The sequence below is a fragment of the Heteronotia binoei genome, chromosome 1, assembly GCF_032191835.1.
Source record: "Heteronotia binoei isolate CCM8104 ecotype False Entrance Well chromosome 1, APGP_CSIRO_Hbin_v1, whole genome shotgun sequence".
Taxonomy (NCBI): Eukaryota; Metazoa; Chordata; class Lepidosauria; order Squamata; family Gekkonidae; genus Heteronotia; species Heteronotia binoei.
Window position 1 is genome coordinate 283933567 of NC_083223.1, and position 141275 is coordinate 284074841.

The 141275-nt window shown below is 51.9% G+C and overlaps 2 protein-coding genes across 3 annotated transcripts; one reads left to right on the plus strand and one right to left on the minus strand.

Annotated features, from left to right (window-relative positions):
* The first annotated feature begins 35776 nt into the window (after positions 1-35776).
* On the plus strand, positions 35777-98304 carry SV2A (synaptic vesicle glycoprotein 2A). The gene is made up of 12 exons (XM_060256559.1): positions 35777-36438; positions 53817-53997; positions 55993-56144; positions 60214-60347; positions 62687-62776; positions 66696-66806; positions 67813-67901; positions 73923-74087; positions 77198-77331; positions 79731-79934; positions 84449-84608; positions 97506-98304. The coding sequence occupies exons 1-12, from the start codon at positions 35853-35855 to the stop codon at positions 97687-97689; spliced, it is 2190 nt and encodes a 729-aa protein (XP_060112542.1). The 5' UTR covers positions 35777-35852; the 3' UTR covers positions 97690-98304.
* Positions 98305-110900: 12596 nt separating this feature from the next.
* Positions 110901-114235, minus strand: BOLA1 (bolA family member 1). 2 transcript variants are annotated; one of them, XM_060256578.1, is made up of 2 exons: positions 114160-114235; positions 110901-111552 (listed from the first exon to the last, which is right to left on the minus strand). In XM_060256578.1, exon 2 carries the CDS (start codon positions 111534-111536, stop codon positions 111096-111098), a length of 441 nt encoding a protein of 146 aa, XP_060112561.1. In that variant the 5' UTR covers positions 111537-111552; positions 114160-114235; the 3' UTR covers positions 110901-111095. The 2 variants fall into 2 exon arrangements, with proteins under 2 accessions (XP_060112561.1, XP_060112553.1); XM_060256570.1 differs by having other exon boundaries at positions 114137-114235.
* Positions 114236-141275: the final 27040 nt, after the last annotated feature.

Below are 141275 nucleotides of genomic sequence, written 5' to 3' on the forward strand. Positions count from 1 at the left end.
GAAAGGAGATTGTGAGCCGCTCTGGGACTCCTTCAGGTAGTGAAGGGTGGGGTATAAATCCAATCTCCTCGTCCTCTTTTTCTTGAAGGGAATTTTCAGTCAATCTGAGCTGGGAGGGAACTCTTTCACAGACCCCTTGGATATAAAATTCTGGCACCAAGTGTTCCCCCAGAAGAAGAATAGAATCATAGAGTTGGAAGGAACCTTCAGGGTCAACTAGTTCAGCTCCCTGCACAAGTACCTCCCCCTCCATGCACACACCCAGTGACGTCTGCTCATGGCCCAGAACGTGGGAAAGGCGGGGGGGGGGGGGAATCTCTCCAGGAGCCCTGGCCAAACTGGCCTGCAGAAAAATGGCTGCCTGACCCCAGTGCAGCAAACAGCATTTCCCTGGGCATGTAAGAAAGGCCAGAAGGACTCAGCACTGTTGCCTTCCCTCTTGTGATCTGCCTAAGTTCACAGAATCAGCATGGCTGTCAGATGGCCCTCTAGCCTTTGCTGAAAACGTCCAAAGAAGGAGCGCCCACGGCCTCCCGAGGAAGCCTGTTCCACTGAGGAACCGCTCTTAACAGTCATAGAATCATAGAGTTGGAAGGGACCTCCAGGGTCATCTAGTCCAACCCCCTGCACAATGCAGGAAACTCACAAACACCTCCCCCTCAATTCACAGGGTCTCCATTACTGTCAGATGGCCATCTAGCCTCTGCTGAAAACATCCAAAGAAGGAGAGCCCACCACCTCCTGAGGAAGCCTGTTCCACTGAAAAACTGCTCTTAACAGTCATAGAATCCTAGAGTTGGAAGGGTCATCTAGTCCATCTCCCTGCACAAGGAAGGAAACTCACAAACACCTCCTCCTAAATTCACAGGATCCTCATTGCTGTCATAAGAACATAAGAGAAGCCATGTTGGATCAGGCCAATGGCCCATCTAGTCCAACACTCTGTGTCACACAGTGGCCAATTTTTTTTTTAATATACACACACACACTGTGGCTAATAGCCACTGATGGACCTCTGCTCCATATTTTTATCTAAACCCCTCTTGAAGGTGGCCATGCTTGTGGCCGCCACCACCTCCTGTGGCAGTGAATTCCACATGTTAATCACCCTTTGGTTGAAGAAGTACTTCCTTTTATCCGTTTTAACCTGTCTGCTCAGCAATTTCATCGAATGCCCACGAGTTCTTGTATTGTGAGAAAGGGAGAAAAGTACCTCTTTCTCTACTTTCTCCATCCCATGCATTATCTTGTAAGCCTCTATCATGTCACTCCGCAGTCGACGTTTCCCCAAGCTAAAGAGTCCCAAACGTTTCAACCTTTCTTCATAGGGAAAGTGTTCCAGCCCTTTAATCGTTCTAGTTGCCCTTTTCTGGACTTTCTCCAATGCTATAATATCCTTTTTGAGGTGCGGCGACCACAACTGCACACAGTACTCCAAATGAGACCGCACCATCGATTTATACAGGGGCATTATGATACTGGCTGATTTGTTTTCAATTCCCTTCCTAATAATTTCCAGCATGGCGTTGGCCTTTTTTATTGCAAACGCACACTGTCTTGACATTTTCAGTGAGTTATCTACCACGACCTCTTGGTCCGTCTCTGCCAGCTCACACCCCATCAACTTGTATTTGTAGCTGGGATTCTTGGCCCCAATGTGCATCACTTTGCACTTGGCCACACTGAACTGCATCTGCCACGTTGACGCCCACTCACCCAGCCTCAACAAGTCCCTTTGGAGTTCCTCACAATCCTCTCTGGTTCTCACCACCCTGAACAATTTAGTGTCATCCGCAAACTTGGCCACTTCACTGCTCACTCCCAACTCTAAATCATTTATGAACAAGTTAAAGAGCATGGGACCCAGGACTGAGCCCTGTGGCACCCCACTGCTTACCGTCCTCCACTGCGAAGACTGCCCATTTATACTCACTCTCTGCTTCCTATTACTCAGCCAGTTTTTGATCCACAAGAGGACCTGTCCTTTTACTCCATGACTCTCAAGCTTTCTAGGGATTCTTTGATGAGGAATTTTATCAAAAGCTTTCTGGAAGTCAAAGTAAACAACATCTATCGGGTCTCCTTTGTCCACATGTTTGTTCACCCCCTCAAAGAAATGTAACAGGTTAGTGAGGCAAGATCTTCCCTTACAGAACCCATGCTGAGTCTTCCTCAATAACCCGTGTTCAGATTGTCAGATGGCCCTCTAGCCTCTGCTGAAAACGTCCAAAGAAGGAGAGCCCACCACCTCCCAAGGAGGAAGCCTGTTCCACTGAGGAACCGCTCTTAACAGTCACAGAATCATAGAACTGGAAGAGACCTCCAGGGTCCTCTAGTCCAACCCCCTGCACAAGGCAGGAAACTCACAAATCCCTCCGCCTAAATTCACAGGATCCTCATTGCTGTCAGATGGCCATCTAATCTCTGTTGAAAAACCTCCAAGGAAGGAGAGCCCACCACCTCTCAAGGAAGCCTGTTCCACTGAGGAACCTGTCACAGAATCATATGGAAGGGACATCTAGGGTCATCTAGTCCAACCCCCTGCACAATGCAGGAAACTCACAAACACCTCCCCCTAAATTCACAGGATCCTCATCGCTGTCAGCCGGCCATCTAGCCTCTGTTTAAAAACCCCCAGGGAAGGCGAGCCCACCACCTCCTGAGGAGGAAGCCTGTTCCACTGAGGAACCGCTCTAAGGGTCAGGAAGTTCTTCCTTATGTTGAGCCGGAAACTCATTTGATTTAATTTCAACCCATTTGTTCTGGTCCTACCTTCTGGAGCCACAGAAAACAATTCCACACCATCCTCTATAGGACAGCCCTTCAAGGACTTGAAGATGGTGATCCTATAACCCCTCAGCCGCCTCCTCTCCAGGCTAAACATCCCCAGCTCCTTCAACCTTTCCTCATAGGACTTGGTCTCCAGACCGCTCACCATCTTCATCACCCTCCTCTGGACCCCTTCCAGCTTGTTTATATCCTTAAATTGTGGTGCCCAAAACTGAACACCTGAGCAGAGTAAAACAAGACCATCACTTTGTGTGATCTGGACACTCTACTTCTATGGATACAGCCCAAAATTGCATTTGCCTTTTTAGCCACCGCATCACACTGTTGACTCATGTTCAGCATATGGTCCGCTAAGACCCCTAGATCCTTTTCACACATACTACTGCCAAGACAAGCATTTTATTTGTTTTAGCCCAGTTTTCATTTTGTCAAGATCATTCCGTATCCTCACTGTGTCTTCTAATGTATTTGCTATCCCTCCCAGTTTAGTATCATCTGCAAATTTAATAAGCATTCCCTGTATTCCTTCATAATTTATATTAAACAAAACAGATCTCAGCACAGATCCTTGAGGCACTCCACTTTTCACTCCTCTCCAAGAGGATGAGGAACCATTCACAAGAGCCAGTTTGCTGTAGTGGTTAAGTGCACAGACTTTTATCTGGGAGCACCAGGTTTGATTCCCCACTCCTCCACTTGCAGCTGCTGGAATGGCATTGGAAGAAGAAGAAGAAGAAGAAGAAGAAGAAGAAGAAGAAGAAGAAGAAGAAGAAGAAGAAGAAGAAGAAGAAGAAGAAGAAGAAGAAGAAGAAGAAGAAGAAGAAGAAGAAGAAGAAGAAGAAGAAGAAGAAGAAGAAGAAGAAGAAGAAGAAGATGATGATGATGATGATGATGATGATGATGATGATATTGGATTTATATCCCGCCCTCCACTCCGAAGAGTCTCAGAGCAGCTCACAATCTCCTTTACCTTCCTCCCTCACAACAGACACCCTGTGAGGTGGGTGGGGCTGGAGAGGGCTCTCAAAGCAGCTGCCCTTTCAAGGACAACCTCTGCCAGAGCTATGGCTAACCCAAGGCCATTCCAGCAGGTGCAAGTGGAGGAGTGGGGAATCAAACCCGGTTCTCCCAGATAAGAGTCCACACACTTAACCACTAACCACTATTGGGTCAGCCATAGCTCTCTTATCTGGGAGAACCGGGTTTGATCCCCCACTCCTCACTTGCAGCTGCTGGAATGGCCTTGGGTCAGCCAGAGCTCTCTTATCTGGGAGAACCGGGCTTGATTCCCCACTCCTCCACTTGCAGCTGCTGGAATGGCCCTGGGTCAGCAAAGCTCTCTTATCTGGGAGAACCGGGTTTGATCCCCCACTCCTCCACTTGCACAAGCTGGAATGGCCTTGGGTCAGCCAAAGCTCTGGCAGAGGTTGTCCTTGAAAGGGCAGCTGCTGTGAGAGCCCTCTCGGCCACAACCCCCTCACAGGGTGTCTGCTGTGGAGGGGGGAAGATATAAGAGATTGTGAGCCGCTTTGAGTCTCTGATTCAGAGAGAAGGGCGGTGTATAAATCTGCAGTCATCTTCTTATCTGGAAGAACTAGGTTTGATTCTCCACTCCTCCACATGCACCTGCTGATGTGATCTTGGGTCAGCCACAAGTTCTCTCAAATCTGTTCTGCTGAAGAGCTGTTTCTGTCAGAGCTCTCTCAGCCCCACCTGCCTCACAGGGTGTCTTTTGAGGGGAGCAGAAGGGAAAGGAGACTGCAAGGAGCTCTGAGACTCTACGTGAAGGGCAGGGTATAAATCCAATCTCTTCTTCTTTGTGTGTGATCTGTCAACCAGTTACAGATCCACCTAACAGTTACAGAATCCAAACCACATTTTACCAAACTTGTCCACAAGAATAGTATATGGAACCTAAGAGAGAACTGGGCAGGAGAATCCAGCGTCATGTTTTTACAGAAGGTAAGAAGAATTGCAGATTTATATCCCACCCTTCTCTCTGAATCAGAGACTCAGAGCGGCTTACAATCTTCTATATCTTCTCCCCCCACAACAGACACCCTGTGAGGTGGGTGGGGCTGAGAGGGCTCTCACAGCAGCTGCCCTTTCAAGGACAACTCTGCAAGAGTGATGGCTGACCCAAGGCCATTCCAGCAGGTGCAAGTGGAGGAGTCAGGAACTAAAGCCAGTTCTCCCAGATAAGAGTCCGCACACTTAACCACTACACTAAACTGGCAACGGAAACGACTGGTGCTTGCACAGGGGACTACCTTTACCTTTTTAAGCAACAGACAGGTGCTCTGGCTGGGGGAAGGGAGTCCAGTGAGGGCGGCCACGGAACTAACTCCGCATCTATCTTGATAAAATGACTCACCTGCCAGTCGTGAGGTTTGTAGCCAGTTCAAGTGGCTCTCTTGCAAAGGCTGGCTGTGAATGAGGAATGTTGACAAAGGGAAGAAAAAGGTTTCCGGGCTTGGAGGAGAGCGGCCTTGCTCCAATGCTACCTCCTCTGGCAGGGGAGACAGCCTTGGAGCAAGGCAGCAAAGCAGCCCTACCACCCCTTTTGCCCACCTGAGCCACTTGGCCCTGACTAATTCAGAACGCCATTCTTGAGACAGGTGTGGTCATGCCGGTATGGTCCAGAAAAGGAGGACTCCAATGATTCAGTAGTGCCTTAAAGGCCAATCAATTTTGCCGAGGTGTATCCTTTCATGTGTCAAACCTCGCTTTGCCAGATGCATCGGATACGTGTGGGCAGGGGAGTCAGGATGGGGAAAAGGAAATACTTCTTTTAAACAGCAAGCGATTGAAATGTACAATCAAAAAAGACAAAATGTTTCTGTGGGGGGGGGGAGGGGGAACAGAGTAAACATCAAATTAAAAAAACCACAGCTGCTGTTCAGACCACTATAAAGATTCGCATAATGCGAATAAAGTATATAAAAACCAATAATTTATGTTTAGCACATCTGCAAGTTCATATCATGTCGTCTGTGGTTCAAAACCAACATACAATATAAACATATGCCTAATGCAAAAGCAAAGGATTTACAAATTATATTGTCCAAAAGTCTAAGTCCCAGTGTATACTAGTCTCACTCCAGCTAAAATTATTTCCCTTTCAATCTGAGACCATATTTCACAGTTCCTTTAGGAGTGGACATATTCTCATATGAAGCTCTGTATTCTTGGGAGGGGCAACAGTGTGAAGGCTTCTAGTGTCTGTCAGATCCAGAGTCAAGGAAAAGACAATAGAAGTTCAAGATCTTTATTCCATCTTCATGGGCATACACATGCGTTGTCGGAACTGACCTCTCTGAAGGTTCCCCCAATTTATAAACCTTTGGCCTGACCGTTATAATTCAAGCCAAAGCGCACCAAGCAAAAGCAGGGGTTTTGCGCGGGGTTTTTGCTAAGCTCTCATCACCGCAGGTACCTCCTATCAGTTCATGGTTTGCATCTCCTCCAGTTCTTTGGCCTTGGTTACCCAGCAACTAGTCCATTCCCAGACATGCCATCCTTCCTCCAGATAAGCAACAAGTTACAGTTATATCAAAGGCAGAGCAAGTGCAGCATAGCATTGAAGCACAGCATAGCATTGGACAACTGAATACACATGACAAGAGGAACAAGATGGAGTGACTCTTGACCGTGTCCTGGCCCCACTGATGGACCTCCTGATGACACCTGTTTTTTTTGCCGGGGGGGGGGCACTGTGTGACACAGAATCTTGGACTGGATGGGCCATTGGTCTGATCCAACATGACTTCTCTTATGTTCTTAGGGTCCATATAGTCCAACCTCCTGTCTCCCACAGTGGCCAACCAGTTCCTCTGGGGGGCCAACAACAGGGCAGAGAGGCCCAGGCCTTCCCCTGAGAAGAACATCAGAAGAGCCCTGCTGGATCAGACCAGGGAGGGTCCATCTAATCCAGCCTCCTGTCTCCCACAGTGGCTGGCCAGTTCCTCTGGAGGGCCAACAACAGGGCAGAGAGGCCAAGGCCTTCACCTGAGAAGAACATCAGAAGAGCCCTGCTGGGTCAGACCAGAGAGGGTCCATCTAGTCCAGCCTCCTGTCTCACACAGAGGCCAACCAGTTCCTCTGGAGGGCCAACAGGGCAGAAAGGCCGAGGCCTTCCCCTGAGAAGAACATCAGAAGAGCCCTGCTGGGTCAGACCAGAGAAGGTCCATCTAGTCCTGCCTCCTGTCTCACACAGTGGCCAACCAGTTCCTCTGGAGGACTAACAACAGGGCAGAGAGGTTGAGGCCTTCCCCTGGGAAGAACATCAGAAGAGCCCTGCTGGGTCAGACCAGGTAGGGTCCATCTAGTCCAGCCTCCTGTCTCACACAGTGGCCAGCCAGTTCCTCTGCAGGGTCAACAACAGGGCAGAGAGGCCAAGGCCTTCCCCTGAGAAGAACATCAGAAGAGCTCTGCTGGATCAGACCACTGAGGGTCCATCTGATCCAGCTTCCTGTCTCACACAGTGACCAACCGGTTCCACTGGAGGTCCAGCAACAGGTCAGAGAGGCTGAGGCCTTCCCCAATGCAGCCTCCTGCCTCTGGGATTCAGAGGTTTGGTGCCTCTAAACATGGAGGTCCCCTTTTAGTCACTGATAGACGTGCTCCATTAATCTGCCTAATCCCTTTTTCAGGCTGTTTATCCCTGTGGCCATTACTACATCCTCTGGCTGCAAATTCCACTTTTTGATCACTCTCTGTGTAAAGACGGAGGTGGAGGTTCAGGCCTCATCTTCTTTAAAGCGGAGTGGGGTGAGGTGTCAATGCAGTTCCTCCATTGGCCTCGCCATCTCCAGTGGAAGGGATTCTGGATACCAGATCTGGGAAAACCTGGCAAGCTAAGGTAGAAGAGCACCCAATGACGGCAGCACGAATCGGCAAAAGCAGGAAGACCTTTCCCCTGGGAAAATGAACCCCACCCGGGGGAGGAAGGCCATCGTTCTGGCTTCATGCCACTGCTTTAGACCGGCCCACCCTGCCTCAGTTTTCCGACTTTCTGCCTCCTCCTCACGTCCCTGCAACCCAGATTGCGGTTTTGCTTTGTAATTTGCCAGATCGGATTTGTCTCGCTCGGAGAAAGCAAACTGCTCAGCTCCATCAGCGGCTCCGTGTGGTGTGCTTGTGTTCCGGGGCCTCGAAATAGCACACAACAAAACCTCCACGAAGGAGCTGCCGACAGCGCAATTAGAGGCTGCAATTTACACCCATTTGCGGTACACTTCACTTCGATGTTGCAGCCCTCGCCCAGTGACGTTCTGAGGGCCGCTGTCGCAAGGGAGGCATGTTTACAGGTTCCCAGAGAAAAAGGGAGAACGCGAGGAGGGCAGCCGGGAGATCCTCAGTGGACTCACAATGAGCGAGCAAGAAAGAAGGCAGAGAACACAACAGAATCTGACACTGTGAAAACCAGCCTTTCTCCCTCGCTCCCTCGCTCCCTCCCTTCCTCCCTCCCTCCCTTATTTGCAACAGGGCAGAGCGGCCAAGGCCTTCCCCTGAGAAGAACATCAGAAGAGCCCTGCTGGTTATTTTGGCCACTGTGTGACCCAGAGTGTTGGACTGGATGGGCCACTGGCCTGATCCAACAGGGCTTCTCTTATGTTCTTATGGGACACAGAGTGTTGGACTGGAGGGGCCACTGGGCTGATCCAACATGACTTCTCTTATGTTCTTATGTGACACAGAGTGTTGGACTGGAGGGGCCACTGGCCTGATCCAACAGGGCTTCTCTTATGTTCTTGGGTCGGGGGCAGTGATGTTCTGTCTTCTTGGTGCTTGAGGGAGCGGAGCGAGAGTGGGAGGGCTTCTGTAGTTCTGGTCCTGTTGGTGGACCCCCTGATGGCACCTGGTTTTTTGGCCACTGTGTGACTCAGAAAGTTGTACTGGGTGGGCCATTGTCCTGATCCAACATGTCTTCTCTTATGTTCTTATGTCTGTGGCAGTGATGCTCTGTCTTCTTGGTGCTTGGGGGGCACAGCGGAAGGGCTTATGGTGTCCTGGCCCCACTGATGGACCTCCTGATGCCACCCGGTTTTTTGGCCACTGTGTGACACAGAGTGTTGAACTGGATGGGCTACTGGCCTGGTCCAACATGTCTTCTCTTATGTTCTTATGTCTGGGACAGTGATGTTCTGTCTTTTTGGTGCTTGGGGGGAGGGAGCACAGCGGGAGGGCTTATAGTATCCTGGCCCCACTGATGGACCTCCTGATGGCACCTGGTTTTTTGGCCACTGTGTGACACAAAGTGTTGGACTGGATGGGCCATTGGCCTGATCCAACAAGGCTTCTATTATGTTCTTAGGTGTGGGGCAGTGATGCTCTGTCTTCTTGGTGCTTGGGGAGCAACAATGGGAGGGCTTCTAGTGTCCTGGTTCCACTGATGGACCTCCTGATGGCACATGAGGTTTTCTGGCCACTGTGTCACACAGTGTTGGACTGGATGGGCCATTGGCCTGATCCAACATGGCTTTTCTTACATTCTTACGCATCTTAGACAGGAAGAAAACATGGGCATGACCAGAACAGACCTATGGGAATCTGGGTTGCTAACTCTGTGGGCGAGAAATTCCTGGAGATATACATGGGTGGAGCCTGAGGAGAACAGAGGTTGGGGAAGGGAGGGGTTTCAGCGGGGCAAAATGCTGGAGACTCCGCCCTCCAAAGCTCCCATATTCTCCAGGAGAAGAGCTGATCTTGCCAGCCTGAAGATCAGCTGCAGCCTCCCCCCCATTTTAGCTGGCATTATAGAGGAGGAAGAGGAGGGGGAGGAGGAGGAGGAGGAGAACATAAGAACATAAGAGAAGCCATGTTGGATCAGGCCAGTGGCCCCTCAAGTCCAATACTCTGTGTCACATAAGAGAAGCCATGTTGGATCAGGCCAATGGCCCCTCCAGTCCAACACTCTGTGTCACACAGTGGCCAAAAAACTCAAATACCATCAGGAAGTCCACCAGTGGGGCCAGGTCACTAGAAGCCCTCCCACTGCTGCCCCCCCCCCCCAAGCACACAGAATACAGAGCATCACTGCCCCAGACAGAGAGTTCCAACGATATCTTTCACATCTCCTCCAACCTGATCCTATTAACTGGAGATGCTGGGGATTGAACCTGGGACCTTCTGCATGTCAAGCAGATGTTCTGCCCACTAGTGGGACAGGCCTCAAAATGGTGTATTGCCATTGAATCTTTTGATTCCTGCCTCTCACAAGTGTAGCAATTTGCACCTTTGGCCCCTTCGAAAGATCCTTACCCGGAAAGGCCATGTTCCCATAGTTCTCCAGTATGACTTCCCTGTACAGAGCTCTTTGTCCTGGATCCAGCAGGGCCCACTCAGCCTCCATGAAAGAGACGGACACCTCCTCAGAGGAAAAGGGACCCTGGGCTGCAAGGAGGAAGAGGAGGAGGAAGAAGAAAAAAAAGAAATTGAATTTATTTAGAACAACATTAACTGGAGAGCCAGTTTGGTGTAGTGGTTAAGTGTGCGGACTCTTATCTGGGAGAATCGGGTTTGATTCCCCACTCCTCCTCTTGCACCTGCTGAAATGGCCTTGGGTCAGCCATAGCTCTGGCAGAGGTTGTCCTTGAAAGGGCAGCTGCTGGGAGAGCCCTCTCCAGCCCCACCCACCTCACAGGGTGTCTGTTGTGGGGGAGGAAGGTAAAGGAGATTGTGAGCCGCTCTGAGACTCTTCGGAGTGGAGGGCGGGATATAAATCCAATATCTTCTTCATCTTCTTCTTTTATTGGCATAACAGCATATCGGATTTATACCCTGCCCTGCACTCTGAATCTCAGAGTCTCATAGTGGCTTAGAATTTCCTCCCCCACCCCCACCCCAACCCCACAACCAACACCCTGTGAGGTGGGTGGGGCTGAGAGGGTTCTCCCAGCAGCTGACTCTTCAAGGACAACCTCTGCCAGAGCTATGGCTGACCCAAGGCCATTCCAGCAACTGCAGATGGAGGAGTGGGGAATCAAACCCGGATCTCCCAGATAAGAGAGCTCTGGCTGACCCAAGGCCATTCCAGCAGGTGCACGTGGAGGAGTGGGGGATCAAACCTTGTTCTCCCAGATAAGAGAGCTGTGGCTGACCCAAGGCCATTCCAGCATCTGCAGATGGAGGAGTGGGGAATCAAGTCTGGTTCTCCCAGATAAGAGAGCTGTGGCTGACCCAAGACCATTCCAACAGCTGCAAGTGGAGGAGTGGGGGATCAAACCTGGTTCTCCCAGATAAGAGAGCTCTGACTGACCCAAGGCCATTCCAACAGCTGCAGATGGAGGAGTGGGAAATCAAGCCGGGTTCTCCCAGATAAGAGTCTGCACACTTAACCACCTCACCAAACTGGAGAGATATGCCCTCCTTGGGGGAGGGAGGGATCAAAGAGGAGGGAATCCCTCATCAGAGAGGGCGGTTGCTGAGTGTGATAGGATTGATGAGCTTAAGAAGCCTTTAATTGCCTGACAGCCACCCTGGTAATATCTGCCCAAAACAAGCATCTCTAAGCACCCCATGCAGTCTGCCCCGGCCTCCCAGCTAGAATTAAGAGTCAGGGCTGGCTTCAGTGCAGCTGGTGGGGTTTGCAGTCTATCCCCCAATCGCCGTTGTTAGAAAGAAGCACTGCTCTCACTTCCTGGGATACACTTCTGGGTATGTAACGTCAAGAAAAACTGTGTAAATGTATAAGGAAAGGAAAGGTCCCCTGTGCAAGCACCAGTCGTTTCCGACTCTGGGGTGACGTTGCTTTCACAACGTTTTCACAGCAGACTTTTTACGGGGTGGTTTGCCATTGCCTTCCCCAGTCATCTACGCTTTCCCCCCAGCAAGCTGGGGACTCATTTGACCGACCTCGGAAGGATGGAAGGCTGAGTAAACCTGGAGCCGGCTACCTGAAAACCCAGCTTCCTCCGGGGATCGAACTCAGGTCGTGAGCAGAGCTTAGGACTGCCGGTCTGCAGCTTTAACACTCTGTGCCACGGGGCTCTTATAAATGTATAAGGCACAGAATAAAAATCTAGCACCGGCACCAACGTGGATGCCGGTGCTCCAGACCCACCTTCTTACAGTCCCCCTACTCTAGAGTAGCACCTACAAGACTTTGGTTTTTACCTCTCTCCCCCCCACACACCGCCCACCCTGCATTCCCCCCAAGAAAATTGCTTGGATCATCTACCAGAGAGCTGCTTTTAACAAAGCGGGAATAGTCGTCATGGTTCCAAGTGGTAAATCCTCACTGGGGATACGGAGCTCTGCTTTCCAGCTGGTGTCGAAAGGAATTATCTCCTCCAATCAGAGCCAATCCTCAGCCACTTAATAGCTTTCTCTCCTGCTTTGGAAGAAGATCTTTTTTTTAGAGGGGGAGGGGGGACACCCGCGGGGAGAAATGTCACTCATCAGATTTGGCTATGAGTCACAGATGTGGGAGAGCAGATATTATAGCCTGCAGGTTTGGGGGTGCCATTTTGTGATGACAAGGAATCTGAAAACCGTAGAGTGGAAACGGGGCTGCCAACCTCCAGCTGGTGTCTGGAGATCTCCTGGAATTACAACTGGAGAAAATGACCACTTTGGAACCGTCAAACTTGTCCTCATGTATGTCTGCTTATGCATAATCTTGTTTGTATGCTTTTGCAGGAAGCATACAAAAAAGGGTCCATCCAGTCCAGCCTCCTGTCTCACACAGTGGCCAACCAGTTCCTCTGGAAGGCCAACCACAGGGCAGAGAGGCCGAGGCCTTCCCCTGAGACGAACCTCAGAAGAGCCCTGCTGGGTCAGACCAGTGAAGGTCCATCCAGTCCAGCCTCCTGTCTCACACAGTGGCCAACCAGTTCCTCTGGAGGGACAACAAAAGGGCAGAGAGGCCGAGGCCTTACCCTGATAAGAACATCAGAAGAGTCCTGCTGGGTCAGACCAGGGAGGGTCCATCCAGTCCAGCCTCCTGTCTCACACAGTGGCCAGCCAGTTCCTCTGGAGGGCCAACAACAAGGCAGAGAGGCTGAGGCCTTCCCCTGAGAAGAACCTCAGAAGAGGCCTGCTGGGTCAGACCAGTGAAGGTCCATCTAGTCCAGCCTCCTGTCTCACACAGTGGCCAGCCAGTTCCTCTGGAGGGCCAACAACAAGGCAGAGAGGCTGAGGCCTTCCCCTGAGAAGAACCTCAGAAGAGGCCTGCTGGGTCAGACCAGTGAAGGTCCATCTAGTCCAGCCTCCTGTCTCACACAGTGGCCAACCAGTTCCTCTGGAGGGACAACAACACGGCAGAGAGGCTGAGGCCTTCCCCTGAGAAGAACCTCAGAAGAGCCCTGCTGGGTCAGACCAGGGATGGTCCATCTAGTCCAGCCTCCTGTCTCACACAGTGGCCAACCAGTTCCTCTGGAGGTTCAACAACAGGACAGAGAGGCCGAGGCCTTCCTCTGAGAAGAGCATCAGAAGAGCCCTGCTGCATCAGACCAAGGAGGGTCCATCTAGTCCAGCCTCCTGTCTCACACAGCGGCCAGCCAGTTCCTCTAGAGGCCAACAGCCGGGCAGAGAGGCCGAGGCCTTCCCCTGAGAAGAACATCAGAAGAGCCCTGCTGGGTCATACCTTCTCACACAGTGGCCAGCCAGTTCCTCTGGAGGGCCAACAACAGGGCAGAGAGGTCGAGGCCTTCCCCTGAGAAGAACATCAGAAGAGCCCTGCTGGGTCAGACCAGTGAAGGTCCATCTAGTCCAGCCTCCTGTCTTACACAGTGGCCAGCCAGTTCCTCTGGAGGGCCAACAACAGGGCAGAGAGGCCGAGGCCTTCCCCTGAGAAGAACCTCAGAAGAGGCCTGCTGGGTCAGACCAGTGAAGGTCCATCTAGTCCAGCCTCCTGTCTCACACAGTGGCCAGCCAGTTCCTCTGGAGGGCCAACAACAGGGCAGAGAGGTCGAGGCCTTCCCCTGAGAAGAACATCAGAAGTGCCCTGCTGGGTCAGACCAGTGAAGGTCCATCTAGTCCAGCCTCCTGTCTCACACAGTGGTCAGCCAGTTCCTCTGGAGAGCCAACAACAGGGCAGAGAGGCCGAGGCCTTCCCCTGAGAAGAACCTCAGAAGAGGCCTGCTGGGTCAGACCAGTGAAGGTCCATCTAGTCCAGCCTCCTGTCTCACACAGTGGCCAGCCAGTTCCTCTGGAGGGCCAACAACAGGGCAGAGAGGTCGAGGCCTTCCCCTGAGAAGAACATCAGAAGAGCCCTGCTGGGTCAGACCAGGAAGGGTCCATCTAGTCCAGCCTCCTGTCTCACACAGTGGCCAGCCAGTTCCTCTGGAGGTCCAACAACAGGGCAGAGAGGTCGAGGCCTTCCCCTGAGAAGAACATCAGAAGAGCCCTGCTGGGTCAGACCAGTGAGAGTCCATCTAGTCCAACCTCCTGTCTCACCCAGGGGCCTGCCAGTTCCTCTGGAGGGCCAGCAACAGGGCAGAGAGGCCGAGGCCTTCGCCTGAGAAGAACCTCAGAAGAGCCCTGCTGGGTCAGACCAGGGAGGGTCCACCTAGTCCAGCCTCCTGCCTCACACAGGGGCCAGCCAGTTCCTCTGGAGGGCCAACAACAGGTCAGAGAGGCCAAGGCCTTCCCCTGAGAAGAGCATCAGAAGAGCCCTGCTGGGTCAGACCAGGGAGGGTCCATCTAGTCCAGCCTCCTGTCTCACAAAGGGGCCAACCAGTTCCACTGGAGGGCCAACAGCAGGACAGTTCTGTAATTCTGTGGATCATCCGTTCCAGTTTGCCATGAAATGAAACTGAAGAGTCCCTCTGTTAGCATTTCTCCCACCAGCTTGTCAGCTCCAGTTTCTGCTTTGGGTCACCGGGACTGATTGAATGTTTCTGGCTATTACGTGGGAGAAGATTTAATGAAGAAGCTTCAACTGCTATTTTGCCGTTTGAGACCATCAGCCCCAGAACCCTCTGACATGCTGGGGACGGACAGGAAGGTCTTTCCACACCTTTGAAGAGAAAAGTGGATCTTGTTTTTGGACAGTTTCAGCTGATGGATAAGAGCCCCGTGGCGCAGAGTGGTAAAGCTGCACCACTGCAGTCAGAGCCCTCTGCTCACAACCTGAGTTCGATCCCCGGTGGAAGCTGGGTTCAGGTAGCCGGCTCGAGGTTGTTTCAGCCTTCTATCATTCCGAGGTCAGTCAAATGATTCCCCAGCTTGCTGGCGGGAAAGTGGAGATGACTGGGGAAGGCAATGGAAAGTCTGCCATGAAAACGTGAAAGCAACGTCACCCCAGAGTCGGAAACGACTGGTGCTTGCACAGGGGACTACCTTTACCTTTACAGCTGGTGGGCTCTCCTTCCTTGGAGGTTTTTCAGCAGAGGCTAGATGGCCACCTGACAGCAATGCTGTTTCTTTGAATTATTGAGCTCATGAGAAGGAGGGCAGGAAGGGCTGCATCAGCGCTTAGTTCTCTTAAGGCCCATTCTTGCGCACCCAGGGAAATGCTGTTCACCATTTTGGCCAGGAATCTTGAAGGTTTTTGCCATCTTCTGGGCACGGAGAGGGGTCACTGGCAGCTGAGTTAGTGTGAGCCAGCTCACAGCTTTTTAGCCTCTGATTCAAACATTTTTGTCTTAGCTCGGGAAAAATGGCCCCAGAGCACTCTGATTTATGCAGGAGCTCACAACTTTAATGCCAGTTGCTCAAGAAGCAGAACTTTTGCTCTCAGGGCTCCACAGCTTAGAGGGAGTATGGGTCACTGGGGACGTTTATGTGTGTGGGGGGAGTTATTTGTGAAGTTCTTGCATTGTGCAGGGGGTTGGACTTGTTCTTGAGAAACCCATGCTGGCTCTAAGTAATCTTAGCCGTCTTTTCTAAATGTTCCAGGACTTGACTGATTATTTGTTCTAAAACGTTTCTGGTTATAGACGTCAAGCGGAGAGATCGTTAATTACCCAGATCCTACCAATTTTCCTTATCATAGGAATTGTTTGTGATTGTGCCTTCAATGTTGTTGTTGTTCAGTCGCACAGTCGAATCCGACTCTTTGCGACCCCATGGACAAAGTCACACCAGGCCCTCCTGTCTTCCACCACCCTCCAAAGTCTGCTCAAATTCGTGTTTGTTACATCAGTAACGCTGTCCAACCATCTCTTTTGCCGTCCCCTTCTTCTTTGGCCTTCTGTCTTTCCCAGCATCAGGGTCTTCTCCAGGGAGTGCTCCCTTCTCATTCGGTGGCCAAAGCATTTGAGTTTCAGCATCAGCATCTGACCTTCCAGGGAACAGTCTGGGTTGATTTCCCTTAGCACTGACTGATTGGATCTTCTTGCAGTGCAAGGGACTCTCAAGATTCTTCTCCAGCACCACAGCTCAAAAGCATATATTCTTCTGCACTCGGCCTCTCACACAGTTGTCCTTGAAAGGGCAGCTTCTGTCAGAGCTCTCTCAGCCCCACGCACCTCACAGGGTGTTTTTTGTGGGGGGAGAAGATATGGGAGATTGTAAGCCGCTCTGAATCTGATTCAGAGAGAAGGGCAGGGTATACACCTGCAATTCTTCTACGTACAGTTTTTCCCTTCCCCAAGACTGTAAATTCCAAAATCATGCAGTCGCTACTACCCAGGGTGTCCACTATTTCCACGTCATCAACCAGTTCTTCCCTTTTGGTGAGAATCACGTTCAAGATAGCAGATCCCCTTATTTCCTTCTCCACTTTCTGGAAAATGAACATAAGGAAAGCCATGTTGGCTGGCTGGCTGCCCTCTCTCTTAATCTTTGGATTGTTATATACAGCTGTACCTATCATCTGGAGACCAAGTCCTATGAGGAAAGGTTGAAGGAGCTGGGGATGTTGAGCCTGGAGAGGAGGCTGCTGAGAGGTGATAGAATCACCATCTTCAAGTACTTGAAGGTCTGTCATCTAGAGGATGGTGTGGAATTGTTTTCTGTGGCCCCGGAAGGTCGGACCAGAACCAATGGGTTGAAATTACATCAAAAGAGTTTCTGGCTCAACATTAGGAAGAACTTCCTGATCATTAGAGCGATTCCTCAGTGGAACAGGCTTCCTCCTTGGGAGGTGGTGGGCTCTCCTTCCTTGGAGGTTTCCCAACAGAGGCTGGATGGCCATCTGATAGCAATGAAGATCCTGTGAATTTAGGGAAAGGGATTTGTGAGTTTCCTGCCTTGTGCAGGGGGTTGGACTAGATGACCCTGGAGGTCTCTTCCAATTCTATGATTCTATGACTGTTAAGAGCGGTTCCTCAGTGCAACAGGCTTCCTCCTTGGGAGGTGGTGGGCTCTCCTTCCTTGGAGGTTTTTCAACAGAGGCTAAACGGCCATCTGACTGCAATGAAGATCCTGTGAATTTAGGGGGAGGTGTTTGTAGTTTCCTGCATTGTGTGGGGGTTGGACTAGATGACCCTGGAGGTCCCTTCCAACTCTTTGATTCTATTCCATGGACAAGGTAGGTGGGGAGGAGGAGGGGAAACCCTCAGAAAGGTTCAGGAGCTGCACTCCTGTGAGCTCCTGCTGAATCTGAGGCCTGCGGGCGGGGTGTTATATTCTGTTGTGGTCCTCCCCCTCCTCACGGCAAACCCTGTCCTCTCTAGACCCCATCCCTAAATCTCCAGGAATTTCTTAACCTGCAGTTGGCAACCTGGCCCAGGCCAGAGGAGCCTTGTCTAACCTCTCCCCTCCAGAGGGCGGAAGGCCCTTTTTTTGCCCCAACAAGGGAAGCTGCAGGTGGGAGGGCGGTGGCGCCAGCCCTGGGGGGCTCCATTTATGGCACCTCGTGCGCAATTGCCTGCCACACTTCAGGGGGGAGCGGCAGGTGAGCAGGTGCGTGGGCCCCCTGCCCTCTGAGCCGTGCGGGGCGGGTGGTGCTCCATTTCGGCAGAAGGGAAGCTGTGTCCTTTTTTGGGTCTTCTCAGGGCCAGCCCAGGGGCTGGGTCCTTGTGCACCAGGCTTGTTCTGAAGGCGAAGCCGGGGCCTTCCAGCCTCCCAGGTGGCTCTCTTTGCCTTCCAGTCTCCCTCACCCCGCTGCCTCTCTGCTCCGGGAATCTTCCAGCAAACCCCCTCCCCTTTTGCCCCCTCCCCCAGCCCTGAAAACCCTCCTTCCCCCGTCGGCAGCGGCGTCAGCAGAACCGCCTCACGGCACCGTTAGTCACTCCTGGCTGCCCTCTTTGCATCTGCACCAAAGGGGTTAATGGGGAGCCTGGAAGGAGGAAGCTGATCCCATCCCCACCGCCCCTGCCCGCCCCAGGGGGGGGAGCCGCCGGCCAGGTGGGGAGAAAGAGAGCCGGTGCCCTTGCCTTCCCTGGGCTGGCTCCCTGGCCCTCCTCCGGCCCGCCGGCTCCCTTCCCAGCCACAATGGACTCTCCCATCCGTCCGCCTCGGAGGCTGCAGGGTTAACGCGCTCGCGTTCTGGTCCCCTGCTGCATCCCTCTGCTCTCTCGCTCGCGCTCGCGCTCTCTCTCTCTCTCTTGCAGCCGCAGCATCCTTAGCAAGGCGAGCGCATGAGCCGGGTACCACCGGAGGTAAGGCGGAGGAGGGCAAGGGGAGAGGGCCAGGGGGTCCGGGCGGGCGTGCCAGCCAGCCAGGGCGGGGGAGGGCTCCGGGCAGCAAGCAGCGCACCCTCTTCCCCCCTCGGTGTGGCCATTTTGTCCTCGAAACCCTTGCCTGTGCCATTGGCCTGGCTTGGGGGAGCGTGGGTTGCCTGGCTTCTGGGTCGCCTCTTGCAGCCTTTGGGGCGAGCTGGCAGTGCCCTCCTGGCGAGGCTGGCAGAGAGGCTGCCCGGGCGCCATGAGCCCCGAGAGCGCGGCTAGGCGAGGCGAGAGGGGTGCAGCCGTGGGGGCTGTTCTGGCGTGACCTTGGGTTGTTCCGGAGCCCTGATTTGGGGTCGCTGCCGCCGCCACGCTGCTCTCTCGCGTGCCCAGGGGCTGCCCTCTGCGCGGGCTGCTGTGGGTCGGGTCTAGCTTTCGACCCCACCGTCCCTTGCTGCACCCCGGTGGCTCTGGCAACGCTGGGAAGGCCAATCCCGTTTCCCTGGTTTTGGGGCGGCAGGGAGGGGGGGGGGAGGAGAGCTGGCAGGAGGCAAAAGGGGGTCAAGAATTAAAAATAGCCGCTTTCTTGAAAAAGCAAAGGGAGCCGAGCCAGCGGTGGGGCTTGTGGCTGGCGGGAGGCGCACGGTCTCCATCGATTGCAGCTTTGTTGTGCCGGCGCCCGTTCCCAAATGAGGATTCTGGCGTTTTAACAAAAGAAGGATGCCGCTTGTGACAAATCGTTCCAGGGGTGGGGGGCGAGGGGTGGGGGGAAACGGGGGTGCCGGCCTTGGAGATTCTTCATTTGCAGCGAACCCTCCCCCCCCCCGCCCCCCACAGATCGCCTGCAAACTGGATTCTGCAAAGAAGTGAGATTTCAAGGGATATTGTGTCTCTCCTTACAAGATTGGGGGGGGGGGGTCCCCAAAGGGGCCTGCCTCGCTCCCTTCCAGACCCTGTCCCTTCAGGGCTCCCTCCTTTGCAATTACCCCCACCCCTGATTTTTTTTTGTTTTGCTTGTTTCCTCTGATATTGAAAAAAAAAAAAAAGGTCATTTGACTTCGGAGAGGGGTGGCTATTTCTGGAACACGAATTAGCAGCCCGGACGGCACGCGCGCATTTTGGGGGGCGCAGTGGCGTCCTTCAGAACCAATGGCCAGCGTGGGATAAAGCGGGGGGGGGGGGGACAATACTCTCTTTGGATTCTAATCCCCCCCCCCCCCCCCCCAGTTTACTGTAACACCAGAAGGGGGAGATTCTCTGGGGTCTGCCTGGGTTTTCTCCTCCCTGTTCTCTAGAAAGGAACAAGTGCAAAGGAGGCTGAACTGGGTGGAACTGGTTTGCAGGGCGACCGCCTCGTCTAACAAAGAGGACCCTAAAGCCAGTTTGGGGGGATTTGGTTTTGTGTGACTGGTGGATGGACCTTCTGAAGCCGAGAAGGACCATCAGTGGCTCTTAGCCACAGCATAATTGATGGAACTCTCTGTCTGGGGCAGTGATGCTCTGTATCCTTGGTGCTTGGGGAGGGGGCAACAGTGGGAGGGCTTCTAGTGTCCTGGCCCCACTGGTGGACCTCCTGAAGGCACCTGGGTTTTTTTGGCCACTGTATGACACAGAGTGTTGGACTGGATGGGCCACTGGCCTGATCCATCATGGCCTGATCCATTATGTTCTTATGTGACACAGAGTGTTGGACTGGAGGGGCCATTGGCCTGATCCAACAGGGCTTCTATTATGTTCTTATGGGACACAGAGTGTTGGACTGGAGAGGCCATTGGCCTGATCCAACAGGGCTTCTCTTGTGTTCTTATGTGACACAGAGTGTTGGACTGGAGGGGCCATTGACCTGATCCAACATGGCTTCTCTTATGATCTTATGGGACACAGAGTGTTGGACTGGATGGGCCACTGGCCTGATCCAGCATGGCTTCTCTTATGTTCTTATGTGACACAGAGTGTTGGACTGGATGGGCCATTGGCCTGACCCAACAGGGCTTCTCTTATGTTCTTATGTGACACAGAGTGTTGGACTGGAGGGGCCATTGGCCTGACCCAACAGGGCTTCTCTTATGTTCTTATGTGACACAGAGTGTTGGACTGGAGGGGCCATTGGCCTGATCCAACAGGGCTTCTCTTATGTTCTTATGTGACACAGAGTGTTGGACTGGAGGGGCCATTGGCCTGATCCAACATGGCTTCTCTTATGTTCTTAAGGACCCTGTGAACAGCCGATATTGAAAGGGAAGATATTGAAGGGGGGTGGGGGGAAGGCTTCTGGGAAAGGTCCAGGCCCTGAATCCCAAACACATGGTGGTGCTGTTGGTTATACGCTTTGCATATGCTCAGATAGCCTTGTTCATTGCACGGGGAACAGGTTCCGAGCTTCAAACAGTTGCTGTATTTGGCACTCATTCAAACGGGGGAGGAGCATTGCTTGTGTGTGTTGTACTATGGTCACACAACCAAACCTTGTTGTTCAGGGTTCTGTCAGAGCTTTGTGCATCTGTGGGCGGAGCCTTGGGCGGGGCTATGCGGATGAAAGGGCGGGGCCTAGCCCATAGCTGCTGGCTTCCATTCAGGGCCTGGATCCTCTTCTGACCCTCTGGAACGGGGGCTCACCAGTAGAGGGGGGTGGTTTAGACCTTGCTCAAATGGCACCCCCCCCAGCACAGAATTTAGGGTGTCCTGTGCATGTACTGTTTGGACAGCATTCTGGATCTGTTCTACTAGTGGGAGTGCTTTCCTTGGCACATGTAAGAGTTCTTGCACTAGAGAAAAAGGTTCCCTGTGAGCAGGACAGACCCCAGGATCCAACCCTGACTCTCTCCCTCCCCCACAGCTTCAGTCCATGGAGAGGGGACTGGTCACCACCCAGTGCCCCCCTCTATTCAATTGTCTTCAATATGCTGCCTGTGTGGTGTGCTGGTTAAGTGTGCAGACTCTTATCTGGGAGAGCCGGGTCTGAATCTCCACTTGCACCTGCTGGAATGGCCTTGAGTCAGCCATAGCTCTGGCAGAGCTGTCCTCGAAAGGGCAGCTTCTGTGAGAGCTCTGTCAGCCCCACCCACCTCACAGCATGTCTGTTGTCGGGAAGGAAGGGAAAGGAGATCGTAGGCCGCTCTGAGACTCTGTCCTTGAAAGGGCAGCTTCTGGGAGAGCTCTCTCAGCCCCACTCACCTCACAGGGTGTCTGTTGTGGGGGAAGAAGGAAAAGGAGATTGTAGGCAGCTCTGTTCTTGAAAGGGCAGCTTCTTGGAGAGCTCTCTCAGCCCCACCTGCCTCACAGGGTGTCTGTTGTGGGGGAGGAAGGAAAAGGAGATTGTAGGCAGCTCTGTCCTTGAAAGGGCAGCTTCTGGGAGAGCTCTCTCAGCCCCACCTACCTCACAGGGTGTCTGTGGGGGGGGTGGAGGAAGGGAAAGCAGATTAGGGTTTGTAGAATCTTTCGGGCTCAAGTGCCGTGTTCTACTGGAGAAAGTTTTTCTTCCAGACGTTTCGTTCTCGGCTGCAGAGAACATCCTCAGTGGCGTTGCAGCCGGAGCAGGAGATTGAGGAAAGGAGATTGTAGGCCGCTCTGAGACTCTGTCCTTGAAAGGGCAGCTTCTGGGAGAGCTCTCTCAGCCCCACCTACCTCATAGGGTGTCTGTTGTGGGGGAGGAGGTAAATGAGATTGTAGGCCGCTCTGAGACTCTGTCCTTGAAAGGGCAGCTTCTGGGAGAGCTCTCTCAGCCCCACCTACCTCACAGGGTGTCTGGGGAGGAAGGGAAAGGAGATTGTAAGCCACTCTGAGTCTCTGATTCAGAGAGAAGGGCGGGGTATAAATCTGCAGTCTTCTTTCTTTGCCTCACTGCCATAACAATGGAAGGAGATTTTGTTAGCTAATGCTAACCCCAGACTTCATTCTTAAACATTTTGCAGGTTCCCCCTCCGCTGTGCAATAGGCTGGGCTGCCAGCTGCAGGTTGGAGAACTGGATCCAGAGGGTGGGGTTTGGGGAGCAAACTGGGCAGGGCTGTGGTGGCAGAGAGGCTGTGCTTCCCAGGGAAGGCCTGACCCGACAAGGTCTCATCTATGTCCTATTTGGCCCTCATAATAAATGAGCTCTAGAGTAAAAAAAAGGTAAAAGTAGTCCTCTGCGCAAGCACCAGTCGTTTCTGACTCTGGGGTGATGTTGCTTTCACAACGTTTTCACAACAAATCAGCCATTTCCTCCGGGGACACTATTGTCTGGGGTACCCCCTTCTTTGCCGTGATTCACCGAGAGGAGATGGCTGCTCTGGTGGGTGGAGCCCTGCAGAGGTCCTGCCCCTTCCCTCCCCAGGCCCCACCCCCAAATCTCCAGGCATTCCCCAACCCAAGCGGGGGACCCTATATGGAGATCAGCTGCGATTCCATCCTGAGGGCTGCCAGTCCTGGGTTCGGAGATATCTGGAGATGTGGAAGAGGAGAGGCCTTGTGTGGGGTGGTATGTTGGGGACACTCCGTGAAATTGCTGAGCAGTTGAGTTAGAACGGATAAAAGGAAATCCTTCTTCATCCAAAGAATGATGAACATGTGGAGTTCACTGCCACAGGAGGTGGTGGCGGCTACAAGCATAGCCAGCTGTAAGAGGGGATTGGATAAAAATGTGGAGTAGAGGTCCATCAGTGGCTACTAGACACAGGGTATTGTTGGAACTCTCTGTCTGGGGCAGGGATGCTCTATATTCTTGGTGCTTGGGGGGCGCACAGTGGGAGGGCTTCTAGTGCCCTGGCCCCACTGATGGGCCTCCTGATGGCACCTGACTTTTAAGGCCACTGTGTGACAGAGAGTGTTGGACTGGAGTGGCCATTGGGCTGATCCAACATGGCTCCTCTTACGTTCTTAAGAGCAGAGGTCCATGAGTGGCTATTAGCCACAGCATATTGTTGGAACTCTCTGTCTGGGGCAGGGATGCTTTGACATCTGGGTGCTTGGGGGGGCACAGTGGGTGGGCTTCTAGTGCCACTAGAGAGCCAGTTTGGTGAAATGTGAGGACTCTTATCTGGGAGAGCCAGGTTTGATTCCCCACTCCTCCACTTACAGCTGCTGGAATGGCCTTGGGTCAGCCATCACACTCGCAGAAGTTGTCCTTGAAAGGGCAGCTTCTGTCAGAGCTCTCTCAGCCCCACCCACCTCACAGGGTGTCTGTTGTGCGGGGGAGTGGAAGGGAAAGGAGACTGTAAGCCGCTCTGAGTCTCTGATTCAGAGAGAAGGGCAGGGTATAAATCTGCAGTTTTCTTCTTCTTCTAGTGTCCTGGCCCCACTGATGGACCTCCTGATGGCCCCTGGGTTTTTTGGCCCCTGTGTGATACAGAGTGTTGGACTGGATGGGCCATTGGCCTGATCCAACAGGGCTTCTCTGATGTTCTTATTCCCTGCAGCCATTTCCTCTGGGGTGGGGGCAGCATACAGGTCTTAAATAAACAAGCGATGTATGTCGCCTGGAGATCTGCTGTGAGTTTGGGAGACCTCCAGCTCCTCGCCTGGAAGAGATGGTCATCCTAAAGCCCAGATCTCCAGCCGCTGCAGGGAGGATGGCAACACTGAGTGATTCATCGGTGGAACAGGCTTCCTCCTCGGGAGGTGGTGGGCTCTCCTTCTTTGGAGGTTTTGAAGCAGAGGCTGGATGGCCATCTGACAGCAATGATGATCCTGTAAATTTAGCTGGTCTTGAGGACAAAAGGAGATTGAGGAAGAATCGCACTGCTACAGGACCAACCCTAAATCAGACTTTTCCCTGCAGCCGCTGTGGCCGGACCTGCCTGTCCCACATTGGTCTTGTCAGCCACCAGCGAGCCTGCAGCAAACGTGGACTATTGCACCCTTCTTAAATCTTCGTTCGCGAAGCCAAGCCGAGAGAGGGGGAGGGGTTTGTGAGTTTCCTGCAGGGGTTGGACTAGATGACCCTAGAGGTTGCTTCCAACTCTATGATTCTAGGTTTTTCAACAGAGGCTAGATGGCCACCGGACAGCGATGAAGATCCTGTGGATCTAGGGGAAGGGATTTGTGAGTTTCCTGCATTGTGCAGGGGGCTGGACTAGATGACCCTGGAGGTCCCTTCCAATTCTAGGATTCTATGACAGGCAGGTCGCCGGAAAGTCGGAGTTAAGGCTGGGCCCTCCCGCGCGCGCGTGCCCAGGACCTTCCTCTCCTAGCTCCCCCCTCCCTGGCCAAGGGAGCGCGCCAAGACTGGGGAGGGGGCGGAGCGGGAGACCCCCCCCCTTCCGGCAGCTGCTCTTCTGACAAGGCGCGCGGGGGAGGGGGCTGCAAGAGCACACCCGCTCCGCTGGAGGCCCCCCCTCCTCTGTTTGCTTTTTTTGTCTCCCCCCCCCCAGGAAGGATGGCAATTTGCACGCCAGTGCCTTTTTCAAAAGCACGGTGCAAAATCCCCCCCGTCCCCCCCCCACACCCCGCGCCGCCTTTTGCGCCTGCCCAAGAGAAATGTTGCGTTTGAAGGAGGGGTTTGGGGGGGGGGGCGCTAAACTTCCTCCTTCGTCCTGCCTGCCGTTTGCCGGGCGGTTCTTAGAAAGATGCTGCCGGGGGAGCACAGCCGCGATGGCTCCCCCCCCCCCAAAAGTCCAGGTTTGCAAATTGTGGAGGACGTTTCTGATCATGTGCAGAGTGCACGCCCCCCCCTCCCCCAGCTCTGGGGAGGGGCCAGGGGCCCTGGGCTTTGTAGACTCGGCTTCTGGGTTGGTGTGCGTGGCGGCCATGCCTGCCTTCCCCGCTCCCCAGAGCCCCCTGGCCGCCCTCCACATTGGCGGCTGCTGCTGCTGCCCCGCTGACGCGCGCTCGACCTTGGGCGCACCGCCGCCCGTAGCCTCGCCGGCGGGAGCGGGGCCGGGGGGGGGGGGGAAAGAACCTCCTCCCCAAGTTGGGAACCAGCAGCTTGTTGGCAAAAGAGGCTCCAAGTAGCCGCCTTCCTCGGCCTGGGGCGCGTGCACGCGGGGCGCGCTCCCCGACGCGCATCTTCTGCCTGGGGTTTAAAAATAGCATCCCTCGTAGAGATGAGGAGGGAGGACGGCAGGCGGGGAGGGGGGGGGCTGGGGGAGGAGAGTGTTCATCTGTGTGAGTCCCCCCCCCCTCCCCGCCCCTTGGGACAGAGATGGAAAATTGCTTCGTTCTTTTTTGGGGGGGAGGAGTAACGTTTTCGGTTCACTTTCTTTCGGTGCATGTAGGAACTCTCTGTCTGGGGCACGGATGCTCTGTCTTCTTGGTACTTGGCGGGGGGTACAAGAGTGGGAGGGCTTCTGGTGTCCTGGCCCCACTGATGGACCTCCTGATGGCCCCTGGGTTTTGGCCACTGTGACACAGAGTGTTGGACTGGATGGGCCATTGGCCTGATCCAACATGGCTTCTCTTATGTTCTTCTGTGACACAGAGTGTTGGACTGGATGGGCCATTGGCCTGATCCAACATGGCTTCTCTTATGTTCTTCTGTGACACAGAGTGTTGGACTGGATGGGCCATTGGCCTGATCCAACATGGCTTCTCTTATGTTCTTATGTGACACAGAGTGTTGGACTGGATGGGCCACTGGCCTGATCCGACATGGCTTCTCTTATGTTCTTATGTGACACAGAGTGTTGGACTGGATGGGCCATTGGCCTGATCCAACATGGCTTCTCTTATGTTCTTCTGTCTGGGGCAGGGATGCTCTGTCTTCTTGGTGCTTGGGGGCAACAATGGGGGGGCTTCTAGTGTCCTGGCCCCACTGATGGACCTCCTGATGGCACCTGGGGTTTTTTTGGCCACTGTGTGACACAGAGTGTTGGACTGGAGGGGCCACTGGCCTGATCCAACAGGGCTTCTCTTACAATCTTATGTCTGGGAAGGTGATGCTCTGTCTTCTTGGTGCTTGGGGGGCACAGTGGGAGGGGTTCTAGTGTCCTGGCCCCACTGGTGGACCTCCTGATGGCCCCTGGCTTTTTTTGGCCACTATGTGACAGAGGGTTGGACTAGAGGGGCCATTGGCCTGAGCCAACATGGCTTCTCTTATGTTCTTCTGTCTGGTGCAGGGATGCTCTGTCTTCTTGCTGCTTGGTGGGAACAAGAGTGGGAGGGCTTCTGGTATCCTGGCCCCACTGATGGACCTCCTGATGGCCCCTGGGGGTTTTTTGGCCACTATGTGACACAGAGTGTTGGACTGGATGGGCCACTGGCCTGATCCAACAGGGCTTCTCTTATGTTCTTATGTGACACAGAGTGTTGGACTGGATGGGCCACTGGCCTGATCCAACAGGGCTTCTCGTATGTTCTTCTGTCTGGGGCAGTGATGCTCTGTCTTCTTGGTGCTTGGGAGGGGGGCAGCAGTGGGAGGGCTTCTAGTGTCCTGGCCCCACTGTTGAACCTCCTGGTGGCGCCTGGCTTTTCTGGCCACTGTGTGACACAGAGTGTTGGACTGGATGGGCCATTGGCCTGACCCAACAGGGCTTCTCTTATGTTCTTATGTGACACAGAGTGTTGGTCTGGATGGACTATTGGCCTGATCCAACAGGGCTTCTCTTATGTTCTTATGTGACACAGAGTGTTGGACTGGATGGACCATTGGCCTGATCCAACAGGGCTTCTCTTATGTTCTTATGTGACACAGAGTGTTGGTCTGGATGGACTATTGGCCTGATCCAACAGGGCTTCTCTTATGTTCTTATGTGACACAGAGTGTTGGACTGGATGGGCCGTTGGCCTGACCCAACAGGGCTTCTCTTCTGTTCTTATGTGACACAGAGTGTTGGACTGGAGGGACCATTGCCGTGATCCAACATGGCTTCTCTGATGTTCTAAAGCCCGCTATGACTCCTTCGCTGATAGAGTCCTCTGCTTCCCTTGCAAGACGCCTTTCTTGCTGAGATTTAAGGCAGCTGACAAAATACAGACGAAGAATCCAGTCAGCTCAAGGTGGCCCCTGCAGTCCCACAAAAATGGCAGGCCTGGGAAACAAAGCAGGGAGACCAATAAACCAGGGGGGGCTCCAGAGTGGGGGAGATGGGCTCTCGGGGGTGTCCAGGAGATGCGACCGGCACACGTGAATGGACCTTCCTCGCAGGGCTGGCCCCGGACTGTCTGGACCCCTGGCTAGGCTAACTTAGTGCTGCCCCATGCACTGATGGTGTCACTGAGTCACACGGGGTGCCCAATTTGGTGACCCCAAAAAGCCAGCGCCCGAGGCAATCACATCGTTGGCCTGGTGGCAGGCAGGCCCTACTCCCTTGGTCCTTCCCGATCTGGGGGCGTCACCTGCTTCTGAACAGAGAGGCCTTGGAAATGGGCCCTTCTTGGCTCCCCAGCTGACTTCTTCGTCTTAAACGCTGCTGCTGCTACCCTTAGCAGCGGAGGAGGTTTCTTAGGCAGGCCAGCCACTCAGCTCGGATTTAGGTTTTGGAACGTTACCCTAAACGGATATTCTCTTGATTCCATCTGTCGTCTTTTTGCAAATCGCTCAAAAGCCATCAAAACATTCTGTTGCCAGATAAACTTTCCTTTCCAGGGAAACGGAAGGCCCTGATTGACATTCAGGCTAGCTTTTTGATTGGTTGGGAGTCTCCCCCCTGCTCCACATCGACCCGGGAAACCCCAAGAGCTTATGGTTTGCTAGCAGGGCCAAGGATCAGTGACGAAGTACCAGCTTTGCCTGCAGGAGGCCCTGGGTTCAAATTCTGGTGTTCTAGTTTGCAAGATTTGGAGTACCAGGACTGGGAAAGATCCCCCCCCCACTGATGGCCACTTTAGTCTGGAGGGAGCTCCGACCATAGAGACCTTGCTGGTCTCTGAGGTGCTCCCAGGCTTGAATTTGGCTGTTGCCGGCCACTGCGGCCCCGCCTGAGCTAGGGTTGCCAACCTGCAGGTGGGGCCTGAAGATCTCTTGGGATCACCACTGGTCTTCAGATGCCAGAGGTCAGGTCCCCAAGATGAAATTTGGAGAGGGGATTCTACAGCGTGGGAGCCTATGGCTGAAGCCCTTGGCAAAGCCCACCCCAAATGACCAAGATGTCCCCGAATTGGAGTCGGCAACCCCAGGAGATGTGCTGGCCTGGCGCTCTTGACTCTGCCTTAGGGTGAGAGAGTTTGGTCTGAGGCCTGCTTTCTGCCAGGCCACGATTTGAACCAGTGGCTCTCTTCTGGTCGCCGCACCTCAAAAAGGATATTCTAGCATTGGGAAAAAGTGCAGAAAAGGGCAACTAGAAGGATTCAAGGTTTGGAACACTTTCCCTATGAAGAAAGGTTAAAATGCTTGAGGCTCTTTAGATTGGAGAAACGTCGCCTGCAGGGTGACATGAGAGAGGTTGACAAGATTATGCACGGGATGGAGAAAGTAGAGCAAGAAGTCCTTTTCTCCCTTTCTCACAATACAAGAACTCGTGGGCATTCAATGAAATTGCTGAGCAGTAATAGCGGCCCCGTGGCGCAGAGTGGTAAAGCAGCAGTACTGCAGTCTGAGCTCTCTGCTCACGACCTGAGTTTGATTCCAGCGGAAGCTGGATTCAGGTAGCCGGCCCAAGGTTGACTCAGCTTTCCATCCTTCCCAGGTCGGTCAAATGAGTACACAGCTTGCTGGGGGGGAAGTGTAATGACCGGGGAAGGCAATGGCAAACCACCCCGTAAGAAGTCTGCCGTGAAAACATGAAAGCAACATCACTCCAGAGTCAGAAACGACTGGTGCTTGCACAGGGGACCTTTCCTTTCCTTTCCTGGTTAGAACGGATAAAAGGAAGTCCTTCACCCAAAGGGTGATTAACATATGGAATTCACTGCCACAGGAGGTGGTGGCGGCTACAAGCATAGCCAGCTTCAAGAGGGGATTGGATAAAAATATGGAGCAGAGGTCCATCAGTGGCTGTTAGCCACCGCCTATTGTTGCAACTCTCTGTCTGGGGCTGTGACACTCTGTATTCTTGGTACTTGGGGGGTGCACAGTGGGAGGGCTAGTGTCCTGTCCCGACTGATGGACCTCCTGATGGCACCTGGGTTTTTTTTGGCCACTGTGTGACACAGAGTGTTGGACTGGATGGGCCATTGGCATGATCCAACATGGCTTCTCTTATGTTCTTGTCTGAGTCCATCTCCCTAACCGTTCCGGTTCCCTGGAGGACTGGCTGGCTAACTGCAGCAGCACCCCCACTCCTGACCCTTGTCTCAGCATCAGAGGTTTCTAAACAGAGGCTAGATGGCCATCTGACAGCAATGAAGATCCTGTGAATTTAGGGTGAGGTATTTGTGAGTTTTCTGCCTTGTGCAGGGGGTTGGACTAGATGACCCTGGAGGTCTCTTCCAATTCTATGATTCTATGACTGTTAAGAGTGGTTCCTCAGTGGAACAGGCTTCCTTCTCGGGAGGTGGTGGGCTCTCCTTCCTTGGAGGTTTTTAAAGAGGCTAGATGGCCATCTGACCGCAATGAAGATCCTGTGAATTGAGGGGGAGGTGTTTGTGAGTTTCCTGCCTTGTGCAGGGGTTGGACTAGATGGCCCTGGAGGTCCCTTCCAGCTCTAGGATTCTGTGATCTCTTTGTCCTAGAAAGTATCCCACGGCTGGCCGCTCCTCTGCAACCCCAGTGCCAGGGAGCCCGTTTGCTACCATAGAGGCTCTTGTAAGTCCAGAAGTGCCGCGCGGTAGTTCATGAATAACAAGTGTATTAAAGTGTACGGCGGCAGGTTTATTTCTCCCTTGCTGGGGCTGACACATCATTGCCTGCTCTCTTCTGATTGCACAAATTGCCCTCTGATTTGTTTTGGGTAATAGGATTGTCTTGCTGTCCGTTGGGGGACATAATGTGCCTTTTAGATGCAAGAGGAACGGAGGCCTTTAATGATGCGGGTGGGGGGGGGCTCATTAGAGGGCCAGGCCATCTCCTCCCTGAGCAGGGGTCCAGAGGTCTGAAGAAGAAGCCACTGGGCAAAGGTGTTAAGGAGCCTGAAGCCTTCCCATCAGAGGAGACGGGGCCAGTTCCCGTCAAAGCAGAACTCTGTGGCAGGTTTGAGCGGATGCTGAGCCGGCTGGCCCGTGAATTGCCAGAGAGAGGGCGATTTTTCTGCCCGTCTAAATTAAAAGCCTGACTTTATTAGCGCAGCATCAAAATGCAGGCGGCAGCAGCGCTGGTTTCCTAGAAGACACCAGCACCTGACCTTCCCCAGAGGGGACTTTAAGAACATCAAACCGGATCACGCAGCAGAACAGGCGGCGGTCCAGGGCACTGGTAACCTTGTCCCCCATGTCCAGGGAGTGGGGGTGGTGTCTCCGAGCTATTTCCTGCAATCCCCATGGCCGTGGCACGGGGCTGGGAAGAGAAGCCAGGCCACGCCAGGAGCAGAGAATAGATGGTGGTATGTTTCTGGAGAGGTTTTCAAACATTTTCAATCATTTTTTGGTGGGTAGGGGGTGATGAGGGGCTTATGACTCCTCAAGGGAATGGGTGGCCTTCACTGTGATCATTCTCTCGGCCATCAACCATCACCAGTGGTCTGACCTAGCCTCAGATCGCAAAGCATGTGATCATTACCATAAGGTTGTTGCCAGCCTTCAGGCAGGGCCTGGATATCTCCTGGAATCACAACTGATAGAGTTGGAAGGGGCCCTCCAGGGTCATCGAGTCCAACCCCTTGCGCAATGGAAAAAATTAAAAAGTGTCCTGGCATCACTGATGATGATATTGGATTTATATCCCGCCCTATACTTTGAATCTCGGAGTCTCAAGAGCAGTCACAATCTCCTTTACCTTCCTCCCCCACAACAGACACCTTGTGAGGTGGGTGGGGCTGAGAGAGCTCTGACAGCAGCTGCCCTTTCAAGGACAACTCTGCGAGAGCTATGGCTGCCCAAGGCCATTCCAGCAAGTGCAAGTTGAGGACTGGGGAAACAAACCCGGTTCTCCCAGATAAGAATCCACACACTTCACCACTACACCAAACTGGCTCTCCAGAGCTTAGACTGCAAGGCACCTGGTGTTTTTGCCACTGTGTGACACAGAGTGTTGGACTGGATGGGCCATTGGCCTGATCCAGCATGGCTTTTCTTATGTTCTTCTGTGACACAGAGTGTTGGACTGGATGGGCCATTGGCCTGATCCAGCATGGCTTTTTTTATGTTCTTCTGTGACACAGAGTGTTGGACTCGATGGGCCATTGGCCTGATCCAGCATGGCTTTTCTTATGTTCTTCTGTGACACAGAGTGTTGGACTCGATGGGCCATTGGCCTGATCCAGCATGGCTTTTCTTATGTTCTTCTGTGACACAGAGTGTTGGACTCGACGGGCCATTGGCCTGATCCAGCATGGCTTTTCTTATGTTCTTCTGTGACACAGAGTGTTGGACTGGATGGGCCATTGGCCTGATCCAGCATGGCTTTTCTTATGTTCTTCTGTGACACAGAGTGTTGGACTGGATGGGCCATTGGCCTGATCCAGCATGGCTTTTCTTATGTTCTTCTGTGACACAGAGTGTTGGACTCGATGGGCCATTGGCCTGATCCCGCATGGCTTTTCTTATGTTCTTCTGTGACACAGAGTGTTGGACTGGATGGGCCATTGGCCTGATCCAGCATGGCTTTTCTTATGTTCTTCTGTGACACAGAGTGTTGGACTGGATGGGCCATTGGCCTGATCCAACATGGCTCCTATTATGTCCTTATGAGACACAGAATGTTGGACTGGGTGGGCCATTGTCCTGATCCAACATGGCTTCTCTTATGTTTTTATGAGATGCAAATTGTTGGACTGGATGGGCCACTGGCCTGATCCAACAGGGCTTCTCTTCTGTTCTTATGAGACACAGAGTGTTGAACTGGATGGGCCATTGGCCTGATCCAACATGGCTTCTCTTATGTTCTTATGAGACACAGAGTGTTGGACTGGAGGGGCCACTGGCCTGATCCAACAGGGCTTCTTTTATGTTCTTCTGTGACACAGAGTGTTGGACTGGAGGGGCCACTGGCCTGATCCAACAGGGCTTCTCTTCTGTTCTTATGAGACACAGAGTGTTGGACTGGATGGGCCACGGGCCTGATCCAACAGGGCTTCTCTTGTGTTCTTATATACCCCTGCCCTTCTCCTCATTATGTGCCAAAGTCCACAGAATTGGCATTGCAGTCAGATGTCCATGTGATCTGCAGACCTTAGCGATGGGTCTCCCTGGAGTAAATGGCTGCTTTGGAGGGTGGCGTCTCTGGCATTGCAACCGCGCTACGGTCTCTCTTCTCCCCAAGCACTGCCCCCCCCCCACAGCCTCCACCCCCAAATATTCAGGAATTTCTCAACCCAGAGTTGGCGGCTCTACTATCAAGTGACCCTGGGCTGCAGCATTTGAAGAAGAGAAAACTGCTACTTGTGTGTAAAGGCCTGATCCTGTAGCTCTCTTCTACTGGCAAGGTGATGGTCCCTTCCCTGGGAAATCAGGCGCCAGAGAAGGTGCTGGAACAGTTCTGTAGGATCCATCCAAGGGATTTTTGAAAAAATTATCCACCTAGTATGTTTGTACCAAGGAGCCCTGTGGCACAGAGTGGGCAGCTGCAGTACTGAAGTCCAAGCTCTCTGCTCATCAGCTGAGTTCGATCCCGGCGGAAGCTGGGTTCAGATGGCCGGCTCAAGGTTGACAGCCTTCCATCCTTCCGAGGTGGGTCAAATGAGTACCCAGATTGCTTGGGGGAAAGTGTAGATGACTGGGGAAGGCAAGGGCAAACCACCCCGTAAAAAGACTGCTGTGAAAGCATTGTGATGTGATGTCCCCGCATGGGTCGGTAACAATTTGGTGCTTGCACAGGGGACTATCTTTACCTTTTAATTGCCAGGCTTAACTGCTGTGATATGCTGCACACGGGGAAGGCAATGGCAAACCACCCCATTAAAAGTCTGCCAAGAATACGTCATGAGGAGGCTTTACCTGATAGGTTGGTAACGACTCGGTGCTTGCAAAGGGGACTACCTTTACTTTTGTGCCCCGTGGCACAGAGTGGTAAAGCTGCAGTACTGCAGTCTGAGCTCTCTGCTCACAACCTGAGTTCGATCCCGGTGGAAGCTGGTTCAGGTAGCCGGCTCAAGGTTGACTCAGCCTTCCATTCTTCCGAGGTTGGTCAAATGGCTAGATGGCCATTTGACAGCGATGAAGATCCTGTGAATTTAGCGGGAGGTATTTGTGTGTTTCCTGCATTGTGCAGGGGGTTGGACTAGATGGCCCTGGAGGTCCCTTCCATCTCTAGGATTCTATGAAATGACCCAGTTTGCTGGGGGGGTGGGAAGTGTAGCTGACTGGGGAAGGCAAACCATCCCGTAAAAAGTCTGTTGTAAAAACGTCGTGATGTGACGTCACCCCTAAGTCAGAAACATCTGGTGCTTGCAAAGGGAACTACCTTTACCTTTTTATGTTTTTATCTTGTGTGTCCTCCACGGAGGGCAGAACAACATGCAAGGTGCTCTCCACCCCCCCTCCATTTTGCCTTCACAACAACCCTGGGGGGTAGATTAGGTTGGCAGGTTCCCTGTGGAGGGCGGGTGGAGTTGCCAGATCCAGTCTGGGAAACTCCTGGAGATCTGGGGCTGGAGACTGGGGGCGGGGGAGGGGGCAGGGGCCTCCGTGGAGTGCAGTGCCAGAGAATCCCCCCTCCAAAGCAGCCCTTTTCTCCTGGGGGACTGAGCTCTGTCATCTGGAGGTGAGCTGCAATTCCCTGCTGGAGGATGGTGTCCCTAGCGGAGAGACAGACTGGCCCAGGGTCACCCGTCAGATCATACATGGTCATGGCCATACATGTCCTTCCTTCCCTCCCTCCCTCCCTCCCTCCCTCCTTCCTTCCTTCCTTCCTTCCTTCCTTCCTTCCTTCCTTCCTTCCTTCCTTCCTTCCTTCCTTCCTTCCTTCCTTCCTTCCTTCCCTCCCTCCTTTCCTTCCTTCCTTCCTTCCCTCCTTCCTTCCTTCCTTCCTTCCTTCCTTCCTTCCTTCCTTCCTTCCTTCCTTCCTTCCTTCCTTCCTTCCTTCCTTCCTTCCTTCCTTCCCTCCCTCCTTTCCTTCCTTCCTTCCCTCCTTCCTTCCTTCCTTCCCTCCCTCCCTCCTTTCCTTCCTTCCTTCCCTCCTTCCTTCCTTCCTTCCTTCCTCCTCCCTCCCTCCCTCCTTCCCCCCTTCCTTCCTTCCTTCCTTCCTTCCTTCCTTCCTTCCTTCCTTCCTTCCTTCCTTCCTTCCTTCCTTCCTTCCTTCCTTCCTTCCTTCTAGTGAATCAGATTGTTGGTCCATGAAGGTCAACCTTGTCTGTTCAGGTGCTCTCCAGATTGTTGGGGTGAGGGCTTTTACATCCCCTCTTAACACTGGGGGGGGGGGGGGGGGGGGTAGTCTGCAAGCCAAGTAGAAGCTCTGTCTCTAAACCGAGCCCCCCCACCCAAATAGATGCTCTGCCTCTAAACCTTGGCCCCAGGTCTTCCTGAACCGGAACAGCAGCTCAAATAGAGGTTCAACAGCAAGTGCTAGAAAGATGTATAGAGCAGACCCAAGGAAGCATTTCGGTAAAAACCAGAAAGGGACTGGATTGTTCTGAACTTCTAATTTGAGGGGACAGATGTAGCAAGACATCCCCATCCTGTGTGCCATGACTGGGCCCTGATTCATGAATTCTAAATCCTGAGCTTGCCCGTTTGGGCACCACTATTAACACTTGACTATCACCTGCTGATGTGACTTTGTGTCAGTCACGAGTTCTCACAGAGCTGTTCCACTCAAGAGAAGTTTCTGTCAGAGTTCTCTCAGCCCTACCTGCCTCACAGGGTGTCTGTGGTGGGGAGGGGAAGGGAAAGGAGATTGTAAGTTGCTCTTAGACTCCTTCGGGTACTGAAGGGCAGGAGATAAATGATTGAATATCCATATTTTTGGAGGTTTTGAAACAGAGGCTAGACGGCCATCTGACAGCAATGAAGACCCTGTGAAGTTAGGGGGAGGTGTTTGTGAGTTTCCTGCATTGTGCAGGGGGCTGGACTAGATGACCCTAGAGGCCCTTCCAACTCTAGGATTCTGTGATTCCCCCTCCTTCACATGCAGCTGCTGGAGTGACCTTGGGTCAGTCATAACTCTGCCAGGTCTGTTCTCTCAAGAGCAGTTCTATTCAGAGCTCTCTCAGCCCCACTTACCTCACAGGGTGTCTGTGGTGGGGAGGGGAAGGGAAAGGAGGTTGTAAGCCGCTCTGAGATGCCAAGTGAAGGGTATAAAGTAGAAGAGATTGTACTCATCTTTTTTAGTGAATGGATGCCTGATGTTTTCTGGTTTGGCTTTGTCCTTTTGACAGGACCGTGTCCATTTGGCCCACCGGAGCTGCTCCCTTGACTGGCACTTCCGCTCTCCAACCATAAGCAGAGACCAAACGGATGGGCGGGCACTCCGTGTCCTCACACGGTGACCCTTGGACAGCTCCTGAGACCGGCTCTTCCTCCCCGACTGGAAGGCTGCAGCTTGGCCCCATAGCTTGACGGGTGTCTCCCATTCCCGAGAGAGACCCTGCCCATCCCTCAGAGCTCTAGCCACCAATCCTGCACATTCTCTGTCTTTTTTAAATCTCAAGATCTGAAAGGGGTCTGCGTGCGAGTCAAGAGCCATGGATGAAGGCTTCAGAGACCGGACGGCCTTCATCCGTGGGGCCAAAGACATCGCCAAAGAAGTAAAGAAGCATGCGACCAAGAAGGTGGGCAAAGGGGTGGACCGGGTGCAGGACGAGTACACCAAGCGCTCGTACACACGCTTCGAGGAAGACGACGACGACGACTACCAGCCCCAAGACGGCTACTACCGAGGGGAGCCGTCGGTCGATGACGAAGGGGCCTCCAGCGACGCCACGGAAGGCCACGATGAAGACGACGAGATCTACGAGGGCGAGTACCAAGGCATCCCCCGCAACGACTCCCTCAAAGGCGGGGACCACTTGACGGCCAACCAACAGGTGGTGAGTGAGTTCAGGGACTTTGACGACCTGGAAGGGGACAAGAAGAAGGAGAAGGAGGAGTTGTCCCAGCAGTACGAGCTGATTCTGCAGGAGTGCGGACACGGGCGCTTCCAGTGGACCCTGTACTTTGTGCTTGGACTTGCCCTCATGGCCGACGGGGTAGAGATCTTTGTGGTGGGCTTTGTCCTCCCCAGCGCCGAGAAGGATATGTGCTTGTCAGACTCCAACAAGGGCATGCTGGGTAAGTCCCCTAGAAGGTGACAAGATGGCGTCTTTTGGGGTTGATAGGGGAGGGGCAGGCGGCCATTTTCCTTGACTCCCCTCAAAGAGTTCTGCTCACTGAGGTCATGTCCATTTTACAAGGCACAGTTCTGGGCAGGGCCAGGGAGGGGGGAGAAACTGTCTTGGGACAGGGTCTTGTGATGCGCAACAGAGTCTGAGGCACCGTCAGGCACGTCCACATGCTCATGAGTTCGCAAGATTTTCTGCACTCAGGTCAACTCTTGTGTTTCTGGTTGTCTAAGTTCCAGAGGGACTGGGAGGAAAGAGGAGCAGGGAATGATGAGAGTGATTAAAATATGAGTTATTAAAATGTGAAATTCGCTGCCAGAGGGTATAGTGTTTGCTACAGGAATATATATATTTAGAGGAAAACAGGCCTTTCAGGGGCTACTAGCCAAGGTGGCAGAGGGAAACCTCCACATTCAGAGGCAGTCAACCTCTGACTCTCAGTGTCAGAAGGCAACACAGGGGAAAGGCCTCAGCTTCTCTGCCCTGCTGTTGGCCCTCCAGGAACTGTGTGTGTGTTGTTGGCCCTCCAGAGGAACTGGCTGGCCACTGTGTGACACAGGAGGCTAGATTAGATGGACCCTCACTCATCTGACCCAGCAGGGCTCTTCTGATGTTCTTCTCAGGGGAAGGCCTTGGCCTCTCTGCCCTGTTGCTGGCCCTCCAGAGGAACTGACTGGCCACTGTGAGAGACAGGAGGCTGGACTAGATGGACCCTCCCTGGTCTGACCCAGCAGGGCTCTTCTGATGCTCTTCTCAGGGGAAGGCCTCAGCCTCTCTGCCCTGTTGTTGGCCCTGCAGAGGAACTGGCTGGCCCCTGTGTGAGGCAGGAGGCTGGACTAGATGGACCCTCCCTGGTCTGACCCAGCAGGGCTCTTCTGATGCTCTTCTCAGGGGAAGGCCTCGGCCTCTCTGCCCTGTTCTTGGCCCTCCAGAGGAACTGGCTGGCCACTGTGTGAGACAGGAGGCTGGACTAGAGGGACCCTCCCTGGTCTGACCCAGCAGGGCTCTTCTGATGTCCTTCTCAGGGGAAGGCCTCAGCCTCTCTGCCCTGTTGTTGGCCTCCAGAGGAACTGGCTGGCCTCTGTGTGAGACAGGAGGCTGGACTAGAGGGACCCTCCCTGGTCTGACCCAGCAGGGCTCTTTTGAGGTTCTTCTCAGGGGAAGGCCTCGGCCTCTCTGCCCTGTTGTTGGCCCTGCAGAGGAACTGACTGGCCACTGTGTGAGACAGGAGATTCGACTAGGTGGACCCTCCCTGGTCTGACTCAACAGGGCTCTTCTGATGTTCTTCTCAGGGGAAGGCCTCAGCCTCTCTGCCCTGTTGTTGTCCCTCCAGAGGAACTGGCTGGCCACTGTGTGAGGCAGGAGGCTGGACTAGATGGACCCTCCCTGGTCTGACCCAGCAGGGCTCTCCTGATGTTCTTATGAAGGCCTCGGCCTCTCTGCCCTGTTCTTGGCCCTCCAGAGGAACTGGCTGGCCACTGTGTGAGACAGGAGGCTGGACTAGAGGGACCCTCCCTGGTCTGACCCAGCAGGGCTCTTCTGATGTCCTTCTCAGGGGAAGGCCTCAGCCTCTCTGCCCTGTTGTTGGCCTCCAGAGGAACTGGCTGGCCTCTGTGTGAGACAGGAGGCTGGACTAGAGGGACCCTCCCTGGTCTGACCCAGCAGGGCTCTTTTGAGGTTCTTCTCAGGGGAAGGCCTCGGCCTCTCTGCCCTGTTGTTGGCCCTGCAGAGGAACTGACTGGCCACTGTGTGAGACAGGAGATTCGACTAGGTGGACCCTCCCTGGTCTGACTCAACAGGGCTCTTCTGATGTTCTTCTCAGGGGAAGGCCTCAGCCTCTCTGCCCTGTTGTTGTCCCTCCAGAGGAACTGGCTGGCCACTGTGTGAGGCAGGAGGCTGGACTAGATGGACCCTCCCTGGTCTGACCCAGCAGGGCTCTTCTGATGTTCTTACAGATAAGGAGGGACTGATGAGAAACAATGCTTTTAAAAGAGACACTTTTGTCTTGGAGGTTACAAGTGAGGCTGCTCTGCGGCTTGATTTTCAGGTGCATAAAGGGCAGTCCATGTTTCATATATATCAACCAGTTTTCAACCCACTGTGTAGAAATTTCTGTCTGTTAATTCTTGGCATCCTGAGGGAAGCTCTGTAACGGCTGCCTGAATTGGGTTCCAGTGCCTGGTATGATGCTGGCACGACATTGGGGGAAAGGCAGAACATCGATTTTTATTGTGGTGTGCTGGGATATTCCTGGAGATTTGGGGGTGGTTCAGGGGAAGGCGCTTGGTGGTCCCGGGGGGCCCTTGGTGTGGTGTAATGCCGTAGTCCAACCTCTAAAGTAGCCATTTTCTTCAGGGGAGCTGATCTCTGCAGTGTGGAGATGAGCTGTAATTCTGAGAGATCTCCAGGCCTCATGTGGATTTTGGCAACCCTAAATCTAACTTGGTGGTGGGGGGGAAGGAATACTTGAAACAGACTTTGGGGTTAGACAGTATTCTTCATCTCTTTTCCTAAAAAGGTAGTCCAGACGTTCAGGCAGGGGGTGGTGGTGACATAGCTATTTTCCACGGGAAAGTGCGTGTGTCTCAGTGCGCTTTTCTCGCTGTCACTTGTGGCGGCCGGATGCTCACTCTTTCAGGCCTAGAGGCCTGCGGTTCAGCAGGGGACACCCTGGCGTCACCATGGTTACCAGTGGTACCCAGATAGGAAGAAGCTGCTGAACGTGGTGACGGGGTTAGGCAACAGTAGGAACTGAACGTACTACAGGAAGGGGCTGGTATCCTTCAAAACAAATGCTCTGTGCTCTCCCCAGCACCGTTAGGTGGATCTGTAAGTGGTTGACAGATCGCACCCAAAGAGTGCTTGTGAATGGTTCCTCATCCTCTTGGAGAGGAGTGACATGTGGAGTGCCTCAAGGATCTGTCCTGGGGCCTGTTTTGTTCAACATCTTTATAAATTATTTGGATGAAGGAATAGAGGGGATGCTTATTAAATTTGCAGATGATACTAAATTGGGAGGGGTTGCAAATACAGTAGAAGACAGAAACCGGATCCAGGATGATCTTGACAGGCTGGAAAACTGGGCTGAAACCAATAAAATGAATTTTAACAGGGATAAATGCAAAGTTCTGCATATAGGTAGGAAAAATCCAATGGATGGTTATAGGATGGGGGAGACTTGTCTTAGCAGTAGTCTGTGCGAAAAGGATCTAGGGGTCTTAGTGGACCATATGCTGAACACGAGTCAACAGTGTGATGCAGTGGTTAAAAAGGCAGATGCAATTTTGGACTGTATCAACAGAAGAATAGTGTCCAGATTATGTGAAGTGACAGTATCGCTTTACTCTGCTCTGGTAAGACCTCACCTGGAGTATTGTATTCAGTTTTGGGCACCACATTTTAAGAAGGATCTAGACAAGCTGGAACAGATCCAGAGGAGGGCGATGAAGATGGTGAGGGGTCTGGAGACCAAGTCCTATGAGGAAAGGTTGAAGGAGCTGGAGATGTTTAGCCTGGAGAGGAGACGGCTGAGAGGTGATAGGATCACCATCTTCAAGAACTTGAAGGGCTGTCATATAGAGGATGGTGTGGAATTGTTTTCTGTGGCCCCGGAAGGTAGGACCAGAACCAATGGGTTGAAATTAAATCTAAAGAGTTTCCGGCTCAACATTAGGAATACCTTCCTGACCATTAGGGTTTGTAGAATCTTTTGGGATCAAGTGCAGAATCTTTCGGGATCAATCTTTCGGGACCTTCCTGACCGTTAGAGTGGTTCCTCAGTGGAACAGGCTTCCTCCTCGGGAGATGGTGGGCTCTCCTTCCTTGGAGGTTTTTCAACAGAGGCTGGATGGCCATCTGACAGCAATGAAGATCCTGTGAATTTAGGGGGAGGGATTTGTGAGTTTCCTGCCTTGTGCAGGGGGTTGGACTAGATGACCCTGGAGGTCCCTTCCAACTCTATGATTCTATGATTCTGACCTAAGGAGAGATGCAGGGGGATTTTGTTCCCATGTGGAAGAAAAGTCAATAATTCAGTTTCCCCTCATCTGCATTTTGAAATGACACCGTCCAGGCTTCACTGGAGAATGAGGTCCAGGAAACCAGTGGTGCTCATTAGTCCACTCAGGGCACATGAAGAGGCTTTAGGTTTATGGACTGTACCACTGCAGAACGGAGGTGGGGGAAAATTTCATTTTTAATAACCCTCTTCAGCCAAACACTTCTGGGCAAGGCTCCTTCCAGTTTCCTGCAGAAAAGGCATTTCTACTGCCATGTTCTATGGAAGAGAGACAACCAGCTTGGGTTGCCAGCTCTGGGTTGGGAAATACCCGGAGACTTTGGGGGTGGAGCCCCCAGGAAGAAGGCGGGGTTTGGGGAGGGGAGGGGCCTCAGTAGGGGACAATATGGTCCACCCTCCAAAGCAGCCATTTTCTCCAGGGAAGCTGATCTCTGCCAGCTTTAAAAATGGGAGATCTTCAGGCACCACGTGGAGGTGGCAACCGAGTATTAAGCAGCAGGAAGTCTGACCATGCTCACAGGTGCTCTTGACTTCCTTACAATGCCACATCTTCCAGAGGATCCAGGAACAGAGGACGGGCTGTGGTTTAGTAGTAGGATATCTGCTTGGCATGCAGAAGGTCCCAGGTTCAATCCCCGGCACCTCCAGTTAAAAGGACCAGGCAGGAGGTGATGGGAAAGACCTCAGCCTGAGACCCTGGAGAGCCATGCAGAGGGGCCATAGCTCAGTGGCAGAGCCTCTGCGTGGCATGCAGAAGGTCCCAGGTTCAATCCCTGGCATCTCCAGTTGGAAGGATCAGGCAGGAGGTGATGGGAAAGACCTCAGCCTGAGACCCTGGAGAGCAGCTGCCAGTCAGAGTAGACAAGACAGACCTTGATGGACCAAGCGGGATCTGATTCAGTAGAAGGCAGCTTTACATGTACATGTGAACAGAACCCCGACTGCAGAAATGTGTGAGGTTCCCTTATACATAAGAGAGGTCATGTTGGATCAGGCCAATGGCCCATCCAGTCCAACAATCTGTGTCACACAGTGGTCAAAACCCAGGGGCCATCAGGAGGTCCACCAGTGGGGCCAAGATTCTAGAAGCCCTCCCACTGTGCCCCCCAAGCACCAGGAATAAAGAGCATCACTGCCCCAGACATGAGAACATAAGAGAAGCCCTGTTGGATGAGACCAACAGCCCATCCACTGTCTCACACAGTGGCCAAACCCACAGGCCATCAGGAGGTCCACCAGTGCAGCCAGAGCTCCAGAAACCCTCCCACTATTGCCCCCCCCCCCACAAGCACCCAGAATACAGAGCATCACTTGCCCCAGACAGAGAGTTCCAACAATACGCTGTGGCTAATATGGACCTCTGCTCCATATGCTTATCCAATCCCCTCTTGAAGCTGGCTATGCTTGTAGCCGCCACCACCTCCTGTGGCAGTGAATTCCACGAGGAGAGCCAGTTTGATGTAGTGGTTAATTGCGCAGACTCTTATCTGGGAGAACCGGGTTTGATTCCCCACACCTCCACTTGCACCTGCTGGAATGGCCTTGGGTTAGCTATAGCTCTGGCAGAGGTTGTCCTTGAAAGGGCAGCTGTTGGGAGAGCCCTCTCAGCCCCATCCACCTCACAGGATGTCTGTTGTGGGGGAGGAAGGGAAAGGAGATTGTGAGCCGCTCTGAGACTCTTCGGAGTGGAAGGCGGGATATAAATCCAATGTCTTCTTCTTCTTCTAATCAACCTTTGGGTGAAGAAGGACTTCCTTTTACCCTTTCTAACCCGACTGCTCAGCAATTTCATTGAATGCCCACGAGTTCTCGTATTGTAAGAAAGGGAGAAAAGGACTTCTTTCTCTGCCTTCGCTATCTCATCCATAATCTTGTAAACCTCTACCCTGAGCCAGACGCCTCCTGAGGCCATCTCCTCTGACTGGGGGTGGCACTCTGGGGTCTCAGACTGAAAAGAGCATCCCTAGCAGATCTACGCCTTGAGATCTTTGAGTGGGAGACGCCGGGAACGGAACCTGCGACCTGCTGTCGCCCCTTCCCACCGGGCAGTGACCCGAGGGGGCGAATTGAAGCTTGCAGGGCCTGATACCCTTTGATGAGGTCAAATCCTGCCCGGAGAAGCTGGCTGGAACAGGCGCACTGACTCATCCCTTCTCTCCTCCGCCTCCAAAGTTTGAGATGATGTGTCAGAGTAATCGTGGCCCCAAGCTTATCGCTCCGCTCCTCAGAGCCACCGCTGGGGCCGGGCTGCTGCGGAAAAAGGCTTAGGCAGAATTAAATCCCCATGAAAGAAACCATGGCGGGGCGGGGGATGTCTTTTGCGGGGGTGGGGAAAGGAGGAGGAATCGCGGGGGTGGTGTGTGATCGCCTGCGGTGAAACGCTGGCTTTTGACGCGGATTTGGGGCCGGGTTTCTCGGCACCTGTGAACCGCAGTGCGGCAAAGGCACCAGGAGCCCTTGGGTTGCGGCCTGTCCCCTCCCGTGTTTGCAGGGGGGACCCGCAGGGAGTGATTCCCAGAGTTCCCAAGGAGAGAAGACTGGGGAGAGAGAGGCCTATTTTTGGGGAGATGCGGCCCATTGGACCCTGCCCCATCTTTTTATGCATGCCAGCACTAGCCCTTGAGTTATCTACCACCCCACCCAGGTGTGGCCACTGCCAGTCTGTGCATGGCTGGATTGCGCGGGCAGTATTTTTGTGTCAAATGAGCCCCAACCCCTCTCTCTTTAGAAATGAAGTTGGGAGGGGCTGTGGGACGGGGGAGGAGTTGTCACTGTGTACCACAGAGTGTTGGACTGGATGGGCCACTGGCCTGATCCAACATGGCTTCTCTTATGTTCTTATGAGACACAGAGTGTTGGACTGCATGGGCCATTGGCCTGATCCAACAGGACTTCTCTTATGTTCTTATGTGACACAGAGTGTTGGACTGGAGGGGCCATTGGCCTGATCCAACAGGGCTTCTCTTATGTTCTTATGTGACACAGAGTGTTGGACTGGAGGGCCCACTGGCCTGATCCAACAGGGCTTCTCTTATGTTCTTATAAGACACAGAGTGTTGGACTGGATAGGCCATTGGCCTGATCCAACATGGCTTCGCTTATGTTCTTATGTCTGGAGCAAGTGATGCTCTGTCTTCTTGGTGCTTGAGGGGCACAGTGGGAAGGCTTCTAGTGTCCTGGCCCCACTGGTGGACCTCCTGATGGCACCTGGGTTTTTGGCCACTGTGTGACACAGAGAGTTGGACTGGATGGACCATTGGCCTGATCCAACATGGCTTCTCTTATGTTTTTTATGTCTTGGGCAGTGACGCTCTATATTCATGGTGCTTGGGGGGGGCAACAGTGGGAGGGCTTCTAGTGTCCTGGCCTCACTGATGGACCTTCTGATGGCACCTCGTTTTTTGGCCACTGTGTGACACACAGTATTGGACTGCATGGGCCATTGGCTTGATCCAACACAGCTTTTCTTATGCTCTCATGTCTGGGGCAAGTGATACTCTGGGTTTTTGGTGCTGGGGGGCACAGTGGGAGGGCCTCTAGTGTCCTGACCCCATTGATGGACCTCCTGAGGGCACCTGGTTTTTTGGCCACTGTATGACAGAGAGTGTTGGGCTGGAGGGGCCTTTGGCCTGATCCAACAGGGCTTTTCATGTTCTTAGGTGACGCAGAGTGTTGGGCTGGAGGGGCCACTGGCCTGATCCAACAGGGCTTCTCTTATGTTCTCTTCCTAATATTCAGGTTGTGAAACTCCTGGAGATTCAGGGTGGAGCCTGGGGAGGACTAGGATCCTGGGGGGGAGGAGTACAAGGTCACAGAGTCCACCCTCCAAAGCAGATGTTTTCTCCAGAAGACCTGATCTCTGTAGTCTGGAGATGGAGCTGCAATTCCAGGAGACCCCCAGTTTCCACCTGGAGGCTGCTGGCATCCCTAATTCCTCAGGAAGAGCCAGGTCCGCTTCTAAAGTTGCCACTCTCCAGGTAGGCCCTGGAGTTTCCCCCTCATTACACCTGATCTCCAGACCAGGGTCCTACCTTACCTTAAGAAGGGTCCTACCTTACAGGAAAGAGCCCCGTGGTGCAGAGTGGTGAGCTGCAGTACTGCAGTCCTAGCTCAATTCACGACCTCTCAAGGCTGTTCTGCTTCCAAGCAGTTCTGTCAGAGCTCTCTCAGCCCCACCTACCTCACGGGCAACGTTCCCTCTACGCTGCAGAGTCTTGTGAGCAAAAATTCTACTTTGTGAGCTACTGGCATTAAAGTTGTGAGCTCCTGCATAAATTATTGTGCTCTGGGGCCATTTTTCCAGAGCTAAGACAAAAATCTGTGAGCTGGAAGCTAAACATCTGTGAGCCAGCTCATGCTAACTCAGAGGGAACACTGCTCACAGGGTGTCTGTTGTGGGGGGAAGAAGGGAAAGGAGATTTGTAAGCCGCTTGGAGACTCCTTTGACTAGCGAAGGGCAGGGTATGAATCCAATTTCTTTTTCTTTGACAGTAGCTCTATGAAACAAGACAGAGTTTTCTCCATGTCCCAGACGACATGGGGCAAAGGGCTATGACCAAAAAATCCTGTCACAGGCCCCGTAGCTGTGAATGGGAGGTTTTCTGCATTTCATCTTCCTCCCTTGCGAGTTCCTGTTGTGTGGTGTGTGGGTGTGTTTGTGTGAGTGTGCTGTTCTGCATGTGTTTTGCTCCCTCTAGAGGTTGATTCAATATTACGCTTGTTTATGTCTGGCATAGAAACCTGTCTTAATCTGCAGATTTTTCTGCCATACATAAACTGGTGTAATACTGAATAGATCACTAGAGAGAACAAAACACATCTGGAACAGACCCCTCCCCAAAGAAACAGGAACTTACGAGAACAGAAGATGAGAATGTGGAGAAGCCCTTGGTGGTAAGAACATACGAGAAGCCCTGTTGGATCAGGCCAATGGCCCCTCCAGTCCAACACTCTGGGTCACACAGTGGCCAAAAAAACCCAGGTGCCATCAGGAGGTCCACCAGTGGGGCCAGGACACCAGAAACCCTCCCACTGTGCCCTCCCCAAGCACCCAGAATACAGAGCATCACTGCCCCAGACATAAGAACATAAAAGAAGCCCTGTTGGATCAGGCCAATGGCCCCTCCAGTCCAACATTCTGTGTCACAGTGGCCAAAAAACCCGAGGGGCCACCAGGAGGTCCACCAGTGGGGCCAGGACACTGGGAGCCCTCCCACTGTGTCCCCCTAAGCACCAAGAACACAGAGCAACCCTGCCCCAGACAGAGTCCCAACGATAAGCTGTGGCTAATAGCCACTGATGGACCTCTGCTCCAGATGCTTATCCAATCCTCTCTTGAAGCTTGTAGCTGCCACCACCTCCTGTGGCAGTGAATTCCATGTGTTATATTGTTCCTTCCCTCATTTGTACCCACAGGCTTCCACAGCAGAGGATTCAATATGAGAACTCCTGGACATTCAATGAAATTGCTGAGCAGTCAGGTTAGAACGGATAAAAGGAAGTCCTTCTTCACCCAAAGGATGATTAACGTGTGGAATTCACTGCCACAGGAGGTGGCGGTGGCTACAAGCATAGCCAGCTTCAAGAGGGGATTGGATAAGCATATGGAGCAGAGGTCCATCAGTGGCTATTAACCGCAGCGTATTGTTGGAATTCTCTGTCTGGGGCAGGGATGCTCTGTATTCTTGTGCTTGGGGAGGACACAGTAGGAGGGCTTCAAGTGTCCTGGCCCCACTGATAGACCTCCTGATGGCACCTGGGTTTTGGTCACTGTGTGACACAAGAGTGTTGGACTGGATGGGCCATTGGCTGGATCCAACATGGCTTTTCTTTTGTTCTTATGATTCGAAAACAGGTTTCCACTTAGGCATTTGCCCCCAGACCTTAACCTGCTTAGTTCTTGGGCAACCGGGATATCAGACGAACCTGAGCGTGCAGAACTTGGCAGGGGGGATTCTCCATCCAGCAGGCTGGGACTATCCCCCTCCCCTCTTTCATCTGCACAGAACAACCAGCCGTGTCTAATCAGCCTGAAACTGTTGTGGGCCAGAAAGAACGACGGAAGCAAAGCAAGGGGTGACTCATCCCGAGGAGAAGAGAATTCGGCAAAATGTTCCAAGGAAATGCAGTTCCAGGGAAACAGCAGGGGTGGGATGTATTCCTGGCTGCAGCAAGGCTTCATTTACGTTGGGCAGGGTGGGCTCTCTCTCTTTTTCTTGAGTCTTCTACAGCTGCAACAGGAAATGCTTGAGCTGTGAGCCAGAATGTTGCTGCTTGAAAGGAGGCCTCCAATACAAACCTATTTAGTTGTTCACTTTTTGAACATGCTGCCTTTTTCCTCAGTGTAGAAGCAAAGCGGTTCACATCCTTCTCTCCTCCGTTTTATTCTCACAGCCACCCTGTGAGGTAGGTCAAACTGAGAGAGTGTGACTGGCCTAGGGTCACCCAACAAGCTTCCATGGCAGAAGAGAGGGTTTGAACCAGGGTCTTCCAGAGCCTAGTTCAACACACTAAGCCACGCTGGGTCTCATAAGAACATCAGAGAAGCCCTGTTGGATCAGGCCACTGGCCCGTCCAGTCCAACACTCTGTGTCACATAAGAACATAAGAGAAGCCATGTTGGATCAGGCCAATGGCCCATCCAGTCCAACACTCTGTGTCACATAAGAACAGAAGAGAAGCCATGTTGGATCAGGCCAGAGGCCCATCCAGTCCAACACTCTGTGTCACATAAGAACAGAAGAGAAGCCATGTTGGATCAGGCCAGTGGCCCATCCAGTCCAACACTCTGTGTCACATAAGAACAGAAGAGAAGCCATGTTGGATCAGGCCAATGGCCCATCCAGCCCAACACTCTGTGTCACACAGTGGCCCTAACCCATGTGCCATCAGGAGGTCCATCAGTGGGGCCAGGACACTATAAGGCCTCTCACTGTTGCCCCCCCCCAGCACCCAAAATACAGAGCATCACTGCCCCAGACAGAGAGTTCCAACAATACACTATGGCTGATAGCCACTAACGGACCTCTGCTCCAGATGCTTATCCAATCCCCTCTTGAAGCAGGCTATGCTTGTAGCCACCACCACCTCCTGTGGCAGTGAATTCCACATGTTAATCACCCTTTGGGTGAAGAAGGACTTCCTTTTATCCGTTCTAACCCGACTGCTCAGCAATTTCATTGAATGTCCAGGAGTTCTGGGATTGTGAGAAAGGGAGAAAAGGACTTCTTTCTTTACCTTTCTCCGCCTTCCCACAGTTGCTGCCTAGGGGACCTGGTCTCCGTAGCGAGGGGGTCAGCTGCAATTCGGAGTGACCCCCAGGCCCCACCGAAGGTTGGCAGCCTGGTTTGTGATGTTAGTGATGAGGAATTGACCCTGCTGGTTCCTGACATGTCAGGGGAGGTCCTGCTTGCAAAATGCATTCAGAAGGGGGGCGGGGGGGTGGAAGGGAGGCCGGTGGGTACGGAAGAGAGGGGCTGCTGATGTCATGCTTTCTCAGAAAACAAAACCCTCCCCAAAAATGTGCTGCTGGTGTCCTCCGCCAACCGGCATGTCACCTTGCATTGCTGAGACTCCCTTCCTGTGACTGCAGTTCAACTCGATCTGGAAGCAGGGCTAAAAATAGCCTCCCCTCGGCTCTGCGGCTGCTCTGCCTTCCGGGGGTGCTCCGGTCTTCCGCTCCGGCCGCCTTCTCCCCGGCTAAGCCCCTCTCCGTCCAGTCTTCCATGGGAGACATCTGCCCCTCTGCGTTCCTCGCAACGCCCCTCTGGAAAGCTCATCTCCCCCAAATCTTGTTGACCTCTGAGGTGGCGCTGGACTGAAATTGGACTGTTCCACTGCAGAGCAGCAAGGCTGTAATTGGAAACTCTCTCTTCCCTTGTCCCTGAACTCACTGTGCTGCCCCATCCCACATTGTAAGCCTGTTCAGCCCCCTGCTCTGGTAAGACCTCATCTGGAGTATTGTGTTCAGCTTTGCGCACCACATGGCTTCTCTTCTTATGTGACAGAGTGTTGGGCTGGATGGGCCACTGGCCTGATCCAACAGGGCTTCTCTTCTGTTCTTATGTGACACAGAGTGTTGGACTGGAAGGGCCACTGGCCTGATCCAACATGGCTTCTCTTCTGTTCTTATGTGACACAGAGTGTTGGACTGGAGGGGCCACTGGCCTGATTCAACAGGGCTTCTCTTATGTTCTTATGTGACACAGAGTGTTGGACTGGAGGGGCCACTGGCCTGATCCAACAGGGCTTCTCTTCTGTTCTTATGTGACACAGAGTGTTGGACTGGATGGGCCATTGGCCTGATCCAACATGGCTCCTCTTATGTTCTTATGTGACACAGAGTGTTGGATTGGATTGGCCATTGGCCTGATCCAACATGGCTTCTCTTCTGTTCTTATGTGACACAGAGTGTTGAACTGGATGGGCCATTGGCCTGATCTAACATGGCTTCTCTTACGTTCTTATGTGATACAGAGTGTTGGACTGGATGGGCCATTGGCCTGATCCAACATGGCTCCTCTTATGTTCTTATGTGACACAGAGTGTTGGATTGGATTGGCCATTGGCCTGATCCAACATGGCTTCTCTTCTGTTCTTATGTGACACAGAGTGTTGAACTGGATGGGCCATTGGCCTGATCTAACATGGCTTCTCTTACGTTCTTATGTGATACAGAGTGTTGGACTGGAGGGGCCACTGGCCTGATCCAACATGGCTTCTCTTATGTTCTTATGTGACACAGAGTGTTGGACTGGAGGGGCCACTGGCCTGATCCAACAGGGCTTCTCTTCTGTTCCTATGTGACACAGAGTGTTGGACTGGATGGGCCACGGGCCTGATCCAACAGGGCTTCTCTCATGTTCTTATGTGACACAGAGTGTTGGACTGGAGGGGCCATTGGCCTGATCCAACATGGCTTCTCTTATGTTCTTATCCATGTCATACTTGGGAGGAAACCTTCACACAAGAAATCCTGGCTGGAGGGACAGGCTGTCTGCAAACCACTGCTGTGTGGTGGGAGAGAGAGAAAGAGAGAGAGAGTGGCTGTTTTGGATCCGACCAGGACTCATAACTGTCTCTTTGCAGAAGGGGTGGGGATATGAATGCCGTGGGGTTGCGCCTCCAATTCAAGAAATATCTGGGGACTTTCAGGGTGGAGCCAGGGGCAAGGTTGTGACAAGCAGTATTGCTTTCCAAAGGGAGTTCTGGCCATCACATTTCAAGGGACCCCACACCTTTTAAATGCCTTCCCCCTCTAGAAATAATGGATAGGGGCACCTTCTTTTGGGGCTCATAGAACTGGACCTCCTGGTCCAATCTTTTTGAAACATGGAGGGTGTTTTGAGGAGAGGCAACAGATGCTATGATGAAAATTCGGTGCCTCTATCTCAAAAACCAACTCTCGTAGAGCCTCTGATAACTACGGATCAATTATCCATCATACCCTATGGGGATTGGTCTCCACAGGGAATAATGGAGTTCCCAGCAGACATTCCCCCCCCTCCCCCTGCTTTCTTTCTGACGACCCTGAAGTGGGGGGAGAACTTCCAACCTGGGGGATCCCTTTCTTCTACCTGGGGATTGGCAACCCTCGAATGCCGCGTTGCTTTTGAGAAGAGGCACACCATGCGTGGCCCACGCGTGCAACGGAAGCCTCTGAGAATCCCCCCCTGGTGCTCTGAGGCAGGGGGTTCCCCTCTCCCCCCCCCCCTTGTTTAGAAAAGCATCTGTCCGTCTTGCGTAATTGGCCTGGTGCTTGGCGTGTTGATCTGGGGATTAGGCAGCAGCGGGGGAGAGAAGAGCTCAGCGCCACGAAGAGGAGCTACTCAGCCACGGCCAGGCCGGAGGGATTAAGCGGGGAGATCAGGCCGGGATGTTCTTTTCTCTCCCCCCCCTCCCCTTGCCTGGTGCATGCGCAGCATTGCGGCAAAGCTGGCTTGCATAGGGTTGCCAAATCCAATTCAAGAAACATCTGGGGACTTTGGGGGTGGAGCCAGGAGATTTTGGGGGTGGAGCCAGGAGACTCTGGGGGGTGGGGCCAGGATAGGGTTGCCAAGTCCAATTCAAGAAATATCTGGACTTTGGGGGTGGAGTCAGGAGACATTAGGGGTGGAGCCAAGATCAAGGCTGTGACAAGCATCATTGAACTCCCAAGGGAGTTCTGGCCATCACATTTAAAGGGACGGCACACCTGTTCAATGCCTTCCTTCCATAGGAAATAATGAAGGATAGGGGCACCTTCTTTTGGGGCTCATGGAATTGGACCCCCTGGTCCAATCTTTTTGAAAATTGGTGTTTTGAGGAGAGGCACTAGATGCTATACTGAAAATTTGGTGCCTCTACCCCAAACAACAGCCCCCTCAGAGCCCCAGATACCCGCAGATCGATTCTCCATGATTTTCTATGGGAATAAATCTCCATAGGGAATAACAGAGTTCCCAGCAGACATTTCCCTCCCCTCCCCCCACTTTCTGATGACCCTGAAATGGGGGGGGGGGCTCCAAACCAGGGTATCCCCTGCCCCCACCTGGGGCTTGGCAACCCTAGGCTTGCACCATGCTTCAAACTGCCCAGGCTCTGTTATCGGACATCAGCTGCTGCCCTCTGCCAGCCAGCTCTTCCTCCTCTGACCTCCCTCCTGGGCTGGGTTATGACAAGGGGTGGCCCTAAGCGATGTCATGGTCAGAGGCCCCCACCGCTCCCATGATAAAACTATTTTATTCTTCAAGCAGAAGATGTTTGCTGTCCATCTTTTGGCTGCACCAAATGATTGGCGATGTGGCTGGTCCAAGCCAGTGTGGACAGCAGTCGTGGGGTGAGAATGGGGGAGATTTGGGCCTTTCCCCCTTATTTAAAGGCTCCTCCTAAAGGGAAGCTTTGAGCTGCCTTCGGAGGTCGTTCTCCCTCTGCTTGCAGCTGCTGGAATGGCCTTGAGTCAGCCATAGCTCTCACAGAGTTGTCCTTGAAAGGGTAGCTGCTGTAAGAGCTCTCTCAGCCCCACTTACCTCAGAGGGCATCTGTTGTGGGGGAAGGAGATAAAGGAGACTGTAAGCCGCTCTGGGACTCTGATTCAGAGAGAAGGGTGGGGTATAAATCTACAGTCTTCTTCTTCTTCCATTAAATCTGACACTGAGGTGGAGAAGGTGCCAGAGTTAGAATCATAGAGCTTGGAAAGGACCTCCGTGGTCATCTAGTCCAACCCGCTGAACAATGCAGGAATTCGAGAGCTGGAAGAAAGGAAGACAAATAGATGGGGAGAGAGAGGGTGAAAGAAAGCAACTTCAACTTTAAATGCATTCTCCAAGCTGCTGGCTGCCTTGGCAAAGTGATTTAAAGAGAGAAATGCCTTCTCCGAGCCAGTTGATGAGGGGGTGGGGACTTTGAGAGCCACACAATATGTGTGAAACAGCCACCATTTGGCCACCCCTGCTCTGGACTCTGGCCTTTCTGTGGCTTGACCCCAAACACCTGCTCAGATGAGATCCATTCAGGTTTTCTGATGGGGCAAGGGGAGGGGGCGGGGTCTGGAAGGGACGAGGTTCCTTTTGGGATGTTTGCTTTGTCCAGTCTCGGAAGCGAGATCCTGAATGCAGTTAATAAACCTCCCGAGAAGGAAAGGAAAGGTCCCCTGTGCAAGCACCAGTCGTTTCTGACTCTGGGGTGACGTTGCTTTCACAACGTTTTCACGGCAGACTTTTACAGGGTGGTTTGCCATTGCCTTCCCCAGTCCTCTACGCTTTCCCCCCAGCAAGCTGGGGACTCATTTTACCACCTCAGAAGGATGGAAGGCTGAGACAACCTCGAGCCGGCTACCTGAACCAGCTTCCGCAGGGATCGAACTCAGGTCTTGGGCAGTGAGTTCAGACCACAGTACTGCAGTGCTGCTGCTTTACCACTCTGTGCCACGGGGCTGCTTCTCCTGAGAAGTGCATTGCAAAAAACGTCCACTTACATTGATTCAAGTTGATCCGGTTCATATTCAGATTGAAGTCAAAAGGAGACAAAGAATCCTTTCCCTGTCACAAATGGCCAGCTTGTTCAACATCCTGTGTATGGGAGGAGGAGGGCATCATCCCTACAGGAGGGACCTTGAGAAGAGCCCCGTGGCACAGAGTGTTAAAGCTGCAGACCAGAACCAACAGGTTGAAATTAAATCAAAAGAGTTTCTGGCTCAACATTAGGAAGAACTTCCTGACCGTTAGAGCAATTCTTCAGTGGAACAGGCTTCCTCAGGAGGTGGTGGGTTCTCTTTCCTTGGAGGTTTTTCAACAGAGGCTAGATGGCCGTCTGACAGCGATGAAGATCCTGTGAATTTAGGGGGAGGTGTTTGTGAGTTTCCTGCATTGTGCAGGGGGTTGGACTAGATGACCCTGGAGGTCCCTTTTAACTCTATGGTTCTATGACTGTTAAGAGTGGTTCCTCAGTGGAACAGGCTTCCTCCTCGGGAGGTGGTGGGCTCTCCTTCCTTGGAGGTTTTTCAACAGAGGCTAGATGGCCGTCTGACAGCGATGAAGATCCTGTGAATTTAGGGGGAGGTGTTTGTGAGTTTCCTGCATTGTGCAGGGGGTTGGACTAGATGACCCTGGAGGTCCCTTCCAACTCTATGAGTCTATGATTCTATGATACTGCAGTCTTAAGCTCTGCTCATGACCTGAGTTTGATCCCAGTGGAAGTTGGTTCAGGTAGCCAGGTTGACTCAGCCTTCCATCCTTCCGAGGTTGGTAAAATGAGTCCCCGGCTTGCTGGGGGGAAAGGGTAGAGGACTGGGGAAGGCAGTGGCAAACCACCCCATCAAAAGTCTGCTGTGAAAACGTTGTGAAAGCAACGTCACCCCAGAGTCGGAAACAACTGGTGCTTGCACAGGGGACTACCTTTACCTTTAAGAGCCCCATGGCGCAGAGTACTAAAGCTGCAGTATTGCGGTCCTAAGCTCTGCTCATGACCTGAGTTCGATTCCCTGCGGAAGCTGGGTTTTCAGGTAGCCGGCTTGAAGTTCACTCAGCCTTCCATCCTTCCAAGGTCGGTCAAATGAGTCCCCAGCTTGCTGGGGGGGGGAAGTGTAGATGACTGGGGAAGGCAATGGCAAACCACCCCGTCAAAAGTCTGCCGTGGAAACGTTGTGAAAGCAATGTCACCCCAGAGACAGAAATGACTGGTGCTTGCACAGGGGACCTTTCCCTTTCCTTCCCTTATTGCCTTGAGGAGCCCCTCGGGAGAGGTGGGAGCGGGGGTCTCTCTTAGCACCATGGCTGGCAGAGCATGCGTCCTGCCGTCTGCTCTCTTTGCCTCACCTTCCTTTCCTCCCCCAGGTTTGATAGTCTACCTGGGGATGATGGTCGGAGCATTCCTGTGGGGCGGCCTGGCGGATCGCCTGGGGCGCAGACAGTGCCTCCTGATGTCCCTTTCCGTCAACAGCGTCTTCGCCTTCTTCTCGTCCTTTGTCCAGGGCTACGGCACGTTCCTCTTCTGCCGGCTGCTCTCTGGCGTGGGGTAAGGGCGCGGCCCGGCTCTCGGTTCTCCTCGAAGGACGCCCTCCCTGGTTGCTTGCAGCTCCAGCAGACTCCCCTCGGCCATCCTGAGGGCTAGGAACTTGGCATGCATTTGAAACAAACAATGGATATGCCCTAAACACCACTTTGGGGGGCTTGCAGTGTGCAGGAAAAGTGCTTGCTGTGGGGAATGGATCATGGGCCAGCCCCATTGCCTGGGGAATAGTGTCTGCAGTAGGCTTGCCAACTCTTTGTTGGAAAATTCCTGGAGATTTGGGGGGTGGAGCCTGGGGAAGGTGTGGCTTGTTGGTTTTATTTATTTAGACAATTTATATTCCACCCTATCCCAAAAAGGGCTCAGAACAACATTATAAAAGCAATATAAGTAACAATCAAAAACATGTCAATATAGGCCGTACAATTTGATCACAATTAGTTGTAGCTGGCGGCTCAACTGGGCACATGTGACTAAATACTGAGAGTCTAAAACAGTAAAAGAGTAAAATTAATATTACAGCAGAGGTGGTATCGCAGCATAGGGCCAGCCGATGATATGGGGACGCCTGCTGCCTCAACTAAAGGCCTGGAGGAATAGCTCCGTTTTACGGGCCTTACGGAAAGGTAATAGCTCAGTGAGGGCCCAGATTTCCAAGGAGAACTGATTCCACCACTCTGGGGCCACGTCTGAAAAGGCCTTGGCTCATGTGTAGGCAAGACAAGTCCTTCAGGCCACGGATGGCCAGCAGATGACCTCTGGGGCATATATGGGGAGATGTGGTCCCATCGGTATGTCGGTCCCAGGCTGTGTATGGCTTTAAAAGTCAATACTAAAACCTTGAAATGGATATTTGGGGACTTTGGGGGTGGAGCCAGGAGACTTTGGGGGTGGATCCAGGAGACATTAGGGGTGGAGCCAAGATCAAGGCTGTGGCAAGCATAATTGAACTCCAAAGGGAGTTCCGGCCATCACATATAAAGGGACGGCACACCTTTTCAATGCCTTCCTTCCATAGGAGATAATGAAGGATAGGGGCACCTTCTTTTGGGGCTCATAGAATTTGTCCCCCTGGTCCAATCGTTTTGAAACTTGGGGGGTATTTTGGGGAGAGGCACTAGATGCTATACTGAAAATTTGGTGCCTCTACCCAAAAAAACAGCCCCCCTAGATCCGCAGATACCCGCAGATCAATTCTCCATGATTTTCTATGGGAATAAACCTCCATAGGGAATAACAGAGTTCCCAGCAGACATTTCCCTCCCCTCCCCCCGCTTTCTGACGACCCTGAAGCGGGGGGAGGGTCTCCAAACCGGGGGATCCCCTGCCCCCACCTGGGGATTGGCAACCCTACTGGGACTCAACAGATAACCAATGCCAGTTGACGCAGTGCTGGCCGGATGTGTGCCCAGCTAGGCACTGTTATCAACAGCTGCACTGCTGCATTTTGCACCCGCTGAAGTTTCCGGATCAGTCTCTAGGGTAAGCCTCCATAGAGTGAATGAGTGAGGAGCCTTGAGGAGTGGGGAGACTTCAGCAGGGCCTAGTGCCACACACTCCACCCCTCCAAAGCAGCCATCTTTGGGAGACCTGATTTCTGTGGCCTGGAGGTGAGTGGTAACTCCAGGAGCCCCCCAGGCCTCACCTGGAGGCTGGCAACCCTAGACCATGGCTGCGAAAGAGCGTAGGGGTTTCCGTTCAGAGCATCTCCATGCCCAGATCAGCAAGCGCTGCTTCATTCCAGGCGCTGGAGGTGAGACTCCCTGACTTTTTGTTCTTCCTCTCTGCACTGTGCCACATTTTCTCGAGCAGGAAGGTTTTTTGAAAGGTGGGCTGGCTTTTGCAGAGGTGACCATGCTCTGCAGCTGGAAGCGGTGGAGGCCGGGCCCAGAAGTGCTTTCCCCAAAGCCTGAAGTGGTACAGCCCTGCCAGGAGCCCCGCCTCGGCTTCTGCTGCGCCTGCAGTGACCCTATTGCTGACCCGTGTCTTCCTCTCCGGCAGCATCGGGGGCTCCATCCCCATCGTCTTCTCCTACTACTCCGAATTCCTGGCCCAGGAGAAGCGAGGGGAGCATCTCAGCTGGCTGTGCATGTTCTGGATGATCGGGGGCATCTACGCCTCTGCCATGGCCTGGGCCATCATCCCCCATTACGGTGAGAGAGCTGGGGAGCTGCAAGCAGGGTGGGGAAGTCCCTGGGCATTTGGGGGTGGAGCCTGGAGCGGGCGGGGCTTGGGGAGGAGACGGACTTATGCCATAGAGCCCTCCCTCCAAAGCAGCCATTTTCTCTTGATCTCTGGGGAGGGATGGTGGCTCGGTGGTAGAGCAACTGCTTGGTGAGCAGAAGGTCCCAGGTTCAATCCCCGGCATCTCCAACTAAAAAGGGTCCAGGCAAGTAGGCGTGAAAAACCTCATCTTGAGACCCTGGAGAGCTGCTGCCAGTTAGGGGAGGGATGGTGGCTCAGTGGTAGAGCAACTGCTTGGTAAGCAGGAGGTCCCAGGTTCAATCCCTGGCATCTCCAACTCAAAAGGCTCCAGGCAAGTAGGCGTGAAAAACCTCAGCTGAGACCCTGGAGAGCCACTGCCAGTTAGGGGAGGGATGGTGGCTCCATGGCAGAACATCTGCTTGGGAAGCAGAAGGTCCCAGGTTCAATCCCCGGCATCTCCAACTAAAAAGGGTCCAGGCAAGTAGGCGTGAAAAACCTCAGCTGGAGACCCTGGTGAGCCGCTGCCAGTTAGGGGAGGTGGCTCTGTGGAAGAGCATCTGGTTGGGAAGCAGAAGGTCCCAGGTTCAATCCCCGGCATCTCCAACCAAAAAGTGTCCAGGCAAGTAGGCATGAAAAACCTCAGCTGGAGACCCTGGAGAGCTGCTGCCAGTCTGAGTAGACAATACTGACTTTGATGGACCCAGGGTGGAGAGGGGCCATGGCTCAGTGGTAGAGCATCTGCTTGGGAAGCAGAAGGTCCCAGGTTCAAGACTGACTTTGATGAACCCAAGAGGCTCTGATTCGGTAGAAGGCAGCTTCATATGTTCATATATGTTCATATGTTCTATAGGTCTGGAGGTGAATGGTAATAGTGGGAGATCTCCAGGGCTCACCTGGAGGCTGGCAACAGAGGGGAAGGGCACACAGGAGAAGCTGTCCTGACCTCCAGTTCTCTGGAACCAGCCCTGCCCCCTCCTGCGTTAGTCCTTTCCCAGGTGTTTTGTAAACGGGCCTGCAGCACCAGAAGAAGAAGACTGCAGATTTATACCCCGCCCTTCTCTCTGAATCAGAGACTCAGAGCGGCTCACAATCTCCTATATCTTCTCCGTCCACAACAGACACCCTGTGAGGTGGGTGGGGCTGAGAGAGCTCTGACAGAAGCTGCCCTTTCAAGGACAACTCTTGCAAGAGCTATGGTTGACTCAAGGCCATTCCAGCAACTGCAAGTGGAGCAGTGGGGAATCAAACTCGGTTCTCCCAGATAAGAGTCCTTTTACCTTCCTCCCCTTCAACAGATATCCTGTGAGGTGGGTGGGGCTGAGAGGGCTCTGACAGAAGCTGCCCTTTCAAGGACAACCTCTGCCAGAGCTATGGCTGACCCAAGGCCATTCCAGCAGCTGCAAGTGGAGGAGTGGGGAATGAAACCCAGTTCTCCCAGATAAGGGAGCTATGGCTTACCCAAGGCCATCCCAGCAGGTGCAAGTGGAAGATTGGGGAATCAAACCCGGTTCTCCCAGATAAGAGAGCTCTGGCTGACCCAAGGCCATCCCAGCAGGTGCAAGTGGAAGATTGGGGAATCAAACCCAGTTCTCCCAGATAAGAGAGCTCTGGCTGACCCAAGGCCATCCCAGCAGCTGCAAGTGGAAGATTGGGGAATCAAACCCCGTTCTCCCAGATAAGAGAGCTGTGGCTGACCCAAGGCCATTCCAGCAGCTGCAAGTGGAGGAGTGGGGAATCAAACCCGGTTCTCCCAGATAAGAGAGCTATAGCTGACCCAAGGCCATTGCAGCTTCAAGTGGGGGAGTGGGGAATCAAACCCGGTTCACCCAGATAGGAGAGCTCTGGCTGACCCAAGGCCATTCCAGCAGGTGCAAGTGGAGGAGTGGGGAATCAAACCTGGTTCTCCCAGACAAGAGAGCTATGGCTGACCCAAGGTCATGCCAGCAGGTGCAAGTGGAGGAGTGGGGAATCAAACCCGGTTCTCCCAGATAAGAGTCTGTGAACTTAACCACTACACCAAACCCGGTTCACCCAGATAAGAGAGCTATAACTGAACCAAGGCCATTCCAATAGCTGCAAGTGGAGGAGTGGGGAATCAAACCCAGTTCTCCCAGACAAGAGAGCTATGGCTGACCCAAGGCCATTCCAGCAGCTGCAAGTGGAGGAGGGGGGAATGAAACCCAGTTCTCCCAGATAAGAGTCCTTTTACCTTCCTCCCCTTCAACAGACACCCTGTGAGGTGTGTGGGGCTGGAGAGGGCTCTCCCAGAAGCTGCCCTTTCAAGGACAACCTCTGCCAGAGCTCTGGCTGACCCAAGGCCATTGCATCAGCTGCAAGTGGAGGGGTGGGGAATCAAACCCGGTTCTCCCAGATGAGAGAGCTCTGGCTGACCCAAGGCCATTCCAGCAGCTGCAAGTGGAGGAGTGGGGAATCAAACCCGGTTCTCCCAGATAAGAGAGCTATAGCTGACCCAAGGCCATTGCAGCTTCAAGTGGGGGAGTGGGGAATCAAACCCGGTTCACCCAGATAGGAGAGCTCTGGCTGACCCAAGGCCATTCCAGCAGGTGCAAGTGGAGGAGTGGGGAATCAAACCTGGTTCTCCCAGACAAGAGAGCTATGGCTGACCCAAGGTCATGCCAGCAGGTGCAAGTGGAGGAGTGGGGAATCAAACCCGGTTCTCCCAGATAAGAGTCTGTGAACTTAACCACTACACCAAACCCGGTTCACCCAGATAAGAGAGCTATAACTGATCCAAGGCCATTCCAATAGCTGCAAGTGGAGGAGTGGGGAATCAAACCCAGTTCTCCCAGACAAGAGAGCTATGGCTGACCCAAGGCCATTCCAGCAGCTGCAAGTGGAGGAGGGGGGAATGAAACCCAGTTCTCCCAGATAAGAGTCCTTTTACCTTCCTCCCCTTCAACAGACACCCTGTGAGGTGTGTGGGGCTGGAGAGGGCTCTCCCAGAAGCTGCCCTTTCAAGGACAACCTCTGCCAGAGCTCTGGCTGACCCAAGGCCATTGCATCAGCTGCAAGTGGAGGGGTGGGGAATCAAACCCGGTTCTCCCAGATAAGAATCTGCACACTTAACCACGACACCAAAGTACAGCAGGCAGCTTGGTGGGGAGCCTGACTTGCCACCCTTCCCCTGAGCCAAAAGGGTTAGAAATGCACATATATGCATTTAAACGGGTCTGAATTTGCACCTGGCATGAGACTCAGTGTTGCTGTTGGAAGAGAAAGGCGCAGTGCCTTCATCTCAGCCTCCAGGAGAGGCGACAAGAGAGTTAGAATAGAAAGACAGGCAGACACTGAGGTCGCTATCCCCTTTGAAGTGTCGACTGGTAGCTCTCAGGGAAACAACTTCCTCCTTTCCGTTCTGCCCTCTCATGTTCTCTTCTGTGCATGCACCCCCCCCCCCACAAGAGAGGGAGCCCGTCTTTCTGTCTTTGGCACAATGGAGACAGGGGCCCCCTTTGGATCTGCATCCACCCAAGGGAATTAGATTCCTTCCTAGCTCTGTCTCCAAGCTTTACTATATAGAATGTAGTTCCTAAATAAAAGGAGTGTCGTGGTTAAGTGTGCGGACTGTTACCTGAGAGAACCGGGTTTGATTCCCCACTCCTCCACTTGCACCTGCTGGAATGGCCTTGGGTCAGCCACAGCTCTTGCAAGAGTTGTCCTTGAAAGGGCAGCTTCTTGGAGAGCTCTCTCAGCCCCACCTGCCTCACAGGGTGTCTGTTGTGGGGGTGGAGTTTGGAGAGGGGAGGGGCTTCCATGGGGTATCTTTCCACAGATTACACTTCCCAAAGGAGCCATTTTCTCTAGAGGAACTGATCTCTGTTGCCTGGAGATTAGTTGTAATCCCGGCAGATTTTCAGCCAATACCTGGAGGCTGATGATGGACTCTCCAGAGTCCCATGGTTTGTCCTGAGATGTTCTCCTCTTTCATCTGCGGTCACGAGCTCTCTGTTTCCTCCTCCCTTCCTCCAACCCCAACCCCTCTCTCTCTTGCTGTAGGGTGGAGCTTTCAAATGGGCTCTGCGTACCAGTTCCACAGTTGGCGGGTTTTCGTCCTGGTCTGTGCCTTCCCTTCCGTCTTTGCCATCGGGGCCCTCACCACCATGCCGGAGAGCCCCCGCTTCTTCTTGGAGGTAAACGGGCCCCCAAAGAGGGCGGGGTCCGACCGTTTTAGCAGTTGCGCTTTCCCTCATCTCAGAGGATGTTTTAAGGACATAAGAGAAACCATGTTGGATCAGGTCAGTGGCCCATCCAGGTCAACCCTCTGTGTCACACAGTAGGCAAATAAACCAGGTGCCATCAGGAGGTCCATCAGTGGGGCTAGAAGCCCTCCCACAGTGGCCCTCCACAAGCACCAAGAATACAGAGCATCACTGCCCCAGACATAAGAACATAAGAGAGCCCTGTTGGATTAGGCCAGTGGCCCATCCAAACCAACACTCTCTGTCACACAGTGGCCAAAAGACCCAGGTGCCATCAGGAGGTCCATCAGTGGGACCAGGACACTAGAAGCCCTCCCACTGTGCCCCCCTCCAAGCACCAAGAATACAGAGCATCACTTGCTTCAGACATAAGAACATAAGAGAAGCCCTGTTGGATCAGGCCAGTGGCTCCTCCAGTCCAACACTCTGTGTCACACAGTGGCCAAAAAACCCAGGTGCCATCAGGAGGTCTATCACTGGGGCCACTATAAGTCCTCCCACTGTTGTCCCCAGCACCAAGAAGACAGAGCATCACTGCCCCAGACAGAGAGTTCCAACAATTGTTGTTGTTCAGTCCCACGATCGAGTCCGACTCTTTGCGACCCCCTGGACAAAGTCACGCCAGGTCCTCCTGTCTTCCACCATCCTCCGAAGCCTGCTCAAATTCGTGTTTGTTACATCAGTAACATCAGTAACGCTGTGGCTAATAACCACTGAGGGACCTCTGCTCCATATGCTTATCCAATCCCCTCTTGAAGCTGGCTATGCTTGTAGCCACCACCATCTCCTGTGGCAGTGAATTCCACATGTTAATCACCCTTTGGGTGAAGAAGGACTTACTTTCTAACCCGACTGCTCAGCAGTGTGTGGTTGCAATAAAAAAGGCCAACGCCATGCTGGGAATTATTAGGAAGGGAATTGAAAACAAATCAGACAGTATCATAATGCCCCTGTATAAATCGATGGTGCGGTCTCATTTGGAGTACTGTGTGCAGTTCTGGTCACAGCACCTCAAAAAGGATATTATAGCATTGGGAAAAGTGCAGAAAAGGGCAACTAGAATGATTAAAGGTTTGGAACACTTTCCCTATGAAGAAAGGTTGAAACTCTTGGGGCTCTTTAGCTTGGAGAAACGTCGACTGCGGGGTGACATGATAGAGGTTTACAAGATTATGCATGGGATGGAGAAAGTAGAGAAAGAAGTACTTTTCTCCCTTTCTCACAATACGAGAACTCATGGGCATTCAATGAAATTGCTGAGCAGTCGGGTTAGAACGGATAAAAGGAAGTACTTCTTCACCCAAAGGGAGATTAACATGTGGAATTCACTGCCACAGGAGGTGGTGGCGGCTACAAGCATAGCCAGCTTCAAGAGGGGATTGGATAAAAATATGGAGCAGAGGTCCATCAGTGGCTATTAGCCACAGTGTGTGTGTATATATAAAATTTTTGGCCACTGTGTGACACAGAGTGTTGGACTGGATGGGCCATTGGCCTGATCCAACATGGCTTCTCTTATGTTCTTATGTTCAATTTTATTGAATACCCATGAGTTCTCGTATTGTGAGAAAGGGAGAAAAGTACTTCTTTCTCTACTTTCTCCATCCCATGCATAATCCTGTAAACCTCTATCATGTCACCCCTCAGTCGACGTTTCCCCAAGCTAAAGAGCCCCAAGCGTTTTAACCTTTTGTCATAGGGAAGGTGCTCCAGCCCTTGAAGCATTCATCCTTGAACATCCATCAGTCATTGCTGTAATTAGAATGCAAGACTTCCAAACCTTTCTGACACCTTGGAATTCTGATACAGCATTGTGGACACAGCCGCAAAATGGCTGCCACAACATGGTTGCTAGGTCACTTGACTGAGTGAGCCGATGCGGGGGGTGGGGGTGTACTCACTTGGGAGGGGGAAGGAAGATGAAGCGGGAAATAAACACGGTATTCCTGTCACTTTGGGGTGATGTAGGGACATCAGGAGTGACGGTCTAGTTTGTGGGCAAAACCCTATGGTAGAATTAGCTTCAAACCCCAGGCTGCGGTTTTCTGTTTTGCAGTGCAACTTGGAGGCTGTGTCTTAGCCCTGAAAATGTACTTTTTAAAATTTATGATTTCCCATTTGTTACCCACCCTCCCCAAGAATGGGAAAAAAGTTTGGAGGGCAGTTGGGAGAGCCCCAACAGTGTTTCTTGGTGATGCCAACAGATCAGCTGTCCTTGGCAGAAAAGAGGTGGGCATTTCCATTTCAGCACGTCCTCTTTGTCTTTCTAGAACGGGAAGCATGATGAAGCTTGGATGGTTCTGAAGCAGGTTCATGACACCAACATGCGAGCCAAGGGGCACCCTGAACGGGTCTTCTCGGTGAGTAGCGAAATGGGTGAAAGCCCTCCCTCAAATTTCTTGCACGGAATGTCCCTGGGATGGTTTCTGTGGACTCGAATGGTGCGGACTCTCCCCATCACAAAGGGCGGTCTCTTGAAGTCTTTTGCATCAGAGGAAATCACCTCTGTTAGTGGGACAGCCCCCTGAGTTTGAAAGTGACAAGAAAGAGAGACACATGCATTCCTTCCTTCCTAAGGGCTTTTCTTCATTCTCACTTGCATTGTTTATAAGTTCTTGCTTGTTTGGGGAAGATCACCATCTTTGAGTACTTGAAGGGCTGTCATCTAGATCAGGGGTGGCCAACGGTAGCTCTCCAGATGTTTTTTGCCTACAACTCCCATCAGACCCAGCCAGCACATGCTGGTTGGGTCTGATGGGAGTTGTAGGCAAAAACATCTGGAGAGCTACTGTTGGCCACCACTGCTATAGAGGATGGTGGAGAATTGTTTTCTGTGCCCCAGAAGGTGGGACCAGAACCAGCGGGTTGAAATTAAATCAAAAGAGTTTCCAGCTAAACATTAGGAAGAACTTCCTCACAGTGAGAACAGTGTAGGGCAGCAGTCACAGCAGAAGGGGGAGGTATTTGTGAAGTTCCTGCATTGTGCAGGGGGTTGGACTAGATGGCCCTGGGGGTCCCTTCCAACTCTTCAAGTACTTGAAGTACAAGTATATTGAAGATGGTGTGGAATTGTTTTCTGTGGCCCTAGAAAGTAGGACCAGAACCAACAGGTTGAAATTAAATCAAAAGCGTTTCTGGCTCAACATTAGGAAGAATATGTTGTAGAATAATAAAAATTGTTTTTACAAAAACAAACATTAGGAAGAACGTCCTGACCGTTAGAGCAGTTCCTCAGTGGAACAGGCTTCCTCCTCGGGAGGTGGTGGGCTCTCCTTCCTTGGAGGTTTTGAAGCAGAGGCTAGATGGCCATCTGACAGCAATGAAGATCCTGTGAATTTAGGGAGAGGTATTTGTGAGTACAGCTATGGTGAACCTGAGCAGTATAATAAAAAGTAGAGACATCACCCTGCCAACAAAAGTCCGTATAGTCAAAGCGATGGTATTCCCAGTAGTCATGTATGGCTGTGAGAGTTGGACCATACGAAAGGCCAAGTGCAGAAGAATAGATGCTTTCGAGCTGTGGTGCTGGAGAAGAATCTTGAGAGTCCCTCGGACTGCAAGAAGATCCGATCAGTCAGTCCTAAGGGAAATCAACCCAGACTGTTCCCTGGAAGGTCAGATGCTGAAGCTCAAATATTTTGGCCACCCAATGAGAAGGGAGCACTCCCTGGAGAAGACCCTGATGCTGGGAAAGACGGAAGGCCAAAGAAGAAGGGGATGGCAAAAGAGGAGACGGCTGGACAGTGTTGCTGATGTAACAAACACGAATTTGAGCAGACTTCGGACGATGGTGGAAGACAAGGGGGCCTGGCGTGACTTTGTCCATGGGGTCTCAAAGAGTCGGACTTGACTGTGCGACTGAACAGCAACAAAATTTGTGAGTTTCCTGCATTGTGCAGGGGGTTGGACTAGATAACCCTGGAGATCCCTTCCAACTCTAGGATTCTCTGAAAGCCAGAAATTTAAGATTTGAATTGTGATATTTGTTGGAGGATTGAATGAGTTGTATCAAAGAAGTAACTTGTTTGATCCGTTGTTGAGAGATTAAAATTAATCTTCTTCCTACCTGAGAGTTCCAAAGGAACGTTTTCAGGATGCTGGGACTGTTCAATTGCCTAAGCATTTAGGAGAGATGTGGATTGGCCTTCTCATTTTCAGTGATGAGAGAAGGGAAACTTTCCCACAAACTCTGAGATCGAGATTCCTCTAGAACAATATTTTTATTGTGCTTACACAACTGTTGCCACTTTAATTGAATAGATCATGACACATTCGGCATCAATTTGGTGTAGTGGCTAAGTGCGCGGACTCTTATCTGGGAGAACCAGGTTGGATTCCCCACTCCTCCACTTGCACGTGCTGGAATGGCCTTGGGTCAGCCAGAGCTCTCTTTTCTGGGAGAACCGGGTTTGATTCCCCACTCCCCCACTTGCACCTGCTGGAATGGCCTTGGGTCAGCCATCGCTCTCTTTTCTGGGAGAACCGGGTTTGATTCCCCACTCCTCCACTTGCACCTGCTGGAATGGCCATGGGTCAGCCAGAGCTCTCTTATCTGGGAGAACCGGGTTTGATTCCCCACTCCTCCCCTTGCAGCTGCTGGAATGGCCTTGGGTCAGCCAGAGCTCTCTTATCTGGGAGAACCGGGTTTGATTCCCCACTCCTTCACTTGCACCTGCTGGAATGGCCTTGGGTCAGCCATCGCTCTCTTCTCTGGGAGAACCGGGTTTGAGTCCCCACTCTTCCACTTGCACCTGCTGGAATGGCCTTGGGTCAGCCATAGCTCTCTTCTCTGGGAGAACCGGGTTGGATTCCCCACTCCTTCACTTGCACCTGCTGGAATGGCCTTGGGTCAGCCAGAGCTCTCTTATCTGGGAGAACCGGGTTTGATTCCCCACTCCTCCACTTGCACCTGCTGGGATGGCCTTAGGTCAGCCAGAGCTCTCTTATCTGGGAGAACCGGGTTTGATTCCCCACTCCTCCACTTGCAGCTGCTGGAAGGGCCTTGGGTCAGCCAGAGCTCTCTTATCTGGGAGAACCTGGTTTGATTCCCCACTCCTCCACTTGCACCTGCTGGAATGGCCTTGGGTCAGCCAGAGCTCTCTTATCTGGGAGAACCAGGTTTGATTCCCCACTCCTCTCCTTTCACCTGCTGGAATGGCCTTGGGTCAGCCAAAGCTCTCTTATCTGGGAGAACCGGGTTTGATTCCCCACTCCTCCACTTGCACCTGCTGGAATGGACTTGGGTCAGCCAGAGCTCTCTTATCTGGGAGAACCGGGTTTGATTCCCCACTCCTCCACTTGCACCTGCTGGAATGGCCTTGGGTCAGCCATAGCTCTGGCAGGAGTTGTCCTTAAAAGTACAGCTTCTGTGAGAGCTCTCTCAGCTCCACCCACCTCACAGGGTGTTGGGGGGGAGAAGGTAAAGGAAACTGTGACTGCTCTGACATTCAGAGGGAAGTGCAGGGTATAAATCCAACATCATCATCAACTTTCTCCGTCTTCTCGTCCTCCTCCTTTGATCATGAAACATTTGGAGATGAGAGGAGGGAAACTTTGCCACAAAATTTGAGGTTGAGATTCCTCTAGATAGAACAATATTTTTCTTGTGTTTACACAGCTCTTGCCACTTGAATCAAATAGCGCTCCAAAGAAGATCATGACACATTTGGAGCTAGTTTGGTGTAGCGGTTAAGCGCGCAGACTCTTATCTGGGAGAACCGGGTTTGATTCCCCACTCCTCCACTTGCAGCTGCTGGAATGGTCTGGGGTCAGCCAGAGCTCTCTTATCTGGGAGAACAGGGTTTGATTCCCCACTCCTCCACTTGCAGCTGCTGGAATGGCCTTGGGTCAGCCAGAGCTCTCTTATCTGGGAGAACCGGGTTTGATCCCCCACTCCTCCACTTGCAGCTGCTGGAAGGGCCTTGGGTCAGCCAGAGCTCTCTTATCTGGGAGAACCGGGTTTGATCCCCCACTCCTCCACTTGCAGCTGCTGGAATGGCCTTGGGTCAGCCAGAGCTCTCTTATCTGGGAGAACGGTGTTTGATTCCCCACTCCTTCACTTGCAGCTGCTGGAATGGCCTTGGGTCAACTGTAGCTCTCGCAGAGTTGTCTTGGAAGGGCAGCTGCTGTAAGAGATCTCTCAGCCCCACCAGTTGTATTCTCTCACCCGAGGCCCCTGCAAACCTGGAATCGGCCCTGAGCCCACCCCATGACACAAAGATCTGCAAGAGCAGCATCTTCTACCCCAGGTCACCCTCTCTTTTGTCTGTTTTCTTACAGGTGACTCATATCAAGACTATCAAACAGGAGGATGAACTAGTGGAGATCCAGTCTGACACAGGGACTTGGTACCGACGCTGGATGGTCCGTTGTCTGAACCTTTCGCAGCAGGTAGGTGTGGGGGACAGGGAGGGAATATGGGATGTGGCCCCCTGAATGGAGCCTCCGTGGGCTCAGAGAGCCAGTTTGGTGTTGTAGTTAAGTGGGCTGCTGGAAGGGCCTTGGGTCAGCCACAGCTCTCTTATCTGGGAGAACCGGGTTTGATTCCCCACTCCTCCACTTGCACCTGCTGGAAGGGCCTTGGGTCAGCCATAGCTCTCTTATCTGGGAGTACCGGGTTGGATTCCCCACTCCTCCACTTGCACCTGCTGGAAGGGCCTTGGGTCAGCCATAGCTCTCTTATCTGGGAGTACCGGGTTGGATTCCCCACTCCTCCACTTGCACCTGCTGGAAGGGCCTTGGGTCAGCCATAGCTCTCTTATCTGGGAGTACCGGGTTTGATTCCCCACTCCTCCACTTGCAGCTGCTGGAATGGCCTTGGGTCAGCCAGAGCTCTCTTGTCTGGGAGAAGCGAGTTGGATTCTCTATTCCTCCACTTGCACCTGCTGGCATGGCCTTGGGTCAGCCAGAGCTCTCTTATCTGGGAGAACCAGGTCTGATTCCCCACTCCTCCACTTGCACCTGCTGGAATGGCGTTGGGTCAGCCAGAGCTCTGGCAGAGGTTGTCCTTGAAAGGGCAGCTGCTGTGAGAGCCCTCTCCAGCCCCACCCACCTCACAGGGTGTCTGTTGTGGGTGGAGAAGATATAGGAGATTGTGAGCCGCTCTGAGTCTCTGATTCAGAAAGAAGGGCAGAATATAAATCTGCAATTCTTCTTCTTCTTCTTCTTCTTCAGAAGAACTCCCTTGTTGCCTTCCACACAGAGACTCCATGGCTATTAGAATGTTTGCAGACGTTCTGTGACCTTCTAGCAGGCAATGATGCAATGAGGACAGCAGAGATCCAGAGGGACAGATGGGTTTTGGGGCTCCTGTTGTAAAACCCACACTGATTTTTAACTCTTTCCCTTCCTGGAAACAACTCTCTGGTTTTGTTGTTGCTGCGTTTGCCGTTTCCAGGTCTGGGCCAATTTCCACCAGTGCTTCGCTCCTGAGTACCGCCGGGTGACCCTCATGATGATGGCCGTCTGGTTCACCATGTCCTTCAGGTGGGGCACTTGGGGGGCAACGGGGAGACTCCAGCAGGGAATGGCTGAGGGAGGGGGGAGGTGTTTTGAAAGCCATGGCAATTTTCACGTCTGAGTTGACATGTTCTGTCTTAATGGACCCTCGCTGTTCTGACCCAGCAGGGCTCTTCTCAGGTTCTTCTCAGGGGAAGGCCTCAGCCTCTCTGCCCTGTTGTTGGCCCTCCAGAGGAACTGGTTGGCCCCTGTGTGAGACAGGAGGCTGGACTGGATGGATCCTCCCTGGTCTGACCCAGCAGGGCTCTTTTGATGTTCTTCTCAGGGGAAGGCCTCTGCCCCTCTGCCCTATTGTTGGCCCTCCAGGCTGGCCACTGTGTGAAACAGGAGGCTGGACTAGATGGACCCTCATTGGTCTGACCTAACAGGGCTCTTCTGAGGTTCTTCTCAGGGGAAGGCCTTGGCCTCTCTGCCCTGTTGTTGGCCCTCCAGAGGAACTGGTTGGCCACTGTGTGAGAGAGGAGGCTGGACTAGAAGGACCCTCACTGGTCTGACCCAGCAGGGCTGTTCTGATGCTCTTCTCAGGGGAAGGCCTCGGCCTCTCTGCCCTGTTGTTGGCTCTCTAGAGAAACTGGTTGGCCCCTGTGTGAGAGAGGAGGCTGGACTAGAAGGACCCTCACTGGTCTGATCCAGCAGGGCTCTTCTGATGTTCTTCTCAGGGGAAGGCCTCAGCCTCTCTGCCCTGTTGTTGGCCCTCTAGAGGAACTGGTTGGCCACTGTGTGAGACAGGAGGCTAGATTAGATGGACTCTCCGTGGTCTGACCCAGCAGGGCTCTTCTGAGGTTCTTCTCAGGGGAAGGCCTCGGCCTCTCTGCCCTGTTGTTGGCCCTCTAGAGAAACTGGTTGGCCCCTGTGTGAGACAGGAGGCTGGACTAGATGGACCCTCCCTGTTCTGACCCAGCAGGGCTCTTCTCAGGTTCTTCTCAGGGGAAGGCCTCAGCCTCTCTGCCCTGTTGTTGGCCCTCCAGAGGAACTGGCTGGCCCCTGTGTGAGACAGGAGGCTGGACTAGATGGACCCTCCCTGGTCTGACCCAGCACACCTCTTCTGATGTTCTTTTCAGGGAAAGGCCTCGGCCTCTCTGCCCTGTTGTTGGCTCTCCAGAGGAACTGGCTGGCTCCTGTGTGAGACAGGAGGCTGGACTAGATGGACCCTCCCTGGTCTGACCCAGCAGGGCTCTTCTGAGGTTCTTCTCAGGGGAAGGCCTCGGCCTCTCTTCCCTGTTGCTGGCCCTCCAGAGGAACTCGTTGGCCCCTGTGTGAGACAGGAGGCTGGACAAGATGGACCCTCCCTGGTCTGACCCATCAGGGCTCTTCTGAGGTTCTTCTCAGGGGAAGGCCTCGGCCTCTCTGCCCTGTTGTTGGCCCTCCAGAGGAACTGGTTGGCCACTGTGTGGGATAGGAGGCTGGACTAGATGGACCTTCCCTGGTCTGACCCAGCAGGACTCTTCTGAGGTTCTTCTCAGGAAAAGCCCTCAGCCTCTCTGCGCTGTTGCTGGCCCTCCAGAGGAACTGGTTGGCCCCTGTGTGAGAGAGGAGGCTGGAATAGATGGACCCTCCCTGGTCTGATCCAGCAGGGCTCTTCTGATGTTCTTCTCAGGGGAAGGCCTCGGCCTCTCTGCCCTCTTGTTGGCCCTCTAGAGGAACTGGTTGGCCTCTGTGTGAGACAGGAGGCTGGAATAGATGGACCCTCCCTGGTCTGACCCAGCAGGGCTCTTCTGATGCTCTTATGAAGTCCTTGGCCTCTCTGCGCTGTTGCTGGCCCTCCAGAGGAACTGGTTGGCCCTGTATGAGACAGGAGGCTGGACTAGATGGACCCTCCCTGGTCTGACCCAGCAGGGCTCTTCTGAGGTTCTTCTCAGGGGAAGGCCTCGGCCTCTCTGCCCTGTTGTTGGCCCTCCAGAGGAACTGGTTGGCCACTGTGTGGGATAGGAGGCTGCACTAGATGGACCTTCCCTGGTCTGACCCAGCAGGGCTCTTCTGAGGTTCTTCTCAGGAAAAGCCCTCAGCCTCTCTGCGCTGTTGCTGGCCCTCCAGAGGAACTGGTTGGCCCCTGTGTGAGAGAGGAGACTGGAGTAGATGGACCCTCCCTGGTCTGATCCAGCAGGGCTCTTCTGATGTTCTTCTCAGGGGAAGGCCTCGGCCTCTCTGCCCTATTGTTGGCCCTCTAGAGGAGCTGGTTGGCCTCTGTGTGAGACAGGAGGCTGGAATAGATGGACCCTCCCTGGTCTGACCCAGCAGGGCTCTTCTGATGCTCTTATGAAGTCCTTGGCCTCTCTGCCCTGTTGCTGGCCCTCCAGAGGAACTGGTTGGCCCTGTATGAGACAGGAGGCTGGACTAGATGGACCCTCCCTGGTCTGACCCAGCAGGGCTCTTCTGAGGTTCTTCTCAGGGGAAGCCCTCGGCCTCTCTGCCCTGTTGTTGGTCCTCCAGAGGAATGGGCTGGCCACTGTGAGACAGGATGCTGGACTACATGGACCCTCAGAACATAAGAGAAGCCTTGTTGGATCAGGCCAATGGCGCATCCAGTCCAACACTCTGTGTCACACAGTGGCCAAAAAACACAGGTGGCATCAGGAAGTCCACCAGTGGGGCCAGGACACCAGAAGCCCTCCCACTGTTGGCCCCTCAAAGCACCCACAATACAGAGCATCCCTGCCCCAGACAGAGAGCTCCATCAATACGCTCTTGTTGATAGCCACTGACGGACCTCTGTTCCAGATGTTGATCTAATCCCCTCTTGAAGCCATCACTGCTCTGAACCTGCGGGGCTTTCCCAGTCTTCTTAACGCCCCATTCTCCCATCCCTACAAGCATCTGTTCTGCTAAAGCTGCTGCTCCCCTCGCTGCAAGGGGGCTCCCCTGCCAGATGTGGCCCCTTTTGGAGGGGAAGCTGCCGCCGTCAGTTGGCTGGGTCCACGGGATCCACCCTATGGGCCTCCCACCTTGCCTGTGTAAATGACACCTGAGAGGCAGGAGTTCTGTCATTCTGCTGCCATTCGAGCGTGAAATGCTTTTTCATTCATGCTACAAGGTGTTGTGGCACAGGAGGCATCAAAGGCCACTGACTGGGGCAGCGATGCGAGACGCCGGGCTTGCTGTGCGGCCCGTCGCTTCTCTTCTGCCCAAGCAGCTTCTCTGCAGATAGAAGTCAGAGTCTGGAGGAAGAGGTTCATGCTGGAGCTGCAGCCCCATTAATAGCAGCTCCACATCCCATTGGGCAAAGGAATCCCTGCCATAATTATGGGAGATCTCCAGGCCCCACCTGGAGGATGGCAACCCTAGCAGGGAAAGTGGTGCACTGATGGAAATCCTTTGATTAGCAGTTGCATTTAGGGTTGCCAGTCTGCAGGTGGGAAAAAACAAAAAGGCAAGCTGCTGTGGAAAAATGTCCCACAAACGGAACGCACTCTGAAGGCTAGAAAGGAAAGGAAAGGTCCCCTGTGCAAGCACCAGTTGTTTCCGACTCTGGGGTGACGTTGCTTTCACAGCGTTTTCACGGCAGACTTCTTACGGGGTGGTTTGCCATGGCTTTCCCCAGCCCTCTACACTTCCTCCCAGCAAGCTGGGTCCTCATGTGACCGACCTCGGAAGGATGGAAGGCTGAGTCAACCTCGAGCCGGCTACCTCAAAACCCAGCTTCCGCCGGGAATCGAACTCGGGTTGTGAGCTGAAGACTAGAACTGCTTATCTAATATAGTAAACCATTGCAAGAATATTTTCCTTTTACACAACTAAACGTCTTGTGGAAACAGAACAGGCAGGATAAACTCTCTGATACAAATCAACACTCTCTTAAAGGACGATTCCTTTTCTTGCCGTTCTGGTCTCGGGGTCTATTCCTGCTTGTTTGTAAACAAGACGAAGAAGACGGATCTCCTCCAATAACTTCATTTTAGGTGGTCAGTAACTGACAATTTTTCACTGACTGGTAGCCCTTTGGGGAATCATGAGAAGAGATCAGTTACAGACTAGAAGAGAAATTTAAAGTACATGGCAAAGGTATGTGAAGTATCTGGAGGTTTTTATTTTTCTATAAACAAAAGAATCTGGTTATTGAAATGTATTTTATCGCTATTTAGCTTTGAAAAAAGCCCACAAAGGCGAAAATGAGGCTTAAGGTCTCTGGAGAAGCTTTTTTTGCACTTACGAAATTTGATAAGAACTAATTGCACATCAAAGAATCTTCAGACTAGCTCCAGCACGCTTGAAGCTATTGGAGGAGGTCCGTTTTCTTCATCTTGTTTACAGCCAAGCAGGAATAGACAACAAGACAAGAATTCCAAGAAAAGAGCTGGCCCCTTAAGAGAGTTTTGATTTGTATCCTGCCTGTGTTTGCCTGTTCTGTTTCCACAAGAAGTTTCGTTGTGTAAAAGGAAAGTATTTTTGTAACGGTCTTACTATATTAGACAAGCTGTTCTAGTCGTCAGACTGTGTTTAGTTTGTGGGACATTTTTGCACAGTGGCTTGCCTTTTTGTCCCCCCCCCCCGTGTATTTCACTCGGTTGTCAAGTCTCCAGGTGGTAGCTGGAGATCTCCTGGTATTACAAGCTGGTCTCCAGGTTACACAGATCTGGAGAAAATCTGCTTGATCCTTTGTTGTCTGCTAGACATCAGTCCGATGAGGTGAATTAAAAGTTTCCTGGATGAGGTGGCTTATCCAGGAGAAAATGGCTGTCCCTTCCACTAGACAAACTAAGCGATTGCCTAGGGCACCAGCCTTCTGGGGGCTCCTAACTGGGCGCCCCCCATGTGACTCAGTGAAGGAGTTCTCCCATCCAAGTACTTGCCAGAGTTGGCCCTGCTCAACTTCCAAGATCTGGCTCTCCAGGTCAGGGAGCAATTTCAAGTTTTGTGCTTTTCATTTCCCCCACAATTCATCTGTTTTTGAAAACTGGTTCTCAGTGCAGGAAAGGGGGTGGCGGCAGAAGATAGCCTTGTCTAGGGTTGGCCCTGCCCGTCTGTGAAGGTGTTCTCAGGCTCACGGTTGAAATTCACCCCGGCTTTGGCTCCCTCAGACTGGGGCCAGGCGCTGTGCTTTCCTGCCACATCTGCAGAGGCGGACATGAGATGCTGTTTTGTAGCCGCATCGAGGCTCAGGGGCCAATTCCTTTCACCGGCAGAAAGGGGGCTAGTTAGTGACACAGATTGGTGGAATCCGACCCACCACAACACCCTGACTGGGAGACGGAGCCTCAGTCCCCAAACTAGGGTTGCCAATCCCCAGGTGGGGGCAGGGGATCCCCCAGTTTCAAGGCTCTCCCCCGGCTTCAGGGTCATCAGAAAGCAGGGCGGGGGGGGGATGTCTGCTGGCCACTCCATGATTCCCTATAGAGACCAATTCCCATAAAGTATAATAAAAAATTGCTCTGTGGGTCTCTGGGGCTCTGGGGGGGGGGGGCTGTTTTGTGAAACAGAAGCACCACATTTTCAGCATAGCATCCAGTACCTCTCCTCAAAGCATACCCTACGTTTCAAAAGGAGTGGACCAGAGAGTCCAATTTTATGAGTCCCCAAAGAAGGTTCCCCTGTCCTCCAGTATTTCCAAATGGAGGGAAGGCATTTAAAAGGTGTGCTGTCCCTTTAAATGTGATGTTCAGAACTCCCTTAGAAGTTTAATCATGCTTGTCACAGCCTTGCTCCTGGCTCCACCCCCAGTCTCCTGGCTCCACCCCCGAGGTCTCCTGGCTCCACCCTCAATGTCTCCTGGCTCCATCCTCAATGTCTCCGCCTCCTGGTTCCACCCTCAATGTCTCCTGGCTCCACCCCCAAAGCCTCCTGGCTCCATCCTCAGTCTCCTGGCTCCACCCCCAAAGCCTCCTGGCTCCACCCTCAATGTCTCCTGGCTCCACCCCCAAAGTCTCCTGGCTCCACCCTCAATGTCTCCTGGCTCAAGGTCCCCAGATATTCCTTGCGTCAGACATGGCAACAGGTGAACCTTTTTGTTCTCTCTCTTTTCCCCTCCTCCTTCCAATCTCTGTCTTCTAACAGTTACTACGGCTTGACCGTCTGGTTCCCAGACATGATCAAGCACTTGCAGAATCTGGAGTATGCCTCCCGCACCAAGGTCATCGACCGGGAGCAAGTGCACCACTTCACTTTCAACTTCACCCTGGAGAACCAGATCCACAGCCGCGGGGAATACTTCAACGACAAGTAGGTGCTGCAAACTGGGGGACCCGCAGGGGCCACGTGAGGGGGTGGGAAGGACATGGGGATGGGGGGGGGGCTTCCAGTTCATGCTCAGCTGGTCACAGCTGCAGTTGGACAAATGATCTGGCCTTTGCTTCTTTTGTCTTGTGACTGTCGAAAGGCAGCATGGCTTCCCCTCCCCCCAGAGGGGCATCTATTGGGTGAACATAAGAGAAGCCATGTTGGATCAGGCCAATGGCCCATCCAGTCCAACACTCTGTGTCACACAGTGGCCAAAAATTTTATATATACACACACACTGTGGCTAATAGCCACTGATGGACCTCTGCTCCATATTTTTATCTAAACCCCTCTTTTATGAATAAACAATTTTATTAGTAACATATGGTAGTAGAACTATAACTACAACTTATAAAAAGCTTAATATATATTAAGAAAAAGACCATCATTCTACCCCACATCTTACTTTCTCCCACCCCTCCCCCAATTACTTGACCCCCGCCAGTGTTATTTTCTTTAAAAAAACAGATATTAAAGGTACCCTTAACTATCAAGAAAAAAAACGAAACAAAAAAGAAACATAGGGAAGAAGAACCCCCTTCAAGAGTTATATTGTTATCTTAAAAATCTTAATCCTCAAAAATTGTCCAATGTCCTTTTATTTTCCACTCTTTCTCTACATATCTTCTGAATTTCTTCCACTCTTGGTTAAAAAGTTCTAAATCACAGTCTCTTAATTTTCTTGTTAATTTGTCCATTTCACTCCATGACATAACTTTCATAATCCAGTCCCATTTTTCTGGTATTTTTTCTTGCTTCCACAACTGCGCATACAATGTCCTAGCAGCTGAGAGCAAGTACCATATTAATGTTCTATCTTCTTTTGGAAATTTTTCCATTTGTAATCCCAGCAGAAAAGTCTCTGCCTCTTTATTGAATTCATATCCCAGGATCTTAGATATCTCTTGTTGAATCATTTGCCAAAACATTTTAGCTCTTTCACAAGTCCACCACATATGGTAGAAAGAACCTTCATGCTTTTTACATTTCCAGCACCTATCTGGCATCTTATTGTTCATCTTTGCTAATTTTTTTGGAGTCATATACCATCTATACATCATCTTAAAACAGTTCTCTTTAATACTATGACATGTTGCGAGTTTCATGGAATTTTTCCACAGATATTCCCAAGATTCCATCTTTATTTCTTTATTTACATTAATTGCCCATTTTATCATTTGAGATTTCACTACTTCATCTTCTGTAGCCCATTGTAAAAGTAATTTGTACACTTTTGAAATTAATTTCTCATTATCTCCAAGCAGAACTCTTTCCATTTCTGTTTGTTCTTTCCTTATTCCTTCAGCTTTGATATCATTCTCCATCAAACTTTTTATTTGTTGCATTTGAAACCAATCATATTTATAGTTTAGTTCTTCTGCAGTTTTCAATTCTATTTTCCCGCTTTGTATTTTTAGTAACTGGTTGTATGATAGTTGTTTTTCCTTGACTGTTTTGGCCGTTAACTTTATCACTTCAGCCGGCACTATCCATAAAGGTCTCCTCTCATCACCATATTTCTTGTACTTTATCCACACATTTAATAAGCTACTCCTTATATAATGGTGAGAGAAAAGACCGTCCATCTTCTTTTTTTCATAGTACAAATATGCATGCCAGCCGAATTTTTTTCCATGGCCTTCTAACATTAGAAGTTTTTTATTTAATAACGTTATCCATTCTTTTAACCATACTAAACAAATTGCTTCATGATACAGTTTCAAATCTGGTAATTGGAATCCACCTCTCTCTTTCGCATCTATCAGGACTTTCATTTTAATTCTAGATTTCCTCCCCTCTTGAAGGTGGCTATACTTGTGGCCGCCACCACCTCCTGTGGCAGTGAATTCCACATGTTAATCACCCTTTGGGTGAAGAAGGACTTCCTTTTATCCGTTTTAACCTGTCTGCTCAGCAATTTCATCGACTGCCCACGAGTTCTTGTATTGTGAGAAAGGGAGAAAAGTACCTCTTTCTCTACTTTCTCCATCCCATGCATTATCTTGTAAACCTCTATCATGTCACCCCGCAGTCGACGTTTCTCCAAGCTAAAGAGCCCCAAGCGTTTCAACCTTTCTTCATAGGGAAAGTGTTCCAGCCCTTTAATCATTCTAGTTGCCCTTTTCTGGACTTTCTCCAATGCTATAATATCCTTTTTTGAGCTGCGGTGACCAGAACTGCACACAGTACTCCAAATGAGACCGCACCATCGATTTATACAGGTGCCTCTCTCTTGAGAGCCAGTTTGGTGTAGTGGTTAAGTGCACGGAATCTTATCTGGGAGAACCAAAATTGATTCCCCACTCCTCCACTTGCACCTGCTGGAACGGCCTTGGGTCAGCCGTAGCTCTCGCAGAGCTGTCTTTGAAAGAGCAGTTTCTGGGAGAGCTTTCTCAGCTCCACCCAACTCACAGGGTGTCTGTTGTGGGGGGAGAAGATATAGGAGATGGTGAGCCACTCTGAGTCTCTGATTCAGGGAGAAGGGAGGGGTATAAATCTGCAGTCATCATCAACTTCTTAAGAACATAAGAGAAGCCATGTTGGATCAGGCCAACGGCCCATCCAGTCCAACACTCTGTGTCACACAGTGGCCAAAAATGTATATATATATAAAATGTGTGTGTGTGTGTGTGTGTATATATATATATATATATATATACACACACACACACACACTGTGGCTAATAGCCACTGATGGACCTCTGCTCCATATTTTTATCTAACCCCCTCTTGAAGCTGGCTATGCTTGTAGCCGCCACCACCTCCTGTGGCAGTGAGTTCCACATGTTAATCACCCTTTGGGTGAAGAAGTACCTCCTTTTATCCGTTCTAACCCTATTGCTCAGCAATTTCATTGAATGCCCACGAGTTCTTGTATTGTGAGAAAGGGAGAAAAGGACTTCTTTCTCTACCTTCTCCATCTCCATTGTTCTACTTCAACAGGGTGTCTGTTATGGGGGAGGAAGGGAAAGGAGATTGTAAGCCGCTCTGAGACTCTCAGATTTGGAGTGGAGGGTGGGATATAAATCCAATATCATCTTCTTCTTGGGCAGGTTCATAGGCCTCAAGATGAAGTCGGTCTCCTTTGTGGACACCTTGTTCGAGGAGTGCTACTTTGAAGACATCACGTCCAGCAATACCTTCTTCAAGAACTGCACCTTCATCTCCACCATCTTTTTCAACACAGGTGAAGTCTGAAAATATACTGAAAAACAATGGAACGTTAAAGGACATTTGGTGATCTTTGGCAATGGTTAATCTTTAAAGAAACTATATATAGATTACAGTTTAAAAAAAAATAGAATTATTGGATTATAACTTTTGTGTTTACTTGCTAACGACGAAGAAGAAACAACATGAAGATGGATCATATTTATAACCTTTGGGCTTTTTAGAGAAAGTTTCTTTAATCGATAGAGTTTATTACCTTATAACAAATTAAATTAAATAGTAATATGGAGATGTTTGTTAAGGGGGAACTGCTGGGGGTCACCAAAAAGGGGGCTGGGGTGGAGAAAATGTGATATATGTGTATTAACATTTAATGACAAATCATAACATACCATTACAATATATTACATTATAATAAATTGTTTTAACCACAACGCAGGTAAAGTCTGGTGCTCAGGCCTTGTGCTGCTAGAGCCAGGTGTGAATTTCTCTCTCTCTTGCATCTGCAGTAACAAGCAGGAGACTGGTGGTGAGCCACAGAAGTAACAAGTGGACTGTGCATAAATTTGGCAGGCTGTATCCTGTACATAAAGGGCCCCATGGCGCAGAGTGTTAAAGCTGCAGCCTGAGTTCGATCCCCAGCTGTAGCTGGGTTTTCTGATAGCTGCCTTGAGGTTGACTCAGCCTTCCATCCTTCTGAGGTCGGTCAAAGGAGTCGCCAGCTTGCTGGGGGGAAAGCATAGAGGACTGGGGAAGGCAATGGCAAACCACCCCATAAAAAGTCTGCTGTGAAAACGTTGTGAGAGCAATGTCACCCCAGAGTCAGAAACGACTGGTGCTCGCACAGGGGACTACCTTTACCTTTTTATCCTGTACATGTTCTGTTGGCTGAAGTGGACATAAGAGAAGCCACGTTGGATCAGGCCAATGGCCCATCCAATCCAAAACTCTGTGTGACACAGTGGCCAAAACCCAGGGGCTATGCAGAAGTCCATCAATGGGGCCAGGACTCCAGAAGCCCTCCCACTATTGCCCCCCCAAACACCAGGAAGACAGAGCATCACTGCCCCAGACAGAGTGTTTTCTCCATTTCCTTCCTTCCTTCCTTCCTTCCTTCCTTCCTTCCTTCCTTCCTTCCTTCCTTCCTTCCTTCCTTCCTTCCTTCCTTCCTTCCTTCCTTCCTTCCTCCCCTCCCTTCCTCCCTTCCCTTCCTCCCCTTCCTTCCTTCCTCTCCTCCCCTTCCTTCCTTCCCTCCTTCCTCCCCTTCCTTCCTTCCTTCCTTCCTTCCTTCCTTCCTTCCTTCCTTCCTTCCTTCCTTCCTTCCTTCCTTCCTTCCTTCCTTCCTTCCTTCCTTCCTTCCTTCCTTCCTTCCTTCCTTCCTTCCTTCCTCCCTCCCTCCCTCCCTCCCTCCCTTCCCTTCCCTTCCTTGTCTGGAAGCTCTCAAACATCTGTTTATTCTATGTGGCTTTTACTTTAAGGAAGTTTGACCCCCCTCCGCTCTAGACCTTGTGGCTAAGGCCCACTGCTGGACTCCACTCCATACGTTGATCCAGTGAGAATACAGTTGCCAGGGCTGGGAAGGAAAATGCCTGGAGGTTTTTGGGGTGGGGCCTGCGAAGTGTGGGCATTGGGGGTTGGATTTTAGCAGACCCCTCCCTCCTTGCGTCCCCCCAGAGCTCTGTGGCTGAGGTGCTATGAGATCTTCACAGGAGTCTTAACTGCTGAAGGGCAGGGGAGGCTGAGGGCCATCTGACTGTATTGATGAACTGGACCTTGAATATGAAATACGCTCAGGAAAGGAAAGGTCCCCTGTGCAAGCACCAGTCCTTCCCGACCCTGGGGTGGCGTTGCTTCCACAATTTTCACGGCAGACTTTCTAAGGGGTGGTTTGCCATTGCCTTCCCCAGTCCTCTATGCTTTCCCCCCAGCAAGCTGGGGACTCCTTTTACCGACCTCGGAAGGATGGAAGGCTGAGTCAACCTCGAGCCGGCTTCCTGAAAACCCAGCTTCCGCTGGGGATCGAACTCAGGTCGTGAGCAGAGCTTAGGACTGCAGTACTGCAGCTTTACCACTCTGCACCACGGGCTCTTTTGTTGGTCTTAAGGAAAGGAAAGGCCGCCTGTGCAAGCACCAGTCGTTTCCAACTCTGGGGTGACGTTGCTTCCACAATTTTCACGGCAGACTTTCTAAGGGGTGGTTTGCCATTGCTTTCCCTGGTCCTCTACGCTTCCCCCCTCAATATGCTCAAGATCCACCTAAATTCCCAGGATACGCAGTGCTGTCAGATGGCCCACCTACCTCACCGGGTGTCGTCAGTTGTGGGGAGGGGAAGGGTGCAAGCTGCTCTGAGACTCCTTTGGCTAGCGAAGGGCAGGGCACAAAGCCAACCCCTCCTCCTCTCCTTCCTGCCCGCAGACCTCTTTGAGTACAAGTTCATCAACTGCCGGATCGTCAACAGCACCTTCCTGCACAACAAAGAGGGCTGCCAGCTGGACTTCAGCGACGACAACAGCGCCTACATGATCTATTTTGTCAGCTTCTTGGGCACGCTGGCGGTGCTGCCAGGGAACATCGTCTCGGCCCTCCTGATGGACAAGATCGGGCGCCTCCGGATGCTGGGTGAGGAGCTAGAAGCGGGCCCGAGCACTCCTCCCCATGGGGCTGCCGAGGGGCCTGCAGGGCGGTGGGGGGCGCTGCTTGGATTGTGCTTTACTGAAACTACGCAAAATCCAAGCACGGGGGGGGGGAGGGGGCTCCCCCACTTAGAGTTGCCAATCCCCAGGTGGGGGCAGGGGATCCCCCGGTTTGGAGGTCTTTCCTCCCGCTTCAGGGTCATCAGAAAGGGGGAGGGAAATGTCTGCTGGGCACTCCATTATTCCCTATGGAGACCAGTTCCCTTAGGTTATAATGGAGAATTGATCTGCGGGTATCTAGTGCTCTGGGGGAGCTGTTTTTTTGAGGTAGGGGCACCAATTTTCAGCATGGCATCCAGTGCCTCTCCCCAAAATACCCTCCAAGTTTCAAACGGATTGGACCAGGGGGTTCAATTCTATGAGCCCCCCCCCCGCAAAAGATGCCCGTAGCCTTCATTATTTCCAACGGAGGGAAGACATTTAAAAGGCGTGCGGTCCCTTTCAATGTGATAGCCAGACCTCCCTTTGGCGTTCAATTGTGCTTGTCACACCCTTGCTCCTGGCTCCACCCCAGTGTCTACTGGCTCCACCCCCAAAGTCCCCAGATATTTCTGGAATTGGACTTGGCAACCCTACCCCCCGACTCAGCAACACTTGAACTGCGAGCGACGCAGAGAGGACTAGGAGCCGAGTGCTTTTTCACCGTCTGGTCTCAGACTCTGTGTCAATTAATGGAACATTCTGAGATACCAAATTGTACAGTAAAAAATCTCTCTCTTACACAGGGAAGTTCTGAAGAAGAAGAAGAAGAAGGATTCCTATATGCCTGTCGACATTCAGATCACGTCTCGCATTAATCGGTCGAGCTTGTGCCTATTGAAAATGCAATGAGATTTTCACACTTGACGCCAGATTGTAAAAATTACAGAGCAGCAAGGCTCCTGAAGAAGCATTTTTAATGCAAAAACGTGATCTGAAGTCGACAGGAACACTTCTTCTTCAGAAGTTCTACTTCCCTTTGGAGCCTCATCGTTCAAAAGGAGTGTTGGACTCCACACAGAACGTCTGGATAAGGGTTAAGACTTTTTTTGAATGTGGACATTATGACGGAATGACTGTTCTTTCCTGCAGTGGAATCACCCCCTGTGTAAGACAGAGATTTTGTTACTGTACAATTTGGTATCTCAGAATGTTCTATTAATTGACACAGTCTCTATAAATTTTTGATATATTTATTTCTTGTGCACAGTATTGATATTTTTGCTGTGTTGGTGGAGGGGGGCAGAACACTCAACAGAGGAGAATTCTCTCTCTCCCCTTTGCCTCCCACTTGGAACGCCTTTCTGGAGCTGCCCTTCCGCCCAGAGGAGCCTGCCCCTTTAAGGTGGGCGGGGCCAGTGTGACTTTAATCCATCTGGAGATTTGGTTGTTGCACATTTTCTGTGCTGTGTGGCCATGGTCTTGGCATTGTGGGACCTGACGTTTCGCCAGCAACTGTGACTGGCATCTTCGGAGGTGTAACCCAGAAAATTGGAGTTCTCTCTGGGCCAAACGGAGAAGGTTGGTAGGCAGGTAATTTATATCTACTCAGGCAGGTGAGCACAACAACCAATGGACTCCGGCTGCGAAAGCCTTCGACAACATATCTGGAGATTTGGTGGGCTGTGTGGGCTTTTAAAAACATTTTTACAACAGCTGTGCCTGAAGATAAGCTGTGTGTATGCAATAAAATGTTTTTGAGCATTTTCTGGTTAACATAAGAACCTCAGAAGAGTCCTGCTGGATAAGACTAGACAGGGTCCATTTAGTCCAGCCTCCTGTCTCACACAGTTCCTCTGGAGGGCCAACCACAGGGCAGAGAGGCCGAGGCCTTCCCCTGAGAAGAACATCGGAAGAGCCCTGCTGGGTCAGACCAGGGAGGGTCCATCTAGTCCAGCATCCTGTCTCACACAGTGGCCAACCAGTTCCTCTGGAGGGCCAGCAACAGGGCAGAGAGGCTGAGGCCTTTCCCTGAGAAGAGCATCAGAAGAGCCCTGCTGGGTCAGACCAGGGAGGGTCCATCTAGTCCAGCCTCCTGTCTCTCATAGTGGCCAACCAGTTCCTCTGGAGGGCCAACAATAGGGCAGAGAGGCCGAGGCCTTCCCCTGAGAAGAACATCAGAAGAGCCCTGATGGGTCAGACCAGGGAGGGTCCATCTAGTCCAGCCTCCTGTCTCACAGAGTGGCCACCCAGTTCCTCTGGAGGGCCAATAACAGGGCAGAGAGGCTGAGGCCTTCCCCTGAGAAGAACCCCAGAAGAGCCCTGCTGGGTCAGACCACGGAGGGTCCATCTAGTCCAGCCTCCTGTTTCACACAGGGAACAACCAGTTCCTCTGGAGGGCCAACAACAGGGCAGAGAAGCCGAGGCCTTCCCCTGAGAAGAACCTCAGAAGAGCCCTGCTGGGTCAGACCATGGAAGGTCCATCTAGTCCAGCCTCCTGTCTCACACAGTGGCCAGCCAGTTCCTCTGGAGGGCCAACAAAAGGGCAGAGAGGCTGAGGCCTTCCCCTGAGAAGAACCTCAGAAGAGCCCTGCTGGGTCAGACCAGGGAGGGTCCATCTAGTCCAGCCTCCTGTCTCACACAGTGGCCAACCAGTTCCTCTGGAGGGCCAACAACAGGGCAGAGAGGCCGAGGCCTTCCCCTGAGAAGAACATCAGAAGAGCCCTGATGGGTCAGACCAGGGAGGGTCCATCTAGTCCAGCCTCCTGTCTCACACAGTGGCCAACCAGTTCCTCTGGAGGGCCAACAACAGGGCAGAGAGGCTGAGGCCTTCCCCTGAGAAGAACCTCAGAGGAGCCCTGCTGGGCCAGACCAGGGAGGGTCCATCTAGTCCAGCCTCCTGTCTCACACAGGGGCCAGCCAGTTCCTCTGGAGGGCCAGCAACAGGGCAGAGAGGCCAAGGCCTTCCCCTGAGAAGAGCATCAGAAGAGCCCTGCTGGGTCAGACCAGGGAGGGTCCATCTAGTCCAGCCTCCTGTCTCACACAGGGGCCAGCCAGTTCCTCTGGAGGGCCAACAACAGGGCAGAGAGGCCAAGGCCTTCCCCTGAGAAGAACCTCAGAAGAGCCCTGATGGGTCAGACCAGGGAGGGTCCATCCAGTCCAGCCTCCTCTCTCACACAGGCCAGCCAGTTCCTCTGGAGGGCCAACAACAGAGCAGAGAGGCCGAGGCCTTCCCCTGAGAAGAACCTCAGAAGAGTCCTGCTGGGTCAGACCAGGGAGGGTCCATCTAGTCCAGCCTCCTGTCTCACACAGGGGCCAGCCAGTTCCTCTGGAGGGCCAACAACAGAGGATCAGTGCCTCACCATCAGCTATAGCCATTGGTAGACCCATCCTCCAGCAATCTAAAGCCTTCGACTACATAATCTAATCCCTTTTCCAACTGTTTATTTCTTTGGCTGTCACCACATCCCCTGGCAGTGAATTCCACATGTGAATCTCTCTCTGTGTAAAGAAGTATTCCCTTTTACCCGTCCTGAACCTCCTGCCCATCAGCTTCCTCGGATATCCTCGAGTCCCCAGTAATTTGGGAGAGGGAGGAAAAGTTTTCATTGTCAACTCCACCCCATGCATAATTTTAAAAACCTCTGTCATGTCCCCATGATTACTCCGCCCCCATCCCTTGTCAGAATTCGGAAGGTGCCCACAGGCTCAAAAGTATTGAGGATCCCTGCATTAGAGGCAAGCGCCTGTGAATTTAATAATAATAATAATAATGTTTTTATTTAACCCCGCCCTCCCCGCCGAAGCAGACTCAGGACGGCTTACAAAGCATGATATAAAATATCGTGGTATAACAATAAAACAAAGTAAGACAATCAATAAACAGAGCAATATAAATTATACAATATATAAGTTAACATTAAAATCATTAATCTAAAAACAGTATAATGGTGCTACAGTCTCAATATATTTAGGGGGAGGTGTTTGTGATTTCCGTGGATTGTGCAGGGGGCTGGACTAGATGACCCTGGAGTTCTCTTCCAACTCTAGGATTCCAGGTTCTAAACAGAGGCTAAATGGCCGTCTGACAGCAACGAAGGTCCTGTGAATTTAGAGGGAGGAACCAGTTTTAGCTGCAGGCATCTCCTGAGCTTGTTCCCATCCATTTCCCTCCTCGCTACACTTCATAAGCCGTGCGATTTCTGTTTGAGGAGGGAGCTGAGCTGAGTTTGCAGGATGAGCTTGGAATGATGCTCCCCCCCCCAACCCATCTGGTCTCCCCTTCTTTACGGTTAGAGTTAATTTAATGCTATTAGATTAGTAACGGTTTTTAATTAATGTATTAATTGGTTTTAAGGTTAATTTAATGTTTTATTAATGTATTGTTATTTTCTGTTGTTGTTAGCCGCCCTGAGCCTGCTTGGCGGGGGAGGGTGGGATATAAATAAAATTTTACTTTACTTACTTCTTCCCTGAAGCCCTCTGGCTGACCGAGCTCTCTCTCTCTCCTCCCGCCTGCAGCCGGGTCGAGCGTGATGTCCTGCGTGAGCTGCTTCTTCTTGTCCTTCGGGAACAGCGAGTCCGCCATGATCGCCCTCCTCTGCCTCTTTGGGGGGGTCAGCATCGCTTCCTGGAACGCCCTGGACGTCCTCACGGTGGAGCTGTACCCCTCTGATAAAAGGTAGGGGGGCCTCGTGCCCCAAAGTGCCCCCTGGTCCAGCCGCCCGCGGGATCTGTGCCCTTGCCCCTTTTCCTCTTCTGTTGGCCCACTTGACCTTAGGGGCACCCCCTTCACAGTGCCAGATTAAACCCTGTGGAGGCCCCTAGGCAACTGAAATCTTGGGGGCCCCCTTGCAAATTATCTCAGAGCCCCACCGCCCACGGCCCCCGCTGCGGCCTGCAGGCTAGGGTTGCCAAGTCCAATTCAAGAAATATCTGGGGACTTTGGGGGTGGAGCCAGGAGACTTTGGGGGTGGAGCCAGGAGACACTGGGGGTGGAGCCAGGAGCAAGGGTGTGGCAAGCATAATTGAACTCCAAGTGAATTCTGGCCATCACATTTAAAGGGATCACAAACCTTTTCAATGCCTTCCTTCCATAGGAAATAATGAAGGATAGGGGCACCTTCTTTTGGGGCTCACTAGGCTTCCCAATCCCCAGGTCCCAGAGGGGGATCCCCGGGTTTTACAGGCTTCCCCACTCCCCCAGCAAGCTGGCCAGCGGCGGAAGCCCCGCCCCCAGAGCCATCATGCACCTCCATGAACGATTCCCATAGGGAATGATGGGGAATTGATCCGCGGGTATCAGGGGCTCTGGGGGGCTGTTTTTTGAGATAGAGGCACCAAATTTTCAGTATAGCATCTAGTGCCTCTCCCCAAAATACCTCCCAAGTTTCAAAAAGATTGGACCAGGGGGTCCAATTCTATGAGCCCCAAAAGAAGGTGCCCCTATCCTTCATTATTTCCTATGGAAGGAAGGCATTTAAAAATTTGTGCAGTCAGATGGCCAGAACTCCCTTGGAGTTCAATTATGCTTGTCATAACCTTGCTCTTGGCTCCGCCCCCAATGTCTCCTGGCTCCACCCGGCTCACAGAATTGGAACCCTTGGTCCAATCTTTTTGAAACTTGGGGGTATTTTGGGAGGAGGCAGTGGATGTTATACTGATAATTTGGTGCCTCTGCCCCAAAAAACAGCCCTCCCAGAGCCCCAGATACCCACAGATCAATTCTCCATTATTTTCTATGGGAACAAGTCTCCATACGGAACTTCAGAGTTCCCAGCAGGCATTTCCCTCCCCTCCCCCCGCTTTCTGATGACCCTGAAGTGGGGGGAGGGCCTCCAAACCGGGGGATCCCCTGCCCCCGCCTGGGGATTGGCAACCCTACTGCAGGCACCTTCTCAAAAGCCGCTTTGACCAAGCTGCGGGGGGAGAGGCAGAGAGAGGCAAACTCGGCAACCACACCAGCAGCATCCGCACCAGGCAAGTCAAGCAAAAAGCAGCTCAGTTGCTGGCTGCGTGTGCAGACTGGGAGGGCTGCAAGTAGGGGGAGAAATGGGGGGGGGAGCGGGTTTGGGGTCCCTAAAGGCGTGGGAGCCCATAGGCCAGGGCCTTCTTGGCCTAACTGTTAATCTGGCTCTGTCCCTTCAAAAAATTCCGTATTAATTTCGTTTTGGGATATTGGAGAGAGCGTGCGTGTCATTGTTGTGAAACTGTGGGACTGTTGTTTATTACGGATTCAGATTCTGTTTGGGGTATTTTTTTTGGGGGGGGGGGGTGGGAATTCTGGAATTTGGGGATCGTTAGTTTTGATCTTTCCCCCATGCCCAACAGGGGGTCGTGGGAGTAGAGAGAGAGGGAGAACGCGGAAGCCAGGCCAGGTAGAGAAATGTTGATATATAGAAATATAGAGCAGAAAGGGATTCCAAAGGTCATCTAGTCCAACCCCAGGCAGAATGTAGGAAATCCATGGTGACCTTCTGCCAAACCTCCCCCAGTGACCTCCCCCTGTTCTATGCTCAGAGGAAAGGAGAAAACCTCCAGGAGCCCTGGCCAGGCTGGCTTGGAAGGAACAGAGTCATAGAGTTGGAAGGGACCTCCAGGGTCATTTTAGGGTTGCCAATCCCCAGGTGGGGGCAGGGGATCCCCTGGTTTGGAGGCCCTCCCCCCACTTCAGGGTCGTCAGAAAGCGGGGGGAGGGGAGGGAAACGTCTGCTGGGAACTTTGTTATTCCCTATGGAGATTTATTCCTATAGAAAATAATGGAGAATTGATCTGCGGATATCTGGGGCTCTGGGGGCGGGGGGCTGTTTTTTGAGGTAGAGGCACCAAATTTTCAGTACAGCATCTAGAAGAAGAAGATATTGGATTTATATCCCGCTCTCCACTCCGAAGAGTCTCAGAGCGGCTCACAATCTCCTTTCCCTTCCTCACCCACAACAGGCACCCTGTGAGGTAGATGAAGATATTGGATTTATATCCCGCCCTCCACTCCAAAGAGTCTCAGAGCGGCTCACAATCTCCTTTCCCTTCCTTCCCCACAACAGACATCCTGTGAGGTGGGTGGGGCTGAGAGAGCTCTCACAACAGCTGCCCTTTCAAGGACAACCTCTGCCAAAGCTATGGCTGACCGAAGGCCATGCTAGCAGGTGCAAGTGGAGGAGTGGGGAATCAAACCCGGTTCTCCCAGATAAGAGTCTGCACACTTAACCACTACACCAAACTGGCTCTCCCCAAAATATCCCCCAAGTTTCAAAACGATTGGACCAGGGGGTCCAGTTTTATGAGCCCCAAAAGAAGGTGCCCCTATCCTCCATTATTTCCTATGGAAGGAAGGCATTGAAAAGGTGTGCGGTCCCTTTAAATGTGATGGCCAGAGCTCCCTTTGGAGTTCAATTATGCTTGTCACAGCCTTGATCTTGGCGCCACCCCCAAAGTCTCCTGGCTCCACCCCCAAAGTCCCCAGATATTTCTTAAATTGGACTTGGCAACCCTGGGTCATCTAGTCCAACCCCTTGCAAAATGCGGGAAATTCCTTCCTGACCCCTGAGCATGTAAGAAAGGCCCATGAGAGCCAAGCACCGGCTAATCTCTTCTTCCTGCATTCATAGTGAGGCATAGAATCAGCATTGCTGCCAGATGGCCGTCTAGCCCTTGGGTGTCAAACACATTTGTTATGGGGGCCGAATCGGACCTAAATGAGACCTTGTTGGGCCAGACCATGCCAGGTTGGGCTGAGCCATGTGTGTATCTATTTATGATTAGGTAGCAGAGATATAAAACGTTATAAATGACACAGACAAACACAAAGATTTTTTAAAAACCCCTTTAAACATCCTCAAAATATTATCACTCGGTCTTAAAGCTGCTTCCTTTGTATTTCTCCCATGGGGCCCAGGGAACTGGGCAAAGGAAGCTCTATCCTTCCTTCCCCAGGGGACTAGGAGGGGGAGGAGCCTCAGCCAATAGAAGGAAGAGAGGCTTGGCTCACTAGAGCTTCTGTGTTTGGCAAAGCAAGCCCTCTCTCCCCCCTTCCTCCCCAGGGGAGGAGCCTCAGCCATTGGAGAAAATACAGGTTTTGCTCTGTAGCTCCTGTACTATTGAGCAGGCCTGACAAGGCAAGCTGTGATGCAGAAGGAAAAGAGAGAAAGGGAGAAAGAAACAGACAAGAGCCAGTTGCTTGGGGGCCTGATAGGAGCCTTCCGGGGGCCTGACTCAGCCCCCGGGCCGCATGTTTGACACCCCAATCTAGCCTCTGTTTCAACAACCTCTGAAGAAGGAGAGCCCAGTGCCTCTTAAGGAGGAAGTCTGTTCCACTGAGGAACCGCTCTAACGGTCAGGAAGTTCCTCCTAAAGTTTAGCCCAAAATGCTTTTGATTTAATTTCAGCCCATTGTTTCTGGACTGACCCTGCGGGTAACAACCCCGCCCCTCCATCCTCTCTAGGGCAGCCCTACAAGGACTTGAAGATGGCAACCATGTCACCTCTCAGTCACTTCTTTTCTTCTTTAAATTTTAATTAGCTCTTGCAGAGTTGTCCTTGAAAGGGCAGCTTCTGGGAGAGCTCTCTCAGCCCTACCTGCCTCACAGGGTGTCTGTAATGGGGGGAGGAAGGTAAAGGAGATTGTGTGCCGCTATGAGACTCTGATTCAGAGAAAACGGCAGGGTATAAGTCTACAGTCTTCTTCTTCTTCATCATTTTCTATAGAGGTAGAGTTGGCATCCAGAGGCCAGATTTTCCCTTAGAAAATAACAGTCCTTTAAAATTTGAAGGGCTTCTGTGCTGCCAGACAGCTGTTTGTTTGTGTGTGTGTGTGTGGGGGGGAGCCTTCACCATTCCTCCCCAAACACTCAACACTCAGCAAATTCCATGAGATAAATCATCCTTAGTCCCAGAATTTCAACTTGCCATTAGGTCTAGAAACTTGATTTTTAAAAACAAACAAACAGAGGAAAGCTGGTGATTGTTGGGCAGCGATTGTCACTGCGAATTTCCTGCTTTGTGCAGGGGGTTGGGCTAGATGACCTTTGGGTTCCCTTCCAGCGCTGTACTTCTCTATTTCCACACCTGCTTCCCCGCCCTTGCTGCCAGGAGGGCGGGTGGCACTCACTCCTGTGATCTGAATCGGTTGGTTCTGCTCAAAGCGCTGGGCACGCGTGCTGACCCGATTCCCTGTCGCGGTGTTGTCTTTGCGGCTGACCTGCAGCCGCGTCCTGAAAAGGACACTTTCAGCGCTGCTGCTGCAGACAGAGAGAGTTCCAGAATCCCAAGACAGTCACCTGCTGCCCCAAAAGCTCTGACTGCAGCTTTTTCCCTCGGCTACATTAAAAAAAAAACCCAACTAAACCTGCATCTCATGATGTCACAGTCCCCCCTCCTCCCTGCTCCTATGTCTTTTGGGGCTAAGCACTGTGCAGGGAATGAGGCTGGCTGTGCAGAATTTGGAAGGAGGACAAGCAGTGCTGATGCTTGGAGCCGACGTCCCCCGCCCAGAGGGCCCTTCGGAGCCCCAGCAGTGGACCCACAGGGAGAACTGCCTTGGTGTTTGGGGGGGCACAGTGGGAGGGCTTCTAGCCCCACGGGTGGACCTCCTCATGGCGCCTGGTTTTTTGGCTACTGTGTGACACAGAGTGTTGGACTGGAGGGGCCACTGGCCTGATCCAACAGGGCTTCTCTTATGTTCTTATGTGACACAGAGTGTTGGACTGGAGGGGCCACTGGCCTGATCCAACAGGGCTTCTCTTATGTTCTTATGTGACACAGAGTGTTGGACTGGAGGGGCCATTGGCCTGATCCAACAGGGCTTCTCTTATGTTCTTATGTGACACAGAGTGTTGGACTGGAGGGGCCATTGGCCTGATCCAGCAGGGCTTCTCTTATGTTCTTATGTGACACAGAGTGTTGGACTGGAGGGGCCACTGGCCTGATTCAACAGGGCTTCTCTTATGTTCTTATGTGACACAGAGTGTTGGACTGGAGGGGCCATTGGCCTGACTCAACAGGGCTTCTCTTATGTTCTTATGTGACACAGAGTGTTGGACTGGAGGGGCCACTGGCCTGATCCAACAGGGCTTCTCTTATGTTCTTACGTGACACAGAGTGTTGTACTGGAGGGGCCATTGGCCTGACTCAACAGGGCTTCTCTTATGTTCTTATGTGACACAGAGTGTTGGACTGGAGGGGCCACTGGCCTGATTCAACAGGGCTTCTCTTATGTTCTTATGTGACACAGAGTGTTGGACTGGAGGGGCCACTGGCCTGATTCAACAGGGCTTCTCTTATGTTCTTATGTGACACAGAGTGTTGGACTGGAGGGGCCACTGGCCTGATTCAACAGGGCTTCTCTTATGTTCTTACGTGACACAGAGTGTTGGACTGGAGGGGCCACTGGCCTGATTCAACAGGGCTTCTCTTATGTTCTTACGTGACACAGAGTGTTGGACTGGAGGGGCCACTGGCCTGATTCAACAGGGCTTCTCTTATGTTCTTACGTGACACAGAGTGTTGGACTGGAGGGGTCACTGGCCTGATCCAACAGGGCTTCTCTTATGTTCTTACGTGACACAGAGTGTTGGACTGGAGGGGCCACTGGCCTGATCCAACAGGGCTTCTCTTATGTTCTTATGTGACACAGAGTGTTGGACTGGAGGGGCCAATGGCCTGATCCAACAGGGCTTCTCTTATGTTCTTACGTGACACAGAGTGTTGGACTGGAGGGGCCACTGGCCTGATTCAACAGGGCTTCTCTTATGTTCTTACGTGACACAGAGTGTTGGACTGGAGGGGCCATTGGCCTGACTCAACAGGGCTTCTCTTATGTTCTTATGTGACACAGAGTGTTGGACTGGAGGGGCCACTGGCCTGATTCAACAGGGCTTCTCTTATGTTCTTACGTGACACAGAGTGTTGGACTGGAGGGGCCATTGGCCTGACTCAACAGGGCTTCTCTTATGTTCTTATGTGACACAGAGTGTTGGACTGGAGGGGCCACTGGCCTCATTCAACAGGGCTTCTCTTATGTTCTTACGTGACACAGAGTGTTGGACTGGAGGGGCCACTGGCCTGATTCAACAGGGCTTCTCTTATGTTCTTATGTGACACAGAGTGTTGGACTGGAGGGGCCATTGGCCTGACTCAACAGGGCTTCTCTTATGTTCTTACGTGACACAGAGTGTTGGACTGGATGGGCCATTGGGCTGATCCAACAGAGCTTCTCTTATGTTCTTGCGTCTGGGGCAGTGATGCTCTGTATTCTTGATGCTGGGGGGGCACGGTGGGAAGACTTCTAGTGTCCTGGCCCCACTGATGGACCTCTTGATGGCACCTGGTTTTTATGGCCACTGTGTGACACAGAGTGTTGGACTGGATGGGCCATTGGCCTGATCCAACATGGCTTCTCTTATGTTCTTGCGTCTGGGGCAGTGATGCTCTGTATTCTTGATGCTGGGGGCGGGGCACAGTGGGAGGGCTTCTAGTGTCCTGGCCCCACTGATGGACCTCCTGATGGCACATGGGTTTTGGCCACTGTGTGACACAGAGTGTTGGACTGGATGTGCCATTGGCCTGATCCAACATGGCTTCTCTTATGTTCTTATGTCCGGGGCAGTGATGCTCTGTATTCTTGGTGCTGTGGGGGGCACAGTGGGAGGGCTTCTAGTAGTCCTGGCCCCATTGGTGGGCCTTCTGATGGCACCTGGGTTTTTTGGTCACTGTGTGACACAGAGTGTCGGACTGGATGGGCCATTGGCCTGATCCAACATGGCTTCTCTCATGTTCTTTTGTGACACAGAGTGTTGGACTGCATGGGCCATTGGCTTGATCCAGCATGGCTTCTCTTTTGTTGTTATGTGGAGAGAGGCCGTGGGGCCCTGGGCTTCCTTCTCCTGAGAGAGGTGGGCTGTGATCACACACACTAGATCAGGGGTGTCAAACATGTGACCCAGGAGCCGAATCAGGCCCCGGGGCAACTGGCTGTCGTCTGCTTCCTTCTCCCTTTCTCTTGCTTCCTTCTGCATAACAGTATGCTTTGCCAGGCTTGCTCAATCGCACAGGAGCTACAGAGCAAAGCCTCTACTTTCACCATTGGCTGAGGCTCCTCATTTGGGAAGGAAGGGGGGAAGGCAGAGCTTGTTTTTCCAGGCTCTCTCAATTGTACAGCAGAGCTACTGAGCCAAGCCTCTCTCCCTTCTATTGGCTGAAGCTCCTCCCTTGGGGAGGAAGGGGGGAGGAATAGTTTGCTTTGCCAGGCTCTCTCAATTGCACAGCAGAGCTACTGAGCCAAGCCTCTCTTCCTTCTCTTGGCTGAGGTCTTTTGGAAAGGTCTCCCCCTCCTAGTCTCCTGGAAAGGAAGGAAAGCCAGAGCTTCCTTTGCCCAGTTCCTGGATCCCATGGGAGAGATACAAAGAAAGCACCTTTAAGACCAACAAGTGGATTGAAGTGCATTATCTAATGCAGGGATGTCGAACTCATTCGTTATGAGGGCCGGATCTGACATAAATGAGACCTTGTTGCGCCGGCCCTTGTAGGGTTGCCAAGTCCAATTCAAGAAATATCTGGGGACTTTGGGGGTGGAGCCAGGAGACATTGGGGGCGGAGCCAGGAGATATTAGGGGTGGAGCCAAGATCAAGGCTGTGACAAGCATCATTGAACGCCAAAGGGATTTCTGGCCATCACATTGAAAGGGACGGCACACTTTTTCAATGCCTTCCTTCCATAGGAAATAATGGAGGATAGGGGCACCTTCTTTTGGGGCTCACAGAATTGGACCCCCTGGTCCAATCTTTTTGATACTTGGGGGGTATTTTGGGGAGAGGCACTAGATGCTATACTGAGAATTTGGTGCCTCTATTCCCAAAAACAGCCCCCCCCCCAGAGCCTCAAATACCCGCGGATCAATTCTCCATGATTTTCTATGGGAATAAATCTCCCTAGGGAATAATAGAGTTCCCAGAAGACATTTCCCTCCCGCCCCCCCCCCCCGCTTTCTGATGACCCTGAAGCGGGGGGAGGGCCTCCAAACCGGGGGATCCCCTGCCCCCACCTGGGGATTGGCAACCCTAGGCCCTTGTGTGTCATAAAACATAATGCTAGGTAGCAGAGAGAGAAACTTCATAAGGGACACAGATAAACACAATTAAAGATATTTTAAAACTTAAAATAAAACATGATCAATACCTCAGCAGTTATCAATAATCTCTCTCATGGGATCCAGGGAACTGGCTCTTTCCTTCCTTCCCCAGGGGACCAGGAGGGGGAGGAGTCTCAGCCAATAGAAGGAAGAGAGGCTTGGCTCAGTAGCTCTGCTGTGCGATTGAGAGAGCCTGGCAAAGCAAGCTATACCTCCACTGTTCCTCCCCAAGGGAGGAGCCTTGGCCAATGGAGAAACAGAGGCTTTGCTCTGTAGCTCCCATGCAATTGAGCAAGCCTTGCAAAGCAAGCTGTGATGCAGAAGGAATCAAGATAGAGGGAGAAGGAAGCAGATGACAGCCAGTTGCTTGGGGGCCTGATAGGAGCCCTCCGGGGGCCTGATTTGGCCCCCTGGCCACGTGTTGGACACCCGTGATCTAGTGTGTGTGATCACAGCCATGGTGAAGCGGAGGGACGGTGGCTCAGTGGTAGAGCCTCTGCTTGGTAAGCGGAAGGTCCCAGGTTCAATCCCCGGCATCTCCAACTAAAAAGAGTCCAGGCAAATAGGCGTGAAAATCCTCAGCTGGAGACCCTGGAGAGCCGCTGCTATTCTGAGTAGACAAGACTGACTTTGAGGGACCCGGGGGGGGGGGTCTGATTCAGTAGAAGGCAGCTTCAGAGGTTCATATGTGAAGTGTTGGGGGACTGAACTGACTGAAGCAAACCTGGGACCCCATGCCTGGGAGGGTTGAGGGTGAACGGATCAAGAACAATTATGTGCATGCAAGCGTGTGCGTGTGTGCGCGCACACACACACACAGAGGACCCTACATGGAGAAGACTGTGGCTGAACACATCTGAGTTCTCTCCACTGCTTCTGCAAAGCACAGACCTTAACCCAGTCCCCCCTCCCCCCTTTTAGAGCCTGTAGTCTCTTTTGGAATTCTGACTCAGGGTGGTGGACGTCATGACCACAACATGGCTGCTGCAGGGGGTGGAGCCCAGCACAAAACGTCAGAAAATGAGTTTACTCAAGTGTAATAGAAAGGGAAACACAGTCAGGGAATGCCTTAAAGCCAATTACAAAGAAAACTGTGTTCTATAATACGCTGTATACAAAATAGTGCAAAAGAATCCGTAGAATATAAACAATACGTAACAAGCAGCAAATATCAAATGTCCCAAAGGCTCAATTGTATACAAACAGTGCCCTTGAAGTGTAGCAAAAGCAGTCTTCCTCCAAAAGTATATTGCTGACGATATTCTCAAAGTAGGTAGAATTTCTTGTAAATGTAATACTGTGTATTGAAGTCTCCTGAAATATACAACTCGATTTCTGGATGTCTGGCACGTTTCAGATTGTAGCCCTTCATCAGGCAGTTTTATTCCACTTAAGGGCAATTCTCTTGGTCTAATTATTTACACTCATACAGAAAATTTCCTTTTCGGGATCCCGATTAACGACATCTCTCAGCCATTCAACTTCACAAAATTCAAAGGTCGGGTAATGTCCCTATTATAGAACACAGTTTTCTTTGTAATTGACTTTAAGGGAGTTAGTTTATAAAAGATTCTAATAGTGAATCAGCATCTTCAGGCAGGAGCTGTTTAACAGGATGCCTTTTAAAAATGAACCCATTTTAAAAGGGTTTTTTTTTTGTTTGTTTACACACACCTTCAAACACATTTCAAGATTTTTTTTTTGCATAACCAATCAGAAGTCCTACTGGGCAAAAGCCCCATCTAGCTTCACCCTTTCTAAAAGCATTTGGCGGACACCAGATTTGGCATGGAATCCTGCAAATCAAAACACTGGGAACGTACCGGACTTTGTAAGAACCACTAATCTTGGCAACGTTTTCCACGGGCCTGCTGCACTTTTACTCTGGGCGTCCCCCTCAAGGGCACCTGCTGCACTGACACCCAGTCTCACCTCTCCTGTGTCTCCTCCGTCTCTCAAAAGGATATCAGAGAAGCCATGTTGGATCATGCCAATGGCCCATCCAGTCCAGCACTCTGTATCACACAGTGGCCAAAACCCATCCACCAGAAAGGCCAGAACCCCATAAGCCCTTCTGCTGTTGTCCCCCAAGCACCGAGACAGAGCCTCCCTGCCCCAGACATATGAACACAAGCAAAGCCATGTTGGATCAGGCCAATGGCCCATCCAGTCCAACACTCTGTGTCACATAAGAACATAAGAGAAGCCCTGTTGGATCAGGCCAGTGGCCCCTCCAGTCCAACACTCTGTGTCACATAAGAACATAAGATAAGCCATGTTGGATCAGGCCAGTGGCCCCTCCAGTGCAACGCTCTGTGTCACATAAGAACATAAGAGAAGCCCTATTGGATCAGGCCAGTGGCCCCTCCAGTGCAACGCTCTGTGTCACATAAGAACATAAGAGAAGCCCTGTTGGATCAGGCCAGTGGCCCCTCCAGTCCAACACTCTGTGTCACATAAGAACGTAAGAGAAGCCATGTTGGATCATGCCAATGGCCCATCCAGTCCAGCACTCTGTGTTTTAACAATTTATTAATAACATACGGTTACAATGTTCAGTTATATCTTTTCTATCCCTAACCCATATGATATTTTCAATCCCCCCTCCCTCCATTATTAGACTTACCCCGAAGTTATGTATTTAAATCCAAATATAAAGGTAACCCAAACCCATCAAAATACAATGTCTTTTTCTTCTCATTCATATTAAAAAATTGTCCAATGTCTTTTTACGTTCCACTCTAATTCTATATATTTTTTAAATTTCTTCCACTCCTTTTTAAACACTTCCAAATCATAGTCTCTTAAAGTTCTTGTTAATTTATCCATCTCACTCCATGATAAAACTTTCACAATACAATCCCATTTCTCTGGTATTTTTTCTTGTTTCCACAACTGCACATACAATGTCCTAGCAGCTGAGAGCAGATACCAAATTAAAGTCCTATCTTCTTTTGGAAATTTTTCTATTTGTAATCCTAGCAGAAAAGTCTCTGCAACTTTCTTGAAATCATAACCCAGAATTTTAGAAATTTCTTGTTGTATCATCCGCCAAAAGTTTTTTGCTTTTTCACAAGTCCACCTCATATGAAAAAAAGAACCCTCATGGTGCTTACATTTCCAACACAGTGGCCAAAACCCATCCACCAGAAAGGCCAGAACCCCATAAGCCCTTCTGCTGTTGTCCCCCAAGCACCGAGACAGAGCCTCCCTGCCCCAGACATATGAACACAAGCAAAGCCATGTTGGATCAGGCCATTGGCCCATCCAGTCCAACACTCTGTGTCACATAAGAACGAAAGAGAAGCCATGTTGGATCAGGCCAATGGCCCATCCAGTACAACACTCTGTGTCACATAAGAACGTAAGAGAAGCCATGTTGGATCAGGCCAATGGCCCATCCAGTCCAACACTCTGTGTCACATGAGAACATAAGAGAAGCCATGTTGGATCAGGCCAATGGCCCATCCAGTCCAACACTCTGCGTCACATAAGAACATAAGAGAAGCCATGTTGGATCAGGCCAATGGCCCCTCCAGTCCAACACTCTGTGTCCCACAGTGGCAAAAAACAAACAAACAACCCAGGTGCCATCAGGAGGTCCACCAGTGGGGCCAGGACACTAGAAGCCCTCCCATTGCTGCCCCCCCCCCGGCACCAAGAATACAGATCATCACTGCCCCAGACATAAGAACATAAGAGAAGCCATGTTGGATCAAGCCAATGGCCCATCCAGTCCAGCACTCTGTATCACACAGTGGCCAAAACCCAGGCGCCATCAGGATGCCCATCAGTGGGGCCAGGACACTAGAAGCCCTCTCACTGTGCCCCTCCCACAAGCACCAAGAATATAGAGCAAATAGTCGAGTTTGGTTTATCCAGATGTTTATCCAATCCCCTCTTGAAACTGTCTATACTTATAGCCACCACCACCTCCTGTGGCAGTGAATTCCACATGTTAATCACCCTTTGGGTGAAGAAGTACTTCCTTTTATCCGTTCTAACCCGACTGCTCAGCAATTTCATTGAATGCCCACGAGTTCTTGTATTGTGAGAAAGGGAGAAAAGTCCTTCTTTCTCTGCTTTCTCCATCCCGTGCATAATCTTGTAAACCTCTATCATGTCACCCCGCAGTCGATGTTTCTCTAAGCTAAAGAGCCTCAAGCATTTTAACTTTTCTTCACAGGGAAAGTGTTCCAAGCCTGTAATCATTCTAGTTGCCCTTTTCTGCACTTTTTCCAAGGCTATAATATCCTTTTTGAGGTGCGGTGACCAGAATTGCACACAGTATTCCAAATGAGACCGCACCATCGATTTATACAGCGGCATTATGATACTGGCTGATTTGTTTTCAGTTCCCTTCCTAATAATCCCCAGCATAATGTTGGCCTTTTCTATTGCAGTTGCACACTGTCTCGACATTTTCAATGAGTCCTTTTTCCTTCCCCCTGCAGGACCACCGCCTTCGGCTTCCTCAACGCCTTGTGCAAACTGGCCGCTGTCTTGGGCATTAGCATCTTCACCTCCTTCGTTGGCGTCACCAAAGCGGTGCCCATCCTGTTGGCATCGGCGGCGCTCGCCCTGGGCAGCTCGCTGGCCCTCAAGCTGCCAGAGACACGGGGCCAAGTTCTACAGTGAGGAAGAGAGAGAGAAGAGAGAGTGCAAGCCGTGTCCCCTCCCAACCCTCCCTGACCCTGCCCCGCCCCATTCGGGGGAGATCTAGAGTCATAGACACCGTGACCGTCTCGTTTGTGTCATCTCGACGACCAAGTCATCTTTTGTTGGGTTTTTCGTTCGCCCGCTCCCCAAATCTCCCCCATGTCTCTCTCTCTTTCCCCTCCCTTGGCTTTGGTGTAGCTGTAAATCCACTCCCAGGTATGTGTGTGTGTGTGTGTGTAAGTGGGACAGGGCGGGGGTGTCTCCCTCTTTATGACATAGGAATGCAGAGGGGTGAGAAGGGAGCTCTCCCCACCTTTCAGGGAATGGTTCCAGTTCTGCCCCAGGGGTCCAAACGTCCAGTAGAGGGAAATGTGACACATTGGACACCACGGGTGTGAATGGCTCACAGATCTGGGATGCATCACGTGCTCCAAATAGATCCTATTTTTTTTGTTTAAGTTTCCAGAAGGCACGCTCTGTGTGTGTGCGCGTGCGTTGGTGTGTGTGTGTGAGTGTGTATATATGAATTGATGCACTGGTTTCTTGACCCACCCCCCACTGTATGTACCCCAAATACACACCTCAGCTAGCGTCCGTTTTGGGTGTAAAAGCTCGTGTTGATTCAGGCGTAACTTTGTTTAGCTCGATGTTTCCAGGAGTCCAAGTGGAGTTCTCATTTGCACCAAGCAACCGGTTTGGTTCCTGGGAAGGGTGGGGGGGGGGGCAGGGGGCCGTGCAGTTTCTTGCAGGGTGGGGGGGGCAGAGGTGGGCTTCTTGGTCCCGGCACCCAACCCCTAGGTGCAGCCATCCGCAACTGATACATTTTGTTGTACATCTGTGTAACCCGCAGGCTGATGGATCTGTTCTTCCGTTGGCATGTCAGGTGGGGGGAGAGGGCTGTTGGCAAAGCGAGGGACAGTCCCGTGAGATCTTGGGTGATCCATTTCCCAAGTCTGTACCAATGCTCTCTAAGTTATGGAGTCTCGTGAGCAAAAATTCTACTTGGTGAGCTCCTGGCATTAAAGTTGTGAGCTCCTGCATCAATTAGTGTGCTCTGGGGCTCTCCTTCCTGAGCTGAGACAAAAATGTGTGAGCCAGAGGCTAAAATACTGTGAGCTAGCTCACGCTCACTCAGCTGAGCGGGAACACCAGTCTGTACCAGTCTGACCTCAACTGCAAAACAAGCGTATGAAGCTGCCTTCTCTGTGTCAGGCCTCCTTAATTAACCTGATATCCTCCTCCACTCTTATGGGCAAGAGCTCCCCTCAGCGCTCAGGGGCTGCACACCAGGACTCCGGATTCCCACCAGCCTCCTGTCCCCTGGGCTCTGGCCCCAGCAAAACCTGCCTCTGCTGGCCTGGAAGGGAGGAAATGTATCCCCCCCCCCAATTTCCCTTTTGGGCATTTTTATAAATGCCACTTGGAACTCTGAATGCACAGGGCTTTTTTGTAGCAGGAACTCCTTTGCCTATTAGGCCACGGCCCTGTGATGCAGCCAATCCTCCAAGAGCTTACAGGGCTCTTCTTACAGGGCCTACTGCAAGCTCCAGGAGGATTGGCTACATCAGGGGGGTGGGGCCTAATATGCAAAGGAGGTCCTGCTAGAATTCCTTACAGGGCTCTTCTTACAGGGCCTACTGCAAGCTCCAGGAGGATTGGCTACATCAGGGGGGTGGGGCCTAATATGCAAAGGAGTCCCTGCTACAAAAAAAGCCCTAACAAAACACAGAAGGAAGTGGTTTTTGCAGTGTTGCTAGATTCTGCTGAATGCACAGAAGAGGAAAGAGGTCAGAAAGCTGTGAGCAATGCAGAAAACAGGTCAGGTTCTTCTCTCCCTCCCCGAACACTTGACCTCAGGGCCCTTCCTTCCTTCCCTTTCTTTTTTTTTGCCATCAAGTCGCAGCTGACTTATGGTGCCTCCTTAGGAGGTTTTCCAGGCCAGACGCTCAGAGGCGGTTTGCCATGACCTGCCTCTGCAGAGCAATCTGGGACTCCTTTGGTAGCCTCCCAACCAATTACCGGCCAGGGCTGACCCTGCTTAGATTTCGGGATACGAAGAGATCAGGCCAGCCTGGCCCACCCACGTCAAGGCAAGAGACTCCCAAATGCAGAGGTGGTTTTGCCATTGCCTGCCTCTGCAGAGCAACCCTGGACTTGGAATCCTGGAATCCTAGAGTTGGAAGGGACCTCCAGGGTCATCTAGTCCAACCCCCTGCACAATGCAGGAAGCTCACAAACACCTCCCCCTAAATTCTTAGGATCCTCATTGCTGTCAGATGGCCACCTAGCCTCTGTTTAAAAACCTCCAAGGAAGGAGAGTCCACCACCTCCCAAGGAGGAAGCCAGTTCCACTGAGGAACCTGTCATAGAATCATATGGAAGGGACCTCCAGGGTCATCTAGTCCAACCCCCTGCACAAAGCAGGAAACTCACAAAGACCTCCCCCTAAATTCACAGGATGCTCATTGCTCTCAGAGGGCCATCCAGCCTCTGTTTAAAGAAGATATTGGATTTATATGGACTCCCATCTGTCCTGCTCTGCTCAGCTTCCGAGATCCAGCGAGATCAAGAGAAGCCCTGTTGGATCAAGCCAATGGCCCATCCAGACCAACACTCTGTGTCACACAGTGGCCAAAAAGCCCCCCAAGTGCCATCAGCAGGTTCACAAGTGGGGCTAGAAGCCCTTCCACTTTGTTCCCCACCAAGCACCAAGGATACAGAGCATCCCTGCCCCAGACAGAGAGTTCCAACAATACGCTGTGACTAATAGCCACTGATGGATCTCTGCTCCATATTTTTATCCAATCCCCTCTTGAAGCTGGCTATGCTTGCAGCCGCCACCACCTCCTGTGGCAGTGAATTCCACATGTTAATCACCTTTTGGGTGAAGAAGGACTTCCTTTTATCTGTTCTAACCCGACTGCTCAGCAATTAAAGGGTTGAATCCTTTTGCTCCAGGGACACTATAAAAGTAGCCCCTCCTTCTTCATGTAATGATTAGTTAGCAGAGAATTCACTGCCACTAGATGTGGCCAAAGCGACTGGCTTCAGTGTCTTTCAGAAAGGAATAGAATCACAGAAATAATAGAATCATAGAGTTGGAAGGGACCTCCAGGGTCATCTAGTCCAACCCCCTGCAGAATGCACTAAATTCACAGATACCTCCCCCTAAAGTCACAGGATCCTCATTGCTGTCAGGTGGCCATCTAGCCTTTGTTGAGAAACCTCCAAGGAAGGAGAGCCCACCACCTCCTGAGGAGGAAGCCAGTTCCACTGAGGAATCGCTCTAACGGTCAGGAAGTTCCTCCTAATGTTGAGCTGGAAACTCTTTTGACTTAATTTCAACTTGTTGGTTCTGGTCCTACCTTCCGAGGCCACAGAAAACAATTCTGTACCACCCTCTATATGACAGCCCTTCAAGTACTTGAAGAGTTGGGAGGGACCTCCAGGGTCGTCTAGTCCAACCTCCTGCACAATGCAGGAACTTCACAAATACCACCCCCCCTTCCACCGGGACCCTTGTTCCACATCCAGAAGATGAATTTGTGCAAGTCGCTCATGTTAGTACCTTCAAGACCTAAGTGGAGCCTCCACCCACAGAGGTAGTCTACCGCCAAGGATGGCCTTCAGCCCGCTGGCTTTGATACTTGGAAAGGCCTCTGGCTCTCTGGCCAATCTTCCTGCCCCCTTACTTGCCCCGGGGGGGGGGGGGCTCTTGCGGAGTGTGGGGAGCTCCCGTCCAGGGAGGGGTTCTCGTCCCTCTCCGTAAAGCACAACTGAAAACTGCACAAAGGGGGGGAGGCCAGTTCTCTTGGGGCAGCACAAGGGGGGGGGGAACAAATGCTTTGCAGGGTTTGGATCAGATCCCAGCAGCACAGAAGTTGCCTGAAGCTGCCCTATAACTGAACTGATGCACCCCACTCCCTTTAGGGTGCATCCAGGTCAGTATTGCCTACTCAGACTGGCAACGGCTCTCCAGGGTCTCCGGCAGAGAAAGGTCTTTCCCATCCCCTCCTGCCTGGTCCTTTTAACTGGAGATGCCGGGGATTGAACCTGGGACCTTCTGCATGCCAAGCAGAGGCTCTTCCATTGGGCTATGGCCTCTCTCCATGGCTCTCCAGGGTCTCAGGCTGAGGTCTTTCCCATCACCTCCTGCCTGGTCCTTTTAACTGGAGATGCCGGGGATTGAACCTGGGACCTTCTGCATGCCAAGCAGAGGCTCTTCCATTGAGCTATGGCCTCTCTCCATGGCTCTCCAGGGTCTCAGGCTGAGGTCTTTCCCATCACCTCCTGCCTGGTCCTTTTAACTGGAGATGCTGGGGATCGAACTTGGGACCTTCTGCATGCCAAGCAGAGGATCTGCCCCTGAGCTATGGCCTCTCTCCATGGCTCTCCAGGATCTCAGGCTGAGGTCTTTCCCATCACCTCCTGCCTGGTCCTTTTAACTGGAGATGCCAGGGATCGAACTTGGGACCTTCTGCATGCCAAGCAGAGGATCTGCCCCTGAGCTATGGCCTCTCTCCATGGCTCTCCAAGGTCTCAGGCTGAGGTCTTTCCCATCACATCCTGCCTGGTCCTTTTAACTGGAGATGCCAGGGATTGAACCTGGGACCTTCTGCATGCCAAGCAGAGGATCTGCCCCTGAGCTATGGCCTCTCTCCATGGCTCTCCAAGGTCTCAGGCTGAGGTCTTTCCCATCACCTCCTGTCTGGTCCTTTTAACTGGAGATTCCGGGGATTGAACCTGCATGCCAAGCAGAGGATCTCACACTGAGCCACGGCCCTTCCCAGAGGTAACGGGCAGTCTCTCCTGGGCCTGTGCTGGCCCTGACTGGGTCCCAGTTGGGTCCACACAATGCTTTGAGCTGACCCTTAAAGGTAAGATTACCAGTCAGCCTTTTTGATCCCATTAGCTTTTGGGAAGCCCAAAGGAAGTCTTTGGGGGTCTCTCTTCTCCCCTGGGCCACTCTAGGAGCAAGCACCCAGGCTTCTCTATTGCATCACCTCCCAAAAATGTCTTGGATGATATTTTAAGACCACCACGAGGTCAGAGTCAGCAGGTGTGCCGGAGGAGGCTCCTGAGTGGCCAGTGGCAGAAGGGGAGGCGTTGCTGCCCCTTACGTGGTCAGCAACGGAGGGCTTGCACCTCCTGGGCACGGGGAGGGGGACTGACCCCCTTGTGGGTGTGCCAGAGGGCCCTGGGACCAGGCTTGGTCTAGCCCAGCAGAGCTCTTCTGTTCTTAGAATTGCAGCTCTGGGCATCTGGAACGGGGCGGCTTCAGAAATGCCACGCCAGCTATAACATCAGGCGGGCGAATGTCGATTTTGGAGAGCCAGCTTTCGCTTCAGGAGCCAGGGCAGAACAGTGGCTTCCCCTCGGTCTGCTGGGAAAGGATTGGGAAATCGAACCCTTTGCGGGCCAGCCAGATAGATTGGTGGGCTCGGGTCCAGCTGCCCCCTAGTGACCCCCAAGATTTTTGGGATAGAAACTTGTGAGATGTCGGATGAGGGAGAACGCTGACTCTGGGAAGCGCACACCTCCAAAATCTGGTTGGTGTCTTGAAACGCTGCTGGACTTGAATCTGGCTCTTTTGCGGCAGACCAGCACGGCCTGTCCTCTGAAACTACCTTTAGGGCAGGGCTGGATTTGACATTTGTGTTGGGCTGGGCCATGTCGGGTTGGGCCAGACCATGTGTGTACCTATTTAAGATTAGGTAGCAGAGATATAAACTTTATAAAGGACACAGACAAACACAATTAAATATATATATATATATAAGGTGCTTTCTTTGTTATTCTCTCATTTAATCCAGGGAACTGGGCAAAGGAAGCTCTGGCTCTTTCCTTCCTTCCCCAGGGGGTGGGGGAGCCTCAGCCAAAAGAAGGGAGAGAGACTTGGCTCAGTAGCTCTGCTGTGCAATTGGGAGAGCCTGGAAAAAAACAAGCTCTCCCTCGCCCCACTTCCTCCCCAAGGGAGGAGTCTCAGCCAACAGAGAAAATAAAGGTTTTGTTCTGTAGCTCCCGTGCATTTGAGCAAGTCTTGCAGAGCAAGCTGTGGTGCAGAAGGAAGCAGATGACAGCCAGGTGCTTGGGGGGCCTGATTCGGCCCCCGGGCTGCGTGTTCAACACCTCTGCTTTAGACTGTGTGATCTGCTGTGCCATCAAGTCCCAGCTGACTTCTGGAGACCCCCATAGGGTTTTCAAGGGCAGGGATGTTCCGAGGGGGTTTGCCTTTGCCCGCCTCTGCTTAGCAACCCCCGACTTCCTCCTTTGGGGTCTCCAGTCCAAATATGAACCTGGGCTGGCCTTTGTTAGCTCCCAAGATCTGACACAATCATGCTAGCCTGGGCCAGTCTGATCTAGGGGGGCACCTGTCAGGTCCCAAGGTTGACCAGAAATGAGTCTGGGATCATACCCCCTGGCCCTAATTCCGTGGCTCCTCCAAAATGTCCACCTGGGTCCCATTAACAGCACCTCTGGAAGGAAACAGATCCACGTCTTTTTTTTTTTTGGAACGTCTCAAAGTCCCGAGCGATCGGAACGCCCCCACCTCCTGGTCCTCGTCCCTCCCCAAGTGGCGTCCCTCCCACTGGTTCTCTTTCCATCCTGGCAGTGTAGCTGGTCTTTGAAATAAAACCAACATACCAACATACGTAGAACTGTCTGTATGCAAAACTCTGTGCCGTGGCGTAGTTTTTAGATGTTTGTAAAGAAGAATTTAAAAACCTGTACAAAAATAACAACAACAGCGGGAGGGGCTGCTCCGTTTGTGGTCTTGGGTTTGTTCGTTTTGTATAAAACCAGAAAATAAAAGCCAAGGATGCTGATTTGGTATGGCAATTCGAAATGTCATTTGTGAAAAGGGGGGTGGGGGGGGGGAAGAGACACACAACGTGTAGGCACACGACAGTACGAATTTAAGATGTTCGCCAAGAGGTTGTGTGTGCCGTTGGGGCAGCAGGAAAAGGGACACGGGTGTCTGTCCCTGGTCACACGATGACTCTTTTTTCCCAGCGTTCTGAACTCATAATCAACAAAACTCTATGTAAAAATGACCCCCCCCCCAAAAAAAGAAATAAAAATTTCAAAAATCATCTGGCCAGCTTTTGAATGTTTTGTTTGGAATAAAAATCTACACCCGGGGTGGCCAACGGTAGCTCTCCAGATGTTTTTTTTTTGCCTACAACTCCCATCAGCCCCAGCCAGCATGGCTGCAAGAATTATTTATGCTCGGTACTGGAAGACACCGCAAATACCTAAGAAAGAAGAATTTGTGCAAAAAGTGTTGGAAATAGCTGAAATGGACTTTCTCTCAACCGAATCGTTTGCAACAAAGTTAAATCCATGTAAAGAGGTTTGGCAGCCCACGTATGAGTGGCTGAACATGCAGAAATAGTAGTAATAGTAGGAGAGGGGTGATGGAAAAGAAGTTTTAATGAAATTGATAGATGAACTTAGAAGAATTAGATCAAAGTTCTCTTCCCCCAAAATGTTTATGTGTATTTTTCATTTATTGTTTTTGTGTTGTTATAACGTGTGTGTTATTGTTCTCATGTTGCTGTCCTTATGTTGTATATTATGTAAAAAATAAAAATATTATTCACACGGCCATGGCTGGGGCTGATGGGAGTTGTAGGCAAAATACATCTGGAGAGCTACCCTTGGCCACCCCTGATCTACGGCACTACTGAAGGGGCAGAAAGCAAAGGATTGCATTAAAGAACAGAGTGATGGAGCAAACTCACAGTTGTTCAGTCCCACAACTGGATAAACTCTACCCCCTCTGACACCCCCCCCCCAAAAAAACCACCCCTCTTCCAACTGCAGCCCTTGACTTCTGCAGGAAATCTGCGCGCAGTTGATTGACAAACACCTTCCCCGGGTTTTGGCTCAGCAGCTGCGGTGCTTAGGAATGTTCAACAACATTCCAGCTTCTGAGAATGTAAAACTTGTCAGTCTATAAAGGCTGCACGCTGCTGGAGGGAGGGGGTGGCAGAGAAGAGAACAGGTGCTGCTGCTGAAGACTTAGGCACCCATTGGCATGTGTGTCAACAATCCATGTATGAAAGAGCAGATCGCTAGCCATGAGCGGTACATGCATAATGTAGCCGCATATGGCCAGAGAGAAAGGGATTGAATGCGCAAAGACCCATCTTGTGAACTCAGAACTTTTCCAACCGAAAGCAAAAATCAGGCGCAAACAGGCTGGTGTAGTGGTGAAGTGCACGGACTCTTATCTGGGAGAGCTGGGTTTGATTCCCCACTCCTCCACTTGCAGCTGCTGGAATGGCCTTGGGTCAGCCAGAGCTCTCTTATCTGGGAGAACCGGGTTTGATTCCCCCACTCCTCCACTTGCAGCTGCTGGAATGGCCTTGGGTCAGCCATAGCTCTCTTATCTGGGAGAACCGGGTTTGATTCCCCACTCCTCCACTTGCACCTGCTGGGATGGCCTTGGGTCAGTCAGAGCTCTCTTATCTGGGAGACCAGGGTTTGATTCCCCACTCCTCCACTTGCAGCTGCTGGAATGGCCTTGGGTCAGCCAGAGCTCTTTTATCTGGGTGAAACGAGTTTGATTCCCCACTCCTCCACTTGCAGCTGCTGGAATGGCCTTGGGTCAGCCATCGCTCTCTTATCTGGGAGAACCGGGTTTGATTTTCCACTCCTCCACTTGCACCTGCTGGAATGGCCTTGGGTCAGCCATAGCTCTCTTATCTGGGAGAACCGGGTTTGATTTTCCACTCCTCCACTTGCACCTGCTGGAATGGCCTTGGGTCAGCAGCCATCGCTCTTTTATCTGGGAGAAGCGGGTTGGATTCCCCACTCCTCCACTTGCAGCTGCTGGAATGGCCTTGGGTCAGCCATAGCTCTCTTATCTGGGAGAACCGGGTTTGATTTTCCACTCCTCCACTTGCACCTGCTGGAATGGCCTTGGGTCAGCAGCCATCGCTCTTTTATCTGGGAGAAGCGGGTTGGATTCCCCACTCCTCCACTTGCAGCTGCTGGAATGGCCTTGGGTCAGCCATAGCTCTGGCAGAGGTTGTCCTTGAAAGGGCAGCTGCTGTAGGAGCCCTCTCAGCCCCACCCACCTCACAGGGTGTCTGTTGTGGGGGGCGGGAAAGAAAAGTAAAGGAGATTGTAAAGCCAGTTTGGTGTAGTGGTTAAGAACAAAAGAGAAGCCATGTTGGATCAGGCCAACGGCCCATCCAGTCCAACACTCTGTGTCACACAGTGGCAAAAAAATTTATATATACACACACACTGTGGCTAATAGCCACTGATGGACCTGTGCTCCATATTTTTATCTAAACCCCTCTTGAAGGTGGCTATACTTGTGGCTGCCACCGCCTCCTGTGGCAGTGAATGTGCGGACTCCTATTTGCGAGAACCGGGTTTGATTCCCCACTCTTCCACTTGCACCTACTGGAATGGCCTTGGGTTGTCCTTGAAAGGGCAGCTGCTGTGAGAGCCCTCTCCAGCCCCACCCACCTCACAGGTGTCTGTTGTGGGGGGAGGAAGGGAAAGGAGATTGTGGAGGGCGGGATATAAATTCAGTATTATCTTCTTCTCATCAGAACAGGAATTTCCAGATTCCAGCAAACTGACACAGGGTTTTTTCCAGCAGGGGCCTCTTGCCTTTCAACAGCCAAACGGCAGGCAAAAATTCAGCAGAGGCCGTTGAAAGACGCATTCTTTTCTCTTGCTTTGGCTGCACCGAACGGACTGGTTTAATTGTCTCGGGAGGCCCGAGTCTTCCACTTCTTCTCAGGACGCCCCGTCCTCCACTCCACCCCCAAGTCTGAGCATGATCCCCTAACTGGTAGAGCTCACGGCAGTGGAAAAAACCCCAGAGTTTGAGTCAAAGTCCTAATTCTGTCTCCCAGGAAAGGAAGCTTAAAGGTAGATCAGGAGCGACTCCAGGTGCTTTGGGGTTCCCCAAGATACGGTGACCGCCCCACACAAAACTGAAATAGGTCTATCAGATGTATCAATAGGAGGAGAAGTCTACCACTGGCTAACGGACACAGCACTAAAATGGAACCTCCATAGTCAAGAGCGGTCTACCTGTGAGCCAGATGCTGAGGGTAAGCTTCAGGCAAGAGCCGTTTCTCACGGGCAAAGGCCCACATATATCTACTGCTAGAGAGGCACAGCTTTGCTTTGACCCGGCTCAGTAGGGATAACTAATGGATTAAACCGAGGCTCTTGCACTGTGGCCAAATGATGAGAAGATAGTCCCTGGAAAAGGGAGTAACGCTAGAAAGAGCGGAAGGCCGCAGGAAACGAGGAAGGGCCAAATGTCATTTTGCAAGACCTCAGCGTTGGCTGTGAGCGAGAGGATGTTCGGGTGGTCATGCATTCATGGGGTTGTTTTAAATTGGAAGCAAGTGAATGACACTAAAGATAGGCAAAGGGCACTTGCGTGACTTCCTTTCCGCTGCCACGTCAAACAAAGAGTCAGTTTGGTGTCGTGGTTAAGTGCGCAGACTCTTATCCGGGAGAACCAGGTTTGATTCCGCACTCCTCCAATTGCAGCTGCTGGAGTGACCTTGCCACAAGTTCTCTCTGGGCTGTTCCTCTCAAGAGCAGTTTCTGTCAGAGCTCTCTCAGCTCCACCTGCCTCACAGGGTGTCTGTTGTGGGGAGGGGAAGGGAAAGGAAATTGTAGGCCACTCTGAGACTCTGTCTTTGAAAGAGCAGCTTCTGGGAGAGCTCTCTCAGCCCTATCCGCCTCACAGGGTGTCTGTTGTGGGGAGGGGAAGGAGATTGTAGGCCGCTCTGAGACTCTGTCTTTGAAAGGGCAGCTTTTGGGAGAGCTCTCTCAGCCCCACCTGCCTCACAGGGTGTCTGTTGTGGGAAGGGGAAGGAGATTGTAGGCCGCTCTGAGACTCTGTCTTTGAAAGGGCAGCTTCTGGGAGAGCTCTCTCAGCCCCACCTGCCTCACAGGGTGTCTGTTGTGCGGAAGGGAAGGAAAGGAGATTGTAGGCCACTCTGAGACTCTGTCTTTGAAAGGGCAGCTTCTGGGAGAGCTCTCTCAGCCCCACCTGCCTCACAGGGTGTCTGTTGTGCGGAGGGGAAGGAAAGGAGATTGTAGGCCACTCTGAGACTCTGTCTTTGAAAGGGCAGCTTCTGGGAGAGCTCTCTCAGCCCCACCTGCCTCACAGGGTGTCTGTTGTGCGGAGGGGAAGGAAAGGAGATTGTAGGCCACTCTGAGACTCTGTCTTTGAAAGGGCAGCTTCTGGGAGAGCTCTCTCAGCCCCACCTGCCTCACAGGGTGTCATGGGAAGGGGAAGGAGATTGTAGGCCGCTCTGAGACTCTGTCTTTGAAAGGGCAGCTTTGGGGAGAGCTCTCTCAGCCCCACCTGCCTCACAGGGTGTCTGTTGTGCGGAGGGGAAGGAAAGGAGATTGTAGGCCGCTCTGAGACTCTGTCTTTGAAAGGGCAGCTTCTGGGAGAGCTCTCTCAGCCCCACCTGCCTCACAGGGTGTTATGGGAAGGGGAAGGAGATTGTAGGCCGCTCTGAGACTCTGTCTTTGAAAGGGCAGCTTCTGGGAGAGCTCTCTCAGCCCCACCTGCCTCACAGGGTGTCATGGGAAGGAGATTGTAGGCCGCTCTGAGACTCTGTCTTTGAAAGGGCAGCTTTTGGGAGAGCTCTCTCAGCCCCACCTGCCTCACAGGGTGTCTGTTGTGCGGAGGGGAAGGAAAGGAGATTGTAAGCCACTCGAAGACTCCTTTGGGTAGTGAAGGGCGAGGGATAAATCCAATCTCTCCTCTTCTTTGTGTGCAGCTGAGAGCATGGGGTATCTATCTCTTGTGTGATTTACCTGATTCTTAATATCATCTCAAACGAGGATCAGTCAACAGCTGGGTGAGGGGCATCAACGTAGTAAATGAGGTTCAATGTTGCGAAGTGCAAAGTAATGCACCTTGACTACAAATACACACTGATGGGATCTGAACTGGTGATAATTGACCAGGAGGGAGATCTTGGACTTGTGGTAGATAACTGACTGAAAATGTCAACTCCTCATGTGTGTGCAATAACAAAAAGGCAACAGCTCTGCTGAGGATTATTAGGAAGGGGACTGAAAACAAATGCTTAAAAGATCCAGGTACAAACCCCCACTTTGGCATGGAAGCCTAGAATCATCGAGTTGGAAGGGACCTCCAGGATCATCGAGTCCAACCCCCTGCACAATGCAGGAAATTCACAAATACCTCCCCACCAACACACATCCCCAGTGACCCCTTCTCCATGCCCCCCCCAAAAAAACACAAGAGAAGCCCTGTTGGATCAGGCCCATGGCCCATCCAGTCCAACACTCTGGGTCACACAGTGGCCAAAAAAACAAAAAGTGCCATCAGGAGGTCCACCAGTGGGGGCAGGACACTAGAAGCCCTCCCACTGTGCCCCACCTCAAGCACCAAGGAGACAAAGCATCACTGCCCCAGACATAAGAGAAGCCCTGTTGGATCAGGCCAATGGCCCATCCAGTCCAACACTCTGGGTCACACAGTGGCCAAAAACCCCAGCAGCATCAGAAGGTCCATCGGTGGGGCCCTCCCACTCTTGCCCCCCCCCCCCCCACAAGCACCAAGAATACAGACCATCACTTGCCCCCAAAAGAGTGTTCCAACAATATGCTATGGCTAATAGCCACAGATGGACCTCTGCTCTATGTTTATATCCAATCCCCTCTTGAAGCTGGCTATGCTTGTAGCCTCCACCACCTCCTGTGGCAGTGAATTCCACATGTTAATCACCCTTTGGGTGAAGAAGGACTTCCTTTTATCTAACCCGACTGCTCAGCAATTTCATTGAATGTCCACGAGTCCTTGTATTGTGAGAAAGAGAGAATAGTCCTTCTTTCTCTACCAAAAAAACCTCACCAGGATCCCAGGCTAAATTGGCCTGGGGAAAATTGCTACCTGACCTCAGAGTGGCGTGTCAGAAAAGGCCACGAGGACTAACCTTGCTGGATGACCTCATGCCAGGCACACGCATTCAGCCTAAACTACCTCACAGGGGTTTTGTGAGGATAAAACGGAGGCGAGAACAAGGGAAGATGCTTTGGGCCACCAGTGGGAAGAAAGACGGGATCTAAATCACATAAATCAATCAAACAGAGTTCTCCCCCTCCCGCCCTGCCCCCTTTCGCAGAAGGGGTCTCGGGTTCCTCCCACAAACCACGCCTTTGACGAGACAGAGATGTTTAATTGGCTTCGGAAAGCACAAAACCCAGAACGTTCGGCTTCAAGGAAGCCCAACCCCAAGGAGAAAACTTCTTGCAACTTCTTGCAGGCCCAGAAAACTTCTTGCAACGAGCAACGGTGAGGCACTCGGCCCCCTCCCCTGCGGCTCCTGGGAGGCCCCCCCCTCTGGTTTCCATCAGTCCAGCGACCCCACCTTGCTGGCCATGTGTGGGTCGTGTTTGGACCCGCCGAGGCAGGGGGGGCTCTGGCCCACGGCGGGGTTCTTCTGCCACTGCTGCGGCGTCCTGGCTTGGATGGAGAGGGCGTGGACCGGGCCGGCCAGCTCCTCCTGCAAGATGTCGTTCACCAGCCGGTGGCGATGGATGAGGGAGAGGCCCTCGAAGTGGGGGCTGGCCACCACCACCCGGAAGTGGGTCTCCGCACCCCGGGGCACGGCGTGCATGTGGCTGTCGTCGATGACTTCCAGGTGGACGGGCTTCAAGGCCTCTTGGAGCTTGGCCCGGATGGCCGCGCCCACCGGCTTCTCCATCGCAGGGCCGCCCCCTGCAGAGTAGGCACAGGTCAGTGACGGCCAGCGGAGCAGGCGGGGCAGCAGCAGCAGGCGGGAGGGAACCATCGGAGGGCCAGATGGGCTGCAAGACAGAAGAGGCACCGTGGGGCAACAGGGCCGGGGGTGTGGCCCGTCACCTTCCCCAGTCATAGAATCATAGAGTTGGAAGGGACCTCCGGGGTCATCTAGTCGAACCCCCTGCACAATGCAGGAAACTCACAAATCCCTTCCCCTAAATTCACAGGATCTTCATTGCTGTCAGATGGCCATCTAGCCTCTGTTGAAAAGCCTCCAAGGAAGGAGGGCCCACCACCTCCCGAGGAGGAAGCCTGTTGCACTGAGGAACCGCTCTTAACAGTCATAGAATCATGGAAGGAACCTCCAGGGTCATCTAGTCCAACCCCCTGCACAAGGCAGGAAACTCACAAACCCCTCCCCCTCAATTCACAGGATCCTCATTGCTGTCAGATGGCCATCTAGCCTCTGTTTAAAACCTACAAGGAAGGAGAGCCCACCACCTCCTGAGGAAGCTTGTTCCACTGAGGAACCCCTCTTAACAGTCATAGAATCATGGAAGGGACCTCCAGGGTCATCTAGTCCAACCCCCTGCACAATGCAGGACACTCACAAACACCTCCCCCTAAATTCACAGGATCCTCATTGCTGTCAGATGGCCATCTAGCCTCTGTTTAAAACCTCCAAGGAAGGAGAGCCCACCACCTCCCAAGGAGGAAGCCTATTCCCCGAGGAACCGCTCTTAACAGTCATAAAATCCTAGAGTTGGAAGGGATCTCCAGGGTCATCTAGTCCAACCCCTGCGCAATGCAGGAGACTGACAAACACCTTCTCCTAAATTCACAGGATCTTCATCGCTGTCAGATGGCCATCTAGCCTCTGTTGAAGAACCTCCAAGGCCAGGTCCATCAGAGAGAGATGAGCTTAAGGTTGTTAAGAGGATAAGATCCGCTTTGATTTCCCCAAGGCTGGGTCTGCTGGGTGTTGGAACTCTGCATGCAAAGGGATCTGGGAGGCAAAGGGTTAAGAGAATTCTCCCACTGGGGGAGACCTGGCTGTTGCCCCCCAACCATCTCATGGTCAGATTTTGCTCTCTGATTCACCTCATAGGGGACCTCTCTCCTCCTCCTCTCTTACTGGGGCTTGGAGCTGTCGCAAGTCAACCTTTTTGAAGCTAATCTGTTCCCAATAAGTTAGATGCACCTGCAAGGATGTGTCTTGTAAGAGGTGTTTGGGGTTTCATAAGTAAACTTCCTGTCTTTTGTGACCTTTGTAACTGGTTTGCACAGCATTTCCCACTTAACTGGGAAATGGGGAGGTTCACGGAGACTGTAAAACTCCTGCACTTTCCAAGAAAACGGATATTTATTTTTTTTACATTTAACTCCATAAGGCCGACCTCCGACTGTCCCCCCCCCCAGATCCTTGAAGGGGGGGGGTCTCGGGAAGAGATGCCTGTTACGCCTCATGTCTGAACAGCCGCACCAGTCTCCCGGGCGCTGTGTGGGGAGGGGAGGGAGGGGATGGCCAGAATTCAAATCCTGGAATTACAAAGTTGAAAGAGGCCTAAAGAGCCTGACCCCTGGGATCTGTTTTTATCCTCAGGTCCCAGGAAGGTGGAGTACAGAAAGGTCTCTGAGCATGAGAAGAGGTTCCTTTCCTCAAGGAGGAGTACAGAAGGGTCTCTGAGCATGAGAAGATGTTCCTTTCCTCAAGGAGGAGTACAGAAGGGTCTCTGAGCATGTGCAGAGCGCCTTTCCTCAAGGAGGACTACAGAAGAGTCTCTGAACACACACGGAGCACCTTTCCTCAAAGAGGAGTACAGAAGGGTCTCTGAGCACGTGCAGAGGTGCCTTTCCTCAAGGAAGAGCACAGAAGGGTCTCTGAGCATGAGAAGAGGTTCCTTTCCTCAAGGAGGAGTACAGAAGAGTCTCTGAGCACACATGGAGCACCTTTCCTCAAAGAGGAGTACAGAAGGGTCTCTGAGCACGTGCAGAGGTGCCTTTCCTCAAGGGCGAGTACAGAAGAGTCTCTGAGCATGTGCAGAGTGCCTTTCCTCAAGGAGCAGTACAAAAGGGTCTCTGAGCATGCGCAGAGCACCTTTCCTCAAAGAAGGGTCTCTGAGCATGTGCAGAGCGCCTTTCCTCAAGGAGTAGTGCAAAAGGGTCTCTGAGCATGCGCAGAGCACCGTTCCTCAAAGGGTCTCTGAGCACGTGCAGAGTGCCTTTCCTCAAGTAGTACAAAAGGGTCTCTGAGCATGCGCAGAGCACCGTTCCTCAAAGAAGGGTCTCTGAGCATGCGCAGAGCACCGTTCCTCAAAGAAGGGTCTCTGAGCACGTGCAGAGCGCCTTTCCTCAGGAAGGACTGCCTGGTGGGCCTTGGAGTGGCTTTGAAGGGCTTTATTATACCTCGCTGAGGCCCCTCCCCCCACTCCACCTTCCTTGGGTCCTGCCCCCCCCCCCCAATTGGCAACCCTGCCCTTGGAAAGGGGGTGGGCGGAGGTCTTGCCTGCGCAGAGGAGAAGGGGGCGTGGAGGGAGGGAGACACTCAGCAGGGAAAGGCTTTTCCCAGGCTGCACCCCATGCACCCTGCATGCAAGAGAGAGCACACCCCCCCCCACGCATGCATCGCCCCCCCCCCCCCGGCCTGACCTTCGCTGCAGACCCCAACCGACCTCCTCTTCTACAGATCACTCTTTCTCCAGGAGGATTCTGGGAAATGCAGTTCTGCTGCGTAGAGACGTCAGCACTGCATCCCCCAGAAGGCCTCGCGCTTCACTCCGTCTTCCCCCCGCCTCCCTCTCTCTCGCTGCCCTCTGGGAATCGTAGTCCGCGGCCGTGAACAAGTTCGCTGGCCCAAGTTAGAGTCCAGTTAGGCACGTTTTCTGCAGGTCTGGGCGAGCAGCCCGCCTCGGAGCCCTAGAAATGGAAGCAATGGAAGGTTGCCCTTTTCTGGACTTTCCCCAGTGCTATAATACCTTTTTTGAGGTGCGTGTTCCCTCTAAGCTGAGTGAGCGTGAGCTAGCTCACAGATTTTTAGCCTCCAGCTCACAGATTTTTGCCTTAGCTCAGGAAGGAGGACCCCAGAGCACAATAATTTATGCAGGAGCTCACAACTTTAATGCCAAGAGCAAACCAAGTAGAATTTTTGCTCACAAGACTCTGCAGCTTAGAGGGTGCATCGGTGAACAGAACCGTATACAGTACTCCAAATGAGGCCACACCATCGATTTTTACAGGGGCATGATGATATTAGAGAGCCCCGTGGCGCAGAGTGTTAAAGCTGCAGTACTGCAGTCCAAAGCTCTGCTCACGCCTTGAGTTCGATCCCTGGTGGAAGCTGGGTTTTCGGATAGCTGGCTCGAGGTTGACTCAGCCTTCCATCCTTCCGAAGTCGGTCAAATGAGTCCCCAGCTTGCTGAGTGGAAAGCGTAGATGACTGGGGAAGGCAATGACAAACCACCCCGTAAAAAGTCTGCCGTGAAAACGTTGTGGAAGCAACGTCACCCCAGAGTTGGAAACGACTGGTGCTTTCACAGGGGACTACCTTTACCTTTTTTAATGATGATACTGGCTGATTTGTTTTCAGTTCCCTTCCTAATAATTCCCAGCATGGCATTGGCCTTTTTTTATTGCAATCGCACACTGTCTCGACATTTTCAGTGAGTTATCCACCACGACCCCAAGATCTCTCTCTTGGTCAGTCTCTGCCAATTCACACCCCATCGACTTGTATTTATAGCTAGGATTTTTGGCTCCAGTGCAGGCTGGCACCCCCCAAGAATTCCTGCCCTGGGTGATGAAGTGTGTGTGTGCCAGCCGGTCCCTAATTTTCTTGGAGTCCAGTGGCGCCTTTAAGAGCAACAAAACTTGTATTCAAGGTGTAACCTTTAATGTACTTATGCACACTTCTTCTGACATTTATCCTCCCCAGTTACCCATAGGAAGAAGACAGCAGAGACTCAGAGCGGCTTACAATCTCCTTTATCTTCTCCCCCCACAACAGACACCCCGTGAGATGGGTGGGGCTGAAAGGGCTCTCCCAGGAGCTGCCCTTTCAAGGATAACTCCTGCCAGAGCTATGGCTGACCCAAGGCCATTCCAGCAGGTGCAAGTGGAGGGGTGGGGAATCAAACCCAGTTCTCCCAGATAAGAGTCCGCGCACTCAACCACTACACCAAACTGGCTCTCAAGAATAAACCTTGGTTTGTATTCCTGGTGTCCCTGGAATCAAATTGTGTTCTGTTGCTTCAGACCAAGATGGCCGCCCACCTGAGAGAGCCAGTTTGGTGTAGTGGTTAAGTGTGCGGACTCTTATCTGGGAGAACTGGGTTTGAATTCCCCACCACTCCTCCACTTGCACCTGCTGGCATGGCCTTGGGTCAGCCATAGCTCTGGCAGAGGTTGTCCTTGAAAGGGCAGCTGCTGTGAGAGCCCTCTCCAGCCCACCCACCTCACAGGGTGTCTGTTGTGGGGGAGGAAAGTAAAGGAGATTGTAAGCCGCTTTGAGACTCTTCGGAGTAGAGGGCGAGATATAAATCCAATATCTTCTTCATCTTCTTCTTCTTCTGAACCTATTTTTGTTTGTGATGCAGAGGTGGGGGGGAATCTCTCTCTCCCCCCCCCAGGCCCCCCTTCCCTTGGCAAATCCAAGAAAGTGAAATCCCTGGCTTGTGCTTTGAAACAGGATGGCCACTAGGTGGCAAACTTGCCCATGAAGATTCCGCCCCCCCCCCCCCCAAAAAAAAAAAAAAAGTATTCATGAGAAGAAACTTGGCGTCTGCCTGGTGTAGAAGCCCCTTGGGGCAAGCCTAGTCAGCATTGGTCTCAGCTTGGAGGAAAAAAAATCCCACCCAAAAGCATAGTGTCCAGATCACGTGATGTGATGGTATTGCTTTACTCTGCTCCGGTAAGACCTCACCTGGAGTCTTGTGTTCAGTTTTGGGCACCACATTTTAAGAAGGATCTAGACAAGCTGGAACGGGTCCAGAGGAGGGCGACGAAGGTGGGGAGGCTTAATTTCCCAGTACATCTGGCTGCAGCAAGGGTCATTTAGCATAACTCATTAGCATGTGATACCCCCCCCCTCAGCCAAAAGCAACCTGATGCAAGAAAGGAGAGCCCTGGGCGAGCGAGGCCCGCTTGGATCTCTAGGCAGCCCAAACAGGCCTCGCTCACCTGGGGCTCTCCTAGGCAGCCCCCCCCCCCCAGTCATTGCTGTCAGATGGCCATCTAGCCTCTGTTGAAAAACCTCCAAAGAAGGAGAGCCCACCACCTCCCGAGGAGAAAGCCTGTTCCACTGAGGAACCGCTCTAACGGTCAGGAAGTTCTTCCATAGGACAGCCCTTCAAGTCCTTGAAGATGGTGATCCTATCACCTCTCAGCCGCCTCCTCTCCAGGCTAGCACAGCACAGTTTGCAACATAATATTTACCTATTTACAAAATTTGCATGGTAACCATTTATGTTTGTAATTCTAGCAATTTAAACATGCACGATAAAACCACTTTAAAAAATGGATTTAAATCAACCACTCTGAAACACGCTTTGTTTGAACAATGAAAAAAACCAGAGCTAAAACACATACAAACATAAAATAGCAAGGGAAGCATTGGAGGGATCACTGAGGGAGTGCCAAACGAAACAAAACAGTCTTCACCCCTTGGCGGTAGACGGCAAGAGGAAGGGAGAGACCAGTCTCACTGGGGAGAGGATTCCTGAGATTTGGTGCCACAACAGAGAAGTCCCTCTCCTGGGTTGCCGCCGACCTAATCTCAGAAGGGGGGGGAAGGGTGAACCCATCTGGCCGAACAGATCTACATTAGTCCGTAGCAGCACCGAGGCAGTATTGGGGCTCTCCATGCAAGAGCACATACAGCGGTGGCTGCGGAAACTGTACTGGCTGCATACTGAATTCGCTACAAGGTGCTGGTTATTCCCTTTAAAGCCCTATGTGGCCAAGGACCCGCCTACCTTAGGGACCGTCTCTCCCCACATGTTCCCCAGAGGGGAGGTATTTGTGAGTTTCCTGCATTGTGCAAGGGGTTGGAACGCAAAAACTTATTATCAATCCCTGGGCCGAGGGAGGCAAGACTGAAAACAGCTAGGCGCAGGGGTGGCCAACGGTAGCTCTCCAGATGTTTTTTGCCTACAACTCCCATCAGCCCCAGCCAGCATGGCCAATGGCTGGAGCTGAGGGGAGTTGTAGGCAAAAAACATCTGGAGAGCTACCGTTGGCCACCCCTGAACTAGGGGAAGAGCCTTCTCCATTGCTGCCCCCACTGCCTGAGGAGTTCAGAGCCTTGCTGGACGCAGTTCCCAAGGCCTGCGAGACGTAATATTATTTCAGCTGGCTTTTAACTGAAACTGCCGAGATATTAGATCTAAATGGATGCCTAAGAGCACTGAATGCCGTCTGTAACTAAATGGAAATCAGCACCAAGTTGTTTAAATTGTTTTAACTGTTTTAATTTGATGTTTAATTTATTTGTTTTATTATGACTTCCGTGTATTGTGAGCCCGCTTCATTGGGGAGGGCAGGTTATAACGTGAATAAACTAATCTAAACTAAAAATAAACAGGAGTCTAGTGGTAGTGCAAAGACGCTGAATGTCTCACAAGATTTCGGTCTATCTGACCCTGACGGGGATAGCCGAGGCAAGCTGGATCTCGTCAGATCTCAGAAGCTCAGAAGCGTCAACTCTGGCAAGGACTTGGAGGAGAGACCTCCTCGGAAGACCAGCAGTCGGGACGGCAGGGGCAGGCTTTACTCAGCCGCATCCCTGAATCTCCTCCAGGCCCCTAGGAGGGGTCAGTCACTAGAAGTTACCATGACTTCCAGGTGCAGACACATACACACACACAAATACAAATTACCCACCCTCTGACCGTTAGAGCAGTTCCTCAGTGGAACAGGCTTCCTCGGGAGGTGGTGGGCACTCCTTCCTTGGAGGTTTCTCAACAGAGGCTAGATAGCCATCTGACAGCAATGCGGATCCTGTGGATTGAGGGGGAGGGGTTTGTGAGTTTCCCGCATTGTGCAGGGGTTGGACTAGATGACCCTGGAGGTCCCTTCCAACTCTATGATTCTATGATTCCATCTATCTGGTCAGCAACATATTTCAATGGCAATTATTGGGGTGTGGGGGGTGGAGAGGCATCTCCAGGTATTTTCGAACCCAGATCTGGCAACCCCAGCTGCAGGTGTTTCTGGCTGCAAAGAGAAGCTCGAAAGCCCCAAGGAGACTGGTGCATATACGGCTGCCAACCTCCAGGTGGTGGCTGGAGATTTCTTGGGATTACAACTCCCCAAACCCCCCTTCTCTGGCTCCCCCCCGCCAGTCTCCAGGCATTTCCCAACGGGGAGCTGGCAGGCAACTGTGGTACACAGGAGCTTCTGTGGTTTTGGTGTCTCTTGTCCGTTGCTACTTCGCTGTTCTCACAGCCAGAATAAAGAAGAACAGCCAGGCAGGTCGGTCAGAATGGAAGCAGGCCAGGCTGAACTGGGAACTCTTCCCTCCCTTCCACAATTTTCATTTTGCTTGTGTGGATTTGAAGGGATGCTGCCCCAGCAAGGGGACGGAATGGTTTTGTTTCCCTCTGCCAAATGACTGAGTTTCATTTCCTGGCCAGGCAAAAGTCCAGTGGAGGGTTCGGCCTGTTTTGGACCACCTCTTCTGACCAGGGCCTGACCCCAGAGGCAAGGCTTCCCACCCACCATAGGAGAGGAGCAGATCTGCTGGTGGAAGGGGGTCACGGGAGGTCAGCCCCCCCCCCCCCCAGCCCTCCTCCAGAATTATAGCGGCTGCCAGAACCCATCAAAGTGGCAGAGGCCACCCTTGACCTCAAGAGCCAGAGGCTGGAAGCAAAAGGGAAAAAAAACTTGTTTTGAATGAGGCCAGTGTTTGCTCTGCAAGGAGGGAAGAAAAGTGCAAGCCCAGGGCGGGGCAGTGCTCTAGGGCCAGACCCACAGCAAGCAGTCATCCAGGGGGAAACAAAGGGCAGGAAATACAGGGGTCACGACGACCCCCCTTTTTAGCAAGGCTGTCTTGGCTTACCTCCTCCAGCGCAACAAAGCTGGAATCCAGCCAGGAACCTTTAAGACCAACAACGTTTTGATTCAAGGTATGAGTTTTTGTGTGCATGCACACTTCCTCAGATACAATGAAAATGGAAGTTATCAGTCCATACATATAGGTAGAGGGCGAGTAGTAAGAGAACATAAGAACATAAGAGAAGCCCTGTTGGATCAGGCCAGTGGCCCCTCCAGCCCAACACTCTGTGTCACATAAGAACATAATAGAAGCCATGTTGGATCAGGCCAGTGGCCCCTCCAGTCCAACACTCTGTGTCACATAAGAACATAAGAGAAGCCCTGTTGGATCAGGCCAATGGCCCATTCAGTCCAACACTCTGTGTCACATAAGAACATAAGAGAAGCCATGTTGGATCAGGCCAATGGCCCCTCAGCCCAACACTCTGTGTCCCATAAGAACAGAAGAGAAGCCATGTTGGATCAGGCCAGTGGCCCCTCCAGCCCAACACTCTGTGTCCCATAAGAACAGAAGAGAAGCCATGTTGGATCAGGCCAGTGGCCCCTCCAGCCCAACACTCTGTGTCACATAAGAACATAAGAGAAGCCCTGTTGGATCAGGCCAATGGCCCATTCAGTCCAACCCTCTGTGTCACATAAGAACATAAGAGAAGCCCTGTTGGATCAGGCCAATGGCCCATTCAGTCCAACACTCTGTGTCACATAAGAACATAAGAGAAGCCATGTTGGATCAGGCCAATGGCCCCTCAGTCCAACACTCTGTGTCCCATAAGAACAGAAGAGAAGCCATGTTGGATCAGGCCAGTGGCCCCTCCAGCCCAACACTCTGTGTCCCATAAGAACAGAAGAGAAGCCATGTTGGATCAGGCCAGTGGCCCCTCCAGCCCAACACTCTGTGTCACATAAGAACATAAGAGAAGCCATGTTGGATCAGGCCAGTGGCCCCTCCAGCCCAACACTCTGTGTCACACAGCGGCCAAAAAACCCCCAAGTGCCATCAGGAGGTCCACCAGTGGAGACAGGAAACGAGAAGCTCTCCCACTGTGCCCCCCCCAAGTACCCAGACACAGAGCAGTAAATTAGCATGCAGCATAACAAAGACGTTTATCAGATTTTGGAATGGCAGGCTTAGTTGATATGGTTACTGTTTGAGTTCAGTTTATGTATTTATTTATTTATTACATTTGACTTATATCCCGCCCTCTCCGCAAGCGGACTCAGGGCGGCTCACAGTATCATTTACACAGTTAAACTAATAAAATATACAAAACCATAATTTACAATTCACAGTTTAAAAACATATTACAATTTTTAAAAACCATTATAGAGTTGGAGAGGGAACATAGTGAAAGAAATATGTATAAATTGGAGATCGATGTATCCTTAATTGTGGAATGCTGCAAGTAATTAGCTGGGGTCCTGCCCTTATCTGTCTCCCGTCAAGCGTGGAGAGACCCTTCCAGCATCCTCGTCTTTGAAGTAGAGCAATTGCCTATGTAGAGTTCTTTCCCCCCTCCCCAGACTGGAAAAATACATTCCCTCCTGTCATTCAGTTGGCTGCAGGGCTATTTGTGTAGAAAAAACCAGCAGGATCTCATTTGCATATTAAGGTCACACCCCCTGAGGTCACCATAGTTTCTTTTTCTTTGGGATGGTGCTGATTGCTGCTTTCTGTACAATGTCACAAACTTCCGTCTATAGTTCCTCAGGCATTCCGTCTATCAACTCTGCTTCCTTAAACCGATTCTTCACCTCCAGTGTATGTTCATAAGGGATGTGACCAAGGTCAAACGTGAATGGCCTAATGGCTTCCCCAGTTTTCTTCCGTTTAAGCCTGAATTTTGCAGTGAGTAGCTCATGCTCTGAGTCACAGTCTACCGTTTTAAATTACGTTACATTCTACTATTCATTACATTACATTACGATTTATGATTCTAATTTACTATTCCAAATAAGAGATAAAATAAAGTGGCCCTTCGGGGGAATTGGTGAGAACACAGAACTAAAGGCTGAATGAGTTTAGCAAAGTTTGGTGTAGTGGTTAAGTGTGCGAACTCTTATCTGGGAGAACCGCGTTTGATTCCCCACCACTCCTCCACTTGCAGCTGCTGGAATGGCCTTGGGTCAACCATAGCTCTAGCAGGATTGTCCTTGAAAGGGCAACTCTGATTCAGAGAGAAGGGTGCGGTATAAATCTACAGTCTTATTCCTCCTCCTCTTCCACTTGCAGCTGCTGGAATGGCCTTGGGTCAGCCATAGCTCTCGCAGGAGTTGTCATTGAAAGGGCAGCTTCTGGGAGAGCTCTCTCTGCCCCACCCACCTCACAGGGTGTCTGTTGTGGGGGAAGTAGAGAAAGAAGTACTTTTCTCCCTTTCTCACAATACAAGAACTCATGGGCATTCGATGAAATTGCTGAGCAGAAAGGTTAAAATGGATAAAAGGAAGTACTTCTTCACCCAAAGGGTGATTAACATGTGGAATTCACTGCCACAGTATAGCCACCTTTAAGAAGGGTTTAGATAAATATATGGAGCACAGGTCCATCAGTGGCTATTAGCCACAGTGTATGTGTGTATATAAAATTTTTTTCCACTGTGTGACACAGAGTGTTGGACTTGATGAGCCGTTGGCCTGATCCAACATGGCTTCTCTTATGTTCTTAAGGAGATAAAAGAGATTGTGAGCCGCTCTGAGACTCTGATTCAGAGACAAAGGCAGGGTATAAATCTGCAGTCTTCTTCTTCATATGTAGTGAGATAAGAAACCAACATCCCTGTTAAGTCCTGGGGGTTATTCCTAGTGTTGTAATGACTTGTAATTCAGCAATTTCCATTTCTTGTCTGTTCCTGAATAAAACAGCTACTTTGCAATATGAACATATGAAGCTGCCTTATACTGAATCAGACCTTTGGTCCATCAAAGTCAGTCTTGTCTACTCAGACTGGCAGCGGCTCTCCAGGGTCTCAAGCTGAGGTTTTTCACACCTATTTGCCTGGACCCTTTTTTTTGGAGATGCCAGGGACTGAACCTGGGACCTTCTGCTTACCAAGCAGATGCTCTACCACTGAGCCGCTGTCCCTCCCCTAAAACAGCTACTTTGAGGTCACCCACTGAATTTCCTGGAAGGCTGAAATGTTCTCCTACAGGTTTCTCAGTCTTGTGATTCTTGATGTCAGATTTGTGTCCATTTATCCTTTGGTGGAGGGCTTGACATGTTTGCCGTGTGTAGAGCACCAAAGGGCACTGTTGCCATTTAAAGGCTTATCCAGCGTTAGAAGACCCTTCCAGGGTATGATGCAATCCTTCAGAGTTCCAAACAAATGGGAGCGACGTACTCCTTCCTTTTCCTTCCCCAAGCCTTGCTGTGGGGGTCCCTTCTCTGCCGGCCAGCCCTCCTGTTAGGCTCACCCAGGGAGAGGAGAGGGGCTTTCACCCCACCAGGCCACCCAGGCATCTCTTGTTGCAAGTCCAAGGCAGGTTATTAGGTGGGTTTGCAAAGGTGTGCTCAGCACTTCACTGCTGCAACGTACAGTTGCCAACCTCCAGGTGGGGCCTGGAATGCCACTGGTGTCATTGCTAAGAGCGGTGGACTCTGATCAGGAGAGCCGGGTTCGATTCCCCCTCTTCTTTCACATGCAGCCAGCTGGGTGACCTTGGGCCGGTCCTGGTTCTCTCAGCCCCACCCGCCTCACAAAGTGCCTGTTGTGAGGAAAGGAAGGGAAAGGAGATCATAAGATGCTCTGAGATTCCTTAAAGCCTGGAGACAAACAAATTCTTCTTCTTCTTCCTCTCTCTTCTTTTCTCTTCTTCCTCTTCTTCTTTTGTCTTCTTCCTCTCTCTTCTTCTTTTGTCTTCTTCCTCTCTCTTCTTTTCTTCTTCTTTTGTCTTCTTTTGTCTTCTTCTCTCTTTTTTCTCTTCTTCCTCTTCTTCTTTTCTCTTCTTCTCTCTTCTTCTTTTCTCTTCTTCCTCTTCTTCTTTTCTCTCCTTCTCTTCTTCTTCTTCTCTTTTATCTTCTTCTTTTCTCTCCTCCTCTTCCTCCTGGGGCACAACATCTTCTGTTTGCATGCATGAATTGAGCTCTGAGAGCGTTACCAACCTCCAGGTGGTGACTGGAGATCTCCTGGGATTACAAGTGATTTCCAGATGCCAGATGCCAGTTCCCCTGGAGAAAACGGTCGCTTTGGAAAGTGGTCACTGTGACATTTGTGCCCATCAAAGGCCCCCCCCCTCCCCACCCCCTGCCCTCCTTCTAACTGTATCCGAAGCAGTGAGCAGTGAACCATGAAAGTCACACATGTTGTTGGTCTTTACTCTGCTCTTTTTCTTCTCCAGGAGAAACTGGCTGCTTTGAGGGCGGGCTTCTGGGCCTTTTCCTCCACTGAGGTCCTCCCTCCAGGCTCCACCCCCAACCCCCCAGGAGCGTCCCAGCCTGGAGCTGGCAACCCCAACCTTAACCCCTGCCGGTGACCAGGGAGGCACCTGCCAACAATAGTTCTGAAGTCACCCCATAACCAACTTGATTCTGGAACTTTCTAGCAGCCGAACAGCCTGCCCAGGAGGGCACGGGGACATTGAAAGGCCTGAGAACAAGGCCCTGTTTCGCTCTCTGCTGCCAGCCCCCCCCCTCCCCTCTGGCATCTCTCACAGGAGGGAGGGCTCCGCCCAGCAGCTTTTCCTTGTTTCTTGGCCTCCAAACAAGAAGCTCCCTTGTCGTGTCTGGCTGGCCTCTGTTCTCCAGCAAAGGTCACAACCTCCCTTGCCCTCAGCTTGACACGTTCCCTCATGCCTGGGACGCCGCATACCATGAAGATTTGCATGCCGGCTGCCCCGAGGAGGAAGCCCAGCCCAAGCCAGCAAGGAGGACGCTGGGTCTCTTGCAGCCCCCGAAGACACCACACACAGCGCCTGGCTAGCTGGTCCCAGTTCAGGGCCCTGCATGGCTCAGGTTGATGGGCATCCCTGGGGGGGTGACTGAAGAATGGGGAGGACCAGGAAGGACTGAAGCCACCAGGAGTGCAATCCTAGAATCACACAGTTGGAAGGGACCTCCAGGGTCATCTAGTCCAACCCCCTGCACAATGCAGGGAACTCACAAGTATCTCCTCCTAAATTCACAGGATCCTCATTGCTGTCAGATGGCCATTTAGAGGTGTTGAGAAACCTCCAAGGAAGGAGAGCCCACCACCTCCCGAGGAAGCCTGGTCTGCTCTTCTCAGGGAGAGGCCTCCAGAGGAACTGGTTGGCCCGTGTGTGAGACAGGGGGCTGGACTAGGTGGGCCCTCCCTGGTCTGACCGAGCAGGGCTCTTCTGATGTTCTTCTCAGGGGAAGGCCTCAGCCTCTTTGCCCTGTTGTTGGCCTTCCAGAGGTACTGGTTGGCCACTGTGTGAGACAAGAGGCTGGACTGGATGGACCCTCAGTGGTCTGACCCAGCAGGGCTCTTCTGATGTTCTTCTCAGGGGAAGGCCTCGGCCTCTCTGCCCTGTTGTTGGCCCTCCAGAGGATCTGGCTGGCCACTGTGTGAGAAGGTATGACCCAGCAGGGCTCTTCTGATGTTCTTCTCAGGGGAAGGCCTCGGCCTCTCTGCCCTGTTGTTGGCCCTCCAGAGGAACTGGCTGGCCACTGTGTGAGGCAGGAGGCTGGACTAGATGGCCCCTCCCTGGTCTGACCCAGCAGGGCTCTCCTGGTGTTCTCAATGTTGGTGCTGTGCTTCTGCGGTGACTCCATGTTCTCAGGCCTCCAGTCCCAGTTGGGCTAACCTTTTGGGACCCTTCTCAGAGGAACTCCACAGAAAGTGGGGAGGGAGGGGCTGAAGCTGCGTGTTCCAGGACAATGCAGGGGCTGGGAGAAGGAGCCCCCCAGGCTTGCAAGAGAACACAAGGTCAGCACAGGAACCGATTAATCTGGCTTTCTGACGCCATGCTGAGCCATAATTTTATGTGAATAATTAACTCCTTCCCGGACGAGGAAACAGGCAGGTCGGGTGTCAGAGGCTGGCCCATTGCTTTCTGCCTTGACAGGGCTTGTTGCAGAATGGGCTGCATTCCCACCCCTGTGTGCTCATCCGGGATGCCTGCCCCTTCTGCCATGCTGCGGGACTGGGGCTCTGAGCCTCTTCCCACCCTTCTTGGACTCCTCTGCCAAGAGACCCCATCATGTCTGTGGTCAGAAGCATGAGTGCCCCAGAGGAGTCTGGGTAGGGCCACCCCATTGGTTCCCTGCTGTGGCCACGGAAGAGAGAAGGCAGAGATGTTGCTTGGGGGAACCTTGATGGAGGAACCTCTTTGGACTTCTTTTAGAGGCTGGCCGTGCTGGTCTACAGCAGAAGTGCTCAATTCGAGTCCCTGGCAGACTGACTATTTTTTTCTTTGGAGAGTCAAAGTTCCCTTCGGCGGAGACCTCCCAAATCTTAACAGTCTCATAGGTACCCATGGACGTGATTGTGCCTCTTGAGGCTTGCAGACAGCCAGTTTGGTGTAGTGGTTAAGTGTGCAGACTCTTATCTGGGAGAACGGGGTTTGATACCCCACTCCTCCACTTGAAGCTGCTGGAATGGCCTTGGGTCAGCCATAGCTCTGGCAGAGGTTGTCCTTGAAAGGGCAGCTTCAGGGAGAGCTCTCTCAACCCCACCCACCTCACAGGGTGTCTGTTGTGGGGGGGAGAAGATATAGGAGATTGTAGGCCACTCTGAGACTCTGTCCTTGAAAGGGCAGCTTCTGGGAGAACTCTCTCAGCCTCACCCACCTCACAGGGTGTCTGTTGTGGACGAGGAAGGGAAAGGAGATTGTGAGGCGCTCTGAGACTCTGGGTGGAGAGCGAAATATAAATCCAATGTCTTCTAAAGCCAATGTCTGAGGAATCATGAAGGCTCGCAAGTTAAGCATCAGCCTGGAAATCCATACTTCTGCACAGGTCTGGTTCTAGGTTTTGGGGGGCACTTCTCTGCTCACCATCAAGCTCTCCTTCCCTCCTCCTCTCCCACCTGGAGATTTGGGAGGTGGAATCTGAGGGGGGGGCAACAGAGTGGGGAGGAGCCTCAGCCGGGCTCAACGCCACAAAGTCCACCCTCCAAAGCATGCCTTTTCTTCAGGGGAACTGATCTTTGTGGGCTGGAGATCGGTTGTGGTTCCCAGAGGTCTCCAGGCCCCACCTGTAGGCTGGCATCAGGAAATGGCTTGCATTGGAGGTTGGATTGTGTGCCATTATACCGGGATGGCCATATTGTGTGGCTCTTGAAATCCCTATTACCCAGTCAGCTGGCTTGAAGAAGGCATTTCTCTCTTTAAATCACTTCTCCAAGCCAAGCCAGCCAGCGGCTTGGAGTTAAAGTTGCTTTCTTTCAATTTCGCCTCTCCTCCATCTATTTTCCTTCCTCCCTTCCTTGCAGCTTTCAAACCTCTGGCGTTCATGTCTTGTGGTTCTCAAACATCTGGAGTTCATCTCTTATGGCTCTCAAACATCTGGGGGTCATGTCTTGCGGCTCTCAAACATCTGGGAGTCATATCTCATAGCTCTCAAACATCTGTGGGTCATGTCTTGTGGCTCTCAAACATCTATGGGTCATGTCTTACAGCTCTCAAACATCTGGGGGTCATGTCTAATGGCTCTCAAACATCTGTGGTCCATGTCTTGTGGCTCTGAAACATCTGGGGTCATGTCTCATGGCTCTCAAACATCTGGAGTTCATGTCTTGCGGCTCTCAAACATCTGTGGGTCATGTCTTGCGGCTCTCAAACATCTGGAGTTCATGTCTCGTGGCTCTCCACCATCTGGATCATGCCATGTGGCTCAAACATCTGTGGGTCATGTCTTGTGGCTCTCAAACATCTGTGGGTCATGTCTTGTGGCTCTCAAACATCTGTGGGTCATGTCTTACAGCTCTCAAACATCTGGGGGTCATGTCTAATGGCTCTCAAACATCTGTAGGTCATGTTTTGTGGCTCTCAAACATCTGCGGGTCATGTCCTGCGGCTCTCAAAACATCTGGGGGCATGTCTCATGGCTCTCAAACATCTGGAGTTCATGTCTTGTGGCTCTCAAACATCTGGATCATACAGTGTGGCTCGAACATCTGTGGGTCATGTCTTGTGGCTCTCAAACATCTGTGGGTCATGTCTTGTGGCTCTCAAACATCTGTGGGTCATGTCTCACAGCTCTCAAACATCTGGGGGGTCATGTCTAATGGCTCTCAAACATCTGTAGTTCATGTCTTGTGGCTCTCAAACATCTGCGGGTCATGTCCTGCGGCTCTCAAAACATCTGGGGGCATGTCTCATGGCTCTCAAACATCTGGAGTTCATGTCTTGTGGCTCTCAAACATCTGCGGGTCATGTCTCGTGGCTCTAAAACATCTGGAGTTCATGTCTCGTGGCTCTCAAACATCTGGAGTTCATGTCTCATGTCTCTCAAACATCTGGAGTTCATGTCTCGTGGCTCTCAAACGTCTGGGGGTCATGTGTTGCAGCTCTCAAACGTGTGGTGTTTATTCCTTGTGGCTCTTAGATTAAGCAAGTTTGGCCACCCCTGTATGCACTGCCACCCCTCCCCATGCCCCACCCTCCCTAGAATCCTCCCCCAAATATCCAGGAATTTCTCAACACAGAATTGGCAACGCAAGGAAAGGGGTGTGTGACTCCTGCCCATTCCTCCCTGGCAGAGGCTGCTTGTTCTTTCCAAACTGGAGCCGTCCTTGGGATGCCAGCCCCCTTCCCTTCCCAAGGATTTGCTCAGCCCATAAATTACCCAGGAGGCCCAGTCTCCAGCCTGAGCCTGACCCTCCAGTGACACCACCCAGAGGTCTGTGGGTGGCGGAGGGGGGCTGAGAGTTGGTGGGTTTTGGCTCCACCGGGCAGGAGACCGAAGGCAGGAGTCCCTCTGGGCTAGGGTTGCCAGATCCAATTCAAGAAATATCTGGGGGCTTTGGGGGTGGAGCCAGGAGCAAGGATGTGGCAAGCACGATTGAACTCCAAAGAGAGTTCTGGCCATCACATTGAAAGGGACTGCACACATTTGGAATAATGGATAGGGGCACCTTCTTTGGGGGCTCATAGAATTGGACCTCCTGGTCCAATCCTTTTGAAACTTGGAGGATGTTTTGAGGAGAGGCTCTGGATGGTATGCTGCAAATTTGATGCCTCTACCTCAAAGAACAGAGCCCCAGATAGCCACGGATCAATTCTCCATTATTTCCTATGGGAATAAGTCTTCATAGGGAATAATAGAGTTCCAAGCAGACATTCCTCCCCCCCCCCCCGCTTTCTGATGACCCTGAAGTGGGGGGAGGGCCTCCAACCCGGGGGATCCCCTGCCCCCACCTGGGGATTAGGCAACCAACAGAGACTGGCAGGAAAATGGAGCAGGGAAAAAGGTATCCACCTCCGCAAAAAAAACAGCCTAAAAATATATATATATATAACAAATGATACAAATGTTTCTAAATAGAGCAACCAAACATATAAAGTGAAATTAATCATGAAAGACCATGCTCACACCCAAGCCCCTTTAAAGGCGAATTAATGCCAAGAAGATGAGAAGAGCAGTCCAAGTCGTGGCAAAGGTAGCTCCTTGTAGGGAGTCCAGCGCTCCGAGATGTCTTCACGAATTATAAACATGAAGTAATCCAGTGCAGCAGGGCATAAGAAATGCAACAGGGCTGTATTTGATCCCCTGTTTCACTGACACGCTTCTACGAGCTGCACAAAAACATAAGAATCAGCATCCTAAGAAACAACCGTTGACAATTTTAAAATATTAAAATGTAGCATTACATACCTTTGGAAAACCATCCTACATTTTTACAATAGAGCAGAGCTTCAAAGATCTTAACAAGAACGTGAGCACTACAGAAATCATGCTCAAATAAATACATACAGGTGTTAACCAAACGCAGTCAATTAAAGTAGATATCCTAGCACAGAAAGTCAACCCCGAAGGACACTTAAAAGAAAACACAATAGATCCCAATCAGTGTTAAGTCCATTAGGTACCAAAGTCTTAAGTTCGAAGATCCATCGCATTTCCTGTCTTAGCAAGCCATTTACTAGGATCGGTTTTTCCATGAAGCCAGATGGGAAATTTTTCCAATACAAAATTTCTTGTTGAAATGTACAAAAATGTTCAACAGTGGTGTTCTCCTCTTTTTCCGATTCCCACTGGCCTGATCCAGTATGGCTTCTCTTATGTTCTTATGTGACACAGAGTGTTGGACTGGATGGGCCATTGGCCTAATCCAACATGGCTTCTCTTATGTTCTTGTGACACAGAGTGTTGAACTGGATGGGCCACTGGCCTGATCCAACATGGCTTCCCTTATGTTCTTATGTGACACAGAGTGTTGGACTGGATGGGCCACTGGCCTGATCCGACAGGGCTTCTCTTATGTTCTTATGTGACAGAGTGTTGGACTGGATGGGCCATTGGCCTGATCCAACATGGCTTCTCTTATGTCCTTATGTGACACAGAGTGTTGGACTGGAGGGGCCACTGGCATGATCCAACACGGCTTCTCTTATGTTCTTATGTGACACAGAGTGTTGGACTGGATGGGCCACTGGCATGATCCAACATGGCTTCGCTTATGTCCTTATGTAACAGAGTGTTGGACTGGATGGGCCATTGGCCTGATCCAACATGGCTTCTCTTATGTCCTTATGTGACACAGAGTGTTGGAGTGGAGGGGCCACTGGCCTGATCCAACATGGCTTCCCTTATGTTCTTATGTCACACAGAGTGTTGGACTGGATGAACGATTGGCCTGATCCAACATGGCTTCTCTTATGTCCTTATGTGACACAGAGTGTTGGATTGGATGGACCATTGGCCTCATCCAATATGTCTTCTCTTATGTTCTTATGTTCTCAACTCCATAGGGTTTTCAAGCCAAGAGGCATTAGGTGGTTTGCCATAGCCTGCCTCTGCCTAGCAATCTGGGACTGCACCAAACTAGCTCTGAAAAAGATGGCGAGGGGTCTGGAGACCAAGTCCTCTGAGGAAAGGTTGAAGGAGCTGGGGATGTTTAGCCTGGAGAGGAGGCAGCTGAGAGGTGATAGGATCACCAACTTCAAGTACTTGAAGGGTTGCCATATAGAGGATGGGGTAGAATTGTTTTCTGTGGCCCCAGAAGGTAGGACCAAAACCAATTTAAAAAGTTTCCGGCTCAACATTAGGAAGAACTTCCTGACCACTAGAGTGATTCCTCAGTGGAACATGCTTATAGCATCATAGAATCATAGAGTTGGAAGGGACCTCTGGGGTCATCTAGTCCAACCCTCTGCACAATGCAGGAAACCCACAAATTCCTTCCACTAAATTCACAGGATCTTCATTGCTGTCAGATGGCCATCCAGCCTCTGTTTAAAAACCTCCAAGGAAGGAGAGCCCACCACCTCCTGAGGAAGCCTGTTCCACTGAGGAATCGCTCTAATGGTAAGGAAGTTCTTCCTAATGTTGAGCCGGAATCTCTTTTGATCTAATTTCAACCCATTGGTTCTGGTCCTACCTTCTGGGGCCACAGAAAACAATTCCACACCATCCTTGAAGTCCTTGAAGATGGTGATCCTATCACCTCTCAGTCGCCTCCTCTCCAAACTAAACATCCCCAGCTCCTTCCTCCAACCTTTCCTCATAGGACTTGGTCTCCAGACCCCTCACCATCTTCGTTGCCCTCCTCTGGACCCGTTCCAGCTTGTCTAGATCCTTCTTAAAATGTGGTGCCCAAAACTGGGCTCTCCTTCCTTGGAGGTTTTTCAACAGAGGCTAGATGGCCCTCTGACAGCAGTGAGGATCCTGTGGATTTAGGGGGAGGTATTTGTGAGTTTAGAGTGGTTCCTCAGTGGAACAGGCTTCCTTGGAAGGTGGTGGGCTCTCCTTCCTTGGAGGCTTTTCAACAGAGGCTAGATGGCTCTCTGACAGCAATGAAGATCCTGTGAATTTAGGTGAAGGTGTTTGTGAGTTTCCTGCATTGTGCAGGGGGCTGGACTAGATGACCCCAGAGATCCCTCCCAACTCTATGATTCTATGAACCCTGTTTAGCATCTGAGCCCAGCCTGAGCCACTCAGTCCCTGGTTAAATTGCTGTACAAACTGGAACCACTCCCCACCACTAGAAATCTCACCCCAGCATTGTGCATTCACTGGTGAGATTTCAGAAATTCCAAACCTGGATCCCTTCTCCCCTCCTTCCACCCCAATAACTGCTGCATGTTTGAAAATCCATCTCCTAGCCCTTCTCTTAAGTCTCACCTGAGGCATCCAACTTTAAGGAGGAGTTCTGAAACTCGTGACTGCCTGGGAGCTCCAGCCCCCCATCCCTGCCCCTCCCCCCTGCTCAGGCCTGACCTGATAAATCACCCCGTGACCCTTGGAAGGCCTGACCGCCACACAAGGAGGGGTTTTTGCTGCAACTTGAGAGAAAAGGTAATGAAGAGAACCCTGAAGCGGATTTATAGGCAGCCCAGTGGCCTTGTGGCCCTGCCGGGGATGAATAATGGGATTCCAACCAAACCCTTTCCTGAGCAGTTGCTGGCCAGGGTTTTATTTACAGAGTGGCAAAGGAGAAGAACTGCAGTACTGTGATCTGAACTCTCTGCTCGCGACCTGAGTGCTATCCCAGTGAAAGCTGGTTCAGGTAGCCAGCCCAAGGTTGACTCAGCTTTCCATCCTTCCGAGGTCGGTTAAATGAGTCCCCAGCTTGCTGGGGGGGGGGAAAGTGTAAATGACTGGGGAAAGCAAGGGCAAACCACCCCATAAAAAGTGTGCCGTGAAAATGTTGTGAAAGCAACGTCACCCCAGAGTCGGAAACGACTGGTGCTTGCACAGGGGACCTTTCCTTTCCTTTCCACCAACAAAAGAGCCCCGTGGCTCAGAGTGGTAAAGCTGCAGTCCTGCAGTCCAAGCTCTGCTCATGACCTGAGTTCGATCCCCGGCGGAAGCTGGGTTTTCAGGTTGCCAGCTCGAGGTTGACTCAGCCTTCCATCCTTCTGGGGTTGGTCAAATGAGTCCCCAGCTTGCTGGGGGGAAAGTGTAGATGACTGGGGAAGGCAAGGGCAAACCACTCTGTAAAAAGTCTGCCGTGAAAACGTTGTGAAAGTAACGTCACCCCAGAGTCGGAAATGACTGGTGCTTGCACAGGGGATCTTTCCTTTCCTTTCCTGTCCCTTCAGGTGGCTTCTGCTGCAAACGTCTCTTTGGGAATTGGGGAGCTGCATCATCCATAGGGGAAACTCCCCCCACCCCCAGCGTGGCTGAATTTCATGCGTGCAGGAACCCGATCTGTCTCCTTGAAATAGAGTTCAGTGGGTAGTTCTGTTGGCCTGAAAGTTTTATTCTAGATTCAGGTGGGTCGGTCTGAAGCAGCACAACTAAGTGTCAGTCCAGCAGCATCTTTAAGTTTCATTCTGGGTGTGCAAGAAGTAGAAGTGTGCGTGCACACAAAAGCTTAATAGGGTTGCCAAGTCCAATTCAAGAAATATCTGGGGACTTTGGGGGTGGAGCCAGGAGACATTGGGGTGGAGCCAGGAGACATAGGGGTTTAGCCAGGAGACATTGGGGTGGAGCCAGGAGGCATTGGGGTGGAGCCAGGAGACATTGGGGTTTAGCCAGGAGACATTGGGAGTGGAGCCAGGAGCAAAGGTGTGACAAGCATAATTGATCTCTAAAGGGAGTTCTGGCCATTGAAATTTAAAGGGACTGCACACCTTTGAAAGCCAGTTTGGTGTAGTGGTTAAGTGTGCGGACTCTTATCTGGGAGAACCAGGTTTGATTCACCACTGCTCCGCTTGCAGCTGCTGGAATGGCCTTGGGTCAGCCATAGCTCTCACAGAGTTGTCCTTGAAAAGGCTGCTTCTGTCACAGCTCTCTCAGCCCCACCTACCTCTCAGGGTGTTTGTTGTGGGGGGTGGGAAGGTAGAGGAGCTTGTGACCACTCTGAGATTCAGAGTATAGGGCGGGATATAAATCCAATATCTTCTTCTTTTAAATGCTTTCTATCCATTGGAAATAATGGATAGGGCCACCTTTTTTGGGGGTTATAGAATTGGACCCCCAGGTCCAATCTTTTTGAAACTTGGAGGGTGTTTTGAGGAGAGGCACTGGATGCTATGCTGAAAATTTGGTGCCTCTACCTCAGAAAACAGCCTCCCAGAGCCCCAGATACTTGTGGATCAATTCTACATTATACCCTAAGGGAATTAGTCTCCATAGGGAATAATGGAGTGCCCAAACCGTGGAATCTCCTGCCCCCATCTGGGGATTGGCAACCATAGCTTCTACCCAGAATTAAACTTTGTTGGTCTTAAAGGTGCCGCTGGACTCACATTGTGTTCTGCCTACTCAAAAGTTGGCCTCCAGTCATAAGAACAGAAGAGAAGCCCTGTTGGATCAGGCCAGTGGCCCCTCCAGTCCAACACTCTGTGTCACATAAGGACATAAGAGAAGCCATGTTGGATGAGGCCAATGGCCTATCCAGTCCAACACTCTGTCACAGAAGAACAGAAGAGAAGCCTTGTTGGATCAGGCCAATGGCCCATCCAGTCCAACACTCTGTGTCTCATAAGAACATAAGAGAAGCCCTGTTGGATCAGGCCAGTGGCCCATCCAGTCCAACACTCTGTGTCACATAAGAACATAAGAGAAGCCATGTTGGATCAGGCCAGTGGCCCCTCCAGTCCAACACTCTGTGTCTCATAAGAACATAAGAGAAGCCATGTTGGATCAGGCCAGTGGCCCCTCCAGTCCAACACTCTGTGTCTCATAAGAACATAAGAGAAGCCCTGTTGGATCAGGCCAGTGGCCCATCCAGTCCAACACTCTGTGTCACATAAGAACATCAGAGAAGCCCTGTTGGATCAGGCCAATGGCCCCTCCAGTCCAACACTCTGTGTCTCATAAGAACATAAGAGAAGCCATGTTGGATCAGGCCAGTGGCCCCTCCAGTCCAACACTCTGTGTCTCATAAGAACATAAGAGAAGCCCTGTTGGATCAGGCCAGTGGCCCATCCAGTCCAACACTCTGTGTCACATAAGAACATAAGAGAAGCCCTGTTGGATCAGCCAATGACCCCTCCAGTCCAACACTCTGTGTCTCATAAGAACATAAGAGAAGCCATGTTGGATGAGGCCAATGGCCCCTCCAGTCCAGCACTCTGTGTCCCATAAGAACATAAGAGAAGCCATGTTGGATCAGGCCAGTGGCCCCTCCAGTCCAACACTCTATGTCACATAAGAACATAAGAGAAGCCATGTTGGATCAGGCCAATGGCCCCTCTAGTCCAACACTCTGTGTCTCATAAGAACATAAGAGAAGCCCTGTTGGATCAGGCCAGTGGCCCATCCAGTCCAACACACTGTGTCACATAAGAACATAAGAGAAGCCATGTTGGATCAGGCCAGTGACCCCTCCAGTCCAACACTCTGTGTCTCATAAGAACATAAGAGAAGCCATGTTGGATCAGGCCAGTGGCCCATCCAGTCCAACACTCTGTGTCTCATAAGAACATAAGAGAAGCCATGTTGGATCAGGCCAGTGCCCCATCCAGTCCAACACTCTGTGTCACATAAGAACATAAGAGAAGCCATGTTGGATCAGGCCCGTGGCCCATCCAGTCCAACACTCTGCGTCTCATAAGAACATAAGAGAAGCCATGTTGGATCAGGCCAGTGGCCCCTCCAGTCCAACACTCTGTGTCACATAAGAACATAAGAGAAGCCCTGTTGGATTAGGCCAGTGGCCCATCCAGTCCAACACTCTGTGTCACAGAAGAACATAAGAGAAGCCATGTTGGATCAGGCCAATGGCCCCTCCAGTCCAACACTCTGTGTCACATAAGAACATAAGAGAAGCCATGTTGGATCAGGCCAATGGCCCCTCCAGTACAACCCTTTGTGTCACATAAGAACATAAGAGAAGCCCTGTTGGATCAGGCCAATGGCCCCTCCAGTCCAATACTCTGTGTCACAGAAGAACATAAGAGAAGCCATGTTGGATCAGGCCAGTGGCCCATCCAGTCCAACACTCTGTGTCACATAAGAACATACGAGAAGCCATGTTGTATCAGGCCAGTGGCCCCTCCAGTCCAACACTCTGTGTCACATAAGAACATAAGAGAAGCCCTGTTGGATCAGGCCAATGGCCCATCCAGTCCAACACTCTGTGACCCATAAGAGAAGCCCTGTTGGATCAGGCCAATGGCCCCTCCAGTCCAACATTTTGGGTCTCATAAGAACAGAAGAGAAGCCATGCTGGATCAGGCCAATAGCCCATCCAGTCGAACATTCTGTGTCTCATAAGAACATAAGAGAAGCCATGCTGGATCACGCCAATGGCCCATCCAGTGCAACACTCTGTGTCACACAGGGGCCAAAAAAACCCACAAGTGCCATCAGGAGGTTCACAAGTGGGGCCAGTACACTAGGAGCCCTCCCACCAACCCCCAAGAAGACAGAGCATCACCGCCCCAGACAGATAGTTCCAACGATAAGCTGTGGCTAATAGCCACTGATGGACCTCTGCTCCATATGCTTATCGAATGCCCTCTTGAGGCTGGCTATGCTTGTAGCCGCCACCACCTCCTGTGGCAGTGAATTCCACATGTTAATCACCCTTTGGGTGAAGAAGGACTTTCTTTTATCCGTTCTAACCCGACTGCTCAGCAATTTCATTGAATGCCCACGAGTTCTTGTATTGTGAGAAAGGGAGAAAAGTACTTCTTTCTCTGCTTTCTCCATCCCATGCATAATCTTGTAAACCTCTCTCATGTCACCCCTCATATTTCAGCTGTGAAGCAGGGTCAGCCCTGGATGGTAGTTAGATGGGAGATGACCGGGGAAGTCTCAGGTCACGTTGCAGAGGCAGGCAATAACCAACCACCTCTGGTTCCCTCTTGCTCTGACTTCCGTGGCTCAAACCAGGTCAATCTCAGCAGATCTCAGAAGCTAAGAGCCAATTTGGTGTAGTGGTTAAGTGTGCAGACTCTTATCTGGGAGAACCGGGTTTGATTCCCCACTCCTCCACTTGCACCTGCTAGCATGGCCTTGGGTCAGCCAGAGCTCTGGCAGAGGTTGTCCTTGAAAGGGCAGCTTCTGGGAGAGCCCTCTCCAGCCCCACCCACCTCACAGGGTTTCTCTTGTGGGGGGAGGAGATAAAGGAGATGGTGTCCGCTCTGAGATTCAGAGTGGAGGATATAAATCCAATATCATCATCGTCCAGCACCAGCAGGGCTCTTCTGATGTTCTTCTCAGGGGAAGGCGTCAGCCTCTCTGCCCTCTAGCTGCCCCTCCAGAGGAGAGCCAGTTTGGTGTGGTGGTTTAGTGCACATACTCTTATCTGGGAGAACCAAGTTTGATTCACTTGCAGCTGCTGGGATGGCCTTGGGTCAGCCATAGCTTTCGCAGGAGTTGTCCTTGAAAGGGCAGCTTCTGGGAGAGCTCTCTCAGACCCACCCACCTCATGGGGTTTCTGTTGTGGGGGAGGAAGGGAAAGGAGACAGTGAGCCACTCTGAAACTCTGGTGAGTGCTTTGGTGGGTGATTGCTTCTGTAGCATATATGAAGCTGCCTTCTACTGAGTCAGACCTTCTTGGGTCCATCAAAGTCAGTCTTGTCCACTCAGACTGGCAGCGGCTTTCCAGGGACTCAAGCGGAGGTTTTTCACACCTCTTTGCCTGGACCCTTTTTTGGAGATGCCGGGGGTTGAACCTGGGACCTTCTGCTCACCAAGCAGATGCTCTACCAATGAAGGAGAAGATGATATTGGATTTATATTCCGCCCTCCATTCCAAATCTCAGAGTCTCAGAGCGGCTCACAATCTTCTTTACCTTCCTCCCCCACAACGGACACTTAGTGAGGTGGGTGGGGCTGAGAGAGCTATCACAGCAGCTGCCCTTTCAAGGACAACCTCTGCCAGAGCTATGGCTAACCCAAGGCCATTCCAGCAAGTGCAAGTGGAGGAGTGGGGAATCAAACCTGGTTCTCCCAGATAAGAGTCTGCACATTTAACCACTACACCAAACTGGCTCTCTGAGCCACTGTCCCTCCCCCATATGCAAAGTGATGGACATATATATGAACATCTGAAGCTGCCTTCCACTGAATCAGACCCTCTGGGTTTATCAAAGTCAGTCTTGTCTACTCAGATTGGCAGCAGCTCTCCAGGGTCTCAAGTGGAAGTTTTTCATACCTACTTGCCTGGACCCTTTTTAGTTGGAGATGCTGGGGATTGAACCTGGGACCTTCTGCTTACCAAGCAGATCCTCTACCACTGAGCCACCATCCCTCTGTAGTGCCAGGCCGGCAAACTCCCTCTGGTCACTCATGGCACTCGGGTGCTTTGAGGAAGGGGAATGGGTGGTTTTTCTGATGTTGTCCACCCTGGCTGTGAGAGTCCTCTCCAGCCCCACCCACCTCACAGAGTGTCTGTTGTGGGGGAGGAAGGGAAAGGAGATTGTGAGCCGCTCTGAGACTCTTCGGAGTGGAGGGCGGGATATAAATCCAATATCTTCATCTACCTCACAGGGTGTCTGTTGTGGGGGAGGAAGGGAAAGGAGATTGTGAGCCGCTCTGAGACTCTTCGGAGTGGAGGGCGGGATATAAATCCAATATCTTCATCTACCTCATCTACCTCACAGGGTGTCTGTTGTGGGGGAGGAAGGGAAAGGAGATTGTGAGCCGCTCTGAGACTCTTCGGAGTTCTCGGCTTGGCTTCGCGAACGAAGATTTAAGAAGGGTGCAATAGTCCACGTTTGCTGCAGGCTCGCTGGTGGCTGACAAGACCAATGTGGGACAGGCAGGTCCGGCCACAGCGGCTGCAGGGAAAAGTCTGATTTAGGGTTGGTCCTGTAGCAGTGCGATTCTTCCTCAATCTCCTTTTGTCCTCAAGACCAGCTATGCGTGCGTTCTCAAAGGAAGAGACAGCCTGGTGGATGGTGTGCCTCCATGCTTTGCGATCTGAGGCTAGGTCAGACCACTGGTGATGGTTGATGTGACAGGTGCTAAGGGATTTCTTCAAGGAGTCCTTGTACCTCTTCTTTGGTGCCCCTCTATTTCGATGGCCGGTGGAGAGTTCGCCATACAGGGCAATCTTGGGAAGGCGGTGGTTTTCCATCCTAGAAATATGCCCTGCCCAGCGCAGCTGCGTCTTCAACAGCAGTGCCTCGATGCTGGTAACCTCTGCCCGCTTGAGGACTTCAGTGTTGGTCACAAAGTCACTCCAGTGGATGTTGAGGATGGTGCGAAGGCAGCGCTGATGAAAGCGCTCAAGGAGTCGCAGGTGATGACAGTATAAAACCCACGATTCGGAGCCATAGATGAGGGTTGTCATCACAACCGCTTTGTAAACATTGATCTTTGTGCCTTTTTTCAGATGCTTGTTGCTCCACACTCTTTTGTGCAGTCGGCCAAATGCACGGTTTGCCTTTGCCAGCCTGTTGTCAATCTCCTTGTCGATCTTGGCATCTGAGGAGATGATGCACCCCAGGTAGCTGAACTGCTGGACTGTCTTCAGAACTGATTCACCCACAGTGATGCAGGGAGGGTGATAATCTTCCTGGGGTGCAGGCTGGTGGAGAACTTCTGTCTTCTTCAGACTAACTTCTAGGCCGAATAGCTTGGCAGCCTCTGCAAAGCAGGACGTCATATGCTGCAGAGCTGATACCGAGTGGGAGACGAGTGCAGCATCGTCAGCAAACAGTAGCTCTCGGATGAGTTTTTCCATTGTCTTGGAGTGTGCCTTTAGTCGCCTCAGGTTGAACAGGCTGCCATCGGTGCGATAGCGGATGTAGACACCATCGTCCTCATCTAGATCTACTGCGGCTCTTTGAAGCATCATGCTAAAGAAGATCGTAAAGAGAGTTGGCGCGAGAACGCAGCCTTGCTTTACACCTGTGCCTATTGGGAAGGGCTCCGAGAGGTCGTTGCAGTGTCTGACTTGGCCTCGCTGGTCTTCGTGTAGCTGGATGATCATGCTGAGGAACCTTGGGGGACATCCTAAACGTTCCAAGATTTGCCACAGGCCTTTCCTGCTAACGGTATCGAAAGCTTTGGTAAGGTCGACAAAAGTCACATACAGACCCTTGTTCTGTTCCCTGCATTTCTCTTGGAGCTGCCTGAGAACAAATACCATGTCGGTGGTGCTCCTGTTAGCTCTGAAGCCGCACTGGCTCTCTGGGAGGAGTTCTTCTGCAATGGTGGGCACCAGTCTGTTCAGGAGTATTCTGGCAAGGATTTTGCCTGCGATGGAGAGCAGGGTTATCCCCCGGTAGTTGGAGCAGTCTGACTTTTCCCCTTTGTTCTTGTATAGGGTGATGATGATTGCATCGCGAAAGTCCTGTGGTAATTTGCCTTGTTCCCAGCAGGTGACAAGTACTTTGTGAAGTGAGCTATGTAGTACTGTGCCCCCATGCTTCCAGATCTCTGGTGGAATTCCATCAACTCCTGCTGCCTTGCCACTTTTCAGTTGCTTGATGGCTTTAACAGTCTCTTCTAGGGTGGGGATCTCATCCAACTCTGTTTTCACCGGTTGAAGTGGGGTGAGGTGGATTGCTGAATCTTGAACTACGCGGTTGGCACTGAAGAGAACCTGAAAATACTCCGACCACCGGTTCAGTATGGATGCCTTGTCTGTGAGGAGCACTTGGCCGTCTGCACTATGCAAGGGACTCTGAGCCTGATATGATGGACCATATACTGCCTTCAGGGCTTCGTAGAACCCTCTTAAATCACCAGTGTCTGCACACAGCTGGGTTCTCTCTGCAAGCTTGGTCCACCACTCGTTCTGAATGTCTCGAAGCTTGCACTGGAGGTTGCTACATGCAGCGCGAAAGGTTGCTTTTTTCCCAGGACAGGAGGGCTGAGCAAGATGTGCTTGGTAGGCAGATCTCTTTTTTGCCAGTAATTCTTGGATCTCTTGATTGTTCTCATCAAACCAGTCCTTGTTCTTCCTTGTGGAGAACCCGAGGACTTCTTCAGAGATCTGCAGGACGGTAGTTTTTAGGTGTTCCCAGAGTGCTTCTGGAGAAGGGTCTGTGGGGCAACTGAGGTCCTCAATTCTTGACTGGAGTTTTGCCTGGAAGGCAGCTTTGACTTCGGCTGACTGGAGGCTGCCAACCTGAAACTTCCTCCGAGGGATACCTCCTCTCCTGGGTGTGGGTTTAAAGTGAAGACGGAGATTGCAGCGTACAAGACGATGATCCGTATGACATTCTGCGCTGGGCATTACTCGGGTGTGTAAGACATCGCGAAGGTCTCTCTGGCGCGCCAGAATGTAGTCGATAAGGTGCCAATGCTTGGACCGTGGGTGCATCCAGGTTGTCTTCAGACTGTTCTTCTGCTGGAAGATAGTGTTGGTGATGGTGAGCTGGTGCTCCATGCAGAATTCTAGCAGGAGGCGCCCGTTGTCATTGCAGTTGCCAATGCCGTGTTTGCCAAGTACTCCTTTCCAGGCTTCCGAGTCTTTACCTACTCTGGCATTGAAGTCGCCAAGGATGATCACCTTGTCCTCTGTAGGGGTCTTCTGTACGAGGTTGCGTAGATCAGCATAGAACTTGTTCTTTTCTGCAGGATCTGCTTGAAGGGTTGGGGCATACACACTGAAGAGTGTTGCATGCTGCTTGTTTTGAAGTGGGAGGCGCATGGACATGATGCGATCTGAGTGACCTGTTGGAAGGTTTTCGAGTTTGGAGGCAATGGAGTTCCTGACCATGAAGCCAACGCCAGAAAGGCGGCTCTCAGCCTTTGACTTACCCGACCAGT

Coding starts and splice junctions, on each gene's coding strand:
- SV2A (XM_060256559.1), top strand. CDS start 35,853: ATGGATGAAGGCTTCAGAGACCGGACGGCCTTCATCCGTGGGGCCAAA. Junction 53,998..55,992: donor CGGCTGCTCTCTGGCGTGGG/GTAAGGGCGCGG, acceptor CCTCTCCGGCAG/CATCGGGGGCTCCATCCCCA. Junction 84,609..97,505: donor CTGTACCCCTCTGATAAAAG/GTAGGGGGGCCT, acceptor TTCCCCCTGCAG/GACCACCGCCTTCGGCTTCC.
- BOLA1 (XM_060256578.1), bottom strand. CDS start 111,536: ATGGTTCCCTCCCGCCTGCTGCTGCTGCCCCGCCTGCTCCGCTGGCCG.